We start from the raw sequence: 144,179 nt of genomic DNA, 5'->3' as shown, positions 1-144,179 counted from the left end.
TTTTTTCTTGTAAGACATAGCTATAAGAAGCTAATCAGAGTTTAAATCTGTCAGTCTGCATTTCGGAGGGTAATATCAGAAGTTTACTTTGTAATAAAACTTACTCTGACAGCCAACATCAAGACTTAAACATAACTTTTTTACAGAATGTTGAAAGTTCTATTACATTTTTGGGCATCAAAATTGAAGACACAGTTTGATAAATGTGCTCTGTGTTGGAAATGATTGAAATAAAAAGCAAATGATGCAAACACTTTAAATCCATCCCAACAGTGAAAATTTACCTCTGGATTAATCTGGCTGTTTTCTCATGTTTTCAAATGTATGCCTGGCTCATCATCTCAAAATGCCATGTCATTCCTTTACATTTGTCAGTAACCTAGATAATATATAAGTTCTTCACATAAGACATGTTCTAGTTTCAATGAGATAGCAAATTTGATCCTTAAATTATTTTTATATTTCATATTCTGTGTTGAATTAAACCGAAAAGCTTCAGTGCATGGTTTGCATTTTTTAAGGGTGAAAAGTTCCAGTTAAATCTCTTTCGAGTAAAACAGGCACTATTTAAAGGAAGGGATATAATGTCTTTATTACACCAAAGTGCGACCATTATTTCTGAAATATGAAAATTCTTAGTCTTTTATGGGCAGACTATTTAATACTTTTCATTTCAAGGATTTCTCTACTGCTTATAGAAATAAAAAGACTATCTTCTATTTCATGAATGTGTTATATGAATAGAAATGTCAAGTCCAACCATCAAAACACACTAGGCTAGCTGCCAAAATGATTACATTACTGTCTGGAGTCTCTGGGAGCATTTTTTTCCTGGTTTTGTTTTGTTTTGTTTTGCTTTTCCTAGGGTAACACTGAAATGTCGTTTAGGTTCCTAGGATATAAATGATGAATGGATCCACAGTGCTTTTCAGACTGGTTTCATGAGGGGATGAGAGTGTCTCTGAGTTTGACTGAAGTTCAAGTTCAATAATCTGATGCGCTTAAAGGAAGGACTCTTTTCCCTACTATTAGGTGAAATAAGGGAAATGGGTAAGTCTCTGGCATGTACTTCAAAATAAAAGTAGAAACCAGAGCCAACAAAGATGTTAAGACCTGGTTTGTTATCTTTCTATAAAGTTACATATAAAACTCTAGTTTGTGCTTTTAAAAGTTATGATCTAAAATTTAGTCAATACCTTAGGAAAGGAAGGAAGGGCCAGGTTTTGTAGTAAACATTTTTAATAAGTTCTACAAGGTAACACTATGGAGAGCACTACATAATATGATTTTCAGTACATCTCAAACTATGCTTGATGACCAAAAATCCAAATTAATCTTTCTATAAAGACAGCATACATGGTTAGGCAACTTTTTTGTAAGTAAAAGAATGAATAAAATGATAGTAAGCAGAGATCTGAAATATGTATCACCCACAAATTTATGAATAAGTAGCAAACATGCTTGAAATGATGAATGGTGTAATTTAGATTAAGATTGCAGTATGCTGCTTGAATTTATCTACTGTTTGATATTCCTAAGAGTTACCATGCAGTATATGCAACTGATCATATAGTAGAAAAGGAGTAAGAAACAGAGACATAAGCAGATGGCTAGATTGCTCAAAGCCCACTTTGAAGACAAGTTTTCTTTTCTGTGTATTCAATTTAATACAAATAAGTAAATAAATAACTTACAATACACGTAATTTTAATATCTTTTTCTTAAAAAGTTTTGCAGTAGATTTTGATATTTTGTTTAAGCTTTCTCTATTACATTTTTGTTGAAATATCAGTCAGTATCATGACTATTATTTGCTAATAATTAAGTTACTTTTGCATTCAAATCTTTTTCTATGTAAATATTATGTCATACCTGAGACTGTGAAATAGGTGGCACGTGGTCTTTCCTGCCTACCTTCCATACGTCCATCCATTCTGCAAGTCCTCTTCCCTATCCCTTTCCCCTTCCCCTTGTCTCTTTCTCATTCATTTTCTCACTTTCTCTCTCTTTCTTCCTTCACATCATGGGAAATGAAGTCTAGATTCAAATATAAGGATAGGATGTTGCACTTAGTAATGATTCATATCTAACCCCTAATGCACATCTTTGGTCTGCTTATGTAAATATAAATTCTTTGAGAAGAATGGCTACTGTAAATGGAAAAAATATATATATATATTTATAAGAAAGTGCAAAACATAATTTCTGCACACTGTAAAGCAACAACTAGAAATAAAACTGAGAACATTCATTCAATTGCACACCCAACTGTGACTTTTCATGACTCTAGAAACTTCATAAAATATTCAAACTTGCAAGGAGCATGACTGCGTGACATGGAAAGACTTGAAACTAGTAAGAGTTCTGGTTGAAAGGTCAACTAATATTAACACATTCATTTTGGAGTTTGATACTTTGTCAGTATCAATATTTTTCTTGGAGCCTTCTCACTGCAGCTCCTGTCTGCTTTGTTTTATTTAACTAGCTGGAAGGCAGGAGAGCAGCACCCCTGCAGAGGACACTGATGCTTCTTGGTGGATGGTCAGGCAGGGTATACTAATAAGCAGTGCATCTGGTGCTCTCTCTGCTGAAGCATGACCACATCCATGTGTGAGGCACCACATGCTTCATTATACCCTGCATGTGTGCACACATAAGTTTTCAAATTCTGCTCTCTTGATTTCAGCTTTTTAGAGTCAGGACTTTGGCTCGGATGTACTAATCAGATTCCATATATTGCCCTTTGCTTCAGCAATCACAGCCTCAAAAGAAGGAAAGTGACAAGGCGGAATGATCTTTACTATAGGAATAGTGCATGCTATGGAATCTATAAATGGCACAGCCAGAATGAATAGTATCATTGTACTGGATTTTGTAGACAGTGCCAGTTAGCACAGTCAAAAGGACACTGGCGTAAAGCCGTTAATAAAAGAGAAATGAGGAGGGGGGAAGAGGTGGTGTTGAAAATGATGGGACTGAGAACACTGAGGCTTAAAGGCTTTTTTCTCAAACAATGAACCGTCTGCATCAAAGTTAGTCCAATAGCATTTAGCTTTGTGCCTGATTCCACTGTACCTGGTCACTGGATAAATAATGAATAGTGAGTGCAGATAGAGCTTACAAGAGCTCTATTCTTCACACAGTTTAAACTCGTCATTTAATAGAAAGTACATATGAGAGGAATAAAAAAAAAAAAAAAAAAATCCAAAGAACTGAGAAATAAAGACACATTGACAGGCCAGAATGGTTAAAAAAAAAAAAAAAAAAAAAAAAAAAAAAAAGTTTCTATTCCAGTTTGGTTTTATTACAGGAAAACAAACAAACAAACAAAACAACAACAACAAAAACAAAAACAGTTTGAAAATGTTTTATAGCATTTATTTTTTTTCATCTAAGGAGCACAAAGTAAGAACTTCATAAACTATTAATTAAAGTTGAAAGATCCTAAAATACATTTTGTGATCTGTGGGAAATATTTCTTTAGTCCTCTTTGAAATTTAAGCCTTTAAATAAGATTACAGAACTTGGAATTTTGAAAGTGGATGGCAACCTTCTATAGGAAGATAACATAGAATCATAGAATCATGCAGATAAACAGCATGTAAACGTTAACAGGAAAAAAAAAAGTATTACCAGATTGTAAAGGCTTTGGTTTAGGATTACTGATGAATCATCATTTTTGCTTAGGAATTTTGTCTAAAATCACATTAGAAAGCAGCATTGGGTAAAAATGCTGAATTTAGAAATCATATCTCTTTAACTGCAACTCTATTCCTACCTTTTCAGTGTTTCATATCCTTTTTTTTTCTACATTAAGAAGTTAAATCTTTATAAACTGTACATGTTTATATGTATAACATATATTTATGTGCAACAATGTAAAAGTATTATTCTTTGCCATAACTGACAATGTTACATATAGCAAACAAAAGTAATACCTCCAGACTTCATGATGAGGATCACACGCTTAAATTAAGTTGAATGTGTTGTCTTCCTGAATTGCAGAATTGACTCATTCCATCATCTCTGCATTGTCAATTTTCACCATTTGTCATGGGAAAATGCAGATTGTGTACTGTTTTAGGACAAAAAAGTGACTCCCTGTATTTTCATCATGGAATGCTAGAGTACTGATTGCTGTAAAAAAATAACAGTGTTAGACTTTGGAGCTCGAGTTTCAGTGAAAATCAAGACAGATCCTTCAGGTACAGAGACTTAAGTTCCTTTCATTAGTGTGGGAATGAAGCATGGAAGGATTATTTTTGCTTCACAGCATCTTTGAAAGCCTTCCAAAGTGACTTATGTTCTTTGTTATTTTGGAAAGTAAGTCACCTCCCTCCTCTTTCACTCTTTCTTGTCATTCTTTTAGGAAAGGTCTACAGGCTAAAACTAAAAGCAATAATGAAGTAGCAGATATTTTCTCCTTTTAAAGCTCAAAGTTACTTTGACAAAGAAATTTCATTATTAAAAAAGAAAACAAAAAAAAAAAAAAAGAAGAAGAAGAAAGCAGCAGTATGAAATACAGAAAAAAAGCTTTACAGAGCTTATGAGGGAAGATAGCTTCTCTTGAAAACAAATACACAATTGTTATTATTCACGAACTGTAGTAGTGCACATCTAACTGTGTGCACGTTCTGCAAGCAGATCCCTCTCTTGCCCTTTCAGCAAATGTTATCATTTCCCAAAGAGTATTATCTCTGCTGTGATCTGCACTTGCTCCACACCGACAGACCTCCTGTCCCCACTGAGCATGTGCAGTGCCATTTCAGAGACCGTCCTGTGTCCTTCCCTCTACATCATTGACAGATCTGAATTCTTCTCTTATCTCAAGTAGCCATCCACAAAACCTGCCACTGAAGCAGAGAGGCTGTGTATATCTGGGCTACTATCACGCAGTCCCTTTATTTGTCCAATGACTGTGTCTTGTCATGAATGTTTCAGAAATGATATTTGAGATGACAGGGAGGAAAACTCTTAAGAGACTGCAGTATCTCCTGAGCCACAGTCCTGTCAATAAAGGAGGAATACTTGCAAATATGTTAGAATTCAGGCAGTCCCAAATCACAGTATTAGGGGCTACAAAACACTTCCCCAAAAAATCAAAAAGTTACATTATTTAAAAAAAATAAATCATGGTTCTGTAAGAGGCACTGGGATTTACCTTTTCAAACAGATTTAGGAAACTTTTAAAGCCAATTCTGCATACTGAGCTAGGAGGAGGGTCTACAATAAAAAGTTTTGGGAAACAAAAGGGAAAAAAAAAAGAAAGAAGGAAATCTTATGGAACTGGAAGATGGAAGATGTAAAAGTGCATCCTTTATCATGGAGTATATATCTAGTAACTGGCATACCGTGCATGCATCCAGAGGTTGACTGCTCTCTGATGGTGTGGGGTGAAAGTACTGCTGCCATGTTCCATCAGGTAACTGCATCTTTCTGCAACACAAGCCAATTCTGATTGATTTTTGCTTTAACAGCTTGAAGATAATTGATCATCTAATTTGGCTTTCCATAAAATGGATACGTGTTTGTGTCCAATTTGAAATTGCTACTATGTGTGGCTATTTGGCAGATATTTTGGACAACTAACAACTAATTCCTAGATGCTTAGTTCTGTTAGTTCTTTATTACATACAGCCTATGTTATGTGCTGTAAACAGCTGGTCATTCTGACATCAATACTACTAGTGTAGTAACTGATTCTTAGCACTCAGGAAACATATATTTTAATCATAGAATCATAGAATGGCCTGGGTTGAAAAGGACCACAAGTGATCATCTATCTTCAACTCTCCTGCTATATGCAGGGTCGCCAACCACCAGACCAGGCTGCCCAGAGCCACATCCAGCCTGGCCTTGAATGCCTCCAGGGACGGGGCATCCACAGCCTCCTTGGGCAACCTGTTCCAGTGTGTTACCACCTTCTGAGTGAAAATCTTCTTTCTAATACCTAACCTAAGTCTCCCCTGTCTCAGTTTAAAACCATTCTCCATTTATATACTGGAAGAATTAACCTGAGGCAGAAAGAACGTTTTAATGAAGGAAAGTAATAGAACTGAAAAACTGGAGAGGATGGGGGAAAGTTCAGCCTCTCAAAACTGCAGATTGACACATTCCTATTTGCTTATGATATCTCAAATATCTTGGCAAATGTGAATAAAAGAGAGAAAAGCTATAATTGGTGTCTGTCATGGACAGGATTTCTAAGAGAGGCACTAATGAAAAAATCCTCCTAAGGGTAGATTAAAAAAATAATAAAAAATAGCATTCCAATCTGGATGAAGAAAAGAGAGCTGCACACAGTTACATTTGACAGTAATCATGGGAAGACAAGAAACAGTAATAAATAAAGAAACCAAAGAAACTCCCTTGTGTAACACATGCTAAAGTTAAGGAAGGCCAAATCAACTGAGACATTGCAATAGCTGATGAGGAACTTGGCTGTTAAATGTACTTTGTTATTTTACCATTGTTGTTGTTGTTGTTGTTGTTGATCTGCTCCCACTTTTTCTTCTAAATATTCAGTTTTTGATTTTCAGTACATACACCTATTCATATTATCAGTGAAGCTGACAATAATAAGAATGAATGAGGAACAAAACTCTTCAGGACTGCTTATTCTATCAGCCACGATGGCCTACTGATACAGCTTGGAATATTGTTCACTCCAGTGAACTGTGGGGTGAGGGAGAATAGCATGTATGTATGTCCCAAAAGGGCTGATGTTTGGGGTTTGAGGAGTGCACAGACCTGGCTGAAGAGAGACTTCATCATCTGAGAATATGCACACTGGAAACTAACTAACACATCTAGGCACTCCTTAGAGAATCATTAATGTATTTGCTTAAATTAAAAATTTTATCTTAATTTGAAAACACTGAGAGATGGAAAATCTATCCACGTGCAAGTGCTATCCAAGCACTCGAAACTTATTGTACCTACTCCCAAAGGACCTAAAGAGTCTTTTAGTATCCTTTGTTTTATTCCTGTAAAATTACACTGTTATTAAAAGACCTCCCAATATTCTTTTCACTAAGATGTGATCCACACCACTCCCTGTAATGTACTTTCCAGAGACTTCACCATGCCTTTCTTTCTGATTCTAATCTGAACACTCACTTTTTTTTCCACTGGTCCTTTTAGAAAGTGCTGCAGAAACATAGCAGCCTTTTGGTTAGGACAGTTTCCCAGAGCAGGGCAGTCAGATCAGCATACAAACCTCAGAGACTGGAAGGGAAAAGGGAAGAAGTTGGCAGGGAAATGGCTTTCTTCACTCTTTGTCAATTTGGCTGAGAACCGGTGTGCAAAGCGATATGAATTACATCCCAGTCTGTTAAATGGGTAAATACCCTGTGCTTGAAAGTCACCTCCACTGGAACTATTCAACAATATCTATGAAACCCACTTGCTCTGCAGAAACAATAGATCTTTACCTACTGTCATTACAGAAAATGTCAGGCCCAGCAGTGACATAGAAGGGAGGAGATTTAAGATCAAGGTCATCTAGAGATGACAGCCAGATCAACAGTCCATTCAGGTTTATATGCCAGATACGTTTATTACAGGAGGCCGTACATTTCTATAAGCATTCTGTAGTTGCTTTGAAATTAATGAATGCTCTGCATGCACAGTCACCACAGAATCAGGCTTTCATATCAGTCTGGAAAATAATGTACTTAAAGTCCTTTATTTTTCACTTTCCCATTTGTTTGTGCATAACACAGCAAAGCACAACCTGTGCTCTGAGAAAACAGTATGTTTTCTGTTCTGTTGAAAACTAAATCATTTCTGAGCTATCAACAAGGGGGAAAAATAGAGAGAAGGGAGAGGGAGGGCACACAGGGAAGACAGAACTGAAGTATGACAATAAAAGATAATATTGCCAAGTTTTCCACATGCAAAATATACTACTTTTGGAGAAAGAGTCAGCCTGATTAATTTCACTGTATAAAGCAACACCCTGCAAATGGACAAGAGCCTGAAAATATAACTTTGCATGAGAGAGTTTCCTCAACCGTATTAGAGTCCCCACTGAAAAGCTTTACTGTCACGGCTCATCTCATTAATCTAGTATATACAATGCATTAATATTATTTTTCTGTTACTGTGCAAGACTGATTTGATTCTATCTTTTCTTGTGATTTAGCAAAGCAATTGTGAAATTATTTTGCAACCGTGAAATGGTTCGATTTCAGTTTTATGTAGTACTAGGAAGGCACTGTCTAGTTATTACATTGATTTTCAGCAAGGGTGAAAATGTGGAATTAGGTGGAATACAAATGTTTTGTAAAAGCTGGAGTGATTTTTCTTGTTTTTGTTTGTTTTCTTTCTTTTCTGTTCACTGTTCGTATCAGAATGAAACCAAAGATTTCACGGTCAGTAGGGAAGGGTTAAGTTGCTATATGACATTAAGAATACTCTTTTTCACATACTGTATGAATGCCTGCTGACATATCAATTCCCACAATAATAAATAATTTTGAGAGTGATTATAATAATAATAATAAATTAATAACTATAATATATATATATATGTAATTTTGTCTCTTTGGCTGAAATCCAGATTCGTTCTCATTGGTACACTTAATTATTTGATATGACCTAAGTTGGGTCAAAACAGTTCTGAAGGACTCATCTGGTGTATGACATGTTGGCCATGAGGCAGCAGTGTACCCCAGTGGCCAAGAGGGCCAATGGGAACCTGGTGTGCATTAAAAGGACATGGCCAGCAAATCAAGGGAGGAGATTTTTCCCCTCTACTCTGTCCTGGGGAGGCTTCACCTGGTGTACTGTATCTAGTTCTGGGTTCCCCAGTAAAAGAAAGACAGGGATCTCCTGGAGAGAATCCAGCGGTGGGCCACAAAGATGATAAAGGGCCTGGAGCATCTCCCCTCTGAGAGAAGGCCAAGTGACCTGGGTCTGTTCATCCTTGAGAAAAGAAGACTCAAAAGTGATCTTATTAATGTTTACAAATATCTTAAGTGTGGGAGTCGAAGGGACATAGCTAACCTCTTTTCAGCAGTTTGTGAGGACAGGACAAGGGGAAACAGCCATAAACTGGAGCATAGAAAGTTCTGCACCAATATGCGAAGGAAATTCTTCACAGTAGGAGTGACGGAGCACTGGAACAGGCTGCCCAGGGAGTTGTGGATTTTCCTTCTCTGGAGAGGATGCCTACCTATACAGCCTGCTGTAAGGGCCTGCTTTGCAGGGGGATTGGACTCAATGATCTCTAGAGGTCCCCTCCAACCTCTACAATTCTGTAATTCTGTGTTTCTATGACTTTTCACAGGAAACTTCTTGAACTCTGCTTTCAGTTGGATTTCGAGTTGCATGTACTGACCAAGAAGTCCCAACTTCTATTATTTTATGAAATGCAACTCATTTTATTACTGCCCTATCCGCCTGCTCACCCCTCCTATCCCCCCCAAAAAATATATCTGAAGCATTTACTTTAAGAAAACAAACCATATTTGATTCTTCAGTAGCAGTAGGAAACAACTAGTTTGAGTTGAAAAGATTTGTTTAAAGCCTGTTTTGTTTTCAACATGGAAAGCAGACCAGGGCAATGACAGTGTTTAAGCACAGCAAGAAGACTTCAGAGACACCATAGAGCTTTTCAAACTCATTCAGTTGACAATTCTTTTAGCAGGTTATACAGCTGCAGAGATTTTTGAAGGGGGGAAATGATGTAGCAAAAAAAGGTCAGTGATGATTGTAACTAACTGCAGAGTCCTATCCAGAGATAAACAAAGTGATATTGATTCTCAGAAGGGAAAAACAAACAAACAAACAAAAAACAACCTCACTTGATTACAGTGCTGCAAAAATTTTCCTCATAAAGGTTCCTGAGATTCAGGATCAAAATGTCATTATTTTCCATGATTTATTTTTCTTTCAGGATTTTTGAAATCTCTTCTAAAGAAGACACCCTCTAGCTATGACTTTCTTCATGTCTGAAGCCAGCTTGTATATAATAAATGAAAAATAATGTTTTCTGCAAGGGAATGCGATACAAATATTTCCATAATGAATATAAACTATCCTATGCTAGGCTTTATTATATTCATGTTCCCTGTCCTGACCTAAGGAGAAAGTATATAACAGCTGACTCAAAGCTCCCTCCAGGAGCTGAAATATTATTTGTAAAGCATAAGTGCTTTCACACTACACTTTTAAAGCCAGCTGGAAATCACCTGGGGACTGACAGTTTCTTTCCTCCTTACACTTGCAATGGCTGAAACTTCATCTAGGTAGACTTAATATTTGTTTTCCCTGCCAAGGCTTTAGCATGTAGATGATTGATTCATGAGATATCCAATGCCATGTATAGGTGGCAAGTGCTAGCCATGTTAGCATGGTTCTCACAAAATCTATTTGGCTCCATTAACTAAACCTTGCTAATGAGTATTAATTCTTTCAGAGATAGGTTAGGAATTCTTGCATGTGCAACAAATGAGAACATGGAGGTGAGTTGACCTCCAGAGCCTGTGCTCTGGGCAGCAGTAGAGGAAGGTGCTACAGCACTTCCACCTCCATGGACAGGCACAGAAGTACAGACAGTCCCAAACCCTCTCTTTTCCTTTAGTCAACAATTACTTTGTGTCTCTTTGGATATTTCTGACAAAAGTGTGAACTCCTTTTAGACTATGAAACTTTCTACCAAAGTTAGATAGCTTTTGAAATTATTTTCTTGAAGAAAGGAAATAAAAACTGCTGAGTTACATTAGGTTCAAGGTGAAAAAATTAATGCATCCTACTGATTGGTGTACTTGGAATAACTTCTTGCCTTGGCTTCCCTAGTGATTACTATAACTGGTAATATATTAAAAACTTAACCTGAGTACTTCTATGCTTCCATGCATCCTGACCTTCAACTAGAATTTCAGACATAATTAAATGCTTTACAAAAACAATTCAAATATTATCTTTAGCCTCAGCTTTGGGCTCTACCACTCATTTTGGCAATCCCATTAGGGAGGAATCTCTTTGAAAGTGACCTTACCAGGGTGAATATAATACTAGCCAAAATAGGGAAACAGCTCATGCTGAGATGAGGCATACATAAAAAAGAAAAAAAAAAAAAGTCACTGCCATCGAATCTCTATGCGTTAGTTTGTGTATAACCTTCATATAGTGTAGTATAAAATATGAGGATATGCATAAATAAACATGTTTGAACATTCAACCACATTCACAATCACATTTACTCAGTTTCACAATACCAAAATTACACAACAGAAAACATTGGCTGAAAAATAAAGGTCTCTGAGGCTATGAACCAGAGGAAGCAGTACCTGAAGAAATGCGCTACTATAAAACAGTATAAAAGGTTTACAGATATTTTTCCAAAACCCTGCCTTAACTATGGGAAATCACTTTTGAAACATGCTGTACTTTGCATTTCTGCCTTTCTCAAAGATCACTCATGAGTTTATATGTTGACATATAAATAGCGGATCAACATGTGCCAAATCTGTTATTTTTATTACTATAAAGATTGAATAAGTGTGTAAAAATCTTTAAGAATATGGACCTGTTTGTATATGGACTAGATGATTGTGTTGTGACGGTACTTTCTTTAACATAAGACCATGTGTTCCTAAAAAACCCTTTCCTCAATTCCTACGGACAGTTGACTCCTTTCCTTCTTGGAACCTGCTGTTGTCTTCTTTGCAGGAAATGAAAACTCTTCAATAACAGAATGTAAATATTCATCAAGTCCAATATGCTCACTGCAGAGCAGCACTTTGATTGATTTACTTCTTTGATCCTGTGTTACAGCCAAAATCTCACCCACTTTCCCAGCTTGGTTAAACTTTCCCCAGAAAGGAAAAGAATACTGTTTTTAGAGACTTATCAGGATTTTATACAAAGAGTGAGCATTTTAAAAGTCATGAATGCATTCAATAAATTGCAAATCCCAGGCAAAACGTCTGGTTATAAAAAGATATATTTATGTATATTTTAATGAAATTTAAAATAATTAAAACAAGAGCACTCATTTATTCAATCAGACTCTAATTTGAGTGCATGCATATTTTGTGAAAATAGTTTTAATTTTTATATTTTTCACCAATAGATGGTGCTAGCAATTTCTGCATTTACTGAAATATCTGCACCTATTTAACTCAGCACAGACCCATTCTTCTGGAACTGTTAGGGAGAAACAGTCTATCCATGTGCCAATTAAAGTAAGAAATGCCAGCTCACTAGTACTCAACATTTTACATATTGAAAAGGCTAGTAGAGCAGCAAAAAGCCATCAGTAACTACCCACTGCAGAACATATACAGTATGCAAATGAGAAATCTGCTGCTTTCACTCCTCCAGTGCATTGTCAAGCTTTCTGGAACAGTCATGTCACATTTTGCAGTCATTAGGTTAGATACTTTTAGCAAAAAGGCAGCTAGCATCAGTCAAATTACCTCCTCGATCTTCTATAGAGCTCAATGAAATCTTTATTGTTTACACCCAGGTACTGCCAAGTTTTCGTGCACGTGTCTCACTTTATGCACTGGAACTAGTTTCACTCGAGCCAATCAAGGTGCTCATAGTGTGTAAATGTAAGTAAATCTGTGGACGTTCATGGGTTTGGAGGTATACTGTGTACATTTGGAAGTGTGAAATGCACTGGCTAATCACAGAAATTGACAGCTGCCTTTTGCAGACGGTAGGAGGACGCATCCAATACATAGTGAATTTTTACAATATCCCACCTGCCCCATACATCTAGACAGATCACAAGCAAAATCTGTTGTTCAGTTGTTCCAGTTCTGTGGATTATCTTCTTTTGTCCTCACAGAGAGTAATACTCTTCAAAGTCACTACAAGTACAGTATAAAAAAGAATTAATAAGCAAGTAAATAGGAATAGGTAGAAATAATACTGTTCCTTGCATTTTCAATTTTCTCTAAAGACCTTGGTATTTCTAAAAAATGCCTCCAAAAATGTTTCTAGTATCTCAGTGTCTTGAACTTTATTTTCCTCAATAGTTATATTCATTCTCAAAATATTTTCATATATCTGCAATACTGATGCTCTTCAGAGGGAAGTCGTAGTCCTATTCATTCTGATTCTGCATGTAGTACATCCTTTGGTGTCAACTCTCTTTACACAAAATGGAGGGAACTTCTCTAGAATAATGAATTTCAACATGTAGTTGCAAGACTTGAAGTCCTTGGGCATTTTTGCATTTTGGTTGCCTAAAATTTCCGTCTATGAACTCCAATATTTTGGTGGGTATATTGCAATTGCAATACCCAAAAATATTGTTAAGTTATATTAATGATGTATTAGTATTTTTAATTATTTATTATTAATTTCCATGTTTTAATGTTTACATACATAAGGCACCTATTGCCATATTGACAGACCTTCTTTGCAACCACTCTGGTGGTAGGGGTAAGAACAGACTGCTAGTACATGGGTTCTTCTATTTCCAGCCAATTTAAAAGATAAAAATAATTTTTTTAAAAGCCACAAGACACTGGTGACAGCCTTCTTGGCTATTTTTTTTATACTACTTCTCCCTTGGGATGGGGCAAGACCTATTATGAATAGAAACAGTTTGCATCTATGAATGATCATGTTACATTATTATAATGATATATGATAATTATCTTATGTCATAATATCCAATAAATCATTATAATACATTAGTATATTTAATATATGCATACGTGTATAGACATGCATACATATAGATTGTTTGCATACATGCATGCATGAACAAGCATGTTTTTAAATTACATGTTTATAATATTTATACATATATATGTATGTCTGTTATATATATTGCATTATAAAACTAAGAATATTATCCTGCTTCTCAACAAATCTTTAAGAGAATGCCACCCTCTGAGGGCACATACCCAACAGCTCATGTAACTTATCATTGTTATCAATGCATATTCACTTTTGTTTAATTTATCAAGACATTCCTGCTTTCGTATCACATTTAAAGGAAGCATGAATTATTTTGTTTTTCATATCTATTAAAAGAGTCATAATTCTGAAAACCTCAATCTAAAAAATGCTGTCACTTCTGTTATTAACTTTTATAGTAGAAAATGATTTGGGAGATGCAAATGTGTTCTTACAAAACCAAAAAATAATTAGTGTTACTAAAAATCTTATCCATATTTTATTCTTTCTTTATTTGCCTTCTCTCTTTTTATTGAAACATGGCTTGAAGTCTTGCTACATAAACCTTAATCAAAATGGCAGTGTCCATAAATGCATTTGTAACTGATGTCAAAAACTCACCTTCTAGCTTTCTGACAAGAGAAGGCAAACAATTCGGTTCACAATAAAAACAGAAAAACAAATACTTATCTCTGAAAACTCATTCGTTTATAATTCAAAAATAATAATTAATTTCATGCACTAGAAGACACAGAATGGTGTTTTGGATCTCCCTGGACACTGTGATTTAACCTCCCGGGAAATGTCAATGTTCTGTTCATTCTCTAGGTTGTTCAGAAGTTCTATTTCCACTGTCAGTTCTATCTGCTCACTCAGAACTGATCTTCACATGCAGTATCAGAGGCCATAGCAATACCTGGATATTTTCAGCTGTAGTTCTGCAATTCAGAAATGTTACAGAGAAAACCAAGCTGGAAGCCTGGCTCCCTTGTAGAAGAACACTGAGAAGGTGCTCCAGTTACTTCCACTCAACACAGATAACTAATGAGGCTCCTAAGATTCTTGTGAAGAGAACATGGTTCTACAAAAAAAGTTAATTCCCCACTTGTTTATTAATATTTTAATCTTCTTTCAAAGAGGTTATTACTCTCTGATACAATAGAAATATTTATCCCACAACTGGAAACTTTCTACATTTTCTCACTGAAGTGCAAACAGATTTTTTCTCCTATGTAGGAGCATTGTTGCTGCCATTCCACAGAAAAACAGAGCACACTATGCATTACTTAAATTATCATAGGTTGCATGGTGATTCAGCACTGAACAAAATAGCTGCTTAAACACAAAAAAGAAAAATAGGTCTCTCACTAACTGTGTCAACACTCAGATCCTTCATTACAGAACAAATTCTACAAGGAGTGTGCCTACTTTGTAAAACAGAAGATATCAAACATTAGTGAAATGGAATAGATGTTTATCAAATACTAGATTCAGTCTCATTAACTATAGATTACAGTTAATCCATTATGCACTATAACAGCCTTTGCATCCAAAAGTAAATCACTGGTTTTTTTTTGTTTGTTTTTTTAAATCTTGAAAGAAGCTGTAGAAAATAATCTAAGTTTTATATGCCTCTAAAGATTAGTACGTCCTTGAATTCTTTCAAATAATTGGAGAATTTAAAGTCAAATGCCAGATTCACTGTTTCAGAATTGACTGGTACTATGCAGATATTTCTATGTGAAATACAGCCACTGCTGTAACTACTTCATGGTCTGCAAAAATACTTGCAGATTGGTAACAGTGCACACTATATCCCAGGAATGATCCCTGGACCAATGAAAATGAGCATGTTATTTAGAATTAGTAGGAAAAAGTACCTAAACATATTCTACGGCTTTTTTTCTTTTATTGAATTGAACATGGTCTAGTCTTATAGAATCATAAAATCATAAAGGTTGGTAAGCATTCTTTAAAATCATCTGGTCCAATCACCAATGCATCAATATCCTGCTCACTCAGCCATGTCCAGAACATCTCCAGGGACTGTATCTTCACCACTTCCCTAGGCAGCCTCTTTCAATACCTCACCACTCTTTCAGAGAAGAAGTATCTAACCTGAACTTCTGCTAGCTTAGAGCCATTAACACTTTTCCTATCACTGTTCCTAGGGAGAAGAGTCTGACAGCCACCTCACTGTAACCTCCTTTCAGGGAGCTGTGGAGAGCGATAAGGTCTCTCCTGAGCCTCCTTTTCTCCTGACTGAACAATCCCAGTTCCCTCAACCACCTCTGATAAGACTTGTACTCCAGATCCTTTTACCAGCTTCATTGCCTGTCTTTGGACAATCTCCAGGGCCTCAATGCCTTTTAATAGGAGGAGCCCAAAACTGAACACAGTAATTCAATATGTGGCCTTACCAGTGCCAAATACAAATGGAGGATCTCCTCCCTGCTCTTGCTGACTACACTATTTCTGATGCAAGCCCTTGGCCTTCTTGGCCACCTGGGTATACTGCTGGCTCATGTCCAGCTGGTTGGTAACTAATACCCCCAGATTCTTTTCTTCTGCACAGGTTGTCAGCCACTCTGCTCAAAGCCTGTAGAGTTGTATGGAATTATTTTGACCAAAATACAGGACCCACCGCTTGGTTTTGTTGAATTTCATCTCATGGGCTTCAGCCCACCAATCCAAACTATCCAGATCCCTCTCTAGGGTCTTCTTACCCTCAGGCAGATAAACACTTACTCCCAGCTTGTTGTCATTTGGAAACTTACTGCAGCTCTGCAGAGAAGGATTTGGGTTTCCTAGTGGACAACAGGTTGGCCAAAAGCCAATCTGTGTTCTTACGGCCAAGAAACCCAATGGAAACATGGGATGCACTAAAAAGAACATGACCATCAAGTCAAGAGAAGTGATCCTCCCCCTCTGTTCTGTCCTGATGATGCCACATCTGGAATACTGTGTCCAGTTCTGGGCTCCTCAGTACAGGAAAAATAGGGAACTTTCTTAAAGAAAGTCCAGTGGAGGGCCACAAGGATGACGACAAGCCTGGAACATCTCTCTTATGAGGAAAGGCTGGAAGACCTGAGGCTGTTCAGACTGGAGAAGAGATGACTGAGGGAGATCTTAATACTTACAAAAATTTAATGGTTGGACATCAAGTGGATGAGGCCAGGCTTTTTTTCAGTGGTGCCCAATAATGGAACAAGGGGCAACAGATGCAAATTGGAACATAAGAATTTCCATGTAAACACAAAGAAAAGCTTTTTTTTTTTTTTTTTTTTTTTTTTTTTTTTGTACTTTGAGGGTGATAGAGCACTGGAATATGCTCCCCAGAGATGTTGTGGAGTCTCCTTCTTTGGAGATATTTAAAACCCACCTGAATGGTTTCATGTGTAACCTATTCCAGGGAACCTGCTTTAGCAAAAGATTGGACTAGATGATCTCTAGAGGTCCCTTCAAATCCATTCAATTCTGTAATGCTGTGATTCTATGATTCTGTGATCTTTCTTCTCAGCACAGGTGAGACTACATCTGGAATACTGGGTCTAGTGCTCAGCTTCTGAGAGAGGCATGGAATTACTTGGAGCCCTATGTAGGGCCACAGAAACCATTGGGGAATGGAGCAAGGCTGAGAAAGCTGTGCCTGGAGAAGAGAAAATGCAAGGGAGGCTGTGGATAGTATGGGGCCAGACTGTTTTCAGCAGTGCCCAGACGTAAGGTGTAAGGCAATGGTTGCAAACTGGAATGCAGGAGTTTCCATTTGAATATAAGGAAAAACTTGTTCAGTGTAAGGGTGACAAAGCACTGGAACAAGCTGCCAAAAGCGATTGTGGATTTTTCTTCTCTAGGGATATTCAAAACCTGCCTTTATACAGTCATGTTCAGCACGTACTCTGCCTGTGCAGAGAGTTAGATGTCCAGAGTTGTCTTCCAATCTCAGGTGTTCTAATTATATCTGTGTGCATGGTTTATTTATTTATTTTATAATGAATTAAACAATGACAGATCATGTTCTGGACTATGATAGCTAGCAGTGTTCATTTGGCACTCTTAGTGCTTGGCTCAGCCATGATCAATTCCAAATGCTACATTAACAAGCGATGGCAAGATTAGCTTGGGGTGTAAGAGAGCTTAGAATACTTCCGTGAGTCTCTTGTGTTTGGTGGGAAATAAAACTTTATTCATATATATATGCAAGCAATTTGTTCCTGGATTCAGAGTACAGGCTGTGACCTGCTTTATTTTATAGATACTTATGGGTATAGCTTATAAATTCCTCCACTAACAAACATGACAGTTTCCAAAAAGGTATAAATACAGCTTTCAAATGGATGTTTTTTTCATATAAGTACACACCAACTGTTTATGAAGTTATGTTTGAATTCTTTGCAAGGTGCACAGTCTGTCTTTGCAAGGACAGTCTGTTTGAAAGCTGTTCAAAACAGTAAAGCAGCATCAGAAGGACTCACACATTTACACAGAAGTTTACAAAAGCCAAATACCTACAGTGATGTACATACATATTAAAAAAAAAAAAAGAGAAGGGGAAAAAAAAAAGGTTATTTAGCAAATTCTGACACACCTTCAGAAAAATACAATCATGAGGAAGGCATGTTCTCACTGGCCAATTTATATCATACTTCTTTCTTCAAGTTTCTTCCTTTCCAGAAGCACCCATTAGTGGTCTGTGAAAATGATGGGTCTGCAGAATTACATGACCCACAGGTATCCTCCCATAAAGCCATTTCAAATATTGTGCCTATGAGAGTGAATCACAGCACACGTTTCGAAGGGTAATAGAAACAGTACCGTTTTCCAAAAACTTAAAAGAGGGTAGGTATCTCATTTTAGCTCACAATAAAATGGAGAAATCAGCAACATATTTTCAGCCACAGAGGCAGAGAAGTATTGCAAGTAAGAATAATAAAACTTTCTCCTGTTGCAAATGGAAATTGCCTGTTGTTAGCAATGTTCCCAGGGGTCAGTATTGATTCCAGTCTAGTTCAGCACCTTCATCAGTGACTTGGATGAAGGGACAGAAGGCATTCTCAGCAAGTTTGCCTGTGATACAAATCTGGGAGGGGTGGCTGACTCACCAGAAGGGATGTGTGAGAGAATGGAGAGTTGGACTGGAGAAATGCTTCCAACTCCTACATTCTGTGATTCTGTGTGATTATGTGAAATCAGCGCCAAAAAAAGCTTACTGCCTTCATCAGTCCCAGTTTTTGTGCAGTCCCATCTTTTCCTACCAACAAGGTTTTTGCAGGCGTAACATAGCTTTTTACCCCAACACTAATGAACATAATTTTATTATGTGTATTTAATCTGTATTAATGTTTGGATGCTTGCATGACATTACTAGCTTTTAAGGGAAAGGGAGTAGTTAGAATAATGTTTGGATATTGCCACTGTGTGGTGGCTAACTGTATCTATAATGCTACATATGTTCCTGAATTATTCTCTATGAAAGAGAATTTGAGAGAAATGGAGGAGTGTACGACCAAGAACACATCAAAGTTGGGTTTTAGGAACAGATTGATCAGTAAAGGCTACAGGCCTTAGCACTTGTTAATATTTTGTTCAGTTTCCAAACTTTGAAGGAAAGTTGCATAATGTCAGTCTACAAATGTAAACAGTGTTCAAAGACCAAGGAAAGAGAATAATTTATTACATGCCTGTCATGCTGTGAGTCATATGAGTGTAAAAACATTTCAACTCTTTGGAAAGCTTTTTGGAAAAAAAAAAATCTTTTATAATAATTGGTTGTCTTCTCTGGTGAAATTAGGATAAGTTAATTGACCTAAATAAAAATACAGTCTGATCAAACAACAACAACAACAAAAACTTCTTCCCAGTGTACATCAAATCAGATCAGGTTACTCAGGGCCTTTTCAGTCACATCTTGAACACCTCTAAAGACAGAAATGCTCAGTCTCACTGGACAATCTAATCACCAGTTCAAACAAAAAGAATAAAACTTGCTAGCCAGACCAAGGGTGTGAGCTACTCATTGAAGTTTTGACTGCAGTTACTGCTGCAATACTTTGTCTCTTGTGTAGCAGAGATGAGTTGGAGAATTGCTCTTTCAAGACATTTATTGTAAATTGACTGTCCAAGGAATTTGAAAGAATCAAGATCTAAGTAACTACACATACCCAGAGGGCTAGATAGGATTGGTACAGAGGTTTTTATAGGAGCTGTGATTACAAAAGTGCAATTAGGTGTCTAAATTCTAGATCAAAGCAAACTAGTAATATGTTTTTCACGCATGTAATTAAAAATCAAGGAGAATAAGAAGAAGCCTCTGTCAACAGAGTGAAGTTAAAGGATATGTCTTCCAAGTGAAACAGTTTAAGTATTACCAAGCCAAAATGTGATTAACGTAAAACTAATAGTAATATTAAGGAATGAATGTGGAGGATAAAGGTACCCAAAGTGCACTGCAATTAATCAGATTTTAAAAGTATGAATTCATTCAGAAAGCAAAAGATAGCTAGTCAAAAGCAGCGGGGAGTCTGGCAGGTTTTTGTCTTTTTTGGTGTTGTTCTTTCTCAGCAGATAAAATGCATTCAGACATTCCCACAAAGGAAATTATATTGTATGCCACTTTTTTAATAAGATTAAAAGAGCTACTTTTACCACCAGTGACTGCCATTAATTGGTATGCTGCAAGGGAGTTGACACATCCCTGGATGGCACATCTGTTAAGTGTAGTCTGCAATCAGTAAAATAGGCTTTCTAACAAACGACTTGTCAAAGCCTTGACACAAGAATTACTTATTCTTGTAGTCAGTCATTTGCTCTCTCCCAGTTCAAATGCTCATTTTCTGCCCCCACACTGGAATCTGAAATGTAGTGATGTGTTTCACCATTTTTTGGTTGATTGAAGTGCTAATCCTTGGATAGAAACAGATCAGCAATTGTTCTGAGGATTGCATGAAGGACTTCAGGTGGGAAAACACTGATGATAGAACACATCAGCTGTCCACTTTTCTTTCCCAAAGGCTGTAATTCCAAGATAGCCTTTCAGCCTTTTCGTGGTAATAGGTGTGAGTAGGAAAAGTCATTCAACTGACATGGTGGCATCAAATCATTATCATTCTATCTCGAAGCAAATGTACATGTTTAACCTGCATAAATCTCTGGTAACATTCAGTGGCATGGCTGTTATTCTCCATAGATGTAAAACATTCAGTTGTAATACACTGTGTTTTTGTTTTTTTTTTTTTCACCTTATTTTATATTTAAATCTACTTGTTCTTTGGCTTAGGAAATATGTTGTAACTCTCTGCATCTGGAGGTCTGAGCAGACAGTGATGAACTTCTAACTAAATTGGATAAGTTCTTTCATAGGAAGTATGTGACAACGTCTAAGGGTCACTATTTACTCCATCTTGTCATTAGGATTATACTTGACAGCTATTCCTGTGCTTATGCATTGTAACAAAATATGAAATTATAATACGTCTGCTTTTTAAGAAGCCCTCTGGAGCTCTTTACAGAGACCTTGCATTAGTGAAAAATAAGGGATTCAACCACTTATGTGCCTCCTGTAAATTAAAGAGATTCAGAAGATGAATCATTTTAGGGTATCTCCTCAGGTGGTAAATAAATGATTAACCAGACATCAAATTTGCCACACAGTAAAGTATAGAGAAAGTGAACAGAAATCCTCAATAACTATCTTTAATGCTGATTAAATCATACTTCTGAAAAAAAAAAAAAGCAAAAAAAGCCAACCCAAAAAAACACTAATGAGGTAGATTTGAAAATCTGACTTCACTTCATTTTCCTCGTAAATTCTCTAAGTATTACATAGATATGACTTATGTTTCTCAGGGTCCTTTTTGACATCTTGATTTCATTTTTTAATACTTCTATTTTCATATATAACCAACATATGTAGTTAGGGCAAGGTAATGATGGTTTTTCATTGACCTTTTCCTCATTTGAACTAAAGAAAATAATAAGTAAGTCATAATGATACCTCATGGAATGCTGTCACAAATAAAATCAAAAATTAGATTCATTTAAATCTATTCCAGACATGAGTGCAATTGCCACTGTTTTGGCACTGGACAAGGTTTCCATGTTATTTTAAAAAGTGATAATTCTGGAATATTCAACTTTCCATGCACTGAAGTTTTATCAGTTTGCTGATGTTCCTTTGCTTGATTAATAAAGATATCTGTATGGGTATAAGATACGTAAGATTTTTGTAATGTATTTGAACTTTATCATGTGATAATTCCAATGTGACAATGAACCCTGCATAATATCAATACAGCACGTATTAAATGGATTAAGCACTGACTTCCTGACTGTTCTCAAAGCAGTTGTCAAAGGGGAACCATTTCTGAAAAGAGATGTGGCTAGCACCGTTTTGCAGTCATTAGTATTAAACCTAACCTTGTTCAATATTCCTCTCAGTGGTCTGGAAATAAATATTAAATCACTGTTAACAAATTCTCAAATGGCACATGGATTTGTGGACTATCAAATAATGACAACTAGGTGCTCATTCCAAGTAATAAAAACAGCTGGCTACACCAGGCCCTGTTATTAAATGGTCCTAAAGGTAGTCAAACAAGCTAGACTGCAGAGACTCTGAACTAGCAGCTATACTTTTAGGATTTTTGACTTTATCCTAGAAAATTATGACCACAGAAAAATCGTGGAATTCAAACAGAACAAAAAATCTTCAACATGAGAAACCTATGGGAAGCTGAGATATATTGAGCTGATGAAATCCTTGGTGTTGACTGTCAGGCAGAGGCAGAGACAGCTATACACCTGTTCCTTATTAAAGTTTGTCCCTAGGAGCAGTCACTTAAAATTTGAAGTTATTACTGGTGTGTCGAACACTCACACAGTAGAAACCAGACAGGATGTGAATTAACTGTCTCATATTGCTAAAATCTGGAGAAGTTCTTCCATTAGAACAAAGCTTGCCAGTAATTTCCTTTCACACTTTCCTGGCATGATAATTGACAGATATCATAGATCTTGTCTTAAAGAAATAGTTCCAAAGAAACACTCCTCAAATCTTTTTGTCTTTTAAATAATCTATTCATCTATTTATTCAAAAAGCCGATAACCTGAGCACCCACAAATACACACTATAGCAGCACTGACAGCATTACCAGGATTGCCATGCTTTTATAAGTATCAAGACACCTAATGTCATAACAATGGTGGCATGTTGTCTACTCAAATTGCAGAATAATTGCAGTGTTTATTAGCCCAGGAGATACAAGGTAAATCATCTATTTCAGGTTAAAGGTGAACCATAATATTTATTGCCTCTTATAACTCACTGTGCTTATGATAGCTAACAAATTCTCTATTTCCATACAGGCTGAATACTTTTTCATTAACATGGAAAGAGGGGAGAAAAAAACAAAAAACAAAAAGCTTTAAAGTCAGTTCTTAGATTGTCAAAGAATAGCATGTCTCAGTACAGGGGACTTTCTCTATATTGACATTGACAAGTTTGAAACTAGAATGGTTCCTTCAGTTTGGGTGCCTACTGTTTGAAAAAAAGATATGAAAAAATGCATGGATTAAAAATGCATGGAGAAAAAATGTCTGCGAGTGAGAACATGATCTGTTTTTATAGAAATATATATATACATAAAATGAGTAATGTGTGTATATATAGCATGTATTCTTCATAGGGATAAAAAAATCTAAAATACAAGCTTTTCATCTCAGAGAAGGCTGTTGCTGGATGCCTCTGGAAATTAAGTCTAATCTACTTAAAAATGAAAATGAAACACTTTTTAAAAAATGATAAAACAGTGAAATACAGTACCTGGGAAAGTTGTTAATTTTCCATCATTTGCTATCTTCTAACACAGTGAATAGCTTCATATTAGTTAAATATTATTAATTTTGAATAGAAGGAAATACATGGACAACAGAATCATAGAATCATAGAATTGTTTGGGTTGGACAGGGCCTTGAAGATCATTTACTTCCAACCCCCCTGCTACAGGCAGGGACATCTCCCTCTAGCCCTGGTTGCTCAAATGTGGCCTTAAATGCTTCCAGGGAGGGGGCATTCACTACCTCATTGAGTGTCTCACCATTCTCACAGTAAAGAATTTCTTCCTAATATCTAGTCTAAATCTACCTTTTTTCTAGTTTGAAGCCATTTCTGCTCATCCTTTCACTACGTGACGTTATAAAAAGACCCTCCCCAGCTTTCTTGTAGGCCCCCTTGAGGTACTGGAGGGTAGCTAGAAGGTCTCCTTGGAGCCTTCTTTTCTCCAGGCTGAAGAGCCCCAGCTCACACAGGCTGTCCTCAGAATGGAAGTGCTACAGCCCTCTGACCTTCTTTGTGGTCCACGTCTGGATCTCCTCCAACAACTTTATGTCCTTCTTGTATTGGAGACCCCAGAATTGGATGCAATACTCCAGATGGGATCTCATGAGAGCAGAATAGAGGGGCAGAATCACCTCCTTTGACATGCTGTCACATTTCTCTTAATGCAACCCAGGATACAGTTGGCGTTCTGGGCTGCAAGCACACATTACTGGCTCATGCTGAATCTTTCTTCTACCAACACCTCCAAATCCTTCTCCTCAGGTCTGCTCTCAAGCTATTCTCTGTCCAACCTGTATCTATGATTGGGATTGCTGTGACCCAGGTGCAGGACCTTGCACTTGGCCTTGCTGAACTTCATAATGCTATTATGGGCCCACCTCTCAAGCCTGTCCAGGTCCCTCTAGATAGCATTTCTTACCTCTGGTGTTGTCTGCAAACTTGCTGAGGATGTACTAGATCCCACTGTCCATGTCACCTACAAGGATTTTAAATAACATTGATCCCAACACTGAGCCTCGAGAAACACAGTCTCTACTTGGACATAGAGCCATTGACAACTCTCTGAATAAAACCATCCACAGCCAATTCCTTATCCAGTTGGTGGTCCATCCATAAGATCCATTTTTCTCCAATTTGGCGACCAGAATGCCATGTGGAACAGTGTCAAATGCTTTGCACAATGAAGTTCTATGGCATGTATCATGCAAAAAGTTCACACCAGGTGCTATTGTGTTCACCTGCCCCTGAGACTTTTAAGTTCCCACGAATTTGTGAATTGTTAACCACATGAGCTGGAATTATAGGCAGAATAATATGGCCAGTATTTTAAGCAATGAGGAGTGCCAAATGGATGTGGGAACTTAGTTCCCTTTACATCTGAAAATCCTGTCAATATTATCGAGAGTATAAACTACTTTGATTTATGATCGTAAAATGTTGCTGGAATGTTTCAGAAGATTTAAATTGCTGAAGTTCCTGAACCCTGTTGCACATGCCATTAATTCAAACACTTTTCACCTCAAAACACCAGAGACAGGGCAGTTTAGATCAAGAGGTCAGATGAGTGTATTGATATAAATCTTGTTCTCATCAAGTGTGCACAGTGCACTGACAGTACAAAACTTAGCACAACCAGACAGCCTGTGAGAAAGGAAGCAGGGCTGGGCTTTGAAGACGTGCTGCAGAACAATGTTATTTACTAGTGTGAATGTTTGTTTAGAAGAAGCTACTTGACATTTAGCAGGGATTTATATAAGACATGGAATTTACTAGAAAAAGTTGTCAAAATTAATTACCATCTAAAAAATAAGTAAGAAAATAAAAGCCTCACAATAATTTATATTAAGTTTTCTAGTGAACATAATGGAATATGAATTCAGAAGAAAAAAAAATCTGTTAATCCAAAATAAGAGTTAATTCTGTTCTAAAGTTCCATAAAACCATTCAGAGAGTATCACAAAGTCTTACAAATTTTTCTTATAGATTAAGCTTTTTTTTTTAACCTTTTTTTTTTTTTTTTTTTTTTTTTTTTTGGTGCAAGAATCTACAGTGCAAGTGCAGTCTTAATGGTTGTGTCCACAGAAGCTGAATCTGGAACATCCCCTATACTACTAGAAGAATAGGAGTAGTCTTCAAATTCATTTCTGGTTCTAAGCTAATAATCTTTCCCTTGTTATTAAAAGCAAGATATATTAGACTATACTAAGCTCTGCACTGCTGCAATTGCATTAGAAGTAGAAAGCTGACCTTCAGCTTAGTTGACTCATCACTAAGCAGCATTGTGCAGTAGAAAAACATTGGTGGTAACAGCCCTGCATCTGAGAGACAATCCTATCCTTTTCTGATCAGTGCTGTCCTTCCAGAAACTGCTTCTGCATCCACTTCACATGTTTTGGGGGGTGAGCATGGACTCCAAACAAAACACCTCTGTGTTTGGCTGTGTGCATGTGTGCCTGTACAGCAAAATGAACGCAGTAAGAACAGCAGCACAACCAGTTATTTGCAGAAAGCTTTATCTTTCTGTATGCAGAGAAGTTGTAATTGATGATCCTCAAGGTCCCTTCCAACCTAGCCATTCTGTGATTCTGTGATTCTATATATAACACTCACTTTTGTCTCTTCTACACTGATATAATGCATATCATTTAACCCTATAATTTTAAATAATACATTCAGTATTAACTGAACTGTGGGCCTTTTCTCTCTTTATTCTGTGTTTATCCAGCACCAAAACACCAAGACACAGGGATGCCACATGGGATATTCAGTAAAAAAAGCATACATAAAAATGATCAAAGAGCACTGAACTCTTAAAGAAGATCTCACAGTTTGTCTGGTTGAAAATTTAAACTTGTAGGCATGTACAGTGTTATAGGATTATAGGTCATGACCAGAAAGAAAAGTCAGGAAATAATTGAATTCAAACCCAGTGTTTGTAGCTATTCCAATTCACACTGTGCTTCTTCATAAAAAGAAGGCACCTTCAAGGAGAAATCAAGAGGGAGGCATTGTTCTTTTCCAGACTATGAAATAGCAACTCTAAAAAAAAGTGTTGCTTCTATGGATGCTATTTTTCTACGAGAAATATTAGTGGTAATCTTTTACATTGGCATTTGCTTTTAACTGGCAGATCCAGAACGACTTCATTGTCTTACAGAGGCATTTTTCCACTTGAATGGTAATGCTACTATATAAATTCTTGATTGCATTTTCTTGCTTTTTGACATTGTGTTCTGTATTTTTCATTTGTATACATACATATGTAAACAGCTTCATGGCAAATTCTATTTGCTGGCTCACCTTGAGTGACCCATAATGGATCTGATTGCAGGATATGGCACTATTTGGAAAGGTGTATGAATTTAGTATGCCCATTTGTCTCAGAAACAAGCGCTTTAAAGAAAAAAGCTAAGGGAAATGTAAGAGTTTGGGCAGGGGTAGGAAGCAGGGGATTATCAGAATGCTGTGTGCATAAAACATCATGGTTGTGGTTCACCACAAGATTATGTAGTCCTATAAATAGAAATAAATGCTACATGATCACAGGTCAGCAGAGAACCAGATGCCACCAGCCAGTGGTAAGAAGAAAAACAAGCTGATGATAAGGTTTCTGTTTAAAATGTAGTCTGAGAGTGACATGTCTGGTTTTATAGTCTCAAACACAGACACTTTCTTAATTTCTCCCAGCACTCCCTTCAGCTGCAAACCAGAGGTAATGACTTCTCAGGCCTTTTCCTTATGAATAAGTCCTTGAAATGCTCATAGTCCAGACTGTCATCTGTCCTTGGCTGATGATAGAATTAACCAGCATATAGTGTGATTGCAACTATAATTCCTGCATTAGACTGAGGAATTTCTGGGAGAGGAGGAAATGTTTATATCTGTCTAAAAGTCATGTGATTCATGTTAAAAGTCCGTGATTTATTAATTTGCTTCCTTTTGAACACATGTACATAAAGGTGTGTCCATTTAGTAAATGAGAGGTTTGTCTGTTTAAAATTATAGGAATAAACAAATTTAGCAAGCCTAGATGAGAAGTTAATCTCAGTAGGCATCTTATTAAATATTCCTGAGATTTTTTTTAGACCTCTAACAGGGATATTTAGAAATTGCAATGGCTGCTCCAAAAGTGATTCCTCCTTTTTTATTATGCTGGTCCACATAGTCAGAGGCAGGTGTTGGCAGCATGGCAGTAGAGGTTGAATCTTCCCACCAATATTCTGTTACATTTCATTGTCATGTGACAGAAGGCAGCAGAGGGGCAATCTGATAAACTGACATCTGGCATGGAAGTGCAGATGAAGCAAAAATGTGTCACTGAATTCCTACACTCAGAAAAAATCTCACACCCATTGACATTCATCAATGTTTGCTGAATGTTTATAGAGACCAAACAGTGGGTACAAGTACAGTGAGATGGTGCATGGTGAGTTTCAGCAACAGTGCTGTCATAACAGCTGTGAAACAGTGGATCACCTCCACTGGTGCAGATTTTTACAAGTGTGGAATGAAGGGTCTTGTTCATCACTGAAGAAAATGCAAAGCTTACTGTGGTGATTATATTGAAAAGCAGTTTTGTAGCTGAGAATTTGCTCTATCAAATAGTGCTTTTGTGCTCTTTGTAACTGCTGTAGCTTCCACATAAATACATGATTAAAAATTAAAAAAATAAAAACAAACTATACACAATCTAGTAAGATTTATTTGTTTATTTATTTACTTATGAGAAAGGCACATTCTGCTGTTTCTGTTTTGCAAAGCATGGAGAGAGGGAGAACTAGATGCTTGATAATACCATCCGTTTTACATTTATTTTGCAACAGAAGGGGTGTGTAAGAAACCCACCTGAGAACACCAATTTTTCTGTCCCATCTGAACTCAAAGCATGCCCTGGCATCATAATACCTCTTGCCACAGACATACTAGCTACTCACACACTTACTTCTTCTTTGGCAGGGGGGTTGGACACGATGATCTCTGGAGGTCCCTTCCAACCTCTACAATTCTGTGATTCTGTGATTCTGTGATTCTTTGAACCACCGAGTTGTTCTAAGTATCCAAAGCCACAAATCTGAAAAAAACTCAGCTTCATTCAAGAAAATGACAAATCTCTAACAGCTTGTGATAGGTGAGGTGCTACAGATATCCACTGATCTATTACATGTGACTTTAATACTGTGACCATAAAAGTAAATTCCTGATAATGGCACTGTCTTTTACAGCACTTAACAAAGATTAAAGGTTTGGCTTTCTCTAGTTTGTTCAGAGTTTGTTCAGCTCGTCCTCATTTCTGAGCCCTCTGAACTGAGTTACCAGACTTATTTATGTTGTTTGGGTATTCTAAAGTTTATATTGTAGAAGATAATAGTGATAATAAATAAGAGCCATCTAATAGGACAAGTTTATTCTTTTTTTCTCCTCTCATCTGCTTATTTGTCACTTTTTATACTGAACTTTAGAAAACAGAGCTGGGACAAGTCCTGATTTCTGAATAGAAAAAAAATTCTGAACTATAAAGTTGAAGTCCATGCCTTTACCTTTAATGGAGCGATATAAGCATAGCTCCAATGGCTCTGTCCTATCTTATTTATTGTATATGTGATGAGTTATACTACAGATCAAACTGGCAAAGTATCTTCAGGACACAGTAATGCAGCTTCCTTTTTTGTTTCTTCTGGATTCATGTTCTTTGCTAAATATGCAAATATATGCATATTATATTTCTCTCTTAATTCATGTGATTATTTTAGCATCTTTATATTATCCTAATAATGGGTCCTGTTCAGTTATTTTAGACTACAAAACTGTGAGTTTATATTTCCTAAAATAAGGGGAGAAAGGGAAAATTAAAAAAAAAAAAAATTAAAAATAGTCACGTAACAGTTATTTTCCAGGCACTTTATTGAACTCTATTGGTAAATGCATACAGCATTTGCAAAGTATAGAAATGCTACATCAACCTTTCTGAAGCACTACCAGAATTACATTAACGGTTTTCATTTTTTTCACTTCATTGTATCTTTTCCCTAGTCTATGGTAGATGTATATGGTATGAGGACTAATGGATGTATTTATGAGCATAATTGGATGCACTTTCTTGTAACTGGGAAAAAATGTACAGTGAAATATAAAATACTAGTATCCCATGATACACTGCTGTGACAATGAGTCTTCTTGTCAAATTAGCATGGGAATGGCATTTCTATTTATTCTATCTCATAGGGAAACTGTGACCATCAGCAAAAGGTAAACTGTGTCTAATCACTCTTTGAAAATAACTTGCATATGCTCTATATGGAAATCAGTAAGCTAACCTCTTCAGTTTTACTAAAAATATGATTCCATATTAATGAACTTTAAATATGCTTATATTTTTCATTCTAAATAGAAACATGTTTGCCAGTAAAAACATCTGCCAGTTTGCATTTCGCATGCACAAAAGCTTTTTTAAAAATTTATATCCAATTTGACATTCATTCTTCCCCCCCCCCCCTTTTTTTTTTTTTTTGCTTTAACGTCTAAAAAAATACATCCAAATATTATGACTGATAAGCAACTGTTAAGTCTGATGAAAAATCTCTACTTATTCATCTTAACTTGATGAGCTGGGTAGTATTGGTATTTTGTCAAAAGCAATTCCTAAATGGGGAACAGCAACATTCAAGAGTTGAAAATTCATCCCAGCCTGATCAGATCTGTACACCAGGGCTCAGAAAAACGAAATGATTGTTCTACTCTTATATCTGGATTTTATAGTTTCTCTAAGCAGCTGTTTCTGGTGACCCTAAAGGACAAAACAGAGGGCTAAATAAATTTCTACCTCTGTTGAAGGATGGACTTTTAAATACATAAAGACTCTTGCTAAGCATTATTAAGAATGGAAGCATTACAGTACAGGTTTTTTGTTTTGTAGTGAAAATTATCAGACAGTAAGACATTAAGTGCTACATGTTTGTTCTCTAATACATTAACCCTATAGCAGAATATATTGGGCTTGATGTCCACAGTAAGTTTGGAGTTTCTTTTATTTTAGCAGGCTACAGACACACTAGTACGCCTAATCTAGATCCTGATATCCGAAGTGCTCCCTTCCTGCCTGAGTGGGAAAGGAAAGACCTATATGGGAAGTTTACTCAAATCCAGTCTGAAAGAATGCTTATGAACACCCTTATGAGCACAAGAAGGAGCTGAGGAAAATACAGATCTGATTTCAATATGTCACTGGGGCTAGATTGCATTTCAAAGGAGAACATGTAAGACAAGTTCCTCAAGAAAATTCTGTGAAGTCACAATCTATCAAAACACTTAAAGTACCAAGTTTCCAAGAACCGTATAACAGAGAAAAAGAACAAGTTCCATTTTTGCATTCCATAGCATAATAACAATAATTATTAAAAAATAAATAAATAAATAAAGAAGAGTCAGTTTCAACTGGGAGAGTTGTGTTTCTTCATAGTGTCTGGTATGATGCTATGTTATGATTTTAGAAGAAAGACAATGTTAATAATTCACTGAATTTCTGGTTGTTGCTGAGAGGCACTGTACAGGGTCAAGGTCACTTTAGTCTTCTCATTTTCTCCTACTGTCCACCCAGTGTGGGTGGGGGGAAAGGGGGGGACAAAGGGCTGAGATGTGCAGGGCCCAAGGAGGGGGGTGGGGATAGAATCAAGACAGCTGAGTTAAATGGGCTGAAGGGATATCTATATCATATGACATCATGTGGAAGGAAAGTTTTGGTTTAGCATTAAACATGGAGGTTGGTGGCCCTGCATGTGGCAGGAGGGTTGGAGATTCATGATCCTTGAGGTCCCTTTCAACCCTGGCCATTCTGTGATTCTGTATTTATGGAAGGGAAAAAATGATGGGGAGAAAGGAAGGGAAGAAACTGATCAGAAACAAGAAAGAGGACAGCAAGGTCATAGGAAGAGAAGGGGCTGCACACAGAGTAGGCTCTAAGGGATAGTGAAGGGGGAGAAAACAGAAAGCACAGGGAAAGAGCGCTCAAAGAATTAGTTGAGAAAAACTGCTATTTTCTGATTGAGAACTCTTAACTCTCCTATGCCTCTCATGTCCTTCCTGCTTTTGAAGGATCAGAAGTGAGCAAATGGCTGTAAGGTGCTCACATGCAAGCTGAGGCCAACACAGCACATACATGGGGCATGTCATTTGTGACTGTCAGATGTACACTGATGCTAACAAATAACTTAGTCTTGTTGTGGAGACCTAGGTTCACTGCTATCAGTCAGGCTCCCCAGCATAGATTTGCTGATGTCTGTCCTTTTAGAAAGTGGGAAGGTTTTGAGTACAAATGGATGTTACTGTGTCTTTCTTCTGTGCATGCTTCAGAAATTGAATGAAATGTATTACCAAGAGAAATCCCCTTGTCTTTCCTTTTCAGCAAGACATAGCAAAGACATTACTTACAGCATACGATAGTCTGCAATATTAACAGCTGTCTGAGCATTAAAAATAGCTTAAGCAATTGCCTTTAAATTTTGAGATAAGACATTGAGGGCAGAAAGAAATATACAGCAGGAGCAAAAGCAAAACACTTGCTCTTACTCCATAAAATCAGGAAACCCTGAAAGAACATTTTGTCTGTAAAGCATTTAGGATCTTGATTAAAGCCATTGTTTACAGCCTAGCAAAGATGCTGTTATATCAGCAAGGCCAGTTTCACTTTCAGGCTCATCAGCACAATACGACCAGCAGGGACATTTTAAAAGAGCTCTTCAGTTATGCCCTAAAGTAGTTTCAGTAACTATACTTTAAAAATATGATCAAGAATGTATAAAAATCAAAACTCATATTTCATGCTGATGACTTTCAGTGCATTACTGTCAGACTTTAACCACGAAAGGAATGGCCCCTTTGTGCAAAGAGAATAGGTAGGAAAAAATTCAGAGAATAATAAAAGAAGCTGGAAGAGATGGTTACAGAATACTGGGGGTGCCTAGCAGATATGAACACAGCTTAGTTCTGTGAAGTTCTTGTGATTAGCACCACTGCTCTTCCAAGCTCATTAAAAATTATCTTAGTTGGCCATTAGACAGACTACAGTTACTCCCTCCTTGAAACCCTCCATTGGCTTTTAAGCAAATCACCTTACAATTTCTTGTCCTTGCTTCAAGGTCCTGTGATGAAATTCAAGTTTCAGCTATGCTTAACTTCTGTTCCTGCTACTATGAGCTCTTGCCTTATGTTTGAAGTTGGCTATTCCCAACATCCAGTTTTCAGACTTTTTACTGTACACCCTTCTGATCCCAGTCTGAATGTCGAATCTCCACATTTTTCTTTTAGACTGGAAACTACTTGTAGCATAATAATGGATTATCTTGAAGAATACTTGTACTAGCACTGAGTGAATAGTACTTACATTGCTGTTTTATTTTCCTACCATTTGAGAGAAAGAACCAAAAGAAAAATAGAAGAATACATATATACATATTATTTTAGATTAACATAGATTTTTTCTGTTTTTCTTCACTGAATTGGACATGTGAGAAGAATGTTCAAAAGGAACAAAAAATTGCTAATAGTAAGGTCAATTTTATCCTTTTAAATAAAAACTTCTAACCAAAACATTGTTTTGGAGCAAGGGAAAAGTCTACACCAGGGGTACCTGTGAATCATTTTTCAGAGACATTCTAATGATGTCTAGTGCTGTGTTCCTTCTTCAGGGTTTACATATCCTACAAATTTAATTGACCTGTCTATAGCTGGTTGTGCTTTACTCCACTGTAAGAGCTAGTTATGTTGCTGCTCTAGCAGTGCACTATGCAGTGTAAACATATTGAGAACCTCTGGTTAGGTTACAGGCTTCTCCCTGCACCTTGCAGCCTGGAGAAGAGATGGCTTTGAGGTTACCTCATAGCATTTCATTATCTAAAGGGGAGCTACAGGAAAGCAGGGGGCAGACTTTTTAGCAGGGTCTGTGGTGATAGAACAAGGGGAAATGGTTTCAAGCTCAAAGAGGGTAGATTTAGGATATAAGGAAAAAAGCTTTTACAGTGGTGGTAGTGAGGCACCTTCAAAGGTCCCTTCCAGCTCTAAAGATTCTGATTCTGTGAAATGTTTGCATGCTTCACGATTTACACCCACTCAGCTTTCTTGCAGTTGAAAATTTTCACTAAATCACCAAATAAATTTCTGTTCACTCAAAAACTTAATTTCAAAGTGAATAAACAATGCACCATAACATATTTGTTTAGCTTCTCTGTGTGTGTTGAGTACAGCTAGTTATCTGTCGTCATCTTGAAGAACATGCTTTACACAGTTTCATCATTTCTGATTTTATTTCATTATGCTGTCATTGCATAGATATAAATAATGGGAGAACCAGAGATATCTGCGCTAAGTCTATCTCATTCCAATCAGGAAGAAAAAAAAAAAAAAAAAAAAAAGGAAATTAACAACTTTCTGTATTAGTACAGTATAATCTTAATTCTTTGTATCTATTCATCAGTGTGCTCTGTCAGATTTAAATCAACTTATTTTCACTTGGTTGTGTTGTTTATCCATCCTTAAAGCACCACAGTCAAGGACAGGCAGTAGATGTGAAAACAATGAACACAGAACCACTCTTTTAGTAGTATGTGCTTTGTTAATTATTGCAATAAAGTTTAAAATAATCACAACAAACCAAATACCAGAGCTGTTAATGAATCGACATGCAGCCATTGACAAACATAGCATAAAATTAATTAGTTAGCTGGCAAATGATATAGTGACTTGATTTTAAATGATGAGAGTGAAAACTGATGGAAAACTTTAGAAGCTGAAAACTTTGTATGTATGTCAAGAGAACAGCAGAAGCGTTCATCTGCCACTGAGAAGCCTTAGCTACTTGAAGTAAAGGATAGCATTATTAATACCTGCTTCACATTCAAGACAAGAGCACTCTAAATGCATTTATCTGGAAATGATAACAAATATGTTGCTGACAGCTGATTAACTGCTTATTAACTGTATCTGTAACCATCACAAGATGCAGTAATTGAAGTAGAAATCAAGGGGTGAACAACCAAGCAATGCACCTGGTTTATTAAAGCATTGTTTGGAAGACAGGCTGAAGTAAAGATATTTACTCGGAAAAATCAACATTTAGAACCACCATGGTTATGATACACTTATTAAAAAAAAAAAGTAATTTTAAAACCTCTCAGTTATGCTCCATCATCTTGTTTGGTTTTCATGCTTACGAGGTTGTGAGTACATTCAGATGTAATACTGCTTTTCCCTAGTTATGTGCTATTTTGCTTGTGTTTGGACACAATTGCAACCACAGTGCATGTTATTTGTCAGTGTCTCATATTTTTTCTGTTATTATTATATATATTATAATATATATATTATATACATATTATATATATATAGTATATATATAATTATATATATTATTATATATATTATTCTCTTATTAACTTGAATGTTTTAGGAATAATGCCATATTCGAAGTAGAAAGGACAAAGCTGTTTATGTAGGGGTCTAATACGACCCCCATGTCTGTAATCAATATAATTTAATTATTTCTTGTTGGTCTGGTGAATTTTCCCTCTTTCTAATGTTTGTTCTTTAGAAGAAACAATAAATATTTACTGGTTCAGGGTTGTGACGCTAATTGGCACAGGGATTCTTTATGAAAAGGTCTTAAATTTAAATAATGACAATCCCACCTATCTACCCACATCTCTTTTACTGCTATTACAGATAACTGGCAGATAGAAATTATAGACAAACTCAGAGAGGGACTAAAGTGCTTATAAATTAATTGATTTTTCCCCTAGTAACCAAAACACCATTGGGTGTTAATCAATCAAAATATGTAACTGTGCAAAACCATAGTTCAGCCAACTAAAAGACTGTTTTTTAAGAGAACAGGTTTTTAACAGGACAGTTTATCCTGTTCTATTACAAACTGTTCTTTAAAATTGGCTTTTCCTTGATAAACAGTCAGAGACATTGTTCAGAAAAGAGTATTCTATAGAACAGACTGGTAGTTTTCCTAATATTAAGACATAGAGGTACAGTGTTCTCATACAAAACTAATCCTAATTGTTTAGGAAATGGAAAGCCCCCTGTTTTATATAACTATGGAGTGTATCAAAACAAAAATGTTATTTCTAGTTCTTTTTTAAGAGATTTTGTGTGGAACATTTTGAAACTCATTTCAAAAGACAAAACAGTCCTATTTCTTTGCTGATAATTCTTTTTAAACCTCCAGTATGTATATACACAAATATGAAAACGTCTCCATTTTGTGACAAGTGTTGTTTGTGCAAATCTTAAGAGATAATTTCACTTACTAGTGACTAGGAATAGCTGTCCCTTTTTACACCCGCAGATTTAACTAATCATATATATGTTTATTTGTAAGGTTTCAGCATACTTCATGTACAAATTTGTGCTCTACAGTTAAAATAGTTCTATCATTGTTAAGTCTACAAAACTATTTACTCTTGCTTGATACCATAGACCGTGATAAGGTTGTTACTTTTTTGTTTCTTTCCCTAAGCATTTAATGTAGTTCCTCTTTTTTCTGACATAGTGTTTGTAGAAAGGCAAGTTTCTTTATCTTGCTTTGAACTCACAGGCACCTTATTTAATCCTGTAACCAGAAAAATCAGTTTCCAAATGAGATATAACCCTGAGTGGGAACCATAGACTTCTTCAGGAATTACAGTTAGGCAGTGTAATTTTCTGTAACATTGACTGGATTAACATAAATCATGTCATATCAGAGGTATTTATTCCAATTTTGTATACCTGACATAGCCAATAGCAGATCTCTAGCAAACATAGGAAATGCACTCCTGAAAATATACACCAAATCTACAGCAGTCAAGCACTCTATGTGAAGTAGTAAAGTAGTAGTAAAGTACTAGTACTTTTACTTTTTTTTTACTTTTTTTTTTTTTTTTTTTTACTTTTTAACTTTTAACTAGTACTTTTTACTGTAGTAAAGTACTACTCATGTGTAGCTGTCAGTGATTTTTTCTCTTCATTCATGGGATGTTCATGATGTTTTTGTACTCAGAGTGTTTCTAATGTCCTGCGGAAGAGAATTCATAGATAGCTGTACCTGAAGAAGTACCTCCTCTTGTTTGTTTCATCACTGTCTCATCTGATGTCCCCTACATATTTTATTAGAAAAGACAGTAGACAACCTTTCCCTATTTCTTCCCTTCTCCCTGACACTCAAGACATACTGCCGTATCTACCTTGCATCATTTCTCTTCCAGGACAGACTACTTTATTTAATCATCTTTCATACAGAAGCCATGTCATACCTTTGATCATTCTTATTGCCCTTAGTAACATTTCCAGTTGTAACATCTCTTTTCTCATACAGGGGGACCAAAATTGTTCAAAAATATCTCAGGATTTGTGCTCATTTTTGTCCTGGAAGGTCTGATGTTTTGAACTCTTACCATCCATTAAGGGGGATTAGATTTCTATCCCCTCATATGCCAAACCTGTCACGCTGCTGTGAGTTACAAGGGGTGTTCTCAAGTCAGAGTGCTGTATTAACAAAGTCTTTATCTGTCAGGAAGCAAAAGAACTCCTCAAAGATGCTTCCTAAAATCCCTCAAGTATTTTAATGTGAGTCTGTATCACTGCCTTGTTCCTTTCCACAAGTTTTAATGTCCTGGTTTCTTTGAGCCTGCTTCTTCAGGGGTTCATTCTTATAAGTTAATGACCAGTGGTTGAAGATTCCCATTATCTTAACCATCTTCAGATACATGTTCTCAACCCTGAAGCATCACCATCACCTGCATCAGAATGAGGAAGACACACTTTCAGTACACTCTCCTACACCATCCTAAGAAGTGGGACAATAACTGTCTCATTCACACAATGCCAGTTCTTGTGTACCTATGACTCCATGAATTTGTCCTGGGGACAATCCTTCACAAGCAATCTGTGTTGTCACAATTCAAGAAAGTATGCCCACACACAATCTGTGTCCTACTGCTGAGTAGGAAAAAAAAAAAAAAAAGAGAGAAAAAAAAAAGAAAAAAAAAGCAAACATAACAAATGAATAATAGCCTGTAAAAATCAGTGCATGCATAGAAACATTTACAAGACAATAAAATCTTAAGAAGAGAGAAGATAAAGTCTCCAATTATATATTACCTCTGTATACCACCAGCAACATTTCATGAAAAACAAATTTGTATCTGGAGAAAGTAGAATTCCAAATCTGAGAAGAATCAAGAAGAGTCCAAGACTCTTTCTTTGAGAAATAGTTTTTATATAAATATTTTTTTATCCCTGAAGGACTGATTTCCTTTTTTTGCATCCAGATAGTTTCTCCCAAGCCCACTGCAATGCTGGTATTATTTCTTTCACACAAAGAAACAGGATATGTAACCTTCAGAAAAAGCCTTAAAACAGATTGGCATGACCCTTTCATAAGGTCAGGAGATGGTGTAAAAACAAAGTACTTAGAATTTTAAAATTTAATTGAAAAATGTGTCTTTACCATTTTAATTTCTTTTCATTCTCCCTCTCTTACAAGTAGATATCAATCCAGCTGTCTCCTGCTGACAGAAATTTTATTGCTGTGTCTTAAAAAGTTGGAACATAGTTAACTCTTGGGATAGTATGAGACTCTCTACATAAAGAGCAAAATGGTCTTATTAAAATGTTTTTTTTTTTTTACGGAGAAAAATATGTGGAAGATGAACTTTGATAAGAAGGCCTGCTTATGATCTTAGTTTCTGTTACGTTATGAGTGTGCAATAGCCCAGAATTCTCTCAGTAACTGTATCTTAAATTGGGATATACATTTATGAAATAAACTAAAAATATGCAATTTTTTCTTCGTGAAAATATAATTGTATGCAGAAGAAATGCCCTGCCATTTATACCTTTCATACTACACCCCAAGTATGGTCATACCAAATGTAATTTTTTCTCTTTCTGGATCTGATCCAGGGAAAAAAAGCAAATATATATATATATTTGATTTGCAGAGTATAGCACAAAGGAATGCTTCAGCTTACACATACATTTCCTCTTAAAGGAAAAACTATTTCTCTGCAGTAACAATGGACACGTTTTTCAAAGGTATATAAAATTTTGCATTGTATTACATCAGGGAAATACAGCAAGGATGAGCATTTTCAATTGCCTTTTCATATATAATAATTATGGAGAAATAATGGTGGATAAAGTAGTAAGTCTTAAAGATTACTTCATTCATTTTACTCATAGGATGTTGTGGACAAAAACATTCCAATAATTTTCTTTTTACAGCTGATCTTTTAAAATCAGTCAAAACCTTACATAATAATAAATAGTAATTGCACCTTGAAAAGTTAACATGCCTAGAAGACATAACATAACTTCTTTGAAAATTGTTCATTCATAAACAAATTGCTGCTATTTTGAAAAACAGAAGACTGATAAGATTGCATATCCTAATGTAGAAAAAGTGATTTTTGAGGAGAAAATATCCTTCCTTTCTCCAGCTGATGTTAATTAGTACTCTCAGCCTGCCCTGAACAAACATGCATTCTCTTGATATCTGCTAGAGGTCTTTGAGTAGATTCTCTGGGAAGCACGTTTTCACCCATATCAGTGCCAGAAATCTGAGAATCTTTCTAGGTATACCTCAGGCAGACAATCTGCAGGTAGTCTGCAAGCTGCCAGTACATTGGTTGGAGAATTGAAGATGCAAGCTAATTTTTATGTGGTTGTGGCACAGTAATGGGGGAAAAAGCAGAAAAGAGTAGAAAAATGCTACATTCAGTTCAGACAGAGAGTTCAGGTGTTAACATTCCATAAGATTATCGAATATTTGGCGTAAATTATTTAATGAGATGTTCAGATAAGCAGCAATACTATACTGGATATTATGAGATTTAGCTATAATTAATAACCCGAACTGACTCTTATATCTAAGAATAGCAGTGTTATTTGAAAGTGACACATTACTCCCTCAAAGATGAAAAACTAAGTCTGATAGTAGGGATTATCTTTTGATAATTTTGTAGATGCTAAAAGAATCTTAAGCCAAATGCATTCAGGGGGACTGCTACTGCATTAGACATAATTAAATAATAAACAACAGTAAAATGTATTTAAGAGGTTCATAAGAAAGGCTTTTTGCATTTCAGATTTAACCTGAATCCAAGCCATCGCTCTTCCTGCAGCCCAGAAACTGCATATTACCAAGTGGAGGGAGATGCCTGATGCTACTTTTAGCAATACTCGACGGCTGAATAAACTTGGATAAAATGAAACTGTCAGTCTTACCACTCCCAACTTCAATCCTAGTCTAAAATTTCAACTGATAGAAACACTTACAGGCGCTCCTTCAAATTTCCATCATATACATATTACTTTCTCTCATTGATTTGACCAGAATTGGAAATACTTAATGATATCCAAATAGTCTTTTAGAGTTGTTTCCTGACCTATGGGATAGATATCTGAGAATTACTAATCGAGGCCTTTTGAGAAGAGTTTCCCTTTCCTTTGAGCTCTGCTGAAGCTACTAGTTCGAAGTCAGTACTTTTGAAAATACAATGCATACTACCTAAACATGGACTCAAAGTCCTTAAGAAGGTTGCTCTCTTAAAGGCCATAAATATGGCATTTTATATTTGTGGAGCAGAAATCCAGCTTAAAAGGAATCTAGATTTTCCTGGTATTACAGTGGACTTCTGGCCATTAAAAGGAAATTATAGGAAATATAGGAAATTATAAAGGATTCTGCACTAAGCATCTGAGTGGCGAGAATGATGGTCCCAGGTAATACCCACAACCATTCCAAAGTGCTAAACCCATGGCTGATGCCTTCCAAAATGTATTTAAATTAATCAGAGTTAAATGGTGTGTATATGCCATATCAGCTAACTGTGAGTTTTGAGTAGTTTCACACAGAATTTCAAGAAGGATTAAATTTCAGTGGGATAATTTCTACTCAGACCTATGAAGATCAGCTCAGCTTCTTTTACTTGCAACTTAAAATGAAAAAAAACTTCTAGGATTGAAACTAATTTTTTAGTAGGAAGTTCATAGCTGTTTTATCTCAAGCTCTTGGCTTAAAGCACTATAGAAAAGAATAAAATGAGAAATACTTCCTAAGAACCTTCTCCTCCATACTCACATACATATACATGTGGATGATTATAACTGTCCTCTAAAGGCAGGAAAATAATAATCTGTCACAGTAAGATCCCAAAAATAAAGCACTCCAATGAAAAAGTGTGTTTGTTCACCCAAATACAGAATTTGTACTCTAATAATAAATAAATTTTGTTCCTCAAATGTCAAATAGGTGGAAGATTTGTAACACTGTTATGCAGTGTATTGGCCCATTATGTTACATTACTGAACGCTAGTTCTTATTGCTTTAGTGCACCATCTGTTCATAACACTTTCAATAATTGGCTCCCATGGATAACATTAGTGTATAACAGAAAGTAAAGTTTGCTGATAATTCCCAAGGACGTTGTTTTAAACAGTAATCTGATCTACAGATAAGAAAGTGTCAAAATTTAGCAAATGGGAATAAAGCAAAATACCTTGCTGGGTACTCCATGCAAAAATTGTTTTGCCCAATGAGGCCCTCAGATCAGACCACACGCATTGGAAAATGCCCAAAATCTAAGTCAAATTGTAAAATGTTGGCATTTGCAAAGAATTATGTGATTCAGTGTGATAAGCCTAATAAATAAAACAGAGCAAAGCACATGTTTTATCCATAAAAATTCAATTGTTTTTTATCATCTGAACTTACTTTAAGTGAAGGAAAAAATTGGAGCCTTTAAACCATGTTCACAGAAATCGCCATTACAGATGATAACAAAAATGCAAATATTGATATTCTGCCATGGTAGAAATGTTTTTACTTTTTCTTTATTATTGAGTCAATATATAACTTTGTTTTACTTTAGGTCTTTTATTTTCGAGAAGCTAGAGGCTTTATATTCTTCAGTGGTATTCAATAAGAAAGGATAAAAAGTAAACATGTGGAATCAGTACTATTATCTGAACACTGAATGTCTCATTTTGCTTGATTCTATATTATAAATAATCAAAAAATAGAACAATATTTATCCACAGAACATGCTGTTGCCAAGATCATTGTTATTATAAAATAGGTGGCCTAGTTTGTGACTAACTGACAACGAATATGACATTCTAAATACATACGCAATTGCTGCTTTTTAATCAGATGTAACTGTCTGCCAGAAAACTAAATCATACTGCAAGCTTCTGAAGTGACACAGAATATCAGCAAGTATAAACAATCAACTCCTTCTATAAAATATCATTTGAAGGTCTGTATATCCACAGCACAGGAAATTCTCTAGGGATCCTTATAGGAGGGAAAAAAAGAGGGGGAAGAGAAAAAATCATTCTCTGAAGCATAACAAAACATTCTCTACTATGATTTTTCAGTTCCAGGAGAGAATAGGTATTTTTTGGGGGGGAGGAGGGTTTGTTTTTTTTGTTTTGTTTTGTTTTGTTTTGTTTTGCTAGGCTTTTCCAGTACTTCAGAAAGAATTCTTATAAGATCCAACCTCACCAACTTTTTTGCATTCGCAGTGCCCTTTGTGACCTAGTTTTCAATAGTAAAAATGTGTAATACATGATCCATATGAAAGAAGCCTCCACATCCAAGAAAGGATGAAGGAAATTGTCCTAGGTTCCAGATAGAAGTAATTGCTTAACATGCTACTGAAAGGCACTAAAAGTGGAAAAGCATGAATAGAAGTATTATAGAAGTGCCTATATTAAGTCTACAGCTAAAGAAAACATGGAGATTTCATCTTAAAATGTGAAAAAAGTCAGTTTTATAAAGTGTTCATTAAGTTCAAGCCTCAAATTTAGCATGAAACTCTTCAAAGGAAGAGTCATATTATCTATGATGCCCTTCAAAGTTAAGCTTGATTATCTCTCTGAGCTTTCAGACCAGCTAGAATGCAGTTTAAATGATAAAGAAAATATACATACACACAAAGAGAACTCAGAAAGTCATTACGAGATAAAGCACTGAGAGATGGAATGAACTTTCAATACAGCTGATGTAGTTAAGTAGTAAAAATGTGCTTAAGAAAAAATTAATAAGGTTCAGAAGAGTGGTAAGTTAAAGTCTGGGATTCTATGGAGCCAGCTGTCCACTTCAAAAATAAATAACACTTTTATTAATGTTATCATTGTATTATTTTCTTTAATATATGAAGAAGCCAGATTTGTATTCTCAGTTTCCCAGACAAAACTATTGCAATCATGATGCAGGATAGAATTATTCACTGAAGAGCTGATAGATCTTATTCCAAATAATAAGAAATGTAATGGTAATGTGAGATGAACAGAGAAGACTCAAAATTTACCTCTTTACATATACAATTGTATGGGCTGCTCTGAAAGTAATGCCTCCTATTTTATTATGTTGTTGCACAGCATCAGAGGCATCTGAAATGGAAGTGCTTATGAAGCAGAGGTGTGGCACTGAGTTCCTCCATTTGGAAAAAATGGCACCCATTGACATTCACTGATACTGAATGTTTATAGAGACTAGCAGTGGATGTGAGCACAGTGAGATGGTGGGTGGTGCATTTCAGCAGTGGTGACAGTGACACTGGGTCACCTCCGCTGGTGAAGTTTTTACGAATGCAGCATGCAGGCTCTTGTCCATTGCTGGAAAAAATGCATAGCTCAGATGGTGACTATGTAGAAAAAAAAGTAGTACTTCATAGTTGTGAATTTTCTCTATCAAACATGTTACAGTGCTCTTTACTGTAGTTTACATGGAAATAAAAAAAAAATAGGAGGCACTACTTTTGGAGCAACCTATATATATCCGTATATGTGAATGCGTATATGTGTATATACATATTTATAAAATATATATCTCTACTTTTTTAGCAGTGACTCCTTCATGACTAATGCTGTATGTTGCACATATGGGAGATAGTTTCATGTGAGTTTGATCAACTCTCAAGTTTAAGAAAAAACGCAGTTTGTCCAATCTCTGGTAATGCCTACTTTCCTGCTGGATCTTTTTTCTTTTGTCAGAAAATGTTTAAGATCTTTTTCCTTTCTTTGGCCAAGCTCATTCTTGTAAGACTTCAGAAAATTCAATTGTGACACACCATTCATCCTGCAAAATTTAGTTGAAGCTGAGCAATTGGCTGTAAGTCTTTGAGTGTGACTGCCACACAGTGCTTTTTCTGTAGGAGACAAGATTGAAAAGTAAGAAATATCAATCTTGTAAGGATGTCATGAGGATACAGAGGAAGAACTTGAGATTAAAACCTCCAGAGAATAAAGCACGTTGTTGTGTATCACTCACACATGATTTTGGATCTGTGAACCTCAAATCACCTTACCAAGGTCCTATTAACTAGAGAGGAGGGGTTACATGTATGTTTACACAAATGTATAAATATATATATATATATGTACAGAAATATATACACATATGGACATGTGCATGAGAAGAAATCCATGGCAGAAGCATATTAGTTCAACAGACAAAGTACTTGACCTTAGCTGGCAGGGTAGAGAGCTCTTCTCCCAACACTGTTGTTTTTTTTTTTTTCACATTTTTAGGTAACATTCTGCACAAAAAGTAAATTCTCTGAATAAAATCCTGACTCTGTTAGTAGAAATTATTTATTTAATTAAGGCAAGATTTCCAACTTTGGATGTCTACTTAGACTCTTTCTGTGTTTGTTTTTAGTTGATGTACAAGCACAAACCTATATGAATCTGAAACAAGAGTTTTTACTTGGTGTTGGTGCTGTGCAACTGCAACATGACATTTCACTGTCTTTGTGCAGTTGCATAAACCTGTGGTCTACGTACACAGTTTTGCTCTATTGAAATATAATTCTCATTGCCAATACAAAATATTTTGCATTTGAGTAGATCTGTTTTTAGAGGTGGTGTTCAGACCCTTACTGAAATTGCAGCAATTAAAAGTGCAGATGGCAGAAATATACAAAACCATGACTGATGTAACACAGAGGAAAAAATAGAGGCTATTCTGTGCAATGATTAGGTTAAGCAAATGGACATGTTTTTTCACAGTGTTAGTAATTAGATCATAAACATTTTTACCACAGGAAATTTCAGATGCCAGATTTATAAAAATTTTCAGCGGAAAAGCAGAAGTCCATGGTGTTGATGGTGGGGAAAACGGGATCAGAAAGTGTGTGAAAGGCATGCTGAATACGAGGGAGATACATTCCCAGACAGGGAAGACTCAGGTAGACTTCCCACCCCGGAAGACTCAGGTAGACATCTTGATTGAATTGTCATCGTATATTGAGTTGAATACATACACACTCCTATGTGCATCTTAGTAACTGCGAGTTACAATACTGGGTTAGAGTAATTCTTGTTTCAACACAGAATAACCATTATCCTGGTCTTAAATCTGTTCTTTTTTGTACATTGTGACTGAAGCATGACAAGTTGATTCAATATTAGGTCATTTTTATTATAGTTCACTATTTTATCCATTACATAAACAATTATCTTGATTCTGTCAAAGGGGAAACATAGGAATTTCCCTGAATTTATTATAATTAAGGCTCTTCAAACATTTTATTTTTTTCAAAATTATAGGAAATGTCTCTTGATAATGTTATTTTGGCCATTACATTTAATATTTGTGCTAAATTTTTATATTAAGACTTGGCAAAAAATGAATTTGCATCATTTTCCCCAAGCAGTTTTCTGTGTCATATTTGATGAAAGGTTCTGTACAGAAATTTTATTTATATTAATTGGAGAGAATGCTGGAATAATCTGTTTATTAAAACCGAAATATAGCACAAAAATGTATTTTAAAAGATATGAAGAAAGGACCATAATTCTTTTCAGTTCTGCAGAACATTTTTTCATGTCTAATAGATTTTGGAATTGCTTAATCTCTTGACAAAAACTCCATAAATTACAATACTCTTCTAATGATCACAGGGTATTTCTTTCACTCTCAGGACATTACTACTCTAGTGGGAATTATGGTCACACTTTAAGAGGATTTGATTCAGTATTAGGCCAGCAATTGTGTGTTAATTAAATACCAATTGATTATTTAAAGTGCATGTGCTGAGTTTTAGTGCAATTATTTTAGTTACATAATCTGTAGATCTTGATTACAGTGTTTTGAATGATTACAGGCACTGACGTAGCAGAAGAGGTTTGGATGATACTGGAAAGTGAATAAGCCAAGTGTTTGGTATTCAAAGACACCGTGGCAGAAATGGATAAAAAGATATTCCTGTTAAGCCATATTTATTTATTGTTGGTTATAGCAGTTTATACCATCATTTTATGGCTTTACCAAATACTTGGTAAAGTACTTGCTTTGCTTTGGTTTTCTTCTACATGAGCAAGATACCACAGTTTCCTTTCTAAAAGAAGAGTATCTGAATACAAGATATAGTTTCCGTTGTCTCACATTTTAGGAGTTACACACACTTGGGCAAACAGATTTTCAGATATGTAAGTTTGTTATGTGTTGAATAACCAGTAAGGACAAACAAAGTTTTTTTGCTTTTATTAAACCTCAGGTCAGATACTTTTTTATAGAATGTGATCCATGGGCACTTGATTAAAAATTGAATGCTCTGTATGTGAACTTAGGGTTTAAGGAAATAATAGCCAGTTTATGACAATCAGCAGGTTTTATTGTGTTTAGTATGTCAGAGACTATGTTGGTAGGGAAAAATTCATCACTCATGGCTTTTTTATGAAGGTGAGAGCTACAGATCAGATTGAAATCATTCCATGTTTTCATCATTTTTTCAGAACTCTGATTTTTGGGTGATTTGTTAGCTTAAGTTAGCATGCTTTGTGAAAGGGAAGGCTATCTTTACAAATAATCAAAGAATTAGGGACCTCTGGATACCATCAAGTCCAACCCCTTGGCTAAAGCACATTCTCCAGAGTAGGCTACACATGAAAGCATCCAGGCAGATTTAGAATATCATCAAAAAAAGAGACTGCCCAACTTCTCTGCAGCTTGTTCCAATGTTCTGTCACCCTCAAAGTAAAAAAGTTTTTCTTATGTTCATATGGAAATTCCCATGTTCCAGTTTGTGTTCATTGTCTCTTTATCTGTCACTGGGCACTACTGAAAAAAGCCCAGCCCCAACCACTTGATTTTCATCCATTAGATATTTACAAACATTGATAAGATGCCCTCCTCAGTTGTCAGTTCTCCAGGCTGAACAGCCTTAGGTCTCCCAGCCTTTCCTCATACAGGAAGTGCATCTCCGTGGCCTTCCGCTGGACTCCAGAAATTTTCCCTGTTTCTTGAACTAGTGAGCTGAGAACCAGACAGTATTCCAGATGTGGCCTTCTCAGGGAAGAACAGAGGTGGAGGATCACCTCCCTCAACCTGCTGGCCACATTCTTTTTAATGCACCCCAGGATCACATTGGCCTTCTTGGCCACAGGAGCACACTGCTGGATCATGCTCAAAGAAGAAAAGATAAACCAAGAGGTTACAGAAAAAAGACCAAATGGCAGAATATGACAGTGCTAGCAGAAAAGGTATTACTCCAGTAACTAAAGGCTTCTAACTTCTCTGCAAATTATAAATTTACAAATCATTCATTCGATTCATTTAATGAAATGCCCAATAAAACAAGACAAAAGAAACACAGAAGATTCCATTGTATTTTTTCTACCTTTGACTGATGTTTTCTATGGCAAGAACTTCAGGGTTTAGATGTATAAGTGCCTCAGACTACATGTTATTATAGCAGAAATGAAAATGAATTTAATACCATTTGGACAATAGCATCTGGTTTTATATGCTGTGCCAGAATTATTTTTGGCAACATTCCTGATGTTTCCTGTGTGCAGACCCAGTGGGGGTGAGGATAACAAGCCTGAGTTTGTTTGCATGGTCATTGCCAAGATTTAAGCTTTCTATTGAAAAAGAAGAACAGGAAGACGTAGATTTGAACAGACATTTGGACTGACAAAACTGAAGACTGAAGTTCTGTGTTTACCAGAAAAATGGCTGTATAACAAACAGATAATATCAGTCCGGGCTTCTCTGTGCATGTCTGCCAGCATCCCTGTTCAGAAAAGATCAAGGCTGTGGGTGAGAGGCCAGAACAAATCTTTACGTACATGTATCCTGGTATTCCAGGCTCTGTTAGGAGGAGTCTCTGCAATCAGAAGACATGATCTTTCCCTTTTACTTGGCACTGATGAGTCCCCACGTGGAGCGCTGTGTCCACTTCTGGACCATACAAGAGACAGTCTAGTGAAGGGCCATGAAAATGAAGCACTGCTCCTGTGATAAGGGGCTGAGAGCTGGGCCTATTCAGTCTGAAGAAGAGGAAGCTTTGGGTGATAACTCCATCCCTGGAGACATTTGAGGCCAGGCTGGATGTGGCTCTGGGCAGCTGGGTCAAGTGCCTGACAACCCTGCAAATAACAGAAGAGTTGAAACTAGACGATCACTATGATCCTTTTCAACCCGGGCCATTCTATGGTTCTATGACTATATGATCACATCAATGTCTACAAATATCTGAAGGGAGAATGCAAACAGGACAGAGCCAAGCTCCTTTCAGTGGCGCTTAGTGCCAGGACAAGAGGTAATGGCACAAACTGAAATACAGGAGGCTCCCCCAGAAAACCAGGAGTACTTCTATGCTGTGCGGGTGATGGAGCACTGGCACAGGTTGCCCGGAGGCTGCGGAGTCTCCTTAGAGACCTTCAGCAGCTGCCTGGATGTGGGTCTGGGACCCCTGCTCTGGGTGTCCCTGCTGGAGTGGGGATTGGACCTAATGGACCCAGAGGACCATGCCAACCTCAACCATTCTGGGATTCTCTAATATAGTCTTTAGCCTCCCTGTTGTAATGCTAAGGACACCTTTGGTAATGATGGTTTTTTGCACATATACAAAGCTGGGCAGAAACTAAATGTCAAAAGTTTGCATAGGACCCTGAAAAGATGACAAAATTCAGTCACAAACCAATAGGACTTAACTCCAGATAACAGCCAGAGGTGTCAAGGTCTGCACTGTTATTGTCTGTTCACCAAGTCACAAATTCTCATCTTCAGCAATGCTGCCAAGCCTTCTGCTGAGACCACGTTGTCCTCTCTGTCCCACACTCTTAGAATGACAAACTTTGTCTTTCGTAAGCTTCAGTAATACTCTCTGTGGGCCAGTCTGTACACTCACATGGCAAGCAAGCTGCAACATACCTACTATACAATGTTGCATCAAGATAATTTGAAGTTAATTATTCTTTTCTGGGAAAGGAAGCCACTTGCTAACCGTTATTTTAGTTGCAGTATCCTAATTTCCAACTAAGGCTGATTTGCTGATCCCTCATCTTTCTCCCTGGGAGCACCAAAGGAGTAGAAATTCTAATACTAGCCACTTGTACCTAGCATGAACATATGAATACAGAGAGAATTTTGTTTCTCCTTGTTACCCAGCAGGACTGCATCTGACCCTGCCAAATTCCAACCTTCAGTGCTGACAGATAATGGACTTTTATTTCTTTTTAAGGTCAATGACACGTTACAAAGAGCACAAATTTGGGTGTCCTAATTCCTCTGAAAATGAGAATTTTTCAGTGAATATTACTCATTCCTAATTATTGGAGAGTTGAGTGAAACAATAAGAGAAAACTAGATTTTTTCAGGAATGTTTTGTTTGTTTGTTTTTAACTTCAGTATTCCATCTCTCCTTCCAGCTCTTCATCAGTATTATCTGTATCTGACTGGGTGAAAAATTATAACTAATGGTATACGAAAAGCCATTTGTGGTGTATATCTTATTCTACTCACTGGATACAAGATAAGGCTCCACTTGAAAGTTTGGAAATTGGGTATTATCTCTACTATTCTGTAGTGAACAATAACAGGTTCTTCATATTTCAAGATAAGCACGCTAGGAAAAAAAAAAAAAAAAAAAAGAAAGCTATTTATCAGTGAACTATAAGAACACTATGAGGGCATTACTGCATGTTCAGATAGCAATAAGAGTGATTATATTTTGACTAAAGTTAAGAAAAGGAGTTGCATTCATATTCCTTGAGGGGAAAAAAAAGAAAGGAAAAGAAAAGAAAAAAAAAAAAAGATAAATATATTCTACCACCAAAAAAAAAAAAAAAATCATATATATATACTGCTTAGTGTTGTTTGCGGTTGCAGTGACCAGTTTCCAAGGAACGGACATTTTTGACAAATGACTCTAGAGATAAAATACTGCCACTGTCTGTGGAGCTTGTTAGTTGTATCCTGGTGTATCAGTGATGGCTCAGAGAGATAAAGAGAAGGAAAAGAAAAGCATGTTTGATCCAACAACTAGTTGTTCACATCAGTAATTTTACATATGCATACATGCAAACACCAGTGCATGTATACATTTATTCATAAGTATACACACATAGGCAGTTTTCAATGTGGCAGGCAAAAAAAAAAAAATCCATGCACCTTTGAGTCAACAGGAAAACGATGAACATTCCCCGTGCCCCCCCCCCAAAAAAAAAACAAAACAAACAAACAAAAAAAACAGACACAGAATGTATTCAGTCTAACTGCAGTGTACACTATTATGTGAGAATACTGTGTGCAGTTGAATAAACAGCAAACAGATTTCTCCAAGTGCGAAAAAAGCTATTTGAAGACCTTAGCTTTTTTTTTTTTTTAGCTGGTCAAAGTGTGGTCAGTAGAAGCAGGCATGGCTCTGAAAGGAGTAATAAGATGACAAAAAGATATAACACTTGAAAAAGCATCACTCTGTACAAAGCATACTGCTCCACTTTTGTTGTGAACTCTTGGACTTACATACCTCAGTTCAACTGGTAGTAGAAAGAGGCTTATGTGCAGGGGTGAGAGGAGAAAGAATCAAATCTTCAATCCAGTTTGCTATTCTGAGATTCCAGGGAGTTCAGCTATGGATGCACCAAAACTGCATTAGGTGCTCATGAAAGTACACTCACCTGCAGTGGGTGAAGAGGCAAGTGATTCAAAATATGGATACGAATGTCTGCTGAGGAAAAGGAAACATTCTGCTGTCAACTGAGAAGTTTAATATCTGATTGAAAACATGCAAGCACTTCAAATCATCATTAACTTTTGCAACTAAAACTTTTGAAATCCAAAGTAATTGGTTGATAGTTTTCTAAGCTAGAGATTAGAACCATGACATTAGGTGGGTACATTATGTGTGTGGATGCATGTTTTTCCCCCCACATACACACCCTCACCCTGGAGAAACTGGGTTTATAAGAATAAATTGAGATATCTTATTTTCCAAGGTTTGCACTGAATATAACTTACTTTTAAAAAAATTCTCAGACCAAAGCATCCTATACTAGGCATCTCATTCTCACACTGCAAATCATGAAGCACATTGTGATACTTCAAGTCAGATATCAAAATTAGAGAGGAGTGAATCATGACAGATTGAAATTTTGGATGGCTCACTCTCCACTTCTGTGGTTTGCAAAATGGAGCTAAATAGCTTAAAAGACTGCTGTTTTCTTTGCCTTTTGTGACTAAAGATAGCAAAGAGTCAGCAAACACTGGGGACATTCTCATCCCATTTCTTCTGGTATTTGCATGTGCATCTTCTTTCTGCTCTTAGCCAGTGGTCCAGATGTACTGCCGCTATTACTTATCCTTCCAGACATTGCCTCTCTTCCTCTTCATACAGCACCTTGTTATTCTTCCTTCTTCATAGGGCTGACACTCAGTTGCAGCTCCAGTACCAATCTACCCCCAACCTCCACCATTAGATCGCAAACATAAGCTATACATTCCTGGCTGAACACACTTAGCTGTTTGTCTCCCTGCCTCCTATTATTGCATGCATATGCCTGAGATCTTCTTAGACTCTGTCCACAGGCTCATTATACTGCATGCCTGGTCATCTTAGAAGTCAAGTACTTAAATACGGCCTTAATCCACAAGTATAATCTCTGCTATTTTAGGCTACAGCTGGAATCCCAAAACAGAAAAATGTGAAATAATGAAACCTACTAACCTTTGTTGACCTCAGATCTTTTTTTTTTTTTTTTTGAGAAGACTCTGGCCTGGCTTTCCTTTCTATATGTCAGCTCAGCCATTCCCTAATGAAAACACAACAATCTTAAAAGTGCAGTGGTGTGTCATCATGTGATTCATCATCCTGCAAGACAGAACCAAAATAATCATTTCCGAAGCAGAGATGTACCATCATGTGATATAAGGAAAGCTGACATTTTAAAAATATACAGGGAAGGATGGTTTTTCAAAGGTTTACCAGTCAATACCCCCAGAGAAGTTACTTAAATAAATGCGTAGTTTGTAAGTCTATGCTAAATGCTTGCCCTGAGGTCTTATTCCAATCCCATTGATGCTGATGGAAGCAGAATTCACTGAGGCAGAAACAGCAGGCTGGAATAGCTAAACTTCAACTATTCTAAAATTCACAGTTCTTTGCAATCTCTTGCTATTCCAGAAGAAATGAGGCCAATCAAATCTTCCCCTGTTCCTCTTGCTGTCAAATTCGCCCTTACTCTATGCACAAATATTTTATACTTTTGAGCATCTGTGGTGTTTACTACAGTCCCTGCTTTGTAAATCCAGAACGAAGAAAGTTTGACAAATAAAGCACATCAAATGCATGAGAACATGCTCAGAACAATGGTGAAGTCTCATAAAAGATACTAAAATCTCTGTGGGGTTAGCATTACCTTTCCAATGCCATATCCTCTTAATGCCTTCCATATTAAGCTAGTGCCTGATTTATGTCATGAAGCATTACTCTTTCTATCCTTTTTTCTTTTTTTATTAATCTTATCTAAAGATGTTCTCATTATCCATATAAATGCCTGTTTTTCTTTCTGAACTCTGTCTCAGTGAAATCTTATGGCAGTGGGTTTGACTGATTAATTATGCTCTGTATAAAAAGATACTCCCTTTTATCAGCTTGAATTTATTTCCTTTCAGTTTCATCTACTGTCTCATTATTCTTGTCTCTTGACAAAGGCCAAGTAAGTTTATCTCATTTTAAAATCCCTTCATATCACTTTCTCTCAGTGTGGACCAACACTATATCCCCAATACCTATTACTGCAAAGATCTCCATATGTCTCAGTTTTTGGATGGCACTGGCTTTCATTTTGCTGTTGTTTTTTAGAGCCCCAGAGGCTTTCTGTTGGGTATGCAGGCCCTAGTTAACTGAATTATTACTGTGTTCCTAATACAGATGTTCTGCAGATATTTAGAAGTAACCTAGAAACCTCAGAATCAAGGATTGCTACCTAAAAAAAAACGAACATTATTTCTGTTCTGATCTCTTCATCAGTGTTCTCTACTCTGCATATTATCTTGATTTGTGGAAGTTGTACTCATTCACTGTTGAAGTTTGCATTGCTGATCAGCACTAATTAGCTCTTCTCTAAACTGTTCCTTTTTACTTTCTTATCTGAAGGTTTCACATGGTTCATTTGTTTCTCCATGCTTTTGCCATTTTCTTAAGTGCTCTGCAAGCACAGAGTAAGGAGTTAGCAGTTAGATCCTTCTCTCTTAGTACAGTCATACAGCATGTGTACAGGTGTGCTGTTATCTCTTCATCCTGAGAGTTCATATATCCCTATATGTTATCAATTTTCATGGTGAGAGGAGCAAGCACACTGAGTGAATGAAAGCATCTGATGAGTACTCCAGAAAAGTGCCTCTTTGCAGAGGCAATGAAAAGTTGAAGTTGGTATAGAAACCTGCAGGTAGCAATAAACTTAATAACAACAAGCTTAATAATAGGCTTAAGCTGCAAGGGAACCAGCAATGCCTGTATGATGCTATTTCACCAATTTTAGTTTAGCTAAGTTTGAGCTGGGCTCAACTGAGCAGGGCACAGTAAGGTCTGGTTTAAAACTCATTCTGTATTGCTTAGCTACTAATCTCTGCTATTGACATGTGTGGCTGCATTTGCAGGCATCTATACTCAGCAGAAGTATTCATCAATGTTTAGGTGGGCTATGTAGAGAGAACCCTTCTCAGGAACAAAAGGTTTTGCTGTATTTTGTTGCTGCAAAAGGAATGTGGAAAGGAGGCAGCTCCATATTAGTCAGCTGGCTATGTGATAAATGGTCGAGTTTTGGGGCAGATTCTGGTTGAGAGAAGCAGAAAATGAAGTTTAAAATTTTTGACAACTTATAATTGAAAATACTAATTACTATAATCAGGAAAAAATATTTCAAATCTGAATGAAATTTCAGTGTTTGTAGATTCTGTCTTAATATTCTCTTGCTATTTTATCTTTATTTCTAGTCACAGTTTAAAGACAGTTTATGATTGTATTAAACAATATCCTTGTAATACAGAGCACTGAAGGAGAACACTGGTAGTATCTCATTAATGCAGGACAGATCATTGCCTCCTGGCATTAGTTTTCTGCCTTATCACCAGAACTGTTCATCAGACTGTGGTGGAGGGGAAGGAAGCACAGAAAAGAGCATGACAAAAACTAAATCTTCACTCCATTGAAACCCTCTTGCTGTGGTTTAATTCGAGGATTTCAGGAAGCCCCAGATTAGTAAATGGAAATCTTTGTGATTTGCCTTGGTAATTATTGGACTGAAATTTCAGGAGTTGAGATAATTCCCAAGGGAGAGTACATCTGTGCACTTCAAATTAGCTGCTTATATGCTTGCTTAGATTCTTTACATGCCTTCCAAACCATGCTGGCATACTTAAAAGGTATACTTAGGTTGACAGATTTAGGAGGAAAATCTGCAGTATTTCATGTAGAGCGTTTTTCTTCCTCCTAGCAAAGATACCTCAGAGGAATTCAGCTCTTTCTCCAGGGATATCTGCCTAAGTCTCAGGAAATAAGAGTTAGGAGCATAAAAGTGTATTATTTGAGCCCTTCAACCACTCCTGAAACACCATACACCTGGCAGTCCTAACTCTGGTCCCAGGCTGGTGTAATTTCAACCCCATATGTGAAAAATAGCTTGTCACATGTAAGGTTTACTGTCTGTTGATCTCACAGGACTAACTATGCTCTCTAAATGAGAGCAGCTACTACTGGAAAAGGAGGTCCTTTTAGCTCTGAAAGCAGATAGCTTGTGCTTCCATTCTTAACCAGTTTTAGGTATCAGATTACAAAGATATGCCTTTTCAACTGTTTTATTTGAAAGGTTTTACAACATCCCTTATGCTCCTGAACTAGGACACCTGATTTCACAACTAGGGATGTTCAGAAGCTTGTTGCTTTTTCTTCGTTTTAAGGAAAATCCTTCTTTATTCTCTTACTTATTTGTAATGTCACTATAAAGTGTAAAAACTCGACTATTTTATTCCAGTTTTATGCCAGTGTCAAGAACTGAAAAAAATGAGGCATAATTTTCTTGGCTGAAAAATTACATACACTTCATTGTACTTCTTGAGATCAGTTTAAGAGTTTTTATGGTGTTTCAGTGTGAAGGTACCAGCTGCTAATTACGGCTAATTAGGGCTGTTATATCAGTTTATATATATAAAAAATATATATATAATCAGCTTATGGCCCTGGCTTGTAGCAACCCCTCTGGAAGGGCATGGGACTCTTGTAGTCTGATGCTGTATCTGCCAAGCCTCTGTGGCTGTCTTGGATTTACCTACATCATCTCACTGGTGCATCCCTGTGAGGAAGAAATCGGGAAAGGGTGGCAGGAGACCTGTGTGGATGCGCAAGGAGATTGTGCGCAAACTCAAAGGAAAGAAGAAGGCCCATGAAATGTGGAAAAAGGGTCTGACCACTTGGGAAGAATATAGAAATGTTGTCAGGGCCTGCAGGGATTCGACGAGGAAGGCTAACGCCCGCCTGGGATTAAATCTGGTGAAGGGGATAAGGGATAATAATAAAAAAGGCTTTTTTAAGTATGTTAACAGTAAAAGGAAGACTAGGGAGAATGTGGCTCCCCTGCTAAGTGACAGGGTTGTTCTGGTAACGGGGGATGCTAAGAAGGCGGAGATACTGAATGCCTTCTTTGCTTCTGTCTTCAGTGAAAAATCTCCCCCTCGGGAATCCAAGACCCTGGAGGTTAGTGAGAGGGTCTGGGGAATGGAAGACCTCCCTTCTGTCAGGGAAGAGGTGGTCCGAGAGCGCCTAGGCAACACCAATGTTCACAAATCCATGGGACCTGATGGGATGCATCCACGGGAGCTGAGGGAGCTGGCAGAGGTGATTGCTGAACATTTCTGTCATTGCTGAACAATTCTGTCATCTTTGAGAGGACTTGGAGGACGGGGGAGGTGCCTGAAAACTGGAGGATAGCCAATGTCACTCCGGTCTTCAAAAAGGGCAAGAAGGAAGATCCAGGCAATTATAGGCCAGTCAGCCTCACCTCTGTCCCTGGAAAGGTGATGGAACAGCTTATGCTGGATGTCATCTCCAGACAACTGGAAGAAGAGGAGGTTATCAAGAGTAGTTAGCATGGGTTCACCAGGGAGAGGTCGTGCTTGACCAACCTGGTAGCTTTCTATGATGTTGTCTCTGGCTGGGTGGATGGGGGGAGAGGAGTAGATGTAGTCTACCTTGATTTCAGCAAGGCATTTGATACTGTCCCCCATGACATCCTTATAACAAAGCTGAGGAAGTGTGGGATAGATGAGTGGACAGGGAGGTGGGTTGAAAACTGGCTGACTGGCAGAGCGCAGAAGGTCGTCGTTGGCGGTGCAGAGTCTGGTTGGAGGCCTGTAACCAGCGGTGTTCCTCAGGGGTCTGTGCTGGGTCCGGTCTTGTTCAACATCTTCATCAATGACCTTGATGAGGGGATAGTGGCCACCCTCAGCAAGTTTGCTGATGATACAAAGTTGGGAGGATTGGCTGACATGCCTGAAGGCTGTGCTGCCATTCAGCGAGACCTGGACAGGCTGGAGAGCTGGGCAGAAAAAAAACGGATGAGGTTTAACAAAAGCAAGTGTAGAGTCTTGCATCTGGGGAGGAATAATTGCATGCACCAGTACAGGTTGGGGGATGACCTGCTGGAGGGGAGCTCTGCAGATAGGGACCTGGGTGTCCTGGTGGACGACAGGTTGGCCATGAGCCAGCAGTGTGCCCTTGTGGCCAAGAGGGCCAATGGCATGCATTAAAAAGAGCATGGCCAGCAGGTCGAGGGAGGTGATCCTGCCCCTCTACTCTGCCCTGGTAAGGCCTTAAGGCCTCATCTGGAGTACTGTGTCCAGTTCTGGGCTCCCCAGTGCAAAGAAGACAGGGATCTCTTGGAAAGAGTCCGGCAGAAGGCCACAAAGATGGTGAAGGGCCTGGAGTATCCCTCCTATGAAGAAAGGCTGAGTGAACTGGGTCTGTTCAGCCTTGAGAAAAGAATACTGAGAGGGGACCTGATCCAGGTTTATAAATATCTAAGGTGTGGGGGGCAGAATGGCGAGGCCGGACTCTTTTCAGTGGTGAGTGGAGACAGGACAAGGGGAAACGGCCAGAAACTGCAGCATAGGAAGTTCTGCACAAATGTGCGCAAGAACTTCTTTACAGTGAGGTGACGGAGCACAGGAACAGGCTGCCCAGGGAGGTGGTGGAGTCTCCTTCTCTGGAGATGTTCAAGACCTGCCTGGATGCCGACCTGTGCGACCTGGTGTAGGGAACCTGCTTTGGCAGGGGGTTGGACTCAATGATCTCTGGAGGTCCCTTCCAACCCCTACAATTCTGTGATTCTGTGATTCTGTGAATGTTTGAATGAATTAACTGAATCATCCCTTACTGAGCAGCACTCCAGCTGTGTTTGGAACTCCTGTTGAGACCTTTTTGAGATGTTATGTACTCAAAAATCTCCACCAAAATCTGTATACCCCACTATCCTTTGTTTTCCATATAGTTGCAATTAAATATCAGTGTGTTCTATATCCCACAGGAAATACTGGGAACATGAGCATTCCTGGCTGCATTCCTAGTATAGCTCAGCCACAGTCTTGAATTCATAAATAAAAATCCCATGTAAATTAGCTCATTTATTTGCAGTCAGGATGATGCTGGCGGTTGTCATAATCATGTATTCTACATTTTTTTCCTATCTCTCAGCTAGCTAGGTTTTTTTCAGCTATTCATATTTTTTATCTCCTGTTATTTATTATCTTATGGTGCAGCTTAGATTGCCCATTACTGTGACCAGTGCTGACACTGCAGCATTCAAAGAAATCTGCTTTCCCACCTTCCCCTTTCTTCATTTACAAAAAAAAAAAAAAATAAAGAATAAATAAATAAATAAAAGAGAAAGGAATAAAAAAAGCCTTCTAATCTTTTGACTATTCAAGAAATGAGAACTAGTCTCTCAGACTATGGAAATGAGAAGTTTCCACTAATAAGTGGTAATTCAGATTATAGGTAAGAAGAAGCTTTGATACAGGTATAATATCAAAGCTATAATATCAATATATAGAGATCACTCACAGAAAAATTATTTTCCTTTTGGCTTATAAAAACATTAAAATAAATAGTAAAATTGTAGTTATAATATATAATGTTTTACACATCTAGTATGTTATAATTTTCCAGCCACTTTACTAAGGATGAAAATCTGAATGAAGTGATTTGACCCATTTTCTAGAGCCAGCAACACTAGAAAAGAGTCATTTGGGATCAGGGTTGATTAATCATTTGGGTTCAGGGATACAATGGACATAATACAATTTGTTCTTCCTCACTAAGATAAAAAAAATCATGTCTTTTTAAAACACACAGAAAAAGTGTGTTCCACTTAAACTTCTTCAGTTTTTAGAGAAACAAGCAGAAACAAAATCAGTAGTATCTAAGACAGGAGGTTCTCCTTTTTTCTTTTCTCAAATGAGCTGAGAAAATCAGCTACTAGACCAAACTGAAGTGCTGTGTTCGTAGCAGCCAAAGCAGAAACATATTGGTGGGAAGCATTGCATCTTTGCCATGAAATCTGGCCTCATCCCAGCTAAGATTCTGCCATAAAGAAAAAGGTCATCTCATCAAAGGAACAGGAAACTGGTCCAGGGACAGAAGAACCACAATATTCAACAATAATCTCTCTTCAGCCTTTGACTCTTGATTTACCATCACTCCTTTACTTTCAGTATTTCTGAAATATTCTTATTTGCAAAGCATTTGGAAGCTGAAAAGAGTAATAGAAATGTTCTGTATTATCAGCATCAGACTTCTCATGATATCGAAACTAGAGAGAGCCATAGATTTTTCTATAAAAGAGATCCTTGTTCATCCAAAATGTTAGCCTCAAATGTACTGTGCTTTCCATTAGGTAATAAATAATTCCTGAAGTAAAATAAGAGTTAAAGGTCCAAAAGCCAAAATAAAAGACAACATGTAGTATATGGAATAAGAGTGTGTGGGGGGATGGGGAGGGAGGGAGGTGTCGAAGAAAAAAATTAGAGGCAAATCCGAGATTTTAGATATTTATCAATTCTTGCCGAATATAAATGCTAGGTTATTATGGCTCTATTTTATGAAGAACAAAATTGCAGTATGCATTTTTATGGTTTTACCTAATTGTTGTTTTGAAAATGGCTTCCTTATCACTGAAAGCTAAGGGAATGAGAACATGCTTGTAGGCCTTTGTTCTTTTATTGAGAGATTTATGTTGCTAACCTTCAAACAGTGGGTGATATATGGGTTCATATCTTTACTGACAAATTCCAGCCTTTCTGAACTCTAAAAGTTAGAATGCTGGTAACAGCACATACGACTCACTTATCAGATTTCTCAGCATGAGGAGAACTTAAATAAAAAACATCTGAAAAGGAAACCAAATGGCTATGACCTATAACCACCCCTGAAAGATAAGAATGGACTTGATCTTTGTGGGCTTTGTCTGACATGTAGAAATGGCTAAACAGACAGACAAAGCAACAATAGGATAGAAAGGGAAATATTCTAGAGTGATTATATTTCAGTCCTGAAAGACAAGATAATTTATGATAAGCATTAGAGGCATTAGAGATACTAGTTTTCTGGTTAGGCAAAAATAGAGCATTCTATTTAGCAGACAAAAGCCACAGAGAACTGATGCATTTGGGAAACTCTGATCCTTGTAAATTTGTATTAGAACAGACTGAGGAAGTAAATGAAGCCAAGTTATCAGCAGTCTTAAAAATCAGATGTGCAAGTAAAGTAGTAAGATCAAGTAAAGGTCAGGTTTTATGACAAAAATCAAGGATTAAATCATGGGAGCTGTCATCATTGATGGTATCATATATTTTCCTTTTTATACAAAGCATGGTCATGGACTGTGTTTCTGTGGTAACAGGAAAGGCTGATATCGGAATTATGATGTAAATGAATGGATCTTCATATACCTTCTGATTCACAGTCAGGGAAGGATACGCATAGGGAACTTAGATGTAACTTCTATAAGAATATCATTAAAAAGAACAAAGAAGAATGGATCTATGTGCTGACAGAGGGCTCTGCACATTTTTTTGACAGGATAGCAATAATGAGAGCAAAGCAAGTTGTTCTCTTGCTTGCTTTCTTTTTCCTTTCTCTTCTCCCAAATTCTCTATTTCCTGTTGTGTTGTCTTTCAGAGATTGTATTGTTAGTATTGTTGTATTGAAGAAATTGAATGAGATTACTTGATAAAAGAAATGAAATATTGATTAGGAGTAAAGGGGTCTATTTCTAATGGAAGTTTCTCCATAAACATATATTGTATCAATAACTATGTTGACTGCAAAGCACATTGCTATAAAAGTGAGGACAAAATGTCTTTGACAGTATAATGAACTTGGAATTGGCCTCAGAACCAGTACAGAGATTATGCTTATTTTCACTTGGAAAATCTGTCTTCTCACACTTGATCGAACTTATATTTATTTGTGCCTCTTTTTTCAAGCCAGTCACTACATGACTAAAAGTATCTCTGAATGTGTGACATTCTACGGTTCCATATTTATTCTCTCTCAGTGGTTTCTGGATAAAATGCTTGTGTTTTACAAGTCCAGAGATGATTTTCTGACTGCCAGAGCTATAAATTCAATCCAGGATCAGAAAATTAAGCATTGTTCTTTCTGGGCCATTGTGAAATATTCACAACAAAATGCCAGACACATCAAAAGCCACTGAATTTTCAGTTGATCTTTCTTCCATGTTCTTGTTTTCAATTAGAACTGCAAATATTTTCTTCAGTGTCAAGGCTCATGAATGCACAATACTTAAACTAGAAAATGAAAATGTATGAGAATAATTCTGAAATCTGTTACTTTTAAATGTAAAATATTCAGATGGAAATCCTCGTGAAAGCTTTCAGTGTAAGCTAATGAAAGCTAGTCTTTTCACAAAAAAATGCACAAAGTATTTCATGAAAATTGTTGAAAGAATATGTTCCATTTTCTTTTTTTCTTTTCTTTCAATAGTTACATTTTTGTATAGTTTATTAAAAGATCATCCCCCCATTGCTCTGGAAAAAAATTGAGCAACTGGATCTTTGATTATATTTCGATCAGTTGTGACTATGGTGTGAAAGATTGACTTTGTTCACTATTTTGGCTTTATATGAATACTGTTGATATCTGTTTTAGCAAGCCTGCAAAATTAAAAAAGATGGAAAAAAAGGAAAAAAGGAAGGAAGAAAGGAAGAAAGAAAACATACATCCATACTAGTGAAGAAATAAAATAATACATTTCAGTACTATCAGTTACTATCTCTACACATTCAGATAACTCTCTCACAGTGTGGTTTGAATATGAGAACAGAGGCTGTGACTGAAAGCCCACCCCAGAAGTTTCTTCTGTGAAGGCAGCATTTTGAGCACAGAAAGGTCAATGAAATTCTGCAAGGGTACGACAGTCTGTTCAGACACCATTGGAGAGTTCAGATCTATATTTTAAATAGAAGTGTGATAGAAGCACTAGAAGTAAACACAGAAATAAATGAGAATATGGTGAGCAAGAATTCACTGGTTTTACTTTTAATCCTTCTGACTGTAGCAAACACCAGTTTGTTACTTTGTTTTTAATTCAGTAGAACTTTTTGAATAAATGAGAGAATTCGCATTTGCATTCATATGAACCTTTAAACAAATTAGCTTTATCCACGTTTACGCAGTGTTTGTTTTCCTCTACTGGCCCAAGAAGTCAAAATTCAAAGTCTCATGAATGAATGTTCAGGAAAACCATTTTATATTTGCACATGAAAGAAGCCATCACAGCCATCAAATGCCTGCCAGTGAACACAGGTGGTGGAAACAAAATAACGTAACTTAGGTGAAAAGTTAACACCAAGCAACAGAATTTCATCCTGTATGTGTACCACTGATTCTTGGAGTAAAAGGATATTGCAAAGATATTTACTGTACTAATTCAGATAATCACTACTGCAGAGGAGATTACAGTGTCTTTTCAGGAACTGCATCTACAAATTAAAAAATGCTCTACATTTATCTAACAAGTCTTTCATTATAGAGAATTGATTTTGAAGAGGAGACAACCTTTTCACCATTTGAGGTTTTCACAGTGCTTGGGAAATGCTAACAGTTTTTACTTCTACCTCTTCCTCTTTCACTTTCTCCTTTTTTTTTTTTTTTTTTTTTTTTTTTTTTTTTTTTTTTTTTTTTTTCTCCTTTTTAAGGTGATTTTTTTTTTTTTTTTCCCAATAGTATCCAGTGCCACCAACGACTAGAGCAACTAGTGAGATTGTAAAATTAAGAAACTGTGCAATGGTCAAGGATCCTTACTATGATAAAGAGACATAAAGGGTATGTAATGCAGCAAAACCTTGCCTAGTACTCTCAAAGTGCAATATTTCATCTCTCTATATAAGTGTAGATTAGACTACATGAACATAGATGAATAGGTAATACCCCTCTCCATAGCCTATGAGACTAATTTGTGTAAATATCAAGTTCATAAAAACAGTCCTCAGAAGCACACTAGACCTAATTTTATGCTTTCCTCTACCAGACGTCTTTACAAGATGGCAGTCAAAAATATCTTCGCACTGCACTTGGACTTTTGTCATCCCAGTTACATTACATATACAGACGTGCTGAAAACCACAATCTATTTATACACCAGTTGAAGAAACTTGCTTTGGCCACATACTCTAAAAGCAGCAGATGCCATCTGCAATTAAAATGACGTAAATTTACCATGTTGAGGAACAATTAAAAAGTATTTGTATGAGCATTTCTGATGACAATCATAACACTCATATTATTATAATTAAAGAATGAGAGGTTTCTATCTCGTTTATTTTAAACTTGCTTGTGTAGTCACAATGTTTTGTTATTTAAATGAAATAAAATGGAGACAGTATTTATTGACTTCACTTGTTATAGCTGTGCCTATTTATAACGAGTTCATTAAAAAAATAAAATTGAAGTGGATGCGTGATTCAAAATTATCACCCATCACTGCATAAAGAAAGAATAAATGAATGTTGGTGAGTTTTGTTGGTTTTTTTTTTTCCTAAAATCGGGGTGTGAGAAATGATAACTCCATCAAAAATACACTCTTCAAGCAAGTTCTTTCCCCGTAGCCTGCTTTAAATGGTGATCCTTGAAGCATACCCTGAAGGCAAACATATCCTCACTGATTCAGAGGAAGAAGTTACAAAACTAATGATTCAGCAAGGAAAAACTTATTTGAAATACCTCTATTGTACTGAAAAAGCCTTCTGTTTAGTTGTCCATGCTATGATAACATCATAGTTTTAAACCACTTGCATTACAGTTGTAAGGGAGTGCCTATTACCAGGTTGGTGTTAATTAACACAAATTCTTCTTATTCCCAAAGATAAAAGTAAAGACTGAAATTACAAGGAAAAAAAAATTCAATTTATGCAAGTTTGGCAAGTGATCAAGAAAAATGGAGAAAAGGGAATAAAAATCAAAATAAGTCAATAGTAAGGGATTAAAAAAAAAAAAATATCTTCATTTTGAGTCAAAGAAAAAAGAAATGTTGTAAATCTTTCCACACTGATAGAGGCAGAAAACCACTGAATTGAGCAACAAATTGATAATTTGTTGTGAAAAGTTTATTTCTCAAAGGAAGAGGCCTCAAGATATTTATACCATAAATATTACAACCAGCATTCGGAAACTGTAAAACTGCTGCATTTTGCTTTGGAACATCTACTTCGCCTATCTTCCACACTGATAAGAGCTTTCTTATATGCAAGAAGTGTTGTTTCCAAATGAATGTAAGAAGTAGTTTAAAGTAGGACACTGTGCAGGTGGCAAAGCCTTAAAGTGACAAAGTGTTCTTCAGAAATAAAATGATAATCCCCTTACCTCATGCAAATGAGGGAAGGTAATCCTGGCAACTGCTGAAAACTGATCATCCAAGAATTACGAGGACCAAAGCCCTGGAGTATCCAAGTATCAAATATCAGGCAGCAGCAGATATGCCAGATCTCCTCTAGCCAGGATCGTATCACTTGTTTTATCCAGAGTGATTCTTGAGCCAGCTGCTCTTCAACAACTACTGCCAAATCCTCACAGAAGATGCCATTGAAAAGCCTCAAACATTCATTTGGAAAAATTAGAGATGTGAGATAGGAACATTTATCTGCATGGAGACAAAATACATTGCAACTTCACCTTTCTTTTGAGTATAATCCTGATTTCCTTCACAGGTGAAATAAAAGGAGAGTGTGATGAAGACCATTATGACCCTTCAAGTATGATGTCCATAAAAGAGGAAATGTTCCATTCTATCTTTTGTTATCCTTATATGCTAACTTCGTGAAGTCATGTCCAGTCAGTCCTGTTGGTTCACTGCAGACAAAACATTCTAGAAATTAAGGTTCTGAAAATAAAATTTCCAAAACTTAGTTTGTTAATCTCTTTTAATACATATTTCTAAAAGTGCTTTTTGAGAGGTGTCCACAAAACTGTGTGATTTTCAACTGCAGCCACATGAAATTGTGTTCTTAGAAAAAATACAGAAACGTTCAGATAATTTAGAAAATGCACAATTTGAATGTTAATGTGTGAAAAAGTAATAGTTAGCTGTAGGTTGTGACATGAAATTCTAATTTCAAGTTAGAATTCCAGTACAATGTAATGTAAATTTTCCATGGAGAGGAATTTGCAGCAAAATTTTGAAAAAAGATCAATTAAAATTTGGAGTTGGACTCAATGTTCTCTGGAGGTCCATTTCAAACTCTACAATTCTGTAATACTTTGAAAACATATGTAAATATTTGAAATATCTGTATAAATACAAATATTTGAAATATTTAACAAATATAATGAAAAACCTGTTTGCCAGACTCACTGAGAATATCCTCATTTTTTTCTGAAGAAGTCTTACCCTTATTTGCTTGTAGGAGTGATGATAAGCTCAATATGCATTAAGAAGAAAAAATTCTGAGAGTTCTTCCCAAGACTAGAAACCATAAAAGAATCTGCAAACATAAATTCTCTTGTCAGTATGACGTACGCTGCAAGTCTTGGTCTCCAGTTAGGATTCCAAAAGACAGCTCCTTACAGTTGAAGATCTCCTTCTATTTTGACAGAGATTTACTACTAAAACTAAGTGATATACATATTTTTAAATAAGGAGGGAGAAAAAGCCTTCTCATAGAGGGAGGAAATAGATCTAACCTAGTTTAAACTCTATCCCCTTCAAGCTGTTAACCAGATTGACAAGGAAGGAAGCTACTGAATGTTATTACAAAGATTACAGAGCTGTGCACTAAAAAGTGCTATGACTATCAGTGTCTTGATGGATTCACATCGCATTATGGTTATTAAGAGTTTTTATTAGCACTGAGCTCAGTATTTCACCATCAACTTTCCTTCACGTGAATCTGTCATAGATTCAGATCACAGTTTTGATGTAAAGTTCTGATGTAAAGTTCTTCCAAGACCATAGACAGAATGTAATGTTTGAAAATAAATACAAACAAATGCGTTGTTTGTCCCACAGGACCTTGTTCTGCTGCTCACTCCAAATTCAATCAATTTTTCAACAGTATAGCTGACAATTTTCCCCATAATCAGTAAACACTAAAAGCATTCAGTAAATAGACTCATTCAAGGTTAACCAAACAATATGGCAAGAAAGAAGTGTTCTGATTGAGATTTTTATGAATGCTCTAATGGGGCCAAACGTGTCAGGTCTTTAAAACATTAAAAAATATATATTCTAACAACTCCAGATTCCCTTGCCGTGTTAAAGAAAGAAGTTATAATGCACTATTATGTCAGCACTTTAGAGAAAGCAGACACATAGTAATACTAATTTTGACAGATTTTTACCATACTCTTTGTCAGAGAGACTATTTCAAAATTTACCAGCAAATGGCCAAAGTGACATATCAGACGACAGAAAGGCTTAAAGGAAGAAACTATTAGTAAAAACTAAATTCAATAATATAGATACTCTATAATCTTGACCATAATTACAAAACATGAAATTGCTTTCCAGTGATTTTATTTGAATTTCTCTGTGTTATTGGGACTATATTTTTCTATTTGTTCAGGTAGTGTTGCTACCATTTAACTTACACTGACAATGCTAATTGATCACTATTCTTGTCCCCCAACATCTGACTTTTTGCTTTCTCTTATATTTGAAGAACACTATTTGCCTTACTCCTTATTCAAAAGTACGACCAAATCATTTCAAAGCCAGGTTGGATGGGGCCCTGGGCAGCTTGATCTAATGAGTGGCAGCCCTGCCTATGGCAGGGGATTGGGACTGGGTGGGCTTTTAGTGCCAATTCAATCTGGGCCATTCTATGATTATATGATTCTATGAAATCTCAATTGAAAAAGCAGAGCATTTTTAATACGTTTGTTGTTTTGAGTGATGAACACGTTATATTAATTTAAAATGGATGACTTGGATGAAAAAAGAAGGTAGGAACAAATACATAAAAAGGAGGCTGTACATCTGAGGGTAAAGGAACTTATCACATATTGAAATGTTTCATCAAAAATTACTCAGATGAGAATTTCATGTTATGTATACAGCAATTTGAGTGACTGCTCAAACATAACAAAATAATGCTATAATTACAGTAATTTGTGTGTTAGGTTTGTGGTTGAATTTAAACTTTTTTAAAAAGCCACAGAAGATCTTAATGTCAGTTTTTTCAGAACAGATTCTTTTCAGATTCTCAGTTTGTCATCCAACATGAAAAAGAAAAAAAAATTGCCTTGACATGAAATCATGAACTCTTAATATAACACATTTGAAGATTTTCAAATTAGATCTTAAATTTAAGTATTTTGCCGTATTTAAAATCATTCTTTTTGGGCTCAAAGCCCAGCTGAAGCAAATTTTGTAGGGGTCTTAAGTTTCAGAATTCAAGTTTGGTAACAACTTTCTCAGATGTCTGCAAAAATCTAGTGATTTTTCTTTCAAAATGACAAATAATTGTGTACATATATATACATGTTTATGCATCTACAGATATTTATATATCTGTGTCTGTATATGAATATATCCATACAATTAAATTACTTTAGTTTCTAGTTAGTGGGCAGATGTGATTGTGATCTATAAATGTGAAGTTCAATATAAATATTTGACTCTAAAAACTTATCTCAAAAATCTAAGCTGTTGGAAAATGAATTCAGACTATTTATATCATCCTGTCCTCTTCTGTCATGCTCCTGTTTGGACAAGATCTATATCTGTATTACAGATATTTTGAAAATATTTGCTCATGTTCTCAATCGATTCTTGTCTTTAGCAAATATTTCCTGTGGTTCTTCCAATATTATATTTCTTCTTGTGCTTTTCAAGTTGGTGACATCAGACTATTCAGTCCTTCTCTGGAACTTTTCCTGTGTTTATAAATAGATATATTTAGGTATATGTTTGATTACTAATGGCTAATTAAAACAAAAATAAATTAAAAAAATAACCTTTCAGACAACCTGCCAAAATTTAGAAGACAGAAAATAATGCTGGATTATATATTCTCTGCAAGATGTAGATGCTAGTATTCAATTATTTCAGTTCCTTCAAAGGAATCCTCCTACCCCACTGTCAGAACCAATACCTATTGAGAATCTCAACATTTTGTCAAAAATAACCCTTTTCTCTTAGACATGTCTTCCTTATTGTTTTCTCTTTACCATTCCTCTTTTACCATAAGCTAGATACTACTTGCAAAAGCCAATAGCATTCTACCTTGAAATCTAATCACGATTTTCCTTATATTTTATCTTACTATTCAGTTAACATGACATTATGCATATTTTACAGCAAGCCAGACTTTCTAGGATCTAATGCAAAGTAGTATACAAATTTAGCAAAACTATGAATATTACTGATATGCAACTTCTCTTGATTTTTCAGTTAAATCTACTTAATGGCCTGTGAGTTTTCAGAAAGAGAAGAGATAGTTATTTGCAAACAGAATAGTGAATAAGGACTGAATCAGGTTCTGGGTCAGTTCCTTACATGCGCAACATTGAGTTTTGCCTGACTGTTCCATCAAAAGTCAGCCATTTTTGCATTTATTTATAAATGCATCTACTTGACTACTTCTTAATAAATTATTCCACATTTCAAAATAAAATGGCATAACATTATTTTAAACTCTGATAGCAAGTGGCCAAATACTATATATAGCAGCAATTAGCATAATACCAGAAAACATGAGGTGATACGCAAATAGAAGAAGAACGCAGCGTTGGCACGGCCCAGTACAGCAAACTCTGACATCTGCTTGGCAATATTTTGCATGTGTAAATTCCGCAGTTCTGTCTGTTTGTGCTTAATGAACTTGTCTGGAAATCCAGAGCACCTAAATGAGAGATTATCCAAAGCAAAAGCACAGCAGCAGTCGGTTTTAATTTAGGCTGTCTGCAAGATACTGCTATGAAAATTAACAACTCTTAAGTGTGTTAAATAATCCCTGGCCTTCATAATAATTGAGCAGGCTGAAAGGAGTCATACAACTTGTATTATCTTATTGTCAAACACCAGCTGACTTTTTTTCCCCTTGTATATTTATTTGGAGAATTAAGCTGCCTCTACTTAAATATGTCAACCTGGAAGGGCTTTAAGGGCATCTAGCAAACTGCTAGGACTACACTTCTAAAGCATTTGTAACATCAAATGGAATTTTATTTTAAAGTAACAGGTTCAAACTATGCTTCTACCACCTAAGCATCTCCAAGAGAAGGCAAGCAAGGCACAAATTAGTTTCTCTTCTGCCTATTCATAAGGCACTGTGGTAAATAGTGGCTGAGAAATGAAACCAGATTCAGTTGTATAAGATTGCTAGCAGTGCTTTGAAACTCTAATGTGTTCCTTATAGTCTACTATAAATTGTGCCTAGTAATGTCTTCCCAAATCAACCAGCTGCTCAAAACTGACTTAATTCAACCATTTTATGTGCTGGAGTCAGAGAAAGTGTCATTCTGAGAGAAATGCATGTTTGCCTAGTGCAATCTGTCAGCAATCTGTTAACACCTGACACCGGGGACACTCTCAAACTCAGAATAAATTTTAAGAGAAGAGAACAAGAAGAGGTTCCCCTGGCCCAGGCAATATCACAGAATGTTATCATCACCTTGGATGCCATCTTAATAACGCCAAGAAACAGGAGTTGAGGCTAACACCTTGTGGTGCCAGGTGGAGCTTATGCACCAATATAATACATGGTTCCAAAACTCTTGCCTTCAAAGTCTCGGAAAAATACAGCTGAGAAAATTATACGCAAGTTGTACAAACATTTAAAATTGTGAATGCTGAGAAACAAACATTGGATAAGGTCTCCATTCTGGACAAAAAGACTGAAATTATATTCTACCATAGCCCAACTCTTTCTCTAGTTAAAAGAACTTTAAACTTCATCAAACATACATCATCACATTGTTGTGTAATAGTTTCTGATTGATGGGTCAACTGTGATGAAGTTGTCACTGATGCTGTGACAACTTCAAAGATTGGGAATGTAGTATAAATTTGGGAAGAACAGTAGCTGAGGCAAGTTTATTTCCTATTTCTTCAGCACTAAGAAAGACTATTAGCATAGAACTGTGATTTTTAATTCTCTACTAAGGTACCTAAAGGCTGGAAGGACCATTTACTATGCTTATATTTGACTTGAACAGAAACTGTCAAATTTGTGTGCATTGTCATGGGATAAGAAATGGTTGATTCGTGATATAAATATATGTCCAGATGGATAGTTGATCACAGGTGGAAGAAAAATTCATCTTGATCCAGTTTCTTGATTATATATGTAGCTATAATGGACTCAGGGAGAGTCCATTGCAAATTGATGGTGCTGATGACTATGTCGTTTGCTGTGGGGTCCTAAAATCATTTCTACTTCTTTACTTAAATTTCAGATGAGCAACTGAAATTGCTTTGCTTCTGTGCTCAGCAGATGAAAACTGCTGAAAACTTTGCACTGTAAAGAATTTTATCTTATATATACCGTGTAATTATATGTTTTTGCATGACTTAAAATGACAGTACACACAATTTGATATATTTGATTCTGAATATTAATAAAACAAATGGCACAGTAGTCCCACTCTATTCCAGTAGATACAAGTATTTTAGGAAGCTAATTGAGGGCATAGAGATTGCAGACATTTACTGAAGAGTGAGTATGATTTAGTGACTCTGCTAATAAGACTGACATAACCAAATGTTTTTTAATAAATAAAAAATGTATTACAGTTTCAGTGTGACCATATTTTTTTCCATGCAAAAATACACACCGGCAGACTTACATAGAAATTAGTCTGTCTAATGCATCAGATAAGGTTCTGCAGTGGTCACACTCACAGGAAAAGAAATATATTTCAGGAGAGTTGAAAAAATAAATATAGTTACAAAATATTATTGTCAGCACTTTTCTTTTTTTTTTTCTTGTCATGAGACTTTCTAAGTCTAAATGTGATTTTTCATATGAAGCAGCCACCTCTCCTACCACCACTTTTTACAGACAGAAAACACTGAAGTGAACAATATTTTTATTCTTTCTGATATAATCTATTTTGGTAGCTATGTGCTGTATGGAGTGAAATACACTTTTCAGTATTCAAAGACTGGATATGAGCAAGCTTCATTTTACCTGTCCACTTTTGATTTTGTTCATGGATTTATTGTCAGAAAAAAGTTCTCCTCCCTATGATTGCATAGCCTGAACTGCTGAATGTTCGTAAGTCATTAGTGAAGGGCTGCATTTTTCAAGGCAAGACAATAAAGGAAGAAAGGATAATAAAAATAATGTTTAAAAAGTCTATTCTCTCTACAAATTACAGAATAGAAAAAATCTTACTTTTTGATAACTACAAGTATAGGCACCAAAGAGATTAAGTGATCTAAAGACTGAAGCCCCTAATTGTTATTAGATCATCATGTTTGATACATGCACAGTAGGACAAAATAAAGCTGTATGACTTACATACCTTTATTTTATGTGCCGGAGTCAGAGGCTCCAGCAGTGACTTTGTGATGGGAGACAAGAATTCTGAGTGTAAGAGTCCTTGAACTATCTGGGGCAGAATCTCTACTCTTGTTCACTCATTGATTATTTTAGGCTAATCCTAAGAAAAAATCTTTTACTCCATCTATATACAGTAGATTCTGCTTTGTGAAGGAAGACAGTGAATTCATCATATATTGCATGTTCAGCGTAAGGCTTCTTCATATATCATCCATGTATTATGTTCCTTGAATCATAAGTAAAGTCTGTATGGGAACTATGGAGTCATGGCCTGAACCACTGATTGATCACCTGAGGCAAGGACTGCGTCAGCCATGGGAGCACAGGTGAAAGAGATTCCTGTGGGAGCCTGGCTCCACCTTTCCTTGATCCCATTTAGGGCTCACTCCCACCGGGCGAGGGTCTTTTTCTGGAGATCTCTCCTTTTTGGAGTTTTCCACTGTAAGCCTAGATCCTTGGATATAGATGAGCATTTCTTCAACTGTCTTTTTTCCACCACAATAATATTTCAAACAATGACACCTGTAAAATACCATACTAACCACACCATTCCAACTGTACATTTGTTGACTGTACACTTACTATATATTATTGTGTCAGATCATGCTCACAAGTATATAAAAGTCTTAAGGAGAGTAATTAAAAGTATGTACATTAAGACCTATTCTGGCACACATTTTTATATTAAGTAACTGAGCAAAGTGCTGCTTCCATGTCTTTGAACTAAATCCACCTTCCTTGTTGACTCGTTTTACTCAGCCAATTTTTCATCCAAGTAAGAGTAATATTTATTTATATTATTTAGGACATTTAAGGAAAATAGATTGTCTTCATTAAAGACAACACACAATAAAGCCTGTATTAGGAAAAGCATTCTAACTATAACAGTGAAAGTTGTGAATAGCAACCTAAGGTGGCTACAGAATCTCCTTCCCTGGACGTATTAGATATAATTAATAAAACTATAGAAATGTTGCTGGTGTAATCTGGGTATGATTGATTCTGCCTCCTACGGAAAAATAATCTAGATAACCTTCAGAGTCTCTGCTGCACATTTCTACAATTACAGTTCTATGATTCTATGATTCTATACAGACCTCAGCCTTTGCAATACAGTTCTGTGAATCATTTAATGTTTGTAAAATCCTGTGAACACATAAAGCTAGCAAACTTGTTATATACATTATTCATTAGTGTAATTTGTGTTCCCTGTTTCAGCCTATTAATGCACAGAACTGATCAATGTAACTTTCCTTCAATCAATCACACCACCAATCAGATCTCCCTGCAGTTTGCTCCACACTGAATAATTTTTTTTTCCCCATTTTATTCTTTATCTCATTTACAAAGTATGCCATTTTGCAAGTATGTGTCCTTGTCCTAAGGGCAATCTGCCTCTCTGCCTTTGATCTAACAGGAGTTTATTGTGTCACCATTACTTTCATATTCCATATTTCTTCTGCTTGCATCTTATTACTCTACTGTGTCCTCGGGGCAACTGCCCTTTGAGGTTTGTTCTGTTCAAATGAAACTTCTGCACCACAGGACAGAAAGTAGCATCAATAATAACAGTGGACATTAAACAGTTGTAAAAGGGAAAGACTTCAAGAGTCACAAACTTAAAAGAGCTAGAGCCAGTGATGACTTTTTCTTTACCAGGCATGTTTCAGCCCCAGTACGTTTTTGCAGCTTGGCTTGCATCCCTTCACAAATCAGCGATATTTACACCATCAAAGTATGTGTCCACCTTTGGATTCATTCTGCTTTGCTTCATTCCAAAATCCACAGCAAAAACACAAGCTGATGGGATTCTAGAATAATCAGTTCAGTATTCTCGCTTGCTCTGTGGAATGGGATCAATAAACAGAGCTTGCCACAAAATGCCTTACACACAGACACACACACACACAAATAAAATACAAAAAATAAACAAAACACAAAAAACAAAAGCCTTACTGATAAGCATCTGGAAGATATGCTCATGCTCAGTATCAAACTAACTATGCTTAGCAAGTTTCATTGAATCACACTTTGACCACCTCTTCTTGGCTTATTCTTACTGCCTTTCAGACATTCTTATAGTTCAGTGAAGAGTAGACACTCTGTTTACTTCATCCCCACCAGTGGGTAAACAATTCTTCCAATTAAATGGCATCTTCCAGACTATGAATGTCCAAAAATAAATATTTATCCACATGCTTCATTCATATGAATGTCTATGAATTTACAATAGCTTTATCTGCGAAGAATTAAATTTTAAAAAAATTGAAGTTATCCATACTTTTCGCTGTTATAAAATAGTTACTATAAAAGTCTCCCAAAACCATTTAACCTGAGCTTTACAATCAAAACCTTTTGATTTGAGGTATGAAGTCTAGAACAAATTCTCAATTTCTTTATGCCAGTTTATTTAAAAATGACTTTGGTAAAGTTAAAAATGATGGCTACTCATGTAATTCAGGTGATAACAAGCCTACATGTGCCTTCATTTCAGCCTAAATTGTGTACACAGGAATATTCTCACACGCCGAAAATGAGTTTCTTGGATTTTCAGTATGAAATAAATCTAACCTCCCAAAAATGAGAAAAATCAAGATATAGTAAAGAAAACCACAAGACAGACAGTGATTATACATATTTTCATAGTACAGAATTGCTTTTGTTTGCATGAGATAGTATCATTACAGTCCTGGTGACTGGATTGGTTTTGTTATTTGAATACTAAAGGATTAGCATCAGTAGCATTTCCCCCCTTGGTAATATTCTTTAAAATGCACATTGTGCATATAAGAAATTATAAATAGCAATCTTCTAACAATAGCAAGACTAGAAATGGATCATTAGCCATATTACAATCTATAAGTCTGGATCTATTCTCTGAGAAAAAGTACTGGAACATTAATCTGGTTGAGCAACTTAACCAATGAAGCATTGGTGTTTTTATAATGATACTGAGATGAATTCAGACCAAAGAGAAAATAAAAACAGATTTTCTACTTTTTATTTTCTTTTCCTCTTGCTATATTAAGCAAATACATTCAAAGAAAATCTGATTGCAATCACTGACATTTTAGAAGTATACTTTTCCTATTAAAGGAACCTGCTGTTGCCAGCAGCTATCAGAAGAGGAAGTGTCACAGATACACAGGTTTCAGGTTTATTATTTGTTTCTTGATTACTATCATCTGTTGCAATTTAATGTCAGGGATAATATAACTGATATGCTAATGAAGGCCTGAAGTTCAGGAATTCATCTGGAATCAGTGATTACAGTGATACATCCTCCTATTTTCAGGCATTCAGCGTCCAGTTAAAACTCTCAGTGGTTTAAAATGTTAATCAGTGAATCGTAAACATAAAGAAAGGTATTGAAAAAAGACCTGATTATATATTTTGTGTGAAAACATTTTTGATGAATGCCTTCACTTTTTTTTTTTCTTTTACTTTGGTCACTATCTTCTCCAGTTTTTTTCAATGGAAAAAACTGAATAGATTTTTCTCTTATTTTTCCCCATATATTTTCTATTATCCACTAAAAATGAAGCTAGGTTTTTTGTTTGTTTGTTTTTTGGGGTTTTTTTGTACAGTTTGGTAGACTTTTTTTAGAGGACTTACAAATTTTATTCTCTGACAAACATTTTTGTGCTTCTGCATATTTTTCAGTGTATTATTAATTCCTTCCCTCTTTTTCATTTTCTTTTTTCTCTCTCTTTTTTATTATTATTTTTTTCTTTTTCTTTCTTCTCTGAAAACCTTCCTAGGTAATCTGGAAAAAAAGAGCTTGGAGATATTTTTCTTGAGTGATGTGAAAGTAAGTAGGATTTTAAAAACAGCTCTAATCACCATCTAGAAGAACAAAGGTTCTGACACAGTATTCTTTGCAGATATATCTGAACAATGCCTATGATCACTACTTGCCTTGCTAAAGACAATGAAAGAACTCCGCGAACATTGAAGAGAAGAAGTGTGTGATAAAGAGGCAATAGGAAAAAAAGGTAAATGTTGATTCAAACCAATCATTGTGAAATAAAGTGTGTCTCTTTATTTTGAATCAATTTGACTCAATTACTTAATGAAGCATAGTGGAGGAAATCAGTCACTTGAGTGATTCAACTGTTTAAAAATATTGGAAACAGAAAGGGGGAAATACACTGTATTCAGATTTTTAAAATGAAGAGTGAATAACTTAGAAAAGATGAGAGGATACTGGAAGGGTACCTTTTTACAGAAACAGGAGGATGTAAACAAACAGTCCAACATTAACTCATACTCATTTTTTTCGTGTCATTCAATTGCGTCTATAGGAATCATTTGCTTTTACAGTGAAAGTGTTTCAGTTTTTCTTAGCTTATTTTTTACAGTGCCCCAAATGTGACAGCAGCTTAGTTTACCAGAAGAGCTAAGCAGGGACCCATTCAACAATGATGGTTAATAGCTTATATCGGCATACTGTAGAAGTCCAGAAACTGGAAATGATGGAGAATAGAAAAGAATAAGGAAGAAAAGAAAAAAAAAAAAAAAAAAAGAAAAGAAAAAAAAAAAAAAAAAAACACCCTCAATTATTCTCTAAAGAAAAGAAACAAACACTTCCCCTGATATTCTCCTAGCTGCATGCCAAAAACATATTTGAAATGTTAAACTATTGTTACAATTTCGAAAGCATGAAAATTGCAAAAGCTGCAAGCTGAAAATGCTACAGATAACAGAGAATCACAATTTAGTGGATTTTCACTCCTTCTACTAATAACTGACAAAGGATGCTTTGATCAAGCAGATTCTGTTGACAGAGACTTTCCACAGCAGACAGAAGCTCTTATCTTCAAGCTATGAAACACAAAAAACGTTCATAAAGATCACTTTGAATGCCATTTTCTCTGTATTATGTAAGTTTAGGGATTACTGAGCACAAAAAAGGTGTGTGATGAAAGATACAAGACTTGGAAGATATTCTAGTGCACAGTAATTCACTGCAGTTATTACCATTAAATTGTGCATACTGCTCCTAAACATTGTTCCCCATATAGCAGATGTGTCAATGGTTCTAGCAATTTCCATAAGCAAAAATTCTAACAAATGGATCAACCTTCAAAAAAAAGCAAACAAAAAAAAAGAAAAAAAAAAAGAAAAAAAAAAAAGAAAAAAAAAAAGAAAAAAGAGGCTTTCAGCATATACAATAGCTCTTTCCTCTCTTAAGTCCAAGCACTATCTCTGGAATACTACAAGTCATTTAGCATGCATTTCAGTAACTTACAAAGTAGAGAGTAAGGGGTTGTTACTAGATAGAAGCACTTAAAGAGTGCAGTGCCTTACTTTCATTTTCAAAACATCTTGGTAAACCAATTAAAACAGCTTTTATTTTAAACATTTGTTATTATATTCAGCACTTTTTCCACCATCGTAAAATCATTTAAGTAGCCTTTCAATATTGAGTATCCTGTTATAATTTTACAGTTGGCCTTCCAAAACATTAAAGAACTTGACAGGGTTATGAATCACAGAATATTTGCCTCTCTGTGGACTAATCTATCACAAAGACTGAGATCAGATCTTTATCTAAAGGGCTGGTGTTGATTCAAATTCTGGGCAAATTAAACTGGAAGAGTGTGTGATTACCTCACATACATATCCATACTGCTCGTATAGCTTAGGTTTTTTAATTACTCCTAAATCATTGCGACTTTCAAACCAATATATTAAAGCTAAATCAGTAAGCCTACATGAATTTGCAATACAGTGTACAGATGTATCATCCCAAATCAATATTAACTCCTCACTGGTTCGTACGTGAGCATACACACTGTCTCACTGAAGACCAGAGTATATCTCATACCTCATTTTTGGGGCAGACGTATCTAAATCAGGATTGCTTCACACATATCCAGTTTTACAACAAACTCACATTTGCCACGTAAAACCTTATGAAATACAGTATGGATACAACAGTTTCCCTAAAGGAATGGGCTTCCCTATGATGGTCTATCACATTCAGTGTGACCTCAGCCTGTAGGTGGTGACTGAGACATTTTCTCCATTGCAAGAGAGATCATTTCATTTCATCGCCTTTCAGAACTAAACAATCAAAATGAAACTGATAAGAAAGACAGTATCCAGCTTTTTATTATTATTTTGTTTTCTTCTATTGTATTTTGATTTATCATTTCAATTTTGCCAATATTATCATTCAGTGACCATTCTCAAGATTATTAACTGCTTCAAAGCTTTAGTTGATTTTCATCTAAGCAATGCCAACAATGTAAGCGACAATTGAGTATTCATTTCTCTACCAATTCACAGACAATCAGATTCATTCCAACCTTGAGACTCAGCTATCATCAGTCACCTTAGCCTATAAAAATACTCAATCTACATAATATGAAAATGTAAAAACCTGGGATCATAAGGAGTTCTTTCTTCTAGAAAACTACAGGAATATTCTGTTAGCATACCTTTCAGACTTCAGCTATGTACGTTCACAGAATAGGTCAAAGAATTGTCTGTTGTCCTTATGTGTTTGAAGTACTTGGAAAAGAGCCTGAAATCCATGAGCATGTTTCTCTGTACGTTTCTACTAGTTATTTTGGGGTTACTTTTTTAGAATTCATACATAAAGAAAAGGATGGATAAATTCTGGTACCAAACTAGGAGCAATTCTTCACATGAAATAAAAATTTCACTTTTCTCTATTGAAGTAAGTTGTAGGAGTTTCAGAGAGAATGAGTGCAATGTGGCTTTTAACTCTGGATCTAATTCAAAATCTGTCAAATTTAAAGAAAAAATTTCTATCAACTGCCAGTTTTAAGAATTAGTAATTAAACTGTTTCATGGAGTTTCTAATCTGTGCGAAAGAAAAAGAAAATAAAAATCATTGCAGTTTGTATGGGAACTGTTGAGTAACAGCTTGAACCACTGATTGATCACCTGAGGCAAGGACTAGGTCAGCCGTGGGAGCACAGGTGAAGGAAATTCACCTGTGTGACCAGAAAGGGTGGAGCCTGGCTCCACCTCTCCTAGACCCTATTTAAGGGCTGACTGCTCCTAGGTAAGGATCTCTTTCTGGAGATCTCTCCTTTTTGCGGTTTTCTACTCTGAGTCTAGGATACAGGTGAGTATTTAATTTTTGATTGTCTCTTTCTATCACAGGGAACTTTCTAGCTAGAAACCTGTAAAATGCTATTCTAACCACACCACTCTTCTAACTGTACATTCGTTAATTGTACACAGTTTTATATTATTCATCCATAGCTTTTAAATCAAAGTATCATTTTTGGCATTGGCCATATTTTAGGAGGTCACATTACTTTGTCTATAGTATGCCTTTTCAAATAATGGTAAGAATAATACCAGGCTTCAAAAACTAAAGGCGATACCTATGGGGGGAGACAGGGAGGACACTGGAGAAAAAAAATAAATAAATAGAAAAAATTAGGTGGCTTTTAATAGAGTTAATGAAAGAATTTTCAGATAATTCTTGCCTGCTGGTACCAAACCTGTGTGCAAGATAAAATCTCCAATATAAGGGATCAGTTTGAATCAGTTAAATCATAGGATGAGAGGTAATGACCTTAAGTTGCACCAGGTGGTGGAGGCACTGTCCCTGGAGGTGTTCACAGAATCTGTGGATGTGATACTGAGGGATACAGTTAGTGGGCATGGTAAAGATGGCTGATGGTTGGATTGAATGATCTCAGAGGTCTTTTCTTTATGATTCTTTAATAATGTACATCTTTCTAGAATTACCCTACTTTGTCACTAGCTTTAAAATTGATCTGTGTTCACTGAAAACAGAAAATCTTCACATTGTTTCATGTAAACTCATTTCCCCATTTTTAGCTGTAGTACTTTTATCTTCCTTCATACCTTAAATTTGCTAGTAAAAACACTTCAATATATAACAGATGTGCCCATGAACATTGCATTAAATTTATTGCATATAGAGCATTCCTAACATTTTCATTCCTTCTCTTCTCATGTGGTGAACACCTGCATCTTTTTACAAAAAAATGTGGTTGAGGAGGAGAGAGTGCTTGCTTTGCTTGCAACTTACTACTTTTCTGCTTGTATTTTTATAGCAAAACTACGCTTGGATACCTGTTTTATATCCCTACAAGTGCATGTGTTACACATAAATCATGTACACATATTAAATATCTCTGAACTAAGCAATTCAATTGCTTACACAATTCACGAAGTTCAAACTTTTTTTGATTTGAGATGATTGATATCACTATTGCAACATTTTACAAATGAAGTGTCATGATTGGAAAACCTGTTCTATGATTTTAAAATGTGACAGATGTTAACAAAATGGAGGACTTTATTGAGGTATATTTTATAGTTATTAGCAAAATAACTCATGAAGTAATGTTCCTACTGCCAAATCTGGCTTCCTGCTTCTAAGCAAGTAGGCATCAATGGCAATTTTTTCAAGAATTTCATGAACCTTCTATTGAGTAGAATATCTCATTTTCAGAATATCACAGAAAAATAAAACTATTTTCTACTCAGATCCTCAAAGATACCTGAATAGCTGGACTTAAAGAACAGTGTAACTCATCAGGTATGTGTTTCAATGATGGCCAATTTTAAAAAGCACAAACAGTGTAGGATCAACTGGATGAGTCACAGAAATGCAAATGATATTATAGGCTTTACTAAAATATGTGCCTGTACAACTGACATAAGGATGTAAGCCTATATTTCCTAAGTACTTTCTTCTGCAAGCAAGCCTAGAGTCATTGCTCCACTCTGTGCTTTCTGCATACCAAAGTAGTTGTTTAAATTTGATAAAATCAAAGCAGTTGTTACATATTTATTGAAGCTTTTTATTGTAAATTTGATAGTACAAAATATAAATGTGGGACAAAGAACAGAAATTATGATGAAGACTACTGAACAGTCACAGGACTTCTGAGGAATTTAATGAACAGGAAAACGGTTACAGTGTTTCTGACTGAATGCTAATTCAGTTAAGCCCAAAACTCTCATTGACATAAATAGGAACTTTATATGAGAACAACAGTATGTTGTCCATGCTATTGATGACACAGTAGTTCTGTACTACAGAGAATTTTCCCCATCAGTAATTATCAGGATACAGTGTAAAGGTACACATAAGGAAGCTCAAACTCTTTGTGGTCCCAAATGAAGAGAAAAACATCCTGACCCATAACAGGTTTGAGGCCCTAGTAAGAAATGAGTTCACAGAAAAGATATGTAGACAAAGAATTAACAAATAATAAAGGCAAAACTAACGAAAAATACAACAACAAAATAAAACACCATAATTAACAGTGAATAATTTGTGTTCTAAATGCTGACATCAAACCTGCATACTACTTTCCATAAAATGCATGAGTGCTCTGGATTCATATTTGTGTGCTTGGAAATTTTTGTTAACTAAATTGAAACAAAACCAAAATTAACCCAAAGGATGTTTATTCCATCCTGATTTTACATGAGATCTTTGCATCATTTTCTATTATTTCTTACTTAATGAACACTGACATAGATAATCAAACTGTGTGCTGATACTGTCTTTCTTAAAATATGTCCTATCTGAAAAAAAAGCATTCAAAAATTTATTACATTAATTAGCTAATTTATGTAACACTTTGATGATCCAAAGTACAATACATGTGCAGAGTATTATGGTTTTTTTTATTCCATTTACTGTGGTCTTTCCTTTAGCTAGACCATTCAATTAAAAAGGAATAATCAGGGAGTGCATGAAGGATAATTACCTATTTTATGATAATTTACATCTTTTCTCATGTCCTTTGGCTAAAATTAACATCAAGATATCTAATTTATGGCAATCCCCAAGAGAAAATCTCAAAACAAGAGAAAGAAATAAAGCAGCTCAAAGTTGAAAACAGATCCAGAAATGAGCACAGATCTCAAATCATGTCTGTCTTTTGCAATTGTGAAGTCTGGCCCTTCTTACATCAATGATTAATGCTAAAACTTCTGTCTTCATACTGGCTAAATATAACACACAGCAATTCCTTGACCCATATCACATTAGTTATCTATATAATACAGAACACATTGCCACAACAATTCTTTTCCACAACTATGAACACCAAGGTAAAATTTTGGCTTGTTTACAAGTAATGAAAGTTTGACTGGTCGTCCGTGTGTATCAATATTTAATCCAGATGTTTGTGTTTTGCTTTCATATCTAATTATTACCTTTGATTTTCTGGCCACAAGATACTAGTTTAGCTGAAAAATGCAGAGAAATAGGAGTTTTTGTTGGCTTTTCCATTTCTATCCCAGTCTTCAACCTGATATCATGCTGAGTTCCACCTAAAGGCTCCTTCTGGCTGTGCATCTATGCCTAATAATAAAGTATGAACTGAGATGACAGCAAATTGGTGTTTAAGTCTAGATCACTAAATCTACTCCTGGTACTGAATTGCTGAAACAGTGTTTAGGTAGGTACAGCTGAAAGAATAATATGTGGAGCCTGGCTCCAATTCTCTTAGACTCCATTTAAGGACTGAGTGGCACTGGGGAAGGATCTCTTTCTGGACAAAGTGTGGAGCTTTCCCCTGTGAACCTGGAATCCAATATGGTAAGCAATCTTCTTCCCTTCCTTTATAGAACCCTTCTATCATGCTGATCCTTCTATCATTGCACCTCTGGTGAAACACCTTCTCCCATCATATTGATCTGTTCAACTGCTGCAACCACAAGTAATGTGACTGAGATCATATGTTTGCCCTCTGTTTTCAAGGTACTCAAATGCTTCTCAGTGTTCTCAACTTCTTACAAAGCTGCTGTATGCTCAGTCTATGCATGCTTTATATCCTGTTTGGGATTAAGCCTTATAGAAAGGTTGTACTGTATCATTTATTTATGAACAATATGTAGTGAGACAAAGAACAGAAATGGAGAGAAAATTCATCTTTGTATTATTTCTTGATGAAGAGAAACATAATAGAATTTCTGATATAGGAGGTGCTAAAAGTAGCCCACTTTTTTTAAAGAACACCCTTCATGTACTGGGGAAGTCTTTTACAAATTCTTTTTTCTGGTAAAAATGAAGACTAACAGTTATTTGTTGATAGCACTCATGCAACCAGCACATTTATTCCTCTTCTTCCATTTCACTTTCATCTATAGTCTGTTTTCATAACCTGATAATTACACAGGCATGTCAGTGGTAAAAGACTGTGATTTCATTGCAAGAAGAGAAATCAAACAGATGAACTGTGAAGAAAAGCACAGAGAAAAATACAGGTCAGCCTTCCCTAATATTTGTAGTAACAACAGCAGTTTAGAAAATACATGTTTCAGATTCATGTGTATGGGGCTTTTTCATTGGTTAGTATTTACAGATCTGTTATCAACTGTCTTTTTTAGCTGGTTATTAAATTTATTAAATCTGTCCTCCCAGATAGACCCAGAAATGCAGTTTGGTTTTGCTTTTGAGCTTTGCTGGCCCAAACAACTTTCCTATTCTATCAGCCAGAAGGAGAATATTCTGAAATGTTGGCAGTGCCCTGTGTCCTACACAGTGGAATTTAAAAGCACTCATGCTAAATGCCCAGATTTCTAGCTGAAAAGCATGATAGTCTGAAACCAAACACTGCTTGCAATAATAGTCTGTGTTGCTGTCTGAAGAATTCTTAAATATATTCATGTTGTTCTGTGTTATCCTTTGCAATTTGCCAAATCTACATCATCAAATCTTTCATTTAAACACCCACCCAGAAGAGACCCTTTGCTTTCATCTTCTTTGTTTCTTATCCTTTCCTCTAGGAAAAAAAAAAAAAAAAGGCACTTATTTGGTTCACATAAGCAAGAACACCAGTGTTACAAGAAACATTGGGGCTTTATTTATTTTTTTTTTTAATTTAGATGCAGAGCAATGACTAGTTTTGACTTCCTTTGAGAGAAGCGCACATCAACAGGAAGATAATAGAAAAGAGATAACAGGAGAGGGAACAAAATAGACTAGGAGTATTATCAAATACTTCCCTGGAAAAAATGTGGGTTTCATAAATCACTGATAATTACCAAATACTTGGTCCTGTTGCAGGTTCCAAAGCAGATGAGCCCCAGGGATAGAGACCTGAAAATAAAGGGTCAATTTACCTAATTTCATAATTACAATAAAATTTTTTTTCCACTACTAGTAAGGCCCAGTTTGTTTCACCATTCCATTTTTTAACCTTTTCATAAGCAATTAAATTGATAGCAGTGCCTCCCCCACAGTCCTCTAGGCAGAGCACAGGGCCAAGCACAAGCAAATTTCCCAGCCTTGGAACACTGTAGGATGAGTGTGGGTAAATTTGGCAAAAAGAGGTGCCCACAGGGACAGGAGAAATAGTATGTGTTAGCATTTCTGGGCTACAGGGAGGACAACTGACAGCTGAAAGATTAGTTGTAAAATTGAACAGACCAAAAGGCAGCTGCAGGATTATTTTGGAGGGCATGTTTTCCCTCTTTCCTCAACCCCAGGATCATTCAAAGCTGTACATTTTATGTTGTTTCAGAGAAGGTCTGCAAGGGACAACACGCAGTGAAAATGAAGGGAAATGATCACACCATCTCCTTTAGTTTGTAATTCAGTGCTCTGAGTTCTTTTCCTCTTCAACTTTCCATAAGAAACTATGTCTATGTATGCTGAATGAGGATCTCATTGTACACATTTGGTCCTTTGAGTTGTACCATGGTTTGACGTCCATTAGAGTCTATTAGACTAAGCCAAAGATGTCTTCTTTCCTGACAGCAGGCAGACTACCACTTTGAATTGAAATTCAAAATTGAATTCCATTGGGGTTTACGGGGGGGAGGGGAAGATTTTTTTCAGGCAGAAGGCTAAGCTAAAAATAAAAACTGAGCCCCAGTTGTGAATGCTTCTTTATTCTTCTCCTCTGCCATCCTAAATATTCAAATACTGCTACATTTGAAAAAATAAGGATAAGGGAAATGAAAAATAACTGCTACACAAGAGTTCTTTCCTGTACTGCCATTTTGATAATCACTTTAAATCACCTGATTTTAATGTGCTGGTTCTCAAAAGAAACCATGAGGTAGCAAAGTTATTGTGTGCTCACTTAAGAAAAAGTCTTAGAGATATTGAAGGTAACACTGAGTTGTTGGAAAAGAAATGTATTCTCCCAACTCTAGTTCTCTCTACACCTTGACCACTTCACTCTTTGTCATTACAAATTGCAGCCTGTTAGCCAAAGCAAGGTACAACCTGTACTCTGCTCTGAGCTATCTTTATTTTGTGTTTTCACTAACTTCATGAACTGTAGCACCATTCAGAGGATGAACTCTTCATATTTCTGAAGAAATAGAGTTTCACCCACTTTGTTGCGCTTACATCCCTAAGGGACTGAGTTAGAAGGTACAAAAACAGCAGAACAGTTAAACTAGGAAAACAAGCAGTTAAAATAGGAAAGGAAGTTAAATTACTATTAGGAAACCAAGTTCTTCAGCAGTACCAGAGCTATTATTTAAAACTTTGCTGCATCAACTTCATCCTCTTCAACATTTACATTTTTATTACTATTTGTAATCAATCCTTGTCAATGTGATTTTACCTTTAAATGAAGAGTTGCTAAGAAAAAGCCAAACATTCATTTTGGCATTAATAAATCTTGTGCGACATGCTGTACATCCACATTAGGAGACACAAATCTGAAAGAGTTTACAAACCAGGCAGAAAAGGTGAATGAAGAACAAAGAAAATAATATTTTTGTTTTGATATTGAGAAACTGATACAATGCCTATTCTGAAAGATAAAAATGCTTACAAAAAAAAGCTTAAAGAAGACAAATCTTCCAATGTTATAGACAGTGTTGATTGTTTGAACACACGTAAAGTGCAAGTTTTAGAGGGGATGTAATTCTTTTCATTACAGGCAGCTTGAACTCAACCTCCATTTAGGCTATATACAAATACCTTCCAACAACAAGCAATACCATGGAGACCCTTTAAAATCTCAGGCCATTTTTGCACAGTGTTGTGTAAAAGCCACGTGGGGGATTAAATTTGACTATGTGCATAGAGCCCACCAAGCTGCTTTCTTCTCCACTTCAGTAGGACAACAGGAGAAAAGATGAAAAAGCTCATAGTTCAAGATAAGGACAGGGATATCACTCACCCATAATTCTCATAAGCAAAACAGACTCCATTTTGAAAAGATTAATGTAACTTATTGCCAATTAACAATAAAGTAGGTTAGTGGTCACAGACACAAAACCAGTGCTACTCACGGCTGAGCTCTGGCCAGCAGTGGATTGGATCCCTTTTGGAACCAGCTAGAATCAGCTTTTATTTGACATGGGGTAGTTTCCAGGTTCTGTTCACAAAGGCCATTCCTGCAGAACCCCTGCTGCCAAACTCTGGGCATATAAACCCAATACAGGCCCTAAGCACAAGGAAAAGGTAAATAGGCTACTGCTGCTCTGGAATGTAGTAAGACGACAACCCCCAAGGTTTTTCCCTTCAGGACTCTATCAGCTGTGGTCCGAGACTGAAGAAGCTTATGTTCACCAGTCATAAGAGCACATTATTAGAACAGAAACATTTTGTATTAGCATTATGACACAGTATGGTCACATATCTGTTCACCAGCTGCATGCAGCATGTTCAGTCCTGTTTCCTCACTCATCTCTAATCTCTGCGTAGTGAAGAGAAGAAAACACACATCAAGGCATCAGCATTGCCAGGACCAAACCTCAGAAAACACCAGAACTCACTGTTCACTCTGCAAGAGATACAATGACATAAATTTAACTGATGAGTAGGTCTGGACCTGAGGCTTGTGCTTAACTGACAATACATATACACTCAGCAAGATAGGATGGCATCCCCCAGATCACACAGGAAGGGTGTGGCAGAACTAAACTCTTCTAATAAATAGTTTTCTGCACAACATAAATCTTACCCTGTGATTGAATTGACTGTTTTCTACAGCTGCACTTCCTTGCTTTTCTCTTCTATGCCATTATTCACAGCAGAGTTTTATTTTAAATGTCTATAAAAGCAAAGGCTACACCCACAGATAAATAAGGAAATAAATAGCTTTGTGGATCTGGGTCTCTATTCTCAGAGCCCATTGTCTCCACTGTGTTTTCTTTTCAGACAGCAAGCATCTCTATGACAAATGATTATGGCCGTATTCAATTTGAGCACTGACAAATGAATACAGGTTGAGCAGGGGGGAAGAAGAAAGTTATAGGGAGTAAATACTCAATTTGAAGAAAAAAAAAAAAAAAACAAAAAAAAAACACTTATGCCATAAAGCACATCATAATTTTCAACTGAAAAGGACATCTTCATTTTCTAAATGGGTCTTTTAAAATGATAGGCAATAATGGGAGAATAAGTCCATTATTCATTTATAAGGGAATTAGCATAACAAAGCTGCTTAATGTGAGAGTTCAGAAAGCTCTGATTAATAAATTAATCCTTACATTTTACAATAGATCTCCTTTTTTTGTGAATAGTTTCTATAAGAAACTACTTCAATAATCTCACTGTTTTTTAAAAAATTTAACTCTTCAGAGAACAGAGATCAAGATGAAATTCACATTATGTACTTTGGTACATAAGGGTAAAAGCTGCAGACAGAGAGTTCCACTGGTGGTCATGCAAACCATAAGGATACATATCACACTGCTGCCGCTAGCAAAGCAGCACAATTTAATCTGAACAGAAATGAAAATAAAGGCAAAAAATAATTAGTAGTCTCCAATTCAGTAAAGTAGCCTGAATAGACAGGGTTTTTTTTTTTTTCCTAATCTCTTGAAATCCCTCTCATAATTGTTCTTTCTATGCCATGCTTTTCAGTGTGGATACACTGCATTTTAAACTTGCCTGCTCTTCCTTAAATAGACTACATAACAATTAAAAGTCTCTTCTGAGAAGAGCCTGTTCCACATGAAACATTTTCCGTGTTAAGTCATAGGTCTCTCTCCTGTTTTGTGAAAACAAATAAGGTATTATTCACAATTTTTTTTTTACTTAAAGAAAAAAGCTTCTACTTTTTCTTTTTTTTTTTTTTTTTTTTTTTTAAATTTAGGCTCAATTAAATTAACCCTTTTTATCTGGATACCCCATTACAGGGCTTGATTCAGATTTATTTTATTAGTAGCATTGTTCCTAAGTAGATGTAAGTAATGCAATTTTATGTATGGCATCATTCCATGTCTACTTCTGTATTAACAATTGTATATAGGAGCTTCTTTTTGCAAGAGAACACTAATGAAACCATTACTTTGTGATTCTTTTCCTCTTTCCCCTCATAATTCACCTCTAATGCTGTTATTTCTTCTGTGCAGATGTAATGGCAATGGACAAATCTTTCTGATTGCTATTGGAGAATCAGAAAGGATGCTTACAATGGGAATCTTCTGATAAAGTGTTAGTCACAATACAGTGAATTCCACAAAGAATCATCACATCACACCATGCTTGATGCAACTTGTTCCAGATTGCTTTCAAAAGCCTTGGTGACAGGGTTAATGATATAGTAACAACACAAGAAATGTGTAAAAGCAGAATTAATTACTTGTAGTTTCACCTTGAACAATGTGAAGATCACTTGAAAGTTATTAAAGTATGCTACGACTGTTTTGATTGCACAGTGACAAAAACAGAGGGTCTGACAGGTTGATCTCCTACATTTAGGAGTCCAGTTTCCTGGATAGGAAGTCATACCATTAGCATTATGTCCTTCCTATTGGGTAACACAAGTGGAATTTCATTTTCTGATCTACAATCTGAACGTCAATGAAGGAACCTCTCTTTTGTACTGTTCTGATAGCCAATCTCATTTCTTGTATTACTGATCTTTGCTCATTCACCTGTAGCCTCTTCTGGTGCTTTCAACTTGTCTATTCTCATCACACCTTTACTCTGCAAATATAAGAGAAAATACCCTGCTTTATTGGATGAAGTAGGACAACAGGAGGAAAAATCATTGTACACAAAAACAACACAATACATCTAGACTGCACAGCAGTTCTCCACAAATCCCTTTTACTTCAGATGCAAGCCAGAAGCAGCAGATCTTTAAAAGGAAAAAGGTTGACAGATTACATTCTCTGACAAGTCTCACATTGCAAGACAGAGAAAGCACTTTTAGAAAATTGTTCCTAATTCATGTTTTATTGCAAATTAATGATGCAAACAGGAAAACAAACTCCATTACTTATCTCTGCTAGAATTCTTCCAAAGAACCTTCAGCTAGAATTTCATTTGCTACTTTTATCATTATTATTTTGTTTTATTTTAAAATATATTTATTATTTTCATTGAATTTATTGTTATTTGTTGCCTAGAATGGTTTTGAAAGAGCTGCAAAAACTTGGTGAAATCTATTTGGCAAAGTAACACTGTTTATTCAAAAAAAAAAAAAAAAGTTTGCCAAGATCATAAGCCTAAGGGTTCTATCATTTAAATCTCCTGCTCAATGAAAAAAAATAAAAGCCCTTAGAATTTAGTGCTTTGGCACTCAGTTCATGCTTCTATTTAATTGTTCTTCCCTTTGGCATTGTTGTTACAAAGAATCCATTTCCACAATTTCCTTTTGTGTCCTATTCATATTATTCCTCAGTACATTCTTACTGAGGAAGATGTTGTTTTCAACTGTTTCCCACATCACACATACAGAAACCACTTTCCTTGCCCAGCCCTAGTTGCAAAGCAGAGGCTTGGTGGCAGCTGTTGCCTTGTCATCTTGAAAGTTCTGTTCTAATGTTTTCTCACTCTACTGATGTTGCTTTATGCACACGTACCTTTTTTTGAGTGACTATGTGTACTTTCCAGTCTTCATTGTGAACCTACAGGCAGAAATCCATCAGATTTCATATCAATATTCTGATTATTAACTGACCAATTAATGACTGATTAACTAATGAAGTTAATATCTGATATTAACTTCATTACTTAACTGGTAACTGTGGATTTCTGTTTTAGAAAGCAGATCTATTGTATTATTGTTTAGAATTTCCAGCGATGAAGAAAAATTATACCACTAACCTTTTAGTCTTAAAATTAAGATCCACCAATTCTCTTTCATTTCTGTCATTAGTGCCTTTAGACCTAGAGAAGAAGTTCTTGTTTGTTGACTAAGCTTCTTTCAGGAAGCTTTTCATCAAAACCAGATGAGCCAGTAATCACAGTCAAAACAAATGATAGAGCCTAATAGAATCACACTGATACTCTGTCCACAGATAGGCTACAAGTTAAAAACAATAACGTGTAATTTGAGGCACATGACATTTCAGTTCTGGTTAGCTGGGAAGAGTAATACACGAGCCACAAGCAGATCCATTAATCTCAACTAGCCAGAGAGGGAACTGCATGTATAACACCTCATCTAGTTTTATTTACTTTGCTATGCACTGGGGCTTTCCCATGAAATTCATTATTATAGTAAAAATGAAATTCTAGAGATATTCCAAGTTATGCAAGTATTTTTGCATACTGCACTGTGAATAAAATTTTTGCACAAGTGCAAACCTATTTAATAGGTCATTCTAGAGTCCTGCTTTCTTTTGAATAGCATATTTGTAATGGCACTTCTTTCTAAGCACAAGGGTAATACAGAAAATGAGTCACAAATATAATCAAGTGCAACACTATTTCTACTTCCTAGATCAGGAAAGGTGCCCCAGAGCTGCTTTCTTTACACTTTCTTTAATATTACAAAGCTTCTTTGTAATGTGCTGTGAGTCAGGGAAGCAAAGACAAGACAACAATCCTGGCCATGACCATGTCTTACCTTTAGCTTCAGGCTCAAGTGCCCTAACCCAGAAGCAGGTATTGAAAGTCATTCAATTTCAATAGAGGGTTCAGATCTTCTCTTTGCCCAATTAGCCATTTGGTTTACAGTGTTGGTTCAATGATAGGTATCTAACACTTGCCTGTTTCTCTTCCTGAGATGTCAGTATTACTGTAGGAGGAAACAAGACTATCAGTTAGCTAGATATGGTGTCAGTCAGCCAGTGTGCTAGGGATAAAGGACAGAAAGCACCAGATACAAGTTAACAAATAAAAAGAAATAAATCTTCCTGTTTCATAAGTTAAAGCTTAAGAAAAGCTTTTAGACAAGGGAAGATAGGTGTATACTGATGCAGGTATTCATTATCTGTACCTTAGCATTTAGGGACTAGCAAAAAGAATGAAAGTCCAGGTCTTCTGATAGACCGCATTATAACTTAGCCTGAAGCCTTGAAACCTAACAGGAGCAGACAAAATTTGAGGGCTACATTGGAAGATAGACTTCTGAACTTCAGTAACCTCTGTTAAAAACTACTCTAACACAAAGCCTGTAGAAAAAGAAACACAATCCAGTTTCTCTCTCACCACCAGGGAAAGTTTAGCCTTATCCTATTTAAATTGTTGCCTACAACTACCCGTATGCTTAAAAAGATCATCACATCACAGATTCCAAATCAAGTAACACCTGCCAAATTTACTACAGTGCTTCTTGTGGATGTTAGCATATCTCTTTAAAAATTCAAAAGATGATCAAGCAAATCAAGAGCAGCAGCAGAAACAAGAAGAAAATAAGGAACTCAGAACATCCTGCAAAAGTAATATATTTAAATATAATCCTCAAAGCAGTTATTACAAAACACATGCCATAGATTCATAACCAGTTGTTCTACTTACAAAGATGTAGAATCACTTCCACGAGGTTCATGGCAACACCAGATGAAGTATTCACAGGGAGGCTAATAGCCACATCCAGAAAGAAAAATTGAATTCACTCAGCTGGTGAACAGTCTCTAGCAATATAGCATTTCTTCTTAGGAAATAGCCAAGGTATAGAAGGAGCTCTCCTGTTCTGTGGCTGGCCCTTACATGAGCCCAGGGTGACTCCACCCTGGGTCCAGCCCTCTCTGAGCACACCAGATGCAAACACAGTGTGTGCTCCCTGGGCCAGCCATGCCCCTTCACCAGGTGCTCAATCACCAGCTCAAGCCCTGACTTAACAGTTATCCTACATCAGTAAATGAAGAAAATGAAGGCAACTGAATACAATTTTGTAACGTTTTCAGCAGTGCGGGTGGTGTGGTTATATGGTTGACCTCTGGAATTTGGATTGTATTTGTGGAGACCCTCTATGAAGGTGAAGAAATGTTTTCAGAGGATGATTTTATTTTAAAGAATTCTGAAAACTTGCTATGTTCTCTAATGCTAAAACCTGGTAAGATGTCAGAAGGAGATTTGTTGTGTAGTTAATATCTCTCAATGCCCGTACTAGAAAATTTGTAACTGGCTATGCTAAGGAAATAGTTAATTTTTTTGTTAGACCCTAGGTTTTAACTACAATTATTATGTTTTCTGTTTCAGTCTTCTATATTAATGCACCTTGTTCATAATTTTTGTATTTTTTTAACAGAATCCTTTTGTAAATTACACATACAGTAAATTTTCCGCTTGGAAAATAGTATTAGTTCTTCTAGGCAAAAAATTAGCTACCCTTTCTCCTATTAAGAGAAGTAACAATTTCACGGGGATGATGAAAAATGTTATATGTTTGCTACAATACATCTGAATATGAAGATTTTTGTTATATTGTTTGTTATATTTGTTATATGTAAATATTGCATGGTACTTTAAAAGATCTTGTAGAGGTTAAAATACAGAATATGAAGTTTGAAGTGTACTGCAAGTATATTTGAGACCTTTCTGATATTATTTCCTCAGAACATGTAGAAGGTACAGGAGCTACCATGAGCTAGGCAAAGCTACTGATGTCTCATGTGTCACACCATTTGGTATGTTACTCTACAAACACTAGACTCATTAAAGTAAGTGTAAAAGCAATCGAGTTAGAATAGACTTTTTTTTAAACCACATGTAAGAATTTCAAAAGCTACTCACACTACAGTATGCTTAGGTGATTTGAAAATGCTATTCAAAAAAAGGTAAGGTTTTCACAAAACAAGGAATCTGAATAAATTTCTCTACCAAAGGTAAGTAATTGAAACTGTAGGAAGCTTAAAGAGGCAGGTTCCTTTCTACACATCTCAGGAAAGCCACTGTCAGCATGAATATTGCTAACTTCAAGCTTTCAAAATTAATGACTCAGACTAAAAAAGTTTTATCATTGGTCTAAAACTCATTATGTTAAATAAAGCTTTGTGGCCCCTATGTTCTTTTTCTACATCCCTCTCTTTAAACTATCTTCTTTGTTTTCAGGTGCATTTTCCTAACTCCGGAGACCAGAAAGCTACAAATTCTGCCAGTGAACACCAGGCACCCCTTCAAGCCTCAGTCACAGGAATCAGTAAAATAAAAAAGCTATATACTGTACTTCTTGTGATTAAAGCAGTTTCTATTTCATCCTTTGTATGAGAAGAGCATGGAAGATAGGTCTGCGGATGTTCAATTTAGTAGCATGAGTAAAAGTGGTTTGACAGGTATGACCACATATTTTCCCCTTTCTAAAAGAAGGTTAGAATCACATTTAAAATGTAGAAAGTCCTTCTAAAATCAGAGAGGAATGATACATTGCAGTTAAACTCACATTAAGAACATCTGCAGTTGCTCTCACTGTTTTTTCAGTTTTGATGAAGAAAAATGGAATTGCAGTGGACTCTGCAAATCTTCCTCCATCTCTTTAGTTAACCAAAAGGCAGTCTGGAGGTAGCTCTGCTGAACAAGAATGGGGGATTCTGGACTACAGTGAGCAAATAGGAGCCAGCAGCGTGTACTATATACGCTGTACTGTACAGTATCACTAGAGAAAGTTATTTACCTGGCACTTGTTAGACCATCTCAGGAACACCACAACAAGCTTTCAACTGTTGGGTAGGAATAAGAATTTTATAGGGAAAAGCAAATTTTTTTTAACTATTTCCTGTCATAGAATCACAAAGTTGGATAGGAGCTACAAGATCATCTAGTCCAACTGTCCTCCCATTACCATTGTTACCACAAGCCACTAACCCATAACTTGTACTTGTTCATGTACTTGTACATGAACACTGCCAGGGACAGCAATTCCACCAACTCCCTGGGCAGCCATTCCAGTGCCTGACCACTCTCTGAGAGAAAAAGCTTTTCCTTATGTCTGACCTAAACTTCCTCTGGTACAAATTGCAGCCATTTCCTCGGGTCCTGTTTGTTGCCTGGGAGAAAAGGCCAAACCCCTCCTCATCACAACCTCCCTTCATGAAGTTATAGAGTGCAACGAGGCACTGAGCCTCCTTTTCTCCAGACTAAACTATCCCAGCTCTATCAGCTGCTCCTTGTAAGATTTGTACTCCAGACCAGTCAACCAGTTTCATTGCACTTCTCTGGACATGTTCCAGGACATGAATGTCTTTCTTGTAGTGAGCGGCCCAAAACTGAACATAATATTTGAGGTGCAGCCTCACCAGTGCTGAGTACAGGGGGATGATTACTTCCCTGTTCCTGCTGGCCACACTACTTCTAATGCAGACCAGGATGCCATTGGCCCTCATGGGCACCTTTCATCTGGGTTCACAACATTACCACCTCCAGAAAGATTCCAGTACAAAACATGCATTGATATAATTATATTTGAGCAATTATTCTCATTAGTAAAACGTTTCTTTTGTTCTACATTCTTTCTAGTTATTTTTAAAAACAGTCCCAAGTAGTGTTTAAATTTATTTTAATGGTGTATTAGCTTATCAGTTTGCCTGATCAAGGTAAGAATGACAAAATTGCAGAGTGGACACCTCAAAGAAAATTTAATGCTAGTGAACTGTCAAAATCATCACCCTCAGATTTCAAAAAACTGACATAAAAAAGGCAAGTGTTTGTTTTTTTTATTAAAAAGAGGTTGCAGTAGCAATTCAGATATAATCATGTTGTCCAAAGATTGAACTGTCAGAAAGCAAATGATTTTTATCAGATTTTGCAGGTGACCATTAAGAAACCTGTTAGTGCCTTTGAATCAAAGGCAATTATTTATATGTTTATGCTGAAGTAATTGTTACCCTGAAAAACATTTTTTTCAGGCACTAATTTGCTTTATGCCTTCAATATTCCAAGAGGAAAGTTTTCTGCTTGTTCTTATTGCTTTTGTTTTCAGTTATTGAAGCGGAGCTTATAATACTGAAGATTGTGTGAATATAAAGAGGGAGCCAAGATTTCACCAAAACTTTTTTTCTTTCTTCTTCCTCTATCATGGTGATGGCTATATATATATGTATGTGCATGTTAAAGCACAATATTTTTTTTTCTTATTTTTTAATATATTCTGTGTAAACATCTGAGGTATGAAGACACCACTATTTTGAGCTCAAAGTTGTTACTATAGGGTAGGATGAATCCTACCTGTCATCGTTAAACTAAAAATCATTTTGAAAGTAATTCAGATTTAAGGAGCAAGATGTATAAACAATGGTCCAAGCAGCAAATGTGTGTGGTAGAAATTGAGAGTGTGATTGATGGAAGGAAGAGGTAGATCTGAAATCTGATAATCGCTTTTTCTGGAAATATAAAGTAGCAGAAAATGAACAGCGCAAAGAAGGACAAAGGAACAGAGTCTAATATGATTTTTTTCCAAAACGTCAAGTAAATTTGAGTCAGGATCGTTTTCAGGCATAAGTCTTCCAAAGCAATTTTTTTTCTGGGAACACAAACACAAAGAAATAATTTCTGGTACAATTTCATATTGTCATACAGTATGTCCACAGGTAGACCTTTGCAAAAATTGCCCTGAAAATATCAGTCAAGAGAAGAAAGAAGGGCAACAATGTTAATGTGGAAAAGAAAATTTTGAATTAGAAGAAAATTGTCATGAAAACAAAACAAAAAAGTTTTGTTACCATGTATGCATAAATACAAACCCAGTGCTACCAGAAAGTACATTCAGTTTTAGCTTCCTTGATGTTGATTTCTCCTCTCAGAAAGAGTTGTGATGATGTCAGAAGGTCTCTTTACATGAGTCCAGATCATGGGGCTTGGTTCACGAGGTGAAACTAAAAGAACATCAGTAACATCAGCATTAAACTGAACATTCAAAGAACAAATGAAATCCTTAGTTGGAAAATACATCAAGTGGTAACTTTAAGAATTGAATTAGTCGAAGGCAGAATTGACACAAGGGCAGATATAGATTCCTTCCTCTATTCATTCTCTGCACAGTGTTTGTGTATTTCATTTTGCTGCATTTATTTCTATTCTCAGGACCCTTATAATTCATTGGCAGAAGGTACGTTGCGTCAGCTGAAATGGAGTTTTCCTCTGTCACTAAAATCTTCATCATGTTTGTCTTACTAGAGATCCCTCCTTGCATATCTCACAGATTATTCTGCAACTATGTTTTATGGAAAAAAAAAAAAAAAAATTGCTGTTTTGAAAATACTTACTCTATTTTCTGAAACATTTAAGAGCATTATTAGTGCTAATAAGTTCCTTCATATTAACAGTAACACAGAGCATCTTTGTGCAAACTGATCATTCACCAATTTCTTCCAAGTTGCCTGGAAGGTCAAGAGTGTTTCTTGTTGTTGGTAGTATTTCTAAAGGAACATTGAAGAAGAATCCATACAACCTTTCTAAAACTGAATACAACACACACAGATTATATTCTGTAACTCAGAACAACTGTAGTTGATGTGAGGTAAAAGGAGGGGAAGATGTACTGTAGCAGTCAAATGCATTTCCAACACTGTGCATTAGGCACATGCATATTTCAGATGACGACATGGAAGGAGGTGTGTTATATCAGTGACTTCTCTTAGGAATATGATTCGTGAAGGAATTGCTAGTGAAAAAAAAATGAAAACAGACAAGTATGCAAATAAGTAATCATTTTTTCCCTCTGATTTTTTCTGTTTGGAGTCATCATCAACCTGTTCATCTTCATCTGGCAAAATCAGGACTGCCAATTTGGCTTAATGTTGACCTCTTAATAAAAGCATTGCTGGTAGGTGAAGGGAATATATATTTTGTCTCATGATTCAAGCTAAGCTTGTTCTCCCAGTGTCAAAATAAAAATCCATAAAGATTTAATGAGTTATAACTGGTAAGTAAATCTTACTAGGGGTAACACTGAAATTTTCTTTCCTTCAGGACTAGCACATTTTAAAACTGACCATTCATTGGTGTCAGAGATAATTAACTGGAGTTGCTTATTTTCTTCTCATTTTTTATTTACTCCACATTTTGCACATGCATAAAGCAATATTACTTGCTATTTAGTATTTATGACTCTAGAGAACTCTTACTGTGTTTATGCAGTTTTAGTTTTCTTAAAGATGTATCTCTGGTTTTAATAACATTTCTGTGTTTTGGGGAGCATAGTGGAACTGTAATATAGCAGGCAATCTCATTGCTGGGAACTTCTTGGATGGCCTTCAGCAAATTAGACCTTCTTCCTCTTCTTTTTTTCTTCTCTCCTGCTTTTAAAGTGGAGAATGGGTGCCGCACATGAGCTTTGCATTTCTTACTGTGCTGAAAATATCCTCAGCAGTTTGATCCATATCTTTAGAGCAACTAGTTGAAAGGAATACTTTCTTTTTCTCGTATTCTCTCCCTTTTTCATACTAGACATAGTGCATGATGGGATGTGATAATTGGGTCCAAAGGTTATAGTTTGTGACTTCTGGTTTTACTTCAGATTCGGACATTATTTTTGTGGCTTACATAGAGAAATCCATATCCACTTCATAGGTACATTCACAAGCTACTATTGTCCTGCCTGTTATATGAATGCCCTAAAAATAAAGAACATAAGGAAACATTTTTCTCACTGAAGATGCTTGAAGGTTGTTTCCCTTCTGTTCTTCAAGTGATGCATGTCACCCTGAAAGAGGAAGGAGAGGAGGAGACAATCTCAGTCTGCATTTTATTTCACGTAATGTCAATTCCATGAATGCTGTCCTTGCAGTCTACCAGGATAATCCCTAGGGGTTCAGATTCCTTTTTACAGTAGGCTAATGCTGCCGAGGAACTTTGACATTGCTGATAAATGATGCTACATAAGGGCAAAGCATTGATTTATTGCCTGCAGTGTTAGATTGAAATTTGTCTACAGACTTTACAGACTGCTGTTTATAGCCATGGTTTTCTGATGGCTGCTTCTGCTAAGAAAGAAAGTTGATGATGTGAAAGAAAAAGGAAAAGATACCATAACTTGGAAAATCTTAAATATTGAGGACCTGGAAAGTGGCGAGACGCCTTCAGTTACTTGACCTTGAAATGAGCAATGGAGGTGTGTACTGTATAAAATAAAAGCTCTTTGGGAGAGTTCCAGCAGGGAGATGAGTGGGTCAATTTACTGCTTGGCTCCTGCCTGTCTCCACTGCATTTCTGCATTCTCCGCAGCTCCTAATAACACTAGCCAAGTCCAGATAGAGGGGAGAGTTTCTCTCGTCTGAACTGTCCTATCTAGTTCAGTTCTACTGCATTCGATCTGAATTCTGTCACTGTGATACCCTTTATATAACCTCCCAATCAAAAATGAGACAAAAGTCCACTTTATTCAGATAGTTATTTCCCATAAGCCAAAATGAGATATTTCCATCATTTGTCATTGAGGTTATAGCACTTATTATGGAAATTTTATAATTTTTGACTTTTCTCTCTCTTTAGTTTTTATTCTATATTAGCACATGGAGAGAATTAAAATGACGCTTCTTTTTGATAGTTTATAACATAGAATGGGATCTCATCCAATTAATACAAATAATTACAAAAAAAATAGTTTTTTACTTCTAAAATATGAAAGTTGATCAAAATGTGTTAGCAACTGTTTATTGAATTATAATACTTACAGTCACCATTATAAATCACACCTTTGTTGTTAACAGAGCTGGCATCATTATTTGCATGCCATTTGTTGTGATTTATTTGTAAATAAATCCTGAAGACATAAAAAAAACATGTATATTCAGGAATTTTACTGGCTATGAGAAATTTAGAAACGGAGAGATAATATCCATCAAATCAACTATCTTTCATGCACTCTAATGACAGCTGTGATAAGATGCATTTTGGAAAATTATTTCATTTATGTTATTATTTGGAAGTGAGTTCATCTAATTTTAACGTTTTTTGTTTTTCAATACCATTATCTCTATTAATATTTTTGTTTGTTTTTTGAAGGAACTGTGAGCAGTTCTTTGCTTATAAGAGGAATACAAGGAATTTTTTTTTTTTTTTTGAGAATACATTTTGAAAGATTCATTTACTTTAAAACAAACAGAAGTATAGAATGGAACATAATAAATTGCTGTCCTTACAACTTCTCATGTGATTGGCTATCTGTGAGAGTGCACGTTCTGAACTTCTAAACATTTTTCCCATATGTGGTCTGTCCTACCACAGAATCACACGATGGCTGAGGCTGGCCATTAGGCCCAACCCCTGCTCCAGTGGAGACACCAGAGCACTGGGCCCAGGTCCACATCCAGGTAGCTGCTGAAAGTCCCCAAGGAGGAGGCTCAGCCTCTGTGCAACCTGTGCCTAGTAGAAATGCAAGCAGTGTAAAGCCCCAAGTCTCAACTCAGAAGTTATGTTCATACGTTGTTTATAATTGATCCTTTATTTCTTGTGCAATACCAAAGGAAGAAAAGTAGAATCCAGATACTTTCAGTAGATAATTAAGAATGCCTAAGCCTAAATGCACCAGAACCTGATACTTTGCCAAGTGAATTGCCTTGCTACTCACTATTTTTGAATCCTTCATTTTGTTATCTTTTTTCATACAGTGCTAGAACATTTACTTCCACTGAGAAATGCCATGTTACTATAATCAAAATAATGAACTTGTCCAATCTCATGTTCATTTCAACCGGAAAGAAAGTTTAAAACTTCCTTTAATTGATTCATTTGAATAAAGTCCAAAGGCATTATTTTAATAAAATAGAAACATTCTTTCTGATTTGGGGTTTACTTTTAACATTGTAGGAAAAATTCTATATTAAATAGGTGTGCTGGATTAAATTTAAAGTACATTATCATTTTTTTACATAAGCAAATAAAGAGTTGCTTGAATGGATTGACAAGGCAATTTTTTTTTATTGTATAAAGGACTAAGAATCAAAATGTTTCACAAAGGCATGTTGCTGCCATTAAGGATTCTTTTCAAAAACATTATTATAATATTGGAGTGTTTAATTTTACATTTTTGCATTGAGGCTTTTGACACTCTTCTGTTAGAAATCATGTTTCTGATTATTATTATTTTTTGTATCTGTGACAGTACAATAGTATTACTTAAATTAAGTTTAAAATAAATCGTCCAAATTGAGTGAACATTTTCAGTAGTTATGAGATTTTTTTAAGTTCTGTTCAGAATAGTCTAACATCATTTTCTGATACTTTTTTTACTTTGTTCAGTTCCATTTTCTGCTTCACTGAATGAAAATAACTTGTATTATTGAAATGAAAATAACTCAGCATTGCTAAATTAAATATTTCAATTAAAATAAACATCCCATTTCATTTTTTTAACAAATCTTTTTTTTTTTCAGGTAACGTTTTTGGGGGATGGGAGAGGTGTTTTGCTCTATGATCATAACATTCAGTTAAGTATGTTTGGATTTTCTACAAAGAGGAGATTTTATTTTCTGAACGACACAGAAACTGCTTGCAGAATATGTCCTATGAAGGTGCATAAAAATAGCATATTTACAATTGTTAAAATTTTATTATTTTGCCTGAAATTACATGTTGCAATGTCAACAAACTGTCACGTCCAATGGCAGCAACGAGGTGCAGCCTAACATGTAACACATGAGGACAAGGTGTAGAAGCAGCGATTAAAACACACATTAGTCTGTTTTAAGGCAGCTACCCACTCACTGTTATTTCTGGGAACAAATGTCAGAAGTGCTTACCGCCCAGCCTGCTCACAGAGTGGTGGGTGCTCCTTATCCTCTGTGACTGAAACTAATGTTGGCTTGCTGTACGTTTGCAGAGCTCTCCTTTTATTCCGAACGTGCTGCACAAAAGCCCTGCGCTTGGTGGCCACCTCTTGTTCCTGGAGCATGGATAGTACGAGCCTGGCAGGGCAGATTTACTCCATTTGCCCCCTCCTGTGAGGAATTCTGCTGGTGCTGCGCAAAGCACGCAGCAAGTGAACTGGGGAGAAAGCTTTCCATTGAACTTCAAGCATTATTTGCCTTCTTTATTTTTATACAGAAAGCTTGTGCTTTCTTAGATACCCTTCCTAGGACTCAAAACTAGAGCAAACTTGCTTATGACTTACTCCATCAGCTTTTGAGCATAACCTTTTAAGCCTTTGCTAAATGCACAAATTTCTTTCAGTCTGTGACCTGGGCTGCATTATTTTCCACTGTTTGTCTTACCTCCAGGGTACATTTAAATAATTGCCTAGTCAATCACAGCAACCAATTCTAATCTTGTTTCAGTATTATTTTGGCCTGTATAATTCATTCAGAGGAAAACGGCTCCCTCATCCCCAGCTCCTAGGAAACCTTTTCTGGTAATTCATATTGACAGCAGTGAGTCGTGACATTTATCGGTGAGGTGAAGCTGACCAGCTGCAGGGCTCCTGACTGATTAACTCAGCCAACAAGCTGCTCATGATTCCAGCCAAGTATTGACTTTTCTTTACTTTCCCTCCCCTCTAGTTGGAGAGAAAATATGGAGGAATTCTTTATCACTACATTTTTATTTTTACCAGTCATATGAAATTTACAAAATAGACCACAGAAAATATCTTTCCTTTAAGCTTTACTTTCTTAATGTAAAAGAGTATCAAATATATTTCAAAGAAAGCAAATCAGTGTTGAATTTAAAGTAGTTGAAATATAAAATAAATGAGCAGCTTTTATCTAACCTTATTGGAATCATTTACTTCAATAGTAGTGAGTTTCAGTCTTGTAAACAACTTGTCTGTAATCAAATGACCTTTGGGATGAAAAGCCCCTAACGTTTAAACTTAGCTCATTTTCATTCTTTCAGCCCAGAAGCACAAACTGTGCTTCAAGGTAGGAAGTATCTTTATTCTCATTTGTTTATGTGATTTTAAAGCCAAGAAACTGAGCTCAAGGATAGAGAATTTTGAATATTGCTCTGTTTTCAATCTACTCTAAAACGAACGTCTTTTTGTCAGGGCTTGGAATTGTCAGCCTTTCATCTTTAGTAGCAATAAAAAAATCCTGACTCTATATTTCAGCAGTAGTTGTCCCAGTCCCGCTTTCACGAAGGAAAATGTAAATTAGCAACTCTCTGGCGATTTTAACTGACGTCCATTTCTTTCCCTATATCTCCAGCATCAAGCGCATGGAATGAACAATAAAATATTTTATCATTAAAATGAAAGTTTTCATACAGTTCTTGACAAAGATAAGTGAAATTAATGTGCTTTTGTAAAATATTATTAATAACCTGTTTTTTCTGATGCGTCACATTTAAGAATCTTGAAATTGTGCTATTACTATTATTTGTGAGTTCACTTTTTCCATCTCTTTTATAAATCTGATGTGATTCCAGAGAACAGAAGTGATAATTTGATACCTTGAAGTCAAATATCAATAAATAACAGAAGGTATTGTGGCTAGCCTGCACAGTCATAAGATAAAAATTAGCATTAGCATATTCTAGCAAATATAATTTACTTTCTGCAGAATCATTAGATGAGTTTGCTAACTAACACAGTTGAGCTTCGTAACCCCTCCTGGCTCTCCTGGTCAGAGACAAAGAGTTTCAGCAGAGAAGCACTTCCCAGAAGGACTACAGATAACAGTCTAAGCAGTTTCTTTCACTTTTTGAGTACCTTCATTCTGGACTGACTTGCCCAAGTCACAGTCATATTTTAAAAAAGCCTAAGTATTTCTAAAACTGGCATATTCAAGCACCATTGAATTACTGAATCAGTCATTCTTGGCATTGAAATGTAAGTTCCATAATTGCTCTGATTGAGGAGATGACATTTCCAGAAATGGCAGTGAGCTAGCAAAGGACACAACACTGCTGGGAAGATAAGTCAAAGGTGACAAGACTATGCAGCTGCCAAAGAACAGGCATGACTTAGTACATCAGTGTTAGACCTAACTGCATTCAAGTGTTGAGTCTTGATGGAGACTCAAGTCAAACTCTTTGCTAATATTGTCATCAGATTTCTGTGATGTGCATTGCCTGGGATTAACACAGAGGCTATTACTGATGCCTTTCAACCTGATGGAAAGCAGCCAGAATTAGAGCTGAGAAGAACATAAAGGACAGGTAGGGAAAGAAGGTGGGCAAAATGGTTTGGCATAAATTAGTCACAAGGAGGCTTCTGACAGGAAGCAAAATAAACTGCAATTTTTATAATAAGAACTGTGGGATGGAGAAAATGCCCACTACCACAAACATTCTCATTTAGCTATGATAGAAATAAAAGGCATACAGAAACTTGAATGTTTGTGCTAAATTTATTAAACTTGTTGCAATATGGATCATCAAAATCAAAAATGATCACAGAATACATGGATATCAACCGTGTAACTGCGTGATATGTACACTGCCCTGCTTGTTACATAACTCTGTAGATATTTATACTTACATTTGTTCATTTTTTTCTGTGTAAAGAAATTGTCTAATCCTGTTCATAATTATGATGCAGTTATGTTTGAAAAATATTTGTGTATTCAGAGATAGACTCAGAAAAAAAGTATATTTTTAATCTGCAGTTAGAGCAGGTCCTTAAACAGCAAAATATATTAGTTTGCCTGTATGAAATGTTGTGATTTCTTCAAATAAAATTGTAAAAAACACCTTTTGTCATTCCTCCCCAGTGCATTATGTTGTGACAAGTCAGTCATGTTACATAACATAATGTGACTGATACCAAATGGCATGTAAAAGATTTTCTCTCTTTTCCTTTTAGAACAAGGATCCTGTGCTACATATAGCTGGACTTTGTGGGGGTCTTTTCTATCTCTTTAAACAGAGAGAACAAAGGAATGCCCATTTTGAAAGATCTTCCATAAAAACTGAGTGTCATACTATTGTTAAATTTTTAGTTTACATCTGTATTCTAAAAAGTATATTCAACTTTGAAATGTATGCTTTTTTACTACTTTCTCTACTGTTTTGTGAGAAGATTTGTTTTAGGCCCTATAGAATAGGCTTTGAGAAACTTAAGCATGTAATCCTGTGTGGCTCAAAACATCACATGGTGAGGTGCGTACTGCATTGTTAGTGACCCACTAGATTGACCCAGTTACTTCTCTGCACGGAGAGCAACAGGAGAGAAGGAAGAAGGAGGGCACTGAGAAGGCACTAAGAAAGGGAGGGCACAGCAGGCAGGTAGGATAATGATAGGCAAATAGCTCCTTCCTTCTCTACTTTTAAAACTGTTGCTGTTTTGGACGCCCTGAAGCCAGTGTGTGGAGAGAGATTCATATTTTCAGAATGTTCCAAGGAATCATCTCACCTACCATAAATTAATCCACTACAATTTAATCCAACTGCTGTGTAATCCAACTGCACTTAACAGAGTTATCCAAGGGATAGCACTGGCCCATCAGCATAATTGGTGTGGGTTAAGTAGCATGAGAAACCAGGTTAACCAGAGATTTGCTACCTAACAGCGACTGGTTTACAAAGAGTTAAAAAATTAAAGCAGATTAGTCTTACCCTCCTCCCTAAAAGTAAATTTTCACTGATTGTCTCAATGAAACCATTTTCTTACTCACAGAGCAGCAGAAGCAGATCAAAGAAAGCTGAGAAAAAGGAGAACAGTGCAAGTATGAAAGAGTAAGACAAAAACTCAAGAAACTTCCAGTTTCACATTTAAAATAAATAAATTAATAAATAGTGTTCATTTTCAATGAGATACTTTTGCAGTTGCAAAATCTTTTCTGAGATTTAGCAAATCCAAACCCCAAATGTCTATGCTTACATATTAGCACTATCAGTGACATGAGTTTTTAGTCACAGATTTCAACATGAGCAAATATGGAATGTAACTTATTTTAAAAAAATTAATCGGAGAGAAAGTGAATTAGCCCCAAAACTCTCATATTAATGCAAAGTACATCAATATGACAAGGTAATAATAAAAGATTGTTTCTGAAGTGAGACATTGTGAAATGGTCAGTTAATAGATACTTAGTTTCAATAGCACACTCTCATAACTTTGGAAACTAAGATCATTCTTATTCTTTCTTTTGCCAGAACACTTCAATTAGATGCCAGAAAGCCATTAAATACCTAAATTACACTGCTGTCTGAATATGGGGATTACTATCTGGATCTATCCAAGGACTTTGCCAGAAATGCATCCTGATCCTGATAAAACTCAAGACTAGATAAGATTGGAAAATAAAACCAAGGCCTACATTCCCAAATGTGAGATAATGGAAACAAAATTCAGATCAGCTTTTTATAAGACATACTAAGTTCTTGAATTTTCACAAATGCATTTAGATACCAATGCATTTTGGCTGTCATGCTTTACTGTGCTCCCTCAGCAGTCTTGGTAATAACTCATACCTATTCCAACTCAGCAGTGATCCAAACGAGTGCAAATGTCTGTTTCAAAAGCAAGAATTATTAAAAAAAAAAAAAAAAAAAAAGAGAATTTCTACAGTATTCTGCCCAGGAACACAACTGGCATCCTGACACATCTCTATCCCATGCACGTTCAGTTTTATGTAAGGCTTACTCCTGGATTAAGGTGCAAGAGCCAAGATTGGTTATGTCTTCATTGCATTCCAGTCTATTGAGAGTAGACTCCATTATTTAGGGCTTTAAGGACCCATTAGTAATTCACTGGCTGTGTAGTATACAGCACTTGAATAGAAAAATCAAACTGGCTACAGTCTTTACACTGAGAGTTAATAGTAACCGTGACATATCTAGGCACAAAAAGAGGGAAAGTTTATATATGTTACGTCAGCTAAGTGCACAGTTATATAAAGCCATGTTTATTCTGTATATGAGTCTGCTCATTCAGAAATGAGAGAATGCTCCCTTTTGAACGGTAACAAATGAAAAGCTGATTCTTGGAAAGAAAAACTGGAAGGCACCAAAACTGTTTGTGGATTCAAATGCATTGCAGGGTCAAACAGATTTGAATTTCCTTAATCTCTTTGGTTAAAGATTAACTAAAGGCCAATTGTGTACCTATTTGGAAGCCGTGTATTTATTTGGAATATTAACTGAGTCTTAAGACAGGAAGAATGAAGAGTTCCTTCACTAAAAGATGATAAAGCTTAGCTGCTCAATATTCTTATTGCTTAACCAAACTAGAATTATATAGCCTTGACTGATTGCAAGGCACAGAATTGCAGGCATGAATAACATTGTAAAAATGGAACTCTAAAGCAAGACAGTAGATAAAATAATCATGTTAGTATGTAAATATCACAGACTGAGGCGATTATGTTGCAATGTTTCCCAAACATTATATTTCATGAGTTTGATTCAATTAAAATTATTTCAAAGCTTTCTAAGTGCAAAAAAGGACACTAAAGGCCAGTAGAGTTATGAAAATTGGTTTCACAGATGGCTGGCTTGCTCTCTAAGAAAATCAGACTGTCTTCAGAAAACTTCTGAAGTGGCCTCATAGTACATTAAATTTTGCAGAGCTGATACAAGGTGAAGAGGACAACCATACAATTAGTGCCAAAGAAGCTGGCTAGGGAAAAGGATCTTTCATTTGAAGCTCTTTCTCAGATTCTCAACAAATTTGTACTTTTGCAGAAAAGCAATCACATTTTGAAACTATGTCTTCTAGAGATAGCCTCCTCCGTAGCTTACTGTCCAATTCATCACATTTTAAATACCACACGTCAGATTCCAGTCACGTAGTTTCACATATCATGAAGTAAGGAGTAGAGCACTTTATAATGGAATAATTATAAAATTGGTGAAAATCTTGTGTGAAAGTAAAAAACTTTAGAAAACCCACAGATTTCATGAATAAAGTCAGCCAAAAATATACCAAGATTTCATCTATAAGATGGGTGGCAAAATGTGCTTCACCTAGAATTTGGGTTGCTTATTTTATGAGTGCGTGCAGAGGGAAAGCAACATTAAGTTGTTTCGTATTCTTTTAGATGAGGCCTCAAAGTTTATAGTCTGTTTGGAGAGGAACCAAAAACTGCTGAAATTTTCTTAGGGGTAAACTTCCATCATGATGGGGTTTCTGTCCTTCTCCTTTCCTCAGTATGTTAAATTTCTGTTTGCTTACCTTTCTCTTCTTAAGGATCCACACTTGAATAACAGGCTTACTAGAGTTGTTGGCATTATGCTTTGGAATTTTCCAGGACAAGTGTCACTAACTACATGCATTAAATAATTACAAAGATTAAACCATCAATATTGAAACACTCTGGTGGCATAAATGTTTATAAATGTGTTTAAATACATATATTCATATATGTATGTCTTTACGTATGCGTGTAAATATATATGCATGCATATATAGGTGTATGTACAATTGTTAATATTTTATATAAATAGTAATAAATATGTTTCATACCTGCCAGGATGACAGGAGGGGGCTGTGCCACTCAATTGCCCAAGTCTCTCTAACTGTTGAATCAGGTGCAAGTCAGGTTGCAATTTATAGTGTTTAATACGTTTCCTGTAAACGTGCAGGAAATGTTTGTTTGAAGTTCTGAAGGAAACAGTATTGATGTTCGCAGAGATGCGACAAACTACTTGATGAAAGAAATCATTTTCAAGAAAGAGTCCTATGGGAGAAAGAGAGCCTGTTTATTTACACAAAGATCAAAGTAACTTTCATATGAATTGAAGCTAAATATTTAGTACTTGAGCTACTAGCAAAGAACACTCTAAACTTCTGAAGGAAAGAATAAAAAGCAGGAGACAAATCCTGATATATAAATATATATAAGTTCTCTATTAGGAAAAAAACAACAACGCTCTTTTTGTTATTTGAGTTGCAGTAGTGTCTGGGGTCCAACTTGAGATCAGAGGCCCACTCTGTCACATTATGTACAAACACTTAGTAAAACAAAATCTCTTTTCTGACAAGCATATCAACTAAATATACAAAGGTCAAGAAGAACTAATGTGAATTCCATTGTATGAATTACACTTATAACTTCCAGAAAGGTACATTAAATGAAATTGTCATGAATTAAACCAAGTGTAATTTACTTACTGTGTATGTTAAGCAAATCAAATATGAACTAAAGAACCTATATATTAATTAATTATGATTAAAATGATTAAACTTCCCTTAGTTTTCCTGATTGTATTCCCATTTTTTCTTCCATCTAAACCAAATTTAACTACGTCAGTCAAAATGAGTGCCGAGTTTCCTTACAAAATAACGTAGTATCACAACAGAGGTAATTCAGTCACAGACTAATCAAGCACGAAAGAAGTGATGGGAAAAGTGAGGGATTTCTCCTTGCTGTTCATAATCAAGAGTAGATATCCATCCAGCAATGGAAACCATCTCTGTGTGGGTTCCCAGCAACTTCAACATGACCCAAAATATCTGCCTCCAGCTGGCAAGACTCTCAGTCTTTCTCCATAAGGATGATTTCTGAAGTCTGGGGAGAAACCATGCCAAAACTGATGGATATATCCGACTGCCAGTTTTTCTGCAGCTAGGGAGGGAGAGAGCTGGGAAATAGGCCAAAGGTATGTATTTCCTATAGTTCATCACCTTCTTCCCAGTCCCTGGCTGCAGATCCCTAGGCCTCTGGAAATCAGTTACATTAGTGACTTTGGACCGTGGTTAATCTGGAGCAAGGCTAAATTCACACTTTCTCAGTTCTTAGAAACATTGTCTTCCTATGTGTAATATAATTTATGCTCCTGAATACTCCTCATTTTTGTAATACTTTTCCCAATAGCTCAAGTGTACCCTTACCATCTGTCACATGTGGTCTGTTCTCTCTCTTGCACTTTATTGCTACCTATATAAAATAGCATATAAAGAGTAGAAATAACAAGGTAGTTGGTTGAATGGAATAAATAAGGTGAAAAATTGAAGACACTTAGTAATAGACATGAAAAAAAAAACCTATTTTCTTTCTGTACCTTCACAAGTTTAAAGCAATCTACAGCCAATGTATCTATTTTTTTTTAAAGATGAATGATTTTCTTAAAAACTTATTTAGTGAAGGTTTTTCTCTCTGTGTGAGAGCTTATTAGAAAAATAATTTAATAAAAACTGGACTATTAAAACAAAACTTACTTTAAATACTCAACATCAGGATACTAGTAAGAAAAACTGAAGAGATTGTGTATTAGTCTTACACATAATTTCAGGTATAGAGAAACAGTGAGCACAGAAGAATTGACTCCCTTTCCTTCTTTGCAGTGCCTAATGGGATCGTGTGCTCCTCTGTTCTAGAACCTATAGAATTGTGAAGTCCTTGCATTAATCCTATGGGTGACCTAAGATGAGCTCATCTGTGTGTCAAGGCAGAGTGTGCCAACTGTGGCCAACTGTGCGGTGCTTGCTCACTTAACTCTGAAAAATCCAAAGCATTCAAGTTTCCACATTTTCCCTTAGTAGCTCAGTCTCATTTTATTGTCAGAAGGGCTTTCTTGAAATCAGTTGATTTTTTTTTACCTTTACCATTTCATCTCATTTTGTCATGTAACATTTCACTTCCTGGCAGTTAGCTTAAAAGCCACAGATAATTGAGATGATAGGCACTTTTTCACAGAAAAAAAAAAAAAAATTGTGTGGTTTTGTTTGTTTGTTTTTAATAAGACTTCATTGCTGTCAAAATGCTTCATACTATTATGTATATTTCAATGCAATTTGAATGGTAGGATTTCTGAGGTCACAGGTGAAATACATGGCAAGTCTAAAAAGGCATCTGTAGGCTGATAGAAATTAGAAAACTAATCAGTACACAAATGAAAATTCCCTTTTGAAGAATTTTTGTCATTGTTTTGAATTCAAATTATAACAAAAACAAAAAACAAAAAACTGCTAGTACAATCAAATAAGCCAACTGTTACATGAGGATTTTATTTTCTTCTTCATCAGTAATCATAGAACCACAGAACATCCTGCGTTGAAAGGAGCACTTAAGGGTTACTGAGCCCAAATTCTGGCTCCACTCAAAAATCAGACCATACGTCTGAGAGTGTTGTCCAAACATTCATTGAACTTCAGCAACTTGGGTCTGTGACCACTTCCCTTGGAAGCCTGTTCCATGCCCCTCTCACTCTGGCAAAGGATTTTTATTTTATCTCCAATCTGACCCTCCCCTGACACAGCTCCATGCTGTTTCCTCTGGTCCTCTCTCTGTCACCAGAGAGGTCAGCACTGCCCCTCTGTTCCCTGCAAGGAGCTGTAGGCCACTATGAGTCCTTCCCTCACCTTCTCTGTTCCAGGCTGAACAAACACAGCGATCTCAGCTGCTCCTCATACATTTTGCCCTTCAGACCCTTCACCATCTTTGTAGCCCTCCTTTGGACACCCTCAGATAGTTTTTTGTCCTTTTTGTAATGCGGCACCCAAAACTGCACACATTGGTTGAGGTGAGGCTTCACCACTGCAGTGTAGAGTGGGACAATTCTTTCCCTCGACCATCTGGCAATACTATGTTTCATGCATCCCAGAATATGGTTGGCCTTCCTGGCTGCCTGGTCACACTACTGACTCATGTTCAACCTGCTCTCCCTCTGGGACCCTCAAATCTCCTTCAGCTGGGCTTCTCTCCAGCATCTCATCCCCCAGTCTTTTTGTACTGCCATCACTGCACCTTCCCAGATTGTTCTTGTCAAACGTCATGTGTTGATGATTGCATAGATTTCTATTTTCTCTATGTTTGTCTAATACTTGTACAGGATAAGTACTAATAGTGTTTCTTTTCTGGATTTGGTCCTCCTCGGTATGTTCATTAATGACCCAAAAGAACAAGAGAGCAGCATTACTACAAAAAACAGATTCAATTTACTGGAAGGGACTGAACAAATGTCAGAAGAGAAGGATGGAATTCAAGATGACATTAACAAACTACAGATGGAACATAGATAGAACATATGAAAACATTCAGCAGGAAATGCAAGATGCTATACTTATGCTGGATTATTTAACTACATAAATACAGTACGAGGAATAAATGGCTACAAAGAGTTCTATTTAAAAAAAAAAAAAAAAAAAAAGATGAGTCAACAGTATCATATTGATGTAAAAAAAGGAAAAAGCATAGCATACATATAGCAGGATGTATAAGAAAAAGTATGACTGAAAGGAAATGTGAAGTAATCCTTGTGCTCTGTTCAATGCTTTATTCAACACTACAACTATAAATGGAATAGTGTGTCTAATCCTAGGCGCTACACTTCACTAAACTCATAGATCAACATAGACAGTCTAGAAAAAAAGTACAGAAAGAAAAGATCGGAGGTTTTTTAAAAAATGGGCTATGAGGAAAGACTGAAGGAAATGATAATTTGTATAATTTGTATAATTCAGAGAAAAAACACCAAGGGATGGCATTTGCTTTAAATAACAGTTAAACAAACAAAAGGGATGAAATAATTTCTTCAAATATTTTTTTCCTCCTAAATCTCATGATTTCAACCACTGAAGAAAATTGCACTGTGGAACAGAGAAATGAACCAAAAATACATTATATCTTATAAAAATAAAACTATCTCTACCTTTACAGAACATTTATTTTAGGAACTTATGGGCAGTTGAGACAGAATGACAGAGTTTATGTAGGTTAAGAACATTTTAAAGTTTACCTGTACTATGTACAGTACATCTGCAACTTCCTTTCACTCTAGATATATTTTCAGAAAACAAAAATCTCCAAATTATTGAAAGTTTATTGAACTTTGAAATTACATTCAGCATTTCCATCAGTTTTCCACCATGAAAATCTCCATAAAGAATAAGTGTAACTAATGTTCTACTTATTTGAAAATAGTCTGAATTTCACCATCGTTGTGAGAATGTCTTGAGAAAAATGATTTTCACAATCATTTTACAATTAAAAAAATAAAGATGAAACAATGTTACATGAAATTAATACCTCATATATAAATATCATAACTTCAGTAAAAGGGATGTATTAGAGCACATGAAAAATTTAATGTTTTATGTCTGTAAAATCCCCATTTTAATTGTTTTGTAAAGCACAAAATCAGCAAGAATAGATCTTAAAAAAAAAAATCTTGAGTGATTTTGCACTATATGCCACATATATATATCTACATTATCTTCTGAAATATACTCCAGATTACAATGTTAGTTTTCATGGACCTCAAGATAAGAAAGTTAATTGGTAACAAAACATCAAAATTTTGAACTGAAGAAGTACAAAACATCACTCCAAATGGGGCACTTAGTAAATACGACATAGACAAAGTTAATTTCTGCTTCTCTTTGAGACATTGTGAGACCCAGAGGAAAAGAGACTCTTATTCCTTCAACTAAGAAGAACTAGCTGTCTGATGATACTAACTGGGTGAAAAGCAAAACTTGAGAGCAGCAAGTAGTGAAGCAGAACTTGAGCACTGCTTCAGAGGCAATGTAAAAAAATTGCAGTGTTCAACAATCTGCAAAGATTCTTCCTTTGAAAGCCGTCTTTCTTCCGAACCACCAGCATTCTAAGGGAAGTTAGTGAGTCCAAGTTATTAGTTATTAGTTAGTTCCCTACGGAGCCTGTAATTTGCTGAAGTGGAGAATGGTTCCCAACATCTTCAGATGGAGGACAATGCAGGCATCACAGAACAGGTGAAAAGGAAAGAATAAAATCTAGAAGAATCCTCAAAGTTGTGTTCTGTTGTGGAAACAGCTGAGAAGCTATACTGAACTCCATGTGTTACACCCAACAAAAGCAGCAAAAGCCTTCCTGTCCTCAACTTGATTCCCAAAGCACATAGACTTAGGATCTGTGTTCCCCTTCTTACATGGTGGTCAGACAAGAAAAGAGTAACTTAGGCTTGTCTGCCCATAACACACACAGCTGAAATCAGCTTGAAAATGTGTGAGATTGTCTAAATAGAAATAATTTCCCCAGCTCAGAAAAAATATTAATAGGCACCAGCAACCTTGTGACTTGATATATAGAACAGGAGACCAGATAGTAATAAGAAGAAAAGAGTTTCCATTAAAAAAAAAAAAAAAAAATCTTATCAGCCACCCACCATGTGCTATAATTTAAAAGCTTTTGAGCAAAGAGCATTTCTTTACTGCTAACAGGTTTAAGATGTTGCAGTATGTAGAAGAAAAAGTCTTGATTAGCTGTGGCAGATGAGTCAGCAGAGAAACAGTTCACGATGCAGTTCAGACTTTACATTTTGACACATATTGTTAAGGGCTGCCCAAAGTCATTCTAAAAGGCAAAAGAAAAAAGAAGGGGAAAAAAAAAAAAAAAAGAATGGGGAAAAAAAAGTATGTATGTTTTTTTATAGAGAGAGAGAGTAAGGAAAGAGGAAAAAGGCGGTCTAGCACTTTAATTTAACCTTGATTAAACAATAATATGGAAAATATTATAAGGAAAATAAAATGAAAAATGGAGAAAATGACGGTCTTCATCTTCACAGATTTTGTGACAGTTTTAGGTTTTGTGTAAAAAAATCTAGTTATGGCTAGGGCACAAGATTCTTCAGGATATGTGTATGTTAGATATTAATGATACACTTCAGGTAGAAAGTCATACTTACACACAGAGAGGATGTGCTTTATTATTATGAATTAAAGCACAAGTCTTTTTCTGTCTTCTTGAGAGAAAGAAAACGCTGTGTAAATATAGCAGTGGGTATTTAGTAGTTCTGAGTAGCAACATCCCATATATCTAACTACAGGTCAGATATCTTATAAACCTATGTGTTATCCACAACAACAACTAAATTGATTCAGGAGATGGACAAAACTCATCCGAGAAATGTTCTGGTTTTGCAATAGTGATGAACAGTTTGCTTTTTCTCTTAGATCATGACAGATTTGAGCTTCCAAAGCATCAGTCTGGGAGGGCAGGAAGGAAGATGTAAAATAGATTCTGAGGATTCTAGATCCTATGACATTTCTAGCAAAAAATAAAATAATGTCTTTTGTATTCCAGGAAAATTATAGCCTGCTACATTATAATCTTGGTTTCTATAAGGCGAAATTCAATGACTGTTCGAAACAATTGTACAAGATTGTTATCTGTTTTAGACATGAGAAAATTTCCCTTAATCTCTCAAAGAAAGAACGTTATTTATAACGTGAGATCCCATTCTCTTTTATTATTTTAACATTTCTGTCTGGTGGGAAAATTTTTACAGTGTCCACTAGTAGATGCTGTTTTACTTCCCAGTGCAACAACGAGGCTACTGAAGAAAACAATGGAAAGACTTCAAGGAAGGGTAGCAAAACAAAAAAAGCAGTTTGCTGTAGAAAAAAAAAAAAGTTAAATGACAAGTCAGTCCATGTACCTATAAAGTCAAGACCTGTGATAATATTTTCACTTTCATTCTAGCTATTGAGGGATAAACAATGAAATTCACAGCAAAAGATGGAAAAAGTGTGAAAAGTGTGACAACAGATCTACACTACACTTGATCTTAGCCAAAAGGCTGAGAAGCGATGGTGTAGGGAACCTGCTTTGGCAGGGGGGTTGGACTCGATGATCTCTGGAGGTCCCTTTCCAACTCCTACAATTCTGTGATTCTGTGTGATTCTGTGAACAGAGATTCTACCCTCCATAGATGATAATCCCATCTAGTTCTGTAGCTTGGGCTGCACATGCCTAAATTCTGAAAGTCTATCCATTTTTCCTTTTTAGCTTGACTCTACAGTGAATAAATAAGTTACAAATAATTAACAGTCAAGCCTACTTATCTTTCAAAAATGGCAGAAGTCTTCTCTCTAATTTTCTGGATTAGTACATAGTGTTTTGATTTCAAAATTTTGTTGGAATTTTTTTTCTTTTCCCAGTACTCATTGGAATGTGATCAAATGCTATGAAGATAGCAGGATGAAGAAATATTTTCCAGAATCTGGGTTTTCACCATTGTGAGTCAAATCATGTTATTTTTCTAATAAAATCATAGGAAACCTATATTTTAGTAGCTACTAAAATGGCTCAAAGATGACCTAGCTTTGAGCAATATGAATAGAAAGACTGATGGTTTTAACAGTATACTGTTAGATTTCTGTCAGCCACTTCACATCATGAGAGCTTTCTAACCATACTGTCAAATTTTGTACGTATTTTAACACACTATTATTTTCACTAGGCATAAATGACACTTATAATTGTACTACATCTAAACATAGGATCTTGAGGTACAGGTAAATAAAAGTGCAGATAGTGCTAGAAAAAATATGGCAGTAGATCTTAAACCAGACACTATTCTTGTGCATTTTATTTTGCAGTCATGTGCTGTAAATGTAGACCATCACACTGCACAGATGGAAGTGCAAGTTTGAGGGCTATTGAGCCTGTGGATTTTCCCAGTGTGTCAAAATTACAGAAACATCTGTGCTAAATAACTTCAAGCTGATCCACAGCAAAAATTGGCAATGTTCAATAACTCTTAATACCCATTTTTCCCCTGTGGTGAGATGGCCTAGTGATTGCAAGTTGGACTATAGAATAAAACATGTAGCTTCATTATTTCAGAGTCTATTTAGAGATTTCTCCAGTGGTATATTACCTACAAAATCCATATGTTTTTCCTTACTTAGCTGTATAGAGCCTCAGTTCCAGAGATACCACATGCCTGCAGCTATCATTGACTTCAATGATTAGAGGTGTGGATCTGTATGTTCTCTGAAAACTAAGTCCTGTGGGGATACTTCTAATTGATTTTGATTTGCACAGGGAAAGGAAAAAGTCTGGGTGACATGATCATAAGAGATCAGAAGGGAAACAGAGGCATTTTGCCTGCAGGAAAAAAGACTAAAAAACATTGTCACAGCTAATATATAGTTTGTACCATACCAGCTTAGAAAACATGCACCTTTTTCTTTCTTCTAGCAGACAAAAGAAAGCTAGAATTCCCCTAGAAAAATACAAAGGAATGAAAAGCATTCCCGAATGCCTGCCTGCAATAATATAATATAATCCCAGATCCTTTAATATATTTAGACCACGTTGCAGTTCATGAAAATTCAGTATTTTTACCTATGACAGGGATGGGACAGCATTTCTCACCCTCCACTCTCCTGCAGCACTGGAACCTGGAGATTTTTGCTGATAAACGTACATTACTCAAATATAGCACCTTCCCAATTCTTCATGCACTGCTACAGATTCATTTTTCAATTCTTGTTTCCTGTGTTTGTTTCAGCTAGATAGGCACTTTAATACACTCACCAGATTTTATTCATGCATCCCAGAATTCAAAATATAAAGATTGATACATTTCTTAGCTGCAACACAGTGCACATTTTATATCTAATGTACATTTTTCCATGTGTTGTCCAATGTCAGCTGGGACATTCCAAGTGAAGAATACTCTTTCTAATACACTGTGATCATTCTGTAGCATTATGGACTCATCAGTAGGATTCTTTCCCTGGCATTTGATTTAAATTTTATTTTCCTCAGCTCCATCTCAATTTCTTCCAATACTTGACTAAGTATTTTCTTAACTGCTTTGATGTTCAGACTCCTGAAGTATTAGCAAACTAGTGAGACATATCTTATCTGACATTCAGCCAAACTAAACACTGTTAGTACTTACACCTTTATAACCCAGTTCTTGATAATTACTACTACCAGTTTTTAAATTTTAATTTCAATTAATCTCTTTCTACGTATTGAGCTGCAGTTACTATAATATTCCAACTATCATCTCATCTGTGATACAGATGACATGACTACTCAGAGGAAACAACCAGAAATTATGCTGGCTTTTACAGCACCTTTATCTCTTTGCCAGTTCTTGCATGATTTCCTTACTGTTCAATATATATGTGTCCTAGAACTGATGCATTGCTAGTTGGTATCTGAACACAAGCCCTCCTTTCATTCTTGATTCAAAACCTGTTCTTCTACTAAGAAGGTATACTGCACAAAAAAAAAGAAATAATAATTTTAAAAGGATATATGTGAAGGAGAGATTGTAAGGTTGAGGGAATTTCTCAGTGTTTTTTTCTCCTAACCATCCCTCTGACCCTAGTACACACCCACATGAAATCCTCCAGCAGCCCCTCTCTCAAAGTTTCTGCCAATTCTAACAAACACCAAGTTGTCAAGTGATGCTGCTATTTTGTCCCCATAGCAACAAGCTTTTTGGCCTGAGTGACAGAATTTCCATATTGTCAACTGGAGTATGTCCCACACAACTCTAAGGAGCACCTGGAGTTTTCTTGCAATGCAAATATCTGTTTCTTTTCCCCCTTCCCAGTTCTTCATATATTAAAGGGATGTTATTTATACTCATTGCAATGGATGGTATGATGACAGGCTGAGCATTTGAAATTTATTTTAAAATTCTATAAACCTGTCCTTTCAGGATTCTATGTTCCTTTTGAAACAGCTGTGAATTTCAATGCCATCTTTAAAATGAATTTGAAAAAACACACAAAGGTAACATATTAAGGTCTTGATAACTGAACAGAGAAAATATATGATGTATTATGTGGCACATTTTTTATGCTTTTAAAATTGAGGAAAAATATCAGAGAACTGTTGAAAATGTGTTCCTTCAATAGTAACACATTTCTAACCTATGTACATCTAACAGGTTATTCTACTGCATACTCTGACTAATCTCCTTGGTTAAAAATTGTTAGGTCATACAGACTGTGTGTATACTGGTAGTAGACTTGAGCAAGAGAGAAAAGCAAAATCAGTTCCATCAATTTCATTGAATTAGCTGAAGTTTGCAACACTGAAAATTTAGTATTCATGTTTCTCATTTCCAGTGTTAACAGCACTTTTAATTATATTTAATCTCACTGAATCTTGAAGATGTTATCTTTCAGTTTGCTTATCGTAGCCACTTAAGATCATAACCAAGACAATAACTGGGTACTCTCAAAGCTTATGAAAACTGCCTTTAGCAACATCATTACCATGTTTAGATAACAACTCCATGCTAACATGGGGATAAAAGAGATCAGAAGTTAGTTTATTGTCTTTTGGACAAGATGTAAAGCTACATAGTGATATTTTAGAGGCAGTCAGCCTCAGTAGCCTTGACAAATGCATTTTGTGTAACTAGTTCTGTTTCCTAGATTACCAAAGCAGTTTCAGTAGGATGTTTTGGTTTTTATTTTCATCTGGACAATAATTTTAGTGTATTTTTTCATATATATGTCTTGCAAACTCCATGACAAACTTTCAGTAATGAGTGGTAGCTCACTGTATTCATTATGTATTTTCAGTTTTGTGGGATAGTTCTTTAACAGAACTATCTTATTCTGAAAATTAGGATCCTATATATGGAGTTAAGGTATAGGTACATAATTTGGACAGAAATAATAAGTTTAATGTAAGCAATGAATTATTTATTATATCATTGGCATGTTTTTCATCTGAGACTAATGGAAGAAAGAATGAATGAAGTATCTTTCAAGGAAAGAGATAATCTTGCTTGCAAATATTGACTAAATAATAAAAAATAATTTTACAGGGCAGTTTTGTAGAATCTAAACAGTAGGCTAAACACTATCTGCATATTGTTTCCCAGCTGTTCCAGCTAATTATGGCTGTATAACAGAGAGGTGTTTTAATGTAAAGTGTTATCTGATGGCTGCAAAAGCACTGAACTGGGTGAATTACTGCATCCCACAGATGAGAAACTTCCTTGAGCATTGTTTCTGTCTGGGTAAGTACAAAATAAAATCAGGATCAACACACCTGAGGTGGTTAAGTTATAAACACAGGTTCAGAGAAAAACTTGTCTACACTACAGTGGAACATGCAGGAGCTGTGTGTATGTACCAACCGGGCAGATTCAACAAGGTTTAGATATAGTGCACAGGAGTAGAGAGCTGGGAGACATAACCTGAGGACATCGTACATCCTCCTCTGTCCTCTCAGGCAAACAAGTCCTCATTCACACAGGTCCTCAGCAATACATTCTGCATCACCTAAGACTCACAACACCCCATCACAATACATAGAGTACACAAGGCCAAAACCTGCAAGACCTATGTGTACAACAAGCAGAATGAGGAAGAAATGAATATCAAATGTTCTTCAGCATTAAACAAACATTCTGAAGCACTGACTGTGAGGAATTCACATCTGTGCTTTGTTATTACTGCTCCAAAACTGTCCTTTTCTGTTATTACTGCTCCAAAACTGTCCTTTTCCCTACTCATCTTTGGTTTAGAATTCCAGCACCTCCAAATTCATGAAAGTAATTGCGTCAAACAGCACATGGGCTATTGCAATAAATAATACTTTGGTTTCTGACCTGACTCCTCTAATATTCTATTTTTCTAAGGCTGGGTTCAGATCAGCTCTTCCCATGCCTTCTTCCCCAGTGCCTGCTGAGCATTTACTGTATTTAAGCAATGCAAGCATTACTCTGCTTGAGTGTAGTATAGCAAATGAGTGCACAAGAATCCCACTGAGGCAGCTCATAGCTTGTAGCCTGCGGGTACTAATTGTTCGTCAGGAAGACCTTAAAGCCTATTTAATGCCAAAGACTAAAGATCTTTTTACCTCTTTGCCATTTTGTAATTCGCTACTGAATCAAAACAAGAGAATGAAGGGTTTTTCCTCATATAACAAATTAAAAAATGAACAAACAGTTATCATGTTTTTCTTTATAGTACAGAATGATTCATGTGTCATCTTTCATGCAAGCCAATAAATCTATGATTTAAAGCCTTGATAGCTATAAGCCTTGAGTACAAAGTAATCTACTACACAAGAATTTATAAGATAAATCCCTTTAGGGTTCATAGCTATTCAGCCCAAGCATACTATATCTATCTATTTAATCTAGCTAATTTATCTATCTCTATATTTATAAAATAGCCAGTTTCTAGAAGCCAGATGCCAGCAGTGTACATTTAATTTGTTGACAAATTGATTTGGTTGCTGCATCACAGATAGACACAGTTCTGTCTGTAAATAAATGTTTTATCTCTACATTGATATATTTTATCAGACTTCACATATAGTCACATTCTAGTCCATTGTAACACCTTTATCTGGACTGGGATATTTGTCTTAGTAAGCAAAAAAGCTTACTAAGGGAGATAATTATCGGAGGAGTGTAGGAAGAATAGTACTGCCAAAGAGGCTCAAATCTTTGCCCAAGCAGCAGGGGTTGTCCTAGTACTCAAGGTATCCCTTCTAATTATACATTTATTAGAGGAGCTACAGTAATCAAATGTTAATTTGCGAAATATCAGTGTGGTTTTATATTCTTATTCCCTTTTACTGACATTGACAATGTAAAACATTTCCAAACAGTGAATATTTTTCTGGAACTTCACTTCTCATTATCTGCCAAGAATTATTATGCTCATTATGTATCTAGGTTGATACAGAGACAGTTGAGAGTGATATTTATAAAAACAAAATAACGACACCTAAGCTCACACATAAGAGAACTGTTGTTTCAAGAGGACAATTCCTGCCACTGTCCCTAATAGTGAAGATCCTGCTGTGCTACTTTTGTTTCTGCTATGACGGGACAAGTTCTTGCCTGTAGGCAAGACTGAACTTCCGAAATGATCATGCTATTCTCGGGGTCTAGTGAGCAATGTGAAAAGCATGGGGTTTTGAATTGAGGATGCAGGAGAGCTATAAGGATTTAATGTCTGGAATGAATCATGCTGCTAGAGATCACTCTGCCACTGGTCAGTCATCGTTTATGTGCTCACATACTGTTACAAATCATTGCATGCTGGTATATTAAAGGCATATTTCTGCATTTGTTGTGTCAGTGAAAATGTTATAATGGTGGAAGTTTGTCTTGTTTTTATTGTTTCAGTAAACAAAATGCATGTGAAATTGCAGTAAATGAAATTGGGTTGTGCTGTGTAACTTCAGACAACCTGATGCATTGTGGTGAATGGTACCTAGTATGAACACTCTGTTTTCTGACAAAAAGAAGGCCAGATAACACGGCCCACTGGAGAGGCCAAAAGCTGTCTCTGCCATGCCTCTTGCCCAGAGCTTCAGGCCAGTCAGTGCCTGCATTCTATCCTCCAGCTGTTCTTCATTTATTCCAGATTTTGAAGCAGAAAAGAAACTGATTGCTAAGTAACACCTTGTAGAAGATAAATTGAGATTTTTATTGTTTTATCGATGTTCAGTAATGGCACTTTTCCTAGGAGTAGCAGCATTGCTCCCAATGGCATTTAATGGCTAAATCTGTGATATTATGCTGTAGAGACTCATATTTTTGCAGATGACTGTCATTGTTATGGAGAACCTTTAGGGTAACAATGTAAAGGCACATCTTTGTTCAGACTTCCACTACAAAGTAATCACACTCATGGCCCTTCATTTTTCTATGCACATAATCCAATTGATGCCTGCAGTATTTGTTTCATTTTACTCAGAAACTAGAGATATTCAGATATTTTACATTTAACTACCTCTATTTTTGCTTAATTGTTTGATTCCTATTTTTTCTCCTGACATGCTATGTTCTGAAGTATTTGTTCAGTTAGCCTGCAAAAATGCAGCCAAAGGTGTAACACAGAGCCCAGGCAAGTCAGGATTTGATTGCCTAAAATTGCTTCAAGTAAAACCCGAGGGAAAGCTGTGCACGTTCTGTGACACACGGAGGTGCCAGGGTCAATTTGATGTGCCTAAGAGATCAAGAGTGGGCTGAGGCTCTTACAACTCAGGTTAGCAAATGACACTTGTCAAGGGTTTGTTATTTTAGGTGGAGCCATTAAGACACAGTAGCACTCTGGAAAACTCACTGCTGCTGAGCAGTCCACTCTGCCATCAGAACCAGTATTTACTCACATAAGTTTGCATCATATTAACTTTTTCTGTTAGTTCTGTGGAGCATATCCTCCTATTTCCAGTATGATGAAAAAAATGATGTCTTCCGACTGAGCACAACTCTCCATCATTAAATATTTTTTCAAAAAACAATACCCACATCAGTCTGTAAAGTGCTACATTTCACTCATCAGTGTGTGCACAGAGCCTGTTTTTCCCTGTATTGCTATGACCTTTCATTGACAGTTGCAGTGTTCCATGTTTCTTAATAAGCAAATAAAGCTGAAGCAAACCAAAATATGATTGTTCTCATCTGATCTTTTTTCTGGTTTCTGCATCTAGTGATGCAACCTCTATTTCTCTCTATTCTCTGGCTTATTCTTTTCTGAGCACACCTGACACACATAAGGTTTAATAATTTACAGGTAGAGGGCCTAGTTTGCCAGGCTAGGGACAAATTCCAATTTCTTTCAGCAACTCTAATGAGACAAAGCAGTCAGAAGTTTGTTGCAACCGCCATATAAAAACAGATTTATGGATGCTTTTTGTCAGAGAGTGGTGTAAGATAGTTTGAGTGTTCCACTGAATCTTTCCTTTCATCTCCAAGAGTAGTTTCTCCACCTGCTAATGGAAGAAATACAGTTATGAGTACTAAATATTTTTTCCTAATTAATTAGATAAGATTGGCCCAGTATGAAACAGGCTCTGCAATTCTAATTCAGTACTAATGCCATATAGCCAGTGATTATGATTCTCAGAAGACTGTACTTGTAGAGATCTTTACATTCTGTAGATCATTCCTGGTTGATACATTAAAGGTGGGCAGGTTGGATGGTATGAGCTAGTGATGCTATAAATGACCTGCTACTGTTGGAAGAGCTCCTGAGAGTTCTCCACAGCTGGCAAAGATTATTCGAACCTTTCTAAAAATGAGAGCAGTGCATATCGTGTATCCTTCTGCCTTTCATGGCAGATGAGGAGATTCCCATAGACTTTTTTTTGTTTGCTTTTCTCTGTTTCTGATGTGCATTATTCATTGCTTCTGTTTAAATATTCTGGCTTTTTTGGATGATTTGAAGATATAGCATCGGCATTACAATTTCAGAAGTTATAGCACAAAAGCAAAAAGCACTTAAGTTATATATGGTGGAAGCACATTTAGGTGTAGAAATGGCCATATCTGAAATATTGTATTCTGAACCAGATGGTGCTGTCAGACAGTGCAGTGACAACTTTCAGATGATGCAGAAAGGGTAATGTGCCCAAGCAGTGAAGGAACTCTATCTCCATTTGCTGCATTTTTTTAACTTCACTTACAGATGGTACCACAAAGACCAGCTCAGGAGGAAAAGTAAGACTTCCTCTTGGCTGATTTTGACTTAAAAGAATCTGTCAGAATATTTATCAGTTAGCCAGGCAGGCCATTCTTCCTAGTGACTGCCTATGGCTTTTTCATAGTAGAAGGAGTAGGTAATAGAAGAAATTGGGAATTTTTTAACATTTTTCATCTGAAAAAATACAGTCACTTCCAATTGAGCATCATTTCTAGTGACAAATATATATTAAAATACAACATGTTGTTTTCTTCTTCAAAAAATGGTTCCAATTTTCTGGTCAACATTTCTCAGTTCAAAATGTAACTTGAGGTAGACATGCTAAAATATTTCTATGAAATCAAATTGCAACAGGTTGAAATTGTCAAAATAAAATGTTAGTGATTCAAACTGCTCTGCAATATTTCACAACACCAACTTTTTTTTCATGAATATTTTTAGAGTGACTTCATTATACTTTGTCAGCAATTTCAGCTGATCTTGAAAGTATTCATAATTAAAAAAAAATATTTTCTCAGTGCCACTTCAAATATGGATTTCACAGGGATTAGATCAATCACCTAAAAAGCAGAATTTTCTTCTGAAATATTTCAGTATTACATTCTGCTTTCAACCCATGTTGAGCAAAATAAGCAAAATAACACCACAAGATGACCGTGCTTACCTAAGTATGATACCACAGACTTTGTCTTCTCTTCATCTTAAAATCACCTGGCTCTTAACTACTGAGGCTACAAGCCAAGCTATCTGTTTTCATCCAAACTAATGAAAATTAGCACATCAGTCCATAAAGTGTGCACATCCAGTCTAAAATAGTAACAATTCCTGGGGCATTTATTTTATTTGTGACAGCTAAACTCAAGGAAGATGAATTGCTTTTCAGAGAATCAACACCTCTGCATGTAAATTTAACCACTGAATTGATAATGAGAGGAAAAAAGTGTTACAAAAATAAAACTCCTACTTAATGCAATGCTCTACTTCTTTTCCTGTAAAAATGTATTAGAAATATAAAAATAAATCTAGTTGATTTTGCTGATATCAAGCTACTGAAACCATGACTAAATTAGCTGGTAAAATATCTGGTAAAAGTAGGTGGAATTTTTAACTCCAAGGCACAGCACAATTTTGCATGCACAATAAATTATTTTACAAATTTAGGACAAAAATAAGGGGTTTCATTAGTGAATGGAGTTATGGAGGACAACCAGAGAAAGGAGGACTTCATTACCTCTTGCAGGCAACTCAATTCTTCACCATGGTTCCCTTGGTCTGCGTAGCCCATATAGCTTTTCTAAAAGAATGTAACTATTTGTGAGTGGAATGGTTAGGAGTGAAATTCACAAATGGAAATCTTACCCAAGGTATAAGTGCAGAGAAAAGCAGTATAGTCAAAAGGAATTAACAGAGAAGCTGCAATCAAGTATTCCAGAACACTGATGTCCAGTCAAACTGATTATCATCTGTTATTCTGCAATATGTAGCAAAGTAAAGATATTTGTCTTTCTGAGGGAGCATTTTTTAGGACTGTTTAATGAAAACAGAAGTTTTAAATTATGTAATACAGAAAAATATTCCATGTGATAACTGGAAGCCTTACTAATTCAATTTTTTGGAACTCATGATCTCTTAGAAGCACTGGAAATTTTTTGCTGAATTAGAGTAGATGGGAGTGTTACTTCCCTTTTCATAGAGAAAACACAGTCATTCACCTTTTTTTTTTTTCCCCTAAGTTTTCTTTCAAAGGCTCATCTACATTCATCTAGCTGCAGAAAAAAATATGTCATCCAACAGCAGCTAGCTCTTGCTTGTTTGTTTTTTCCCAACTGGCCTTCTGAACATTATAAGCAAAGCCAGCAAAAACAAATTTACCTTGGCAGAGCTACATCTTTGATAGGGATTCTGCTAACATAGTGATGCCAATCTGGGGAAGAGACTTTTCGCAACACTGACAGGTGCAGCAGTGTTGAGAACATTAACCAAGCCACATTTTTAACTAGGAAATATAAATATCTTGAGTCTGTTTTTCATTTGTTTGATTATATTAGTAAAATAAATAATTCATCATGTGATCAAAAACAGATATGGCAATGGTATTGAGACTTACATGATATGTCCTCATTATGTAGAATGAGATTGTTTTTGGCATCCAGATGTACTGTTTGGAAAAAATTATCTTGCTGATGGGTGCAGGAGATAATCTATAAATCAGCAAAAACCTGTGACATTTTTGTCTGTCATAGAATGGTGAGAGATAAGAAAAAGATTTCTTAACTAAATCAAGTGAAGGATTTTTGGCTTAACATTCTAGGTAATTATCTGAAGTAAAAATAGGAATCCAGACTCTAAACATCTTGCTCTTCATTGTTTTCTCTAAACTCAACCAAGTTTCTTCAAAATTGGAGAGTTGTAATGCAGTTCAGCCAGCAGATGAAGACAGGCAAACCATAACGATGTCTGCTCCAACTTTAACTGTGAATTATCGTATCTCTTAGAGATCATTCAAAGAGTGGATTCCAGTTTCTTTAAGCCTATCATATATAACCCTCACAAAGCTGAAGGTAATTTCAAAGATTGCAAGGAAAATCTCCACTGAGATATACATTTTCTTCTCAATATTAGACCATTTTAGGGTGCTGCTTCATCATGGATAATGAGAATAATTCACGAGCAAAAACTCACTATCCAGCAGAAAAAAAAAAAAAAAAATGAAATTCTGTAAATGATTTCCTTCCATCATTTCCTGGTGATCTACATTTCCTCTGCAATTTCTTTTACATTGTGCAAAGACGCATATAGTTACATTCTTAAGCAGGAATATAGATCACTCTGAGAGTAATGCCTCCTTTCTGTTTTTGTGGAAAATACAACAGATACAAATTTGATAAAGCAAATTCTCAGCTACAAAACACTTTTTTTTCAGCACAGTTATCACCATTATGCATTCTTGTCAGTGATGAACAAGAGCCTGCATGCCATGCTCATCAAAACGTGTACCACTGCAGATGATCCACTGTTTCACAGCTACTACGATGCTGCTGAAATGCATCACCTACCACCTCGCTGTGCTCATATCCACTGGTTGGTTTCCACAAACCTTCACAAGTGTCAGTGAATGTCAGTGGGTGCCATTTTTCCATATAGAGAAATTCAGTGACATACCTTTGCTTCAGACACACTTCCACATCAGACACCATTTTGTCAGACTGTCCCTCTGCTGCCATCTGTCACACAGCAACAAAATGAAGCAAAATATTGACAGAAAGATTCTCCCTTTACTGCAGTACCACTAACATCCACTTCTCATGTTGTAGACCAACATAATAAAAAAGAAGATATCACTTTTGGAGCAGGCCTGCGGTTTGTAAAAGCTGTTCTGTAAATTTATTTGCCAGTGAGTACGACAGAGATCACTCTTCACTGCAGTTAGTCTTCTAGACTCCATATCACAGCATTTTCACCCAGAAAGCACTGTCCCTAAACAACTCAACAGCTCAAAATTCACAAGCACTCAACTTACATTGGTGAAGCTTGATGAATTTGGCTCTGAGAATCATTACATTTCCCCAGACCAAAGTTTATGTTCACAGTATACAAGAGCAAGAGTGACATGTCCTCTGACAAGTACCAGCAGAATTATTAGCTTGAGCAGACATGCTGTCCAATACAATTTTAGGCTCTGCAGACCTACCCATAACTGCAGTTCATGAAAGGTCAGTTCTGTCATTTGTGATCACTACAAAAAATATAGATTAATGTCTGTTCCAGTTTTGCACAGAAGTGTAGCTTTATCCACTTGCTCTTTCCCCTGGAGTGACAGGGTAATCTTTGTTAGGGTCACCATAAAGCTAAGACAGATAGATAGAAAAGCTACATGAGAATCATGAATCAGTCCTAAACATTCACCCTCTGCATAATGCCATATTATGCGAGTGAACAAAGGAACCAGCTGAGTCCAGAAGCACTAGTGACGCAGATCATCATGTCTATTCAATGTGATCAAAATGTGCACCACTTACGTGAGACATCAGTGTGCAAGAATCACTCTTATTTTCCATTATGGCATGTGACCATAGAAGCTGTGGGGCAGTTTCTTGTGATCTTCCCTTGTCCGTTGTGATCTTTCCTTGGCCTCTTTCAGTGCCTGCTGTTTCTGTCTCAAGACCAGGGTTCAGCAAGCATCCTTTGGCATACAGAACATCTCACGTCCACCTTTTGCATCATAGGTCACTAAGCTGTGCTCAGAAAAATACTCTAATTGAACCATCTCTGTTGCGAGGCCCTACTTAGGGTTAGTACTCCAAATGTACTCCTTCTAAAGTAGGTATAAGTACTTGCAGAAACAAGAAATTCAATCTGAGCTCCTCACTCCAAACTATTTTCTCAGACACCTACACTTTTTCTAAATATACTCATACTTGACTAATTTGTCCTGTCTGGCTTGAATGTGTAGATAAAGAGCTCCACGCAGGTAAGACTGCATTTAGATTTGTCAGCCATATGGCATTAGTGTGGACTGTTCCTCTGTATCTTTCTCTTTTGTTTTATCCTCTGAATTCCTGCCACTGTTTTGTTTCTTCTCTGTATTACCTTTTCCTTTCTGATCCCTTTATTTTCCTACAAATATTATATTTTCCTATTCAGATTGCCTTGTAAAGTAGAATCAATGACAAAAAATATCTTACAGTGGATAGTTTATTCTATTGATTTGATAGCCTTATCTGCTTACACGTTATCATTATCATATTATGTTTGGATAGTGCATCAATTCTTTCAGCTTTTGAAATTCTCAGGAGCACTTTGGAAAACAAAGCTGTCAGTGAAGATTTGAGTAGAACTAGGAAGGAAACACTATTTGTGGGTTTGGTTTTAATCGCAGCCAACAACAAAAGATAGTACAAAGTTGCATCATCCTGAAATAACTGGTGGTAGTTTAGACTGGATATCCAGCTGGCCTGGAAGTATAGTTTGCCCACATCCACTCTGGTATTTCATTATGGTTATCTCTGATTTAAGCAGAAAACTGGGATCTTTGTCCTATCTGCTTCAGGTTGTCACCCAAAGGAAACATCACAAAAACTGTCCTTGATCTTGAGCTGCAACATTTAGAGCAAGCATGTAAATCCTGTGGCCTATGGGTTGCATGTGACCCATGACAGCTAGTAATTAGCTGCACTCCTGCTGTAATGCCATCATGGTAACAGTTCTTCCCCATCAAGCAGCCCAGCCAGGCCCCCCCAGGCAGATACCTATGGCTTAACAACAACTAAAACTTCAGCCCAGAACAATTCCTCTCCACTTAGTGTGGCTCAGGCAAGTCAAAATGTTGTACACCCATGAATTTTAGAGCCTTCATGTGGACAGGAGGCAGGTCAGTTTAATGGCCAGGTGCCAAAAGGTGGCTCAGTGAGGAAAATATATTCATCCTTCTGAATGGATAGTTGTCCTAAAGGCTCCCAAAAAGTTTTGGAGAGCCTTCAATGGTAATCAGTTATCAGTTCAGTGTATCCGTATGTAAAGCTAAACACTGAATACCTCCTCTCCCAACAGCCGGGAAAGGCATCTCTGACCTAAGGACTTTCACTCGGCTTGCTCATTTCTGAGCTCTTGTTTTGTATGCTGCTTTGTGACCTTCATCTGATCACAAGCGTTGCTGTCGTTTTTGTCTGACCCGGGGACTCCTCAACATGGAGAAGGGCTGGTACTGTTTCAAATTATACTGCGTTTGCAGAAAGCTGAGGCCTGACAGCTTCCTTCACCACACTTGCACAGCCTTGCTGTGAATGTAGCATGCTTCAGAACATAGCACATAGGGATGTGCATCCTGCTTATTGAGATGAAAATCCTTCCAAGTTTATAAAAGACAGAGTAACAAACAGGAATTGTCGAACTGAAGCTGATATAAAATGGATCTAAGAGATATCTTTCTGTCATGCTGAGACTTGATTACAGTGTAAGTGCTGTCAGAAGGGCCATATGTTCCATTCACAGCATGGCCTAGACCTCTGCAGGCTCAGTAGGAGTGGGCCGTGTCTTGGCAATTTGTCCAAGGCACATCATGAATTGACTAGGATAAAGAGATTAGGGCCCTGATCCTCCAGTACCTTCCACCTTGTTCAGTGAGTGCAGGGCAGATGTGAATTGATACTGTTTGGCCCTGATAGCAATTTTGCATCAGTTTTGAAAAGATGAAAATGACTATGGAAACAGAAGGAATGGGAAAAATCAGGAAAAAAATATGGAAAAATCAGAATAACTGATCTTAATTCCTGCCCTGTGTTTCCTTTGTGAGCATGTATTTCTTCAGTGACTTGTCTTATTCTAATGGCTACATAGGAAACAAAAATGGAGGAAAAGAGGAGAAAAGTGGCAGCCTACATTATGTTCTTCACACTATTCAGACCCCAGCCACCTGATCCCCACCTCATAATTAAAATCAAGAACAAAAATAGATAGTGCTATTAAGCTAGGATAATGATACAACTAGCAGAAAAATATGGGATGGAAACTTCATGTGCTGTCTCTGTGCCAGACTCCTTCCTCACCTTATTTACTACCCCCTCATCCCACTCTTAGTCTCCTTCTGTAATGATATTTTCTTCAGTGCTGTACAAAATGTCTTGTAGGCTCCTAAGTCAATGATGTAGTAAAATTTCATGCACGACTTCAGAAATGGGGACTGTGCTCAGATCCCCACTAATTTTCATGAAAATTAGTGACTCTGATTAAAAAGGTCAGAACTGCCAAATGGTAACAAAAATGCAGCAGCAGGCAAGCTCTGTCGAGTTAAGGATTTGCTCATGAATTTTGTTCACAGAGCCCTGTAGAAAATAACCTTGCCTCTGTCACAAAGAGTACAACATTATGACTTGAAACATGATTTTTATGAGTCAGATGAAAAGTGGATAATATACTAATGTACTTGCATCTAAAAAGGGAGGGGGGAACAAAATGTCAATCTTTATTTGATTTTTGCACTCAAAGAAATTCGACATTAGCATAGTCCCCTGAATCACTGCTATGAGTCAGCAATTCACAGATATTTTTGTAGTAATTGGCACCACACTCATGGCTCTGCAATTAATGCAAATATGACAAAAGAAAGAAAGTTAATATGATATTATACAATCAAGCTTCATTTGTAATAAAGGACAAATTTATTGGTAGCAGGTATAATATTCTGTCTTTTGTCACATGAGGGGACATTCAATTTGTGATTTCTTTTGCACTGGATAGAGCTGCACTGGAGTTTTCTGAATATTTTTTTTTCCTTAGTTTTGGGAAGGAAAAGGACAAAATAAATTCTCTTTTACCTTTGACCCAAAAATGAAATGATTAATCCCCTTATTTTGCCTTCAGGCTTTTAAAATTAAAAAATTATGGCAAAATTCTAGACAAAATTTTCACTTCAGATATCTCAGATCTTTAAACTTAAAAAAAATAGGCTTTTTTTTCTATTTTTGCTAAAATTACCAAATTTTATTTCTTGAAGTTGTCATAATCAATTAATAGGGTGCTTAAATAATAACTGATCATATAATCTGATCACGTAAACTTATTAGTTTATTCAAGCGAGAAGAAAAGAACAGGATGAAGAAAAGCTTCTTTTAAGAAGTAATTGAGATAGTCTGGAGATGACTGACTATTGCATGTGCTCCACCTCCTCCAAAGTAATCGAGGATTTAGCATTCTGTTTTGTTTACACAAGGGCATGGTTCTGTTGATAGCTTCCCACTTCCTAGACCCTTACATTAATCAGTTTGCTTTGCTTTGCTGCCTAAAAATACTAAGAAGCCTCTTTTGATCCAAGTCTGCAACTGGAAAATACCTGAAAAGAAAAATTCCTGAAGTAAGGGAAGCATCTGTAAAGTAGGAGAAAGAGCCGTGGGCACAAAAGACATGCTGTGATTCTCTTGTTTTGCATGGTGAGTTGGTTAAGGTCTGTATCCTGCAAGATCAGCCTCAGAACACAGTTTATTCCTATGGATTTAGTGCTAGCAGGACTGTAACTTCAGTACTTAGCAGAGCGAAAACCACAGTTACAGTGTGCAATGCCTTGGATGGTTTCCCTTTTTAGCTGCTCAAAAACTCTCTGAAGTAAAAATGAAATGGTAGAAGATTTATAGCCTCCTCCATGTACATACTTAGGCTGGATTTTCCACTCTTTTTCACACAAATTTGTGTGTTTTATGTACATCAAGACGCACCATCATTTGAAAACTTGTTTGCTAGTAATTCAAAATTGGAAGAGAAATTCTTCTCATATGATCCTACATGCTGTAATTTATTTACCTCTGACACTGACTATTTGAACATCCTCCTTCCTAATGACTGCTCTGTCATGCCTCATTGTAGCTCAGCTGCTCTCTTCTACCAGGAGCTCTGCAGTATATTTGAAAAAAAAACCCTTTGGCCTCCAATTTTTTCCCTTGCTTTCCCCTGTAAGTATGCTTTGGCAATTTTCAAAGGTGTTCTGGGAAGGACCTACTTTGGAGTCTAATTTCTTTTTTATTTAACTTGCAGAAATGACAAACAAGATACAACAGTGCCCCCCTGTTTTGGAGAAGAGCCAGGTTCAAAGACCATAGAGGCTTTTATAAAGCTCCGTTACCAGGATAGGTTTCAATCCTCTGCCATTCAAGCCCTTTAGACATGTGCTCAAACACATTATTTCCCCATTCCTTACACAGTGGGATACAAGGTGAGACAGATCAGGTTCAGCAGAGAGGTATTACCAGTGCATTCTCAAATTAGAGTGAAATTGGTTTGTTCGATTCTTTCATTGTGCTCCCATGGAGAAAGCTTGTCCTCAGTAAATCTTTTTTAATCAAGTGGTTTGAGTGAAATTTCAGAAGTACTAGAAAGGAGACCCCAATAAATAAATAAATAAATAAAAATAAAACCACCTTGTCTTTTTTGTTAAAGTTCGATAAAGATACATATTATTAATGGAATTCACAAAGATAAACAGGAAAGTAATATCATAATTTGGACCCCAGACATTGCATGTTTGTCTTAATACCTACATAGCAGTGCACAGCTAGCAATATGTTACTACACCAGATATTGCCTTTCATCTGCTCTTTTCCTAAAATAAATCTCACTCAGTAACCTTCCTACTTTTGGATAAGGGGTTGAATAGGCACTGATATCCTTCCTATTGTCAGACATGAGGTTATAACTGAATAATGATGATAATTAAAATTAACTGATGTGACTAATAAAATAAATTCGTATCAGCAGTGAAGGACAAATCTCAACACATTAGGTTTGGTTTGGATAAGCAAGGAAAAGATTGATTATTTAAATGTTATCCAAAGGCTGCGTGCTAAAATGGGAGCAGCAACAATTCAGATGGAAATCTTACAATAACAGCTGCTTCACGGAAAGTTCTTTCCTGCAGATGGAAAAAGAACTGCTGCAGTTTATAACTGAAGGCAATATAACCACTGATCAAAACGAGCTGATATATGGTGCCTTCTCAGCACTTCGCAGAACCATAATCACAAATACTGACACCTTTTGAACACTGATGAATAGATTTCAATGAGGTAGGGGTACATCTAGATTCCCATTTTGACTACTGAATATAAATAAGCTCTGTTCTGGAATTTTATAAGACATATAAAATGAGTTTACATTCAGAATTTATATTAAATGATTATTTATATTTTTAAATTCAGTTGCATTAAATAATATATTTTTATCTTCTAATGTATTTTCATACATGTATCATGCATATACATAATATGCATAATGTTTTTGTTAGTCTGGCTTTTAAATGACTGAAGGATTGAATCTGTTCAATATGCTATTCCACAGTCTATAACCGTATCTCTGAGACTTTTCCCACGTTTGATTTGTACCAAGCTACTTCTCCTGTCACATTCAGCATTCACTACATCTCGAAGTGTTGCTTATGAACATTGATCTTATAACAAGTAAACATTCCATCTTCTCATCTTTCTTTATATGCCACCCCTGTTTTCTTCTTTCTCAGTGTAAAGGCAAACACTTCTACCTCTTCGGCCATATTAGCCTATTGTCTCTCAGACAAATTCTTCTCCCCTTTACACACTTGAATAAATCTTTCTGTGAGACCTATTCCCTTAAAAGTTATTCAAGGAATCAGCCCATTTACTGATAACTGAGTGAAGAAAGATAGGAAGACTTAGTACTCATCATAAACAGATAAAATAATAAGATGAATGTGTTTTGTTCTCACCCCTAATTAATATTGCAGTAATTCAGCTGTGTCACTCTTCTCCCCTTATTTAGTGCTGACAATGTCCATTTTGCCTTTGCTGTAGTGGTATTAGCATAGACATAATCTGAGGCCAGTGGTGTGTGGGAAGGCATGAGAGTGCACACCTCATCAATCAGTGGAGCAGATAAGATTCTCTTCCAATCCTGTGCCTGCAGTGCCTACTGTGACTAATTCTTTTTCGTGCATTCCTGTACTTACTAACTGTAATAAATACTGAGTAACTGAAGGAATTAGGTTTGGAATAACAAGCTAAGTGCTTGAATTTTTTTAAAAAAATGACAAAATGAACTAAAAAAAAAAATAAAAAGTAAAAATTACCAATGTGTACAATTGTTGTCAATATATCAGTGAATATATCAGTTTTACGTTATCCCAAACATATTATGATTACGATCTTTGGTGTTGGTTTTAAAACCAATTACCTCACATTTTGCCTAAAATCTCCTTGAAGAGGAAAACCAAGAAGAATTCCTTAAAACTGAACTGATTAAAAAAAAAAAAAAAAAAAAAAAGACACAATTCCTTCAATTTTCTTTAAAGAAGCCTTTCATACTGAGTGCATTTAAAATGAAAAAAAAAAAAACCCTGAGCATATAAAGAGCAATTTCCTTAGACAGCAATGTTCTTTATTCCCCTTGCTATTATTAAAGATGTTAGTATTAGAATAGCTTTCTCCCTTACAAATCAGCTTTTCCTTTAGCTGAGGGAAGTCATAATCCTGTGTTTATGACATCTCATGCTGTTTCTCCAAAAATAATTGTTGTGCCACTAGTGCAGAAAAGATCACAGAGCTGATAATGTTTTAATATGTTAAATGCTCACCCTGACTTTAAATGCTGTATTTTCAAATCAGATGCACTCTGGCTTCCCGTTGTGCACAATCAGAATAATATACCTACGTGTACTGAGTGCTCAAATTGGAGTACTTATGGTTTTGAGACCCTGAAGTGGACGCAAGTGAGAGTGTCAAATATAAAGGATATGGTTCTGGCCAGTGAAATAGAACTGTTCTAAGGTTCTGAGTTCTTCCAATTCAATTCCATTAACTTCTACTGAACTAAACAGAAACTAAATATCAAAAATATCCAATGTTCCTACAGATATGTATTTATGAGGTTTTTTTTTTTTTTCCACCTGAATGGTCTCTCTTTCAAAATACTGCATTCTCTTTTGAGAACAAAGAACTTTTTTGAAGAAAGTAATGTGATAGCACTGTCATCCTAGGAGGAAAGAGAAAAAAGAACTCAGAGCAAAACCCTGTGCTATTATTTAAAATTCACTGTTTACAATCAGAAGCTGCTGTTATTCCCTATTACATAAACTAAATGAGGCTACCGAGAAGGACTACGAGTTAATATTTTATTCCCTACTTAATGGGAATAAGATATTAACTAAATAAATGATTACAGAATCAAAGAATCCTTAGAACTGGAAGGTCATCTAGTCCAACTCCCCTGAAATGAGCTTGTAATAACATGTTGCCCGGGACCTGATCCAGCATTGCCTTGAAAGTCTCCAGGGATGGGGCATCAACCACATCACTTGGCAACTTGCTCTAGTAACTCACCACCCTCACTGTAAAAGGCTTTTTCCTTATATCCATCTAAATCTACTCTCTAAGCTTGAAGCCATTTCCTTGTGTTCTGTCATCACAGACTCTGCTAAAGATTCTGTCCCCTTCTTTCCCGTAGCTCCCCTTTAGATATTGAAAGGCCGCTATCAGTTCACACTGCAGCCTTCTCTTCTCCAGGCTGAACATCCCCAGGTCTTTCAGACTTGTAAGAGAAGATTACTTGTGTGGCCATTCTCTGGATGTGCTCCAACAGGTCCTTGTCTCTCCAGTACTGAGGACTCTACATTTGGATGCAGTACTCTGGCTGAGGTCTCACCAGCGCAGAGTAGAAGTGCAGGATCACCTCCCTCAACCTGCTGGCCACTCTTCTTTTGATGAAGCCCAAAATACAGTTGGCTTTCTGGGCTGTGAACTGCTGGTTCACATCCAGCTTCCCATCCACCAGTATCCCCAGATTATTTTTGGTAGGACTGCACTCAATCCTTTCAACCCCCAGCTGCATGAGTAGTGAGGCTTGCCTCAACCCAGGTGCATTTGGATTTGTTGAACTTCATGAGGTTCACCTGGGCCCACTGCTTAAGCCTGTCTAGGTCCCTCTGGATGGCATCCTGTCCCTCCGGTGTGTCAACTGGACCCCACAGCTTGGTATCATCAGCAAACTTGCTGAGGGTGTACTCAACCCCATTGTCAATGTCACTGATGAAGTTATTATAGAGTATCAACCACAGCACTGATCCCTCTGGGATACCACTCATTTCTGATCTCTATCCAGACATTGGATCCATTGATCTATTGGCAGCCAATAATAGACTAGAGCTGTATGTTTTCCTGTTTTGGAAAACAGGCATTATTTTTACATTCTCCTTGGTGTAATGATATCTTTTTTTAAAACACAGAACAGTTTCTATGGTAATTTTCTAATTTTACAAAAGTCAGTGGAATAGCTTTTTGCAAATATATAGAGAAATATGACTTAGGTAAAATATGTTGTTAACAATATTCAGAGGGAGAAATATGTAATAAAAAATGTGAGGAAAGGAAAATTCAAAGAAACAAACAAACAAAGGTTTCTTTTTGTTTGTTTTGTTTTTCTTTTGTTGTTTTTCCTAGCAGATTCAAACTTACACTTGAATTAATTTGAGATACTGTTTATCCTCTTGACAAATCAATCAGGTGAACTCAGAAAATAAAGGAATCATAGAATCATAGAATCATAAGGACAAGATCAGGAAGTCCCCTTCTGAAGAACTCTACATGGGCTCTGGAATAATTAGAATTTCAATGTGTGACTGAAAAGGAAAGCCACTGTATAGGAGATAGCTAATTTGTTAACCTAGTGCCATATTTATCAGTAAGTCCCAATTAGGAAAAAAAATCTAACATTTTTAGCTCTCTAATCACTTCCCTTTTCATTGAGTTACTTTCAGAACTGCCTCATAGCTCCTCAGTCACTGCACTGAGAGTGAAGACATTTATATACCTCTAGACCCTCAGCTGTCCTTTCAGCATAGCATCCAGCCCTGACTTGCCCCTTCATTACAGATTAAGCCTTGCCTGGTGATGGGACCTTCATGTGGTGGAAGATAACACCTTCACATCTTGGAGGAACATAGCAACAATCCTATTTTCCTCAAAACTCTCTCAACTTCCTGATATGCAAATACAGACTATGGAAGAGTTTGGGAATGTGGAGAACACGTTTGAATCCCCTGGTGCTATAACAAGTTCTGACTCATCTGTCTACTTTTAAGGATCAATACCTTTGAGCAAATAGATTCTGTAAGTTGAGCTAAAATTGTGGATACATATCTATTTTCCTGCACATTTAATTGTATTAGCCTTCTAAATTGTCAGAATACTAAACTAAAAACATAAGTGTATGTACATACATTCAGGACATTTTCAGATTTTCTGTGATGACAATGATGAGATTTTATTTTTGTTACCTCTATTTACAAACTCCTTTGTAGTGTACTTTCCCAATTTCATCTTACAAACCAAAGCCACCAAGAAGGTAAGTTTCAAATTTTATTTGAAAAGAAATTAGGAAAATCCCACTCAATCTGAAAACTGCTATGGCAGATGTATGAAGTTATAGAATCTGATCAGTTACACTATAAGAAATTTAAATTCAAGTAATCGTAAAGGAAATAAATACTCAAAACACCTGTGAAACTTAGCAACTTTATCACCGTGAATATTATAGAATAGAGAATCATCAAGGCTGAAAACTTCACCACCTCCCTGGGCAGCCTGTTCCAGTGTCTCACCACTCCATCTGAGAAGAATTTTTTCCTAATATCCAACCCAAACCTCCTCTAGCACATTTTGTTCAGTGCCTCCAACAATAAGTAACATTCTAAACTTCTAAAGAGAAGCAAGAATTTTTTCTTTTTTCTTTCCTTTTTTTTTTTTTTCCTTGACTAAACAGTCTTTCACATTTCTGGAAATAGTGTATTGCATATGCAAATTTTAGAATTGAGAAGTTATGACTAATTTAGAAATTAGATGTAGTGTGATCAGCCAGGAGTAAAAGGCAGGGATCTGGGGAAAAAAATAGCTGTGGGAAAAAATGCAAGCTTTTTTTTTGTCTGTGCATGTATTTTGCTTCTGTTTTCAAGTTATCTTTATTTGATCCAACACCTGAAAAGAGCAAGTCTGATTTTATCAGCACTACTTGTAGCTCATGCAAACCACATTTACGCCTATAAAACAACTCAGAATAATTATTTCTTTCCTGTTTCTGGAAAGCCTTTCCAATGTACCAGTCTTCACATATTCAGATATATTTTTGTAGTTTTTACTGCTTTTAGGTGTTTACTTCTTAAGAAAGCTTTGAAAGTGAAAATTTCAGTTAAAATTAAAAATATATTTTTATTAAATTTACTATACTAGTATTATTCTTAAGTATTAATAAATTCTGGGAGTTGGGAAGGGAAAGGACAATAATTGTAGAAATTGAAAATTACTTAGTGGAATCGTACAATCATGCTATCATTAAGGTTGGAAAAGACCTCTAAAATTACCTATTCCAACCATAAAGCCAAGGAAACCTAGGTCAGTAATGAAATGATCGTAATACTAAAATGACCAAATATGCAAATGGAAGTTTCAGGCAAAAATAAATAAATAAACAAATAAATAAACAAATAAATAAACAAATGGATAAAATAAAATAAAATTTTTCATAGGAATATCAGTTTTTGAATTTCTAAGAATAATTTCATTGAAAAAAAATGCCAATGATTTCAAGATTTATGAAATCATTCACATATGTGAGAATCGGGAAAGATCTGTCTTCTTCAGTGTTGAACAGACTCAGCTCTACATGAGGTCACTATAAGCTTTATAAGTGGTAAACAAAGCAGCTATATCCTTGTGGCTCTTTTCCAGGCTGAATGGGCTACTTTTTGAAAAACATGACTACCATGTTTTAGAACTTCACTGCTGCTCATACACGGAAATTTTCCACCTTTCTAATAGTAACACTTTAAAACAAGAATGCTAAATTTGTGTTCCAGATTTTTATGATGTTTAAGTAAATGTAGATACTGGGCTAAGGAGCAAATAAAAAACAAACAAACAAAAAAAAAAAACAATAAAAACAACAAAGGTCATGCAGAGAAAAATCCCTGCATCTATCATTACATTAGTATGTGATTAAGTGAGACCTAACTGGCATTTGTTTCTCCTGTTTGATTTAATTTTGACCAGTCATGATGAATCACTGTAGGAAATAACAGGATTAACTAAGTAAAAATCACGATGCAGCATTCACTTTCCTTACTAAAATAGAAGAAACATTCTCAAGAAGCTTGTCAGTTTTTTGTTCATTCATACTTATGACTGGTGCTAGTAGCAGATGCTTGTGGAAAGAATATAAAAATCATAGAAAATAAACAAGGCAGATCATTTAAATTTGAATATTCATCTTTTTGAAATGTTTTTGGCTAAGTTTGCCAATGAAATGCAAATGAATTGATGGGGGAGATGAAAAATAACACATAAACCATGTGAATCTTCCATCTACTTATGTAAACTTTCTAATCCATAAATATTTTTATGTATTTATTTCTTGTTTAAACAATTCTAGAAACAAAGAACTTAGCCGGAATGTATGTGTATACACATTCACAGTGGTCATAGTAGGGTGAGGAAAATCATTGGCATCTTCATCTAGCACAAAGATGAGAAAAAGTGTACCAGTCTGCTAGTTTGAGCAGTGAATATACATGTTCACACACATATTTAAATAAGACAAAGAGGTCAGATACTGGCTGCAAAGGTCAGGCAAATAATTCTTCTACAAAGAGAAATGGTTAAGGAACAGAAATTGATTTTCTGACAAAGGAAACCTTTCAAGAACATAGGAAAATCTCTATTTCATTTTGTCTTCTTCATTTGCAAACCAAACATCCCCCAAAGGCCTTTATGTGTTGGTTGATTCTTTGCTGCAGTTGGCTTCTTTATTTTGAATTACTCAAAAATTGAAGGGAAGAACCAAACCAAATTAAATTCACATCTTCAACTTAAAATTTTGAAATAGGACATAAAAGTAAATGTGACATCTCCCCATCTTTTCAAAAGCTGTTTGAGTCATCTGCTTTAAAATCTCCTGTTCTAAGGCATCAGCCTGTGGGGTGAAAGCAGAAAGCAGGCCTTTGGAAAACTCCATTGAAATTCCATTGATGAACAAATAACTCACTCACTTGGGCTTAGTCGAGGTCCTGTATCAGCTACTTTTTTACAGTTCTTTTTAGGCTGCTTGTTGTTGCAGAAAATGTGTCTTGCTGCAGTGTAACTGGGCATTCATCTGTCATTACATGAATATGAGTACTTATTTTAGTGAGTACTGTAATTGCTGAAATTTGGCCAAGATTTGGGCTACAGATTAAGTAGCTATGGATGGTCTTTAAAGCTCTGCTTCTATCTTCCACAGAACTCAAATACAACAATATCGCCCTTTTTGTATGAGTGTGTTACACGGCCAGGTGAGTAGAAAATGTGATTATGTTTTCAGAAAAAATCTAATAATTTCAAACGTTAAGACTACTTAACTGATTTCTGCCAAGTGGTAAAGCTAACATCAGTAGATGACTCTGAAGCTGATCTGGTAACACTAGTAGAATCAGTAACATTTCATATCCCTATTGTACACCAATTTTCAGGACACTTTTATTGATCATTATTACTAATATTTTCTATTGATTAGCATGCTTCTTTGTCCATCAGTCATTCTGTGCAGTATTTCTTTATCAGAGTCACATAAAAAATCACCCCCAGGACCCCCAGAAGGCAGAAGCCATTTAAAAACTGCATAGCATAGATGGTTAATTTCCAGCACTTAGCAACTGAAAATCTATATGTGGTACAAGTCCATGGATTATTTCAATAATCAGTGCTTTGGGAGATGAAAAAGAAGACTGGAGATAAAAGGGAAAAAGGAAGAAATGAAGGTGGAAATGGACTATATTTACAAATGTATACCCATCCTCTTCTCCTTACAAATCCTACAAAATGCTCTTGAAAACGTACATTTCACTTTAGATTGGATCTGAACTATTTTATCTGGTAAATGAGTTCCTAGTCAGCTCTAGATTTTTTTAAAAAATCCCACTCAAAATGATGAGAATAAACAAACAAATAAACAAATGAAAAAAATGAAATATAATGCATTGCTCTTCTCCTTTCTTTTTTAAATTTCTGGATGAATGTTTAAATAAATTTGAGAGAACTGCAGATAAAACTAGAAATTTTCACTTATTATTTTCCCACAGACATTAAAGAATGAACTGAGCTCTCATATGTGTAAGACAATGAAATTTGGTTCTAGAAAATCCTCTTGATGCTTCTAAGAATGAAGAATATCTGAGGTCTATTCAGGCCTTTTAATGTTCAGATAGAGTGCTCCAGCCATGCCCCATCCCTTCAGGTGCTCAAGGCCAGATTGGATGGGGCAGCTTGATCTAGTATTAAATGGGGAGGTTGGTGGCCCTGCATATGGCAGGGGTTTGGAGATTCATGATCCTTGAGGTCCCTTCCAACCCTAGCCATTCTGTGATTCTGAGCCAATTTTCAACTTCACTATGTGATACGATCAGGGAAAATACAAGCTTCCATGCAGTGTAGTTTCAGTGATGAGGAATGCCAGAAATAAGAAGAAAGAAGTCATAGTTCTCTCTTGATGGGAGAAGATGAGAATCTGAGAGTACACAGCGTACACATACATCAACTCATATGAACTATATGAGCTTAGTTGCATAAGCATCTTCCGCAGAATTAAGCCCAGACTTTCTGACATCTCTGATATTTTTCATTAATCAAAGAGCATAATAAGGAAGGAAATACCATCAATTTCTTGCAGCTTCCAAGAAACATTTTGCAACATAATGGACTAGAATTTTGTTGGCTTTTAGGCAGACCATGCAAAGAAGAAAAAGAGAAAAAGTCCATATCCCCCGCTTACTAAAGTTCATATCTACGTAAGCAAAGCATAATGACTGCAGTTATTCAAACAGCTAGAGTCCTTTAAGTGCTTCTGGAGACTGAGTGAAGCCAGTGGGACCAATACTTATACATTAGCATGGTTCAACTCCCATAAATCAGTAGGTGCCTCTACTACTGTACAATGCCTGAAAATATAGTAAATTATTTTAACCAAGAAAGTGGAATTTTTAACAATTATTAAATGTCTCCATGGGTCAGTAGCAGCAGTACAAAGTAATGAAATCAAAATTGCTGAAGAACTCAACTCTTTTGCGTACCATTCAAAACAAAACAGTTCAAGCAACCATAAAACAAAATGAGACCATATGCTTTTGTAGTTTTATAGCATGAATGACACAAAATATATAGTGAAAAAAACTTGTTTTATTGTTGTTACTATTATTATAATTATTAGTAGTAATTCTTAATAAAGAAATAACCTTCTGCTCACAGAACAGCATCCAGAAGTTTAAAAAGATGTGATCTCAAAATACTTGGAGAACTTGACTTGGAGATACGAATTTTACTGTTGAATACTAAGGGTGTTCAAATGATAACACTCTCTCCCTCCCTGTTTCTGCAGCAAAAAGCTGTGGTATTTCCCAGGATAGCTCTTACTGAAGGTAAATGAGAGAACAAGGGAGATAGTTCTGCTAAGATGATATCTAAGGGATTCAGACATACAGATTCAAAAGTCAATCTCAATTTACATACAATCACAGAGTCACAGAATGGCCAGAGTTGGAAGGGACCTCAAGGATCATGAATCTCCAAACTCCCACCACATGCAGGGCCACCAACCTCCCCATTTAATTCTAGACCAAGCTGCTCAGGGCCCCATCCAATCTGACCTTGAACACCTTTAGGAACGAGGCATCCACAACCTCAAAGTGACATGCATCAAAGTGACAGGGAATCTTTGACTCCACTTTCACAAGAGTCTAAACTGTCTTCAGATCCTGATTGCCATTTACTTTCTTACATACAATAACACTTTTGAAAATGTTACTTAGAACGTAAAAATGGATCAGTAGCTAAGCCAAGCCTGAGATGCAGTAAATAGAAAAGCCAAAGAAGGAGAGAGGAAAATGCAATTGAAATACATAATGCATACAAACACATGTAGATATTTACACAAATACATATATACATGCACACACACATGCACATGCTAATTAGATGTACTGCATTTAAACAACATAGGATTCTCTTTACCTAGAAATATTTTGAATTAGCTAAATCAACTTTCCAAAGAGCAAATAGGCTTATATTACTGGAGAAAAAATAATAATAATAAAGAAAACAAAGGAAAACATAGTATTTTGATCATATGTTGGCTTTTAAGACTTATGAACTCATATACTGATTTGAGATGCTTGGAAAAATTCAAATAACAAAAAAAAATTATATATATATATAGCCCAGAAAATACAATTTGTCCTATAATTCATGATTTCTAAGCCTTCCCACTTCCCCTGATGTCTTGCTTGTACTTTCTGCACTCTGATAGCCACATGTAATACACCATACATACTGCTAAGTTTCTGCTGAGCCTGTTCAAAGCTGAATTCAGTTAGAGTGAGAAGTCACAGACATGATTTAAGGTGGTCCCAGATGGCTATGAAAGAATTATTAAATTCCCACTCTAAAATTGAAGATTTAAAAAGTGAAAACAGGGCAAGCGATAACTGATAACTAGCATGCTATTGAGCACTGTAATTTCAAGATTGCTAATTTAGATTCAATCTTTGCTTGCAGTGCATAAACATTTGTCCTACAGGGATAGCATTAAAGTGTGGACTGCATCTCAAGACTTTTTCAGGCTTTACTTGCTGTTTTCGCAGTTTTGTTTTCTATTGTGAACTTCCCTGAGCTAAATAACAGTGTGCTGTCAAAATGACGTAGCTTTGTCTCATCAGAACTATAGAGAGTAACAGTTTGATCAGTCTGAAATGTGTCTCAGTTAAAGTGATCTCAGGTCATTTTGACTCTCCAAGGCAGGCAGTTTTTATACTGCCAGACAGTACCAAGCTTGGATGGGTTTACTCAGTCTGGCCCAGCTTCTTGCTTCCAGGAATTTCCCAAGAATGAGATCTGGCAACATCTCAGCCCCACAAAGTCCAAAAGGCTCCATGTAACCCTTCATTTTCAACATGCAGTCAAGAGCACTGGATAAGGTTAGCACTGTCATCGTGAAGGTGGTGATATCATCACTGTCATCAGGGCAGTTCTGAATTCCTTTTCCAGGAGACCTTTGTCTGAATATTTTCCTGACATTGGGACTTGGGTAAGAACAGTCATGATCAACATAAAACAGAAATAAAGATAGTTTACAGGAGATTTTTTAAAAAGATTTGGCAGCTATGATGCTGAGAAATGAGATTTGCCTCATAATTTAGTTTAATATATACCGACATTCTAGATTGCTCTGTTTTCCCAAAAGGTTTTACTGCAGTGCAGTGTTTTCCTTAATTCTGTGATCAACAGAGCTATTTCAACAATTTCTCTCAGGTGGGGAGTTCATCCCACTTTCCAGTGTCACTGAGACCTACAGAACAAATCAGTAAAAGGCACTTCCATAAACTAATCTCTGATGCAGTAGTTTTGTCTAGTGAGGGCTATCGTGGGCAGTCAGCTTCATCACACAGACCTCAGGGACCTCATTAAGCCCTAAAATACACTTTCAGGAGTTGTTCAAGGGCAAATACAATCCTGTAAATGTCCCATCTTTGCTGACTTCCAAGAGTCCTAAAAACTACTTCAGTCCTTATGACAGTTAAGCTGTAGTGTATTTGCTAACAGTTGTTGCAGAAATTCTGTGATAACTGTTGGAAGATGATTTTCACAACACTATACATTTGTCCTTTCAGATAGTTGAGGCTGAGTAACATGATCATCAAGGAAGAGTTAGAGCACAGCCACACAGTTTGGCAGCTGCCCACTGACGTTTCTTTTGAGCTGCCAACTACTAAATTACTCCATATTCTTTTGATTTTAAAACTGATGGAATAGGATTGTGAAAAATGAGCACCAGTTGGGCATGATCACAAATGCCTTACAACTTCACTATTCTTTGATGAATACGTCTTCCTATGAGTATGTTATTCTAAATATTGTCCAAGTGAAAAAGTGTCTACTTCATATATTTCTTGCATTGTTTTTAATAGTTAACATTCCTCTTTTACACCATTAGAGAGCACAAGGATTAATAGAGTATGAACTCTTATGAGCCCTTTCATTCTCCAAGCAGTGCCAATAAGCAGAGTAGCAGTTCCAGTCACAAAGTTCCATAGATAATCTTCAATAACATCTGTCATGGTTTTATGATTTTTGGTCATCAGTATTCCACACCATAACATCATGTAATGCACTGGGGGTGGGGTTTGATATCTGCCGAATGTTCGTCCATCGGAGAAGAACTACATTTCCCCAGGAGACTTTGCGGTCAGCAAGGGGATATAACTCCAAGCAAGGTCACCTGGATTCTTCTTCTTCGCCTGCTCTTCGCTGTCTGCGTTTCGCTATCTGCGCTTCGCCGTCTGTACTTCAGTCACTCAACTGGACTGCACTTCTCACCCCAGCATTGTGGTGAGATCTATACAATTCAAACAGACTCTCTCTCTCTCTCTCTCATTGTATTTTACTAATACTATATTTAGTAAAATCATTTGTTCCACCTCAGATCAGTGCTGTTGTTTTCAAGTATTTTGGGGTCCCTTGCTTCCCCTTTCCCAGAGGCGCGGATCCGCAGATCCCTCCGCCCTGCTGGTCACGGAACTGGGCCGGACCAGCCCATAAACCGTTGACAACATCCCTTTGAGTTTAGCTTTTAATATAACACATTCACAAGAAGAGTTCAAAAATTACAGTTGTTGTAAGAAAGGGTTGAATAGAAAAGACTCTCTGACTGTCTTACAAAAATATTAGACTTCAAATTAAATTGGCTT

General features: G+C 36.2%; 2 long non-coding RNA genes across 7 annotated transcripts; one reads left to right on the top strand and one right to left on the bottom strand.

Moving 5' to 3' along the window:
• Positions 1-79,652: 79,652 nt before the first annotated feature.
• Positions 79,653-106,283, bottom strand: LOC122179132. Of its 6 annotated transcripts, XR_006178542.1 has the most exons (7): positions 106,238-106,283; positions 96,546-96,598; positions 94,648-94,769; positions 85,068-85,222; positions 84,392-84,488; positions 82,857-82,911; positions 79,653-82,046 (listed from the first exon to the last, which is right to left on the bottom strand). It is a non-coding gene; the product is annotated as an uncharacterized LOC122179132 (long non-coding RNA). The 6 variants fall into 6 exon arrangements; XR_006178541.1 differs by lacking the exon at positions 79,653-82,046 and having other exon boundaries at positions 82,746-82,911; XR_006178543.1 differs by lacking the exon at positions 79,653-82,046 and having other exon boundaries at positions 82,746-82,911; positions 94,658-94,769.
• Positions 101,768-139,381, top strand: LOC122179133. Its single transcript, XR_006178547.1, has 3 exons — positions 101,768-101,988; positions 113,633-113,710; positions 135,289-139,381. It is a non-coding gene; the product is annotated as an uncharacterized LOC122179133 (long non-coding RNA).
• Positions 139,382-144,179: the final 4,798 nt, after the last annotated feature.

This window comes from Lagopus leucura, unplaced genomic scaffold (assembly GCF_019238085.1).
Source record: "Lagopus leucura isolate 7727_CA_CO unplaced genomic scaffold, USGS_WTPT01 Super-Scaffold_100002, whole genome shotgun sequence".
NCBI lineage: Eukaryota > Metazoa > Chordata > Aves > Galliformes > Phasianidae > Lagopus > Lagopus leucura.
Note: the sequence above shows the minus strand (reverse complement) of the source record. Positions and strands in the feature narration are given on the sequence as shown.